The sequence below is a fragment of the Bubalus kerabau genome, chromosome 8 (assembly GCF_029407905.1).
Source record: "Bubalus kerabau isolate K-KA32 ecotype Philippines breed swamp buffalo chromosome 8, PCC_UOA_SB_1v2, whole genome shotgun sequence".
In the NCBI taxonomy this organism is placed as follows: Eukaryota; Metazoa; Chordata; class Mammalia; order Artiodactyla; family Bovidae; genus Bubalus; species Bubalus kerabau.
In genome coordinates this window covers 65,220,602-65,342,497 of record NC_073631.1, presented here as the reverse complement: position 1 = coordinate 65,342,497, position 121,896 = coordinate 65,220,602, and the positions used below count along the sequence as shown (strand labels likewise).

Sequence of the window (121,896 nt, the reverse complement as noted above, 5' to 3'; positions counted from 1 at the left end):
TGGTAAAGAAAGCTGAGCACCAAAGAATTGATGCTTTTGAACTGTGGTGTTGGAGAAGACTCTTGAGAGTCCCTTGGACTGCAAGGAGATCCAACCAGTCCATCCTAAAGGAGATCAGTCCTGGGTGTTCATTGGAGGGACTGATGTTGAAGCTGAAACTCCAATACTTTGGCCACCTGATGGGAAGAGCTGACTCATTTAAAAAGACCCTGATGCTGGGAAAGATTGAGGGCAGGAGGAGAAGGGGACGACAGAGGATGAGATGGTTGGATGGTATCACCGACACAATGGACATGGGTTTAGGTGGACTCTGGCAGTTGGTGATGGACAGGGAGGCCCGGCATGCTGCAGTTCATGGGGTTGCAAGAGTCAGACATGACTGAGCAACTAAACTGAACTGAACACACTCATGGATCAAAAAAAGCTCAAGGAAGCCTGAGGCTAAGAAGCATGAAGAAAACTATACCACAACCCATCCCAATCAAACTGCTAAACGTATTGACCATAGAGTCCTAGGAACATCATTTAAAAATTACTGTTTCCATTCAATGTCCTCATTTTTAGATAAGGAAACTAAATTTCAGAGAAGTAATTTGCTCAGTAACATACAGAATGTTAGTGTCAAAGTCCAGTGTTTTTTCCTCAACATTCAGCCGGAAACCTTGTCATTCTTGAAACCTCCTTAGGAACGTGCTATCTTTCTGTAACTGAGCAGGATCCTATGGGGCCTTTTAGGGACAGACCCTTCCCCCCATATCCTCTGATTTAGTTCTCCTCTGAACTACCTAGATAACAGTATCTGATGCACATTTTCTGAGTTATTTTACAGATGCTATAACTCTACCAAATGGAGGAAGCTAACCACTTGATGATCATGGAGTACCCAATCCCCAGACCTGCTGGTGCCTGGGGACTGATAATGTAACCCCCTGGGACACCACCCTGTTACCTCACCATCAACCCATCAGATAACTGTGCATGAGTTGATCACATACCCTGCAATTCCCCTCCATCACCTTGGCTTTAAAAATGCTTCCCTGAAACCCAACAGGGAGTTCGGGTGTTTTAAGCATTAGCTGTCCTGGACTCCTTGTCTGACACCTTTCAATAAATGCCACACTTTCCTTCACAACTTGATGTCAGTAGATTGGCTGTACTGCAAGGGCAAGCAGACCCAGGTTTGGTTTGGTAACACTTCCAAAACCAATTTCACAGTCTGTAACATTGCCTTTCACACTCAAGGTTTTCTTTCAGCACAAACTCGACAACTCTAAGAGTCAGTGAATGCCTGGGCATTTGGACGGGAATGAGACTAAACAACAAAAACAGAAATCTTCAGATCATAAGCCTCTGCAGGGAGTGCAAGCTCGCTGTGAAATGTCAGGTGAAAGACAGTGCTGTGTATTCGGAGGTGGCAATTCTACTTGGAATTGGCAGCCATTTTTCTGTCATCACTTAAGTCATTTTCCTGTTCAGCTCAGAAGGCAGCCCTGGCTCTGCTAGGAGTGACAGATGCTATGCTGAGCAGAGCCCCCAGCCCAGCCCATCTCAACAGCCAGGCCCGCTTCAGCAACGGCTGAGTGAAAGGGGCAGATGTGGAGCCAGACTGTTTTGACAGGAGATTGATTTTTTCCTCTCTGCCCTGCCCCCTCCTCCAAGCTCTTCCTCTTTCCTTATGGATTATTCCTACTTTCAACTAAAAGCAAAGAGGAACAGCAAGAAAATTATTCCGGAAGGGTTGGGGAGACATCTGGGAGGGAAAGCACAAAAGGAAAACCTCAGAGATTTTCAGTATTAAGAATGGTTAGGGATCAGTCCACCCTGATTTGCTTGTCTGTGCCTGGTGGTATGATTAAGGGCAGAAAAAGGGAGGGAGACGTTATTATTATTATTTTTTTAAAGATATCTTGATACAGAATTAATTTCAAAGAGATTCCTGATCCTCTGGATGGAAAAATAACCTAACAGAAATTTTGATTATGATGTGAAGCCCCCTGGGAATAGATAACCTAGATAAGAAGGTTACAGAAAAGAACTGAAATCAGGTTTTTTTTTTTCAAAGAGATACTAGCATTGCCGTTCACTGCATTCATAATAACCAACTTGGGAAAACAAACTAAATGTCTACCAACAAATGAAAGGTTTTAGAAAAGGTGGTATATACATACAACAGAATATTATTTGCCTTTTTTTAAAAGAGGGAAATCCTGCTATATGTGACAACACGGATGAACCTTGAAGACATTACACTGAGTGAAACAAGCCAGTCATAGGCTGAATATTGCAAGACTCCACTTAACGTAAGGTATCCAAAATAGTTGAATTAAAAAAAAAAAAAAGAATAGAATGGTGGTTGCCATGGGCTTGTGGAAGGGGGAGGTGGGGAATTACTAACCAAGAGGAACAAAGTTTCAGTTAAACAAGATGAGAAGTTCTAGAGAACTGCTCTATATCATTGTGCTACAGTTAACAACAATATATTGATTGTTCTCTTAAAATCTGATAGGAAGGCAGATCACATGTTCTTACTGCAAGTTTTTTTATTTTAAAAAAAGGGGGGAGGTGGTAAGACAATGAGGAGATAAATTGTTCTGCATAATGAAAGGGAATGAAAGGGAATTTGACCCTCTGGTCAAATCTAGGGTCACTAGAGTTTGCAAGCTGGGGGCTGTTGACCAGAGAGAGAGGGAGGAGAGAGGGAGAGCAGGGCTGAGGCCTGGAGCCCAGCAGGGAGCAGGGCCAAGGGCAGTGGAGGCTGAAAACTTTACGTACAATACCTCATGTCATCTGCATAAGAGCCCTGTGAGACTGGCATTGTCTCTTATCCCATTTACCCAGGGGGAAACTGGGCATTCCAGATATAACTGGCTTGTGCTTGTAGGAGCTGAGTGTCCGAGTCTGGATTCCAAACTGATTAACTGTTCCTGAGGTGTTCTTTCCACCACACCAAGGTGAATGGGGTGGCTTGGGTTAGGACCTGGAGAGCAACTTTCTAATTTCAGTTTTACTACTGAGTACTGGGCTTCCCAGGGGGCACTAGTGATAAAGAACCTGCCTACCAATGCAGGAGACATCAGACACCGGACTTCGACCCCTGGGTCGGGAAGGTCCCCTGGAGGAAGGCATGGCAACCCACTCTAGTATTCTCGCCTGAGACTCCTGTGGACAGAGGAGCCTGGCGGGCTGCAGTCCATAGGGTCACTAAGAGTCGGACATGACTGAAGCGACTTAGCATGCACACGCACACCTGGAGTACTAGCATGAACTTGGGCAAGTTATTTCCCCTTTCAAAGCCTCAGTTTCTCCATTTATATTAAAAAAGTTGATTTCAGCCTTGTCAGCAAACCCTTTCTTCTAATAGCCTATGGTTTTGGAACCCAGCAGAACCCTGTGCCCCAACCCTCTGCAAGTAAGTACAAAGACCCCTCTATGTTTCCTGGCTCTTGTTTGTAGAAAAGCTGCCATCTCCCAGGCCTCCTTGAGTCAAAAAAGAGCAGCCGTAAGCAGTTAAGGATTAGGACAACAGAGTCACAGACTCACTGTCTGATGCAGTTGTTTTACAGATACTATAACCGCCTTCAGCAGAACCCCTTTTGGCTTGTCACTTTAGCAAAGCTTCACTGGAACTAAACATGGTTTCAGACACTCCTGTGCTCTGCTCACCTCTGCCCCAGCACACTTTCCAAATCTTTTGATCACACAATACTTTGCCTAACCTGTTGGTTCTTTCTGTAGATCAAAGAAATGAAGACTAAGTAATTAACAGATGACCAGATCTCTTCCCTAGCTTTCCCTTCAGTAATCTTGTGAACAAACTGTGTGAACAACATAATGTCTAGAGGAAGATCACAAAAGCTGAGAACCCTGCAATGCAATGGGTTGGTGGCGGGAATGACCCTGGCCCCTTTCTCAAAGACTAACTGAGATGACTTCCTCCTTTCCCTTAAAAAGCTTCATGACCAAGTACAGTCTTCAGAGTTGTTTTTGGGGGAACGTAAGTCCGCCTTCTCCCAAGATCGCTGACTCTGATTAAAAGCAACTTTCCTTTCCTCCAACAACTGCCTCTGGGATACTGAGTTTTGAGTGGTGAGCATCTAGGCCTGGGATCGGTAACAGATTTTATCAACCTAAGTGGGTGCTGCTGACCTTTTAAATGAGACGCCTGTCTCCCTACTCCCTCTGTTCCCTTCACATTGAACTGAGGGCCCATCGTGTGCCAGGCACCAAGGGAAGTACCACTTACAAATCATGATTACTGGAGAAATTGAGGATTTTCTCTCAACCACCTGCTACATCTATGATGGGTCTTTCTTTACATGTGTATTAGTATCTGAAAGTGTCTATTTGTTTTTTCAATATTGAATGGAGAATAATTATAATATATGCATAAAGTATAAATTATAGTTAAGTCACACCTTTATACCCGCTACCCAATTTGAAAGAACACATAACCTTCAACTGTGAAGACCCTTGTGTGTCTCCCATCCTCTGAAAGACAGTCACCAATTTTACTTAAAATTCACTTGTTTTTCTTTGTATTTTACATTTTAGTCCCTTAAAAATGTGTTTAACTTTACATGTTATTGAACTTTTCTCTATATGAACTCATATCACATATATTCTTCTACAAATGAATTTTTTTTTTGGCTTAGCAATATTTTCTCAAGAGTCATGCATGTTATTGCCTACAACTGTTTTACAGTTTTACATGTTCAACAGGACACTGCAGGATGACTATACCTCAATGTCTTGATCCATTCTATGGTTGACTGCAGACACACAGCCAAGTGATCTTCTGGTTGTCTGCTGTTAAGAACACTTGGCAGTGAACTTCTTAGATATGTCTCCTGATGCACGTGTTTGTTTTTTCTGGGGTATAAACCTAAGGAGTGGAGAAACTAGGTCATAGTATGTATAATCTCAAATTCATCAGGTAGTGCCATATATTTCCGCAAGTTACCCTCCACAGGGAGTGAAGACGACTTCCTGTTGTCCCACCCTTTTCCCAGTACTTTAAAAATCTAATCAATGTTGTGAATTATAAATGTTGTCACTATGGTTTCATTTTGCATTTCCCTGATTATGAAAAGGTCGGATTTTTTTTAAAAAGATTATGAGCCATCTGCATTTTTCAGGAAATGTGATGTTTTGGGCCAATTTTTCTTTGTATTTTTTTACTCTGTTAGGATTTCTTTATTCTGGATACTGATCTTTTTTATCAGGTAGACAAGCTGAAAATACCTTCTATACATCATGGATTGCTTCACTTGTTTCATCGTCTTTTGATGAATAGAGGTTATTAACCACAACACAGTGAATCATTCACTCCTTTCCTTTTACAGTTAGTTTTAGAGTTTTAGGAAGTCCTTCTTTGAGGAAATCCTACTTGAGGACATAAAGATAAAGAGCCCTGCTGCTGCTGCTGCTGCTGCTGCTAAGTCGCTTCAGTCGTGTCCGACTCTGTGTGACCCCGTAGACGGCAGCCCACCAAGGCTCCCCCATCCCTGGGATTCTCCAGGCAAGAGTACTGGAGTGGGTTGCCATTTCCTTCTCCAGTGCATGAAACTGAAAAGTGAAAGTGAAGTCGCTCAGTCGTGTCCGACTCGACTGCGGCCTACCAGGCTCCTCCATCCATGGGATTTTCCAGGCAAGAGTACTGGTATATTAAAATATAGGTCAATTTAAGGTGAATTAGTATTTTTATCGGAGAAGGCAATGGCACCCCACTCCAGTACTCTTGCCTGGAGAATCCCATGGACAGAGGAGCCTGGTAGGCTGCAGTCCATGGGGTCGCTAAGAGTCGGACACGACTGAACGACTTCACTTTCACTTTTCACTTTCATGCATTGGAGAAGGAAATGGCAACCCACTCCAGGGTTCTTGCCTGGAGAATCCCAGAGACGAGCGACTTAGCAGCAGCAGCATTTTTATATCTTAAGTTCAGTTTATTGCTAGATTCTTGTTTGCATCTTTGTTCATGAATGTAACAGACCTGTGATTTTCCTATCCTGACTTCATCCTCTCTGCTCTTGTTATTTAATGTTACAGTTGCCCCAAAACTGGGGTTCTTTTATTTCCTATTTTCTAGGTGTTTGTATGGGATTGACATTAAATACCTTAAATTTTATTTTCTTAGCGACCCCATGGACTGCAGCCTACCAGGCTCTTCCATCCATGGGATTTTCCAGGCAAGAGTACTGGAGTGGGGTGCCATTGCCTTCTCCGAAATGTTTGGCAGAAGTCTGCAAAACTCTCTGGATTTATTATTTTCTTTGATGAGAGATCTTTAAAAATTACTAATTTGATTTCTTTGCTGGGGATAAGACTACTCCTAATTTCTATTTTTCTTGGATTAATTGCATTTCTCTAGAAATTTAACCATCTAAGTGTTCAAATTTATTGACAAAATTGTCATAACTTCTCCTCCACCTATTCTCTGCAGCTTCTGTAATTCACCATTCATAATTTTTATGTCTTGTTTTCCTCTCCATTAAGAATTTTTTCAAATAACCAACTTTGCTTTTTTGATATCTTTATTTCATCAAGTTCTGCTTGTATTTCCTTCAGTTTGGGGATGGGGTAGTCTGCTGTTCTTTGTCTATATGCCTGACATTGATATTTGAATTCATTTTCAGTTTAATATGTGCATTTTAGACTATATAGAGAAAAAAACATACTCCTAGATTTGCTTTAAATATACCCCACAAGCAGTTTGTAGTATATCATTGCTCTATTTTTTCCTCAAATTTTCATCATAGATTCTTCATTGATTTATGGGTTATTTAAAACTGTTTTTTTAATTTTATATTCTCACATTAAGGGGTTTTAATCATTACTTCTTTTGAGAATTGCCATGTGATCCCATTTAGGACCACTTTTTTCATTTAACCAATATTGTTACATCAGTGAAATAAACAGATTGAAAATGTTTGCCTTTCTGGAGTTCATGCTCTGTCAGTTCTTGGAAATATCCCACATGCTGGAATAGAAGGTGTATTCTTCATTTGTTTAGTGTAGTTGTACTATATAGGACCATTACATTAAGATTCCTTTATTGCTAAAACCATGTATATCACTAATGACTTTTTTGCCTGCTTATTACATCAATTTCTGTCACATTTGTTATAATTTCCTGCTGTTTGTGGATTTGTCCACTTCTCTTGCTTTTAATTACCACCCTAGGAGGCAAATCCTTTTTAAAGGTAAGAATGAGTCTCAAATAATAGCATGTCTTATCTTACAAAGTTTGCAAACAATGGATCCAGGATTCTAATTTAGTTGTCTCAATTATAGTAATATGAATTATATGATGCTGTCATGTTTTGTCTAATATCCTTATCTAGTGACAACATGAGTCTCTCCCCATCCTATGCAAATCTCCTCCTCCCAGACTTTAACTGAACTCCTAATCAGAGTTCCCAGCTTCCTGGTCAGCAGTGAAGGTACACAGCACTGGCCATCATAGCATCCTGGGCCACACAAACCAAACGAGGCCAAAGAGAATGCTTTCTTTGGAGACAAACATATCCATCTTTACCATATTGTTTCCCAATAGTTATTGGGTTACCAGCCATTTCTGAATGTATCAAGGTAGCTAGTTAGGATATGGAGAAGGAAATGGCACCCCACTCCAGTACTCTTGCCTGGAAAATCCCATAGACGGAGTCTGGTAGGCTGCAGTCCATGGGGTTACTAGGAATCGGACACGACTGAGCGACTTCACTTTCACTTTTCCCTTTCATGCATTGGAGAAGGAAATTGCAACCCACTCCAGTATTCTTGCCTAGAGAATCCCAGGGACGGGGGAGCCTGGTGGGCTGCCATCTATGGGGTCACACAGAGTCAGACACAATTGATGTGACTTAGCAGCAGCAGCTAGGATATGTTAATGATGTTAATTTTTGTTTAATTATTTATCAAAGAAGTTTTTCTTCTACATATGATATTAATCTAAAGAGATCCTGCATTTCCTTATTATTTCATCTCCACAGTTAGGATACATAATCTTCCATTTCTTTTAGTTTAAATAATTACAGTGCCACCTGGAATTTATTGCAATGTTGAATAAAGCATGTTTTATTTAAAAAAACTATTAAGCATTTCCACTTCCTAGGCACTGTGTTGGGAGGAACTGTGGATTTGGAATGGACTAAGACACAGGTCCAGTCTGAAAGGACACAGTGCAGTACATGTCGTATTAAATGTGTGGAATTTAGGAGTGATAGGAATGTGGACAGTGGGGACAGTTCACTCTGCCAAGGGGAAGGCAGTTAGGGAAGTCTTCACAGAGGAGTTGACATTTGAGTTAAACTGCATCTTGAAATAAAAACCGATCAAGAAAGTCTATTCCAGGAAAATGAAAAAAAAAAAATCAGCAAAGAGAAGAAAGATTCTCCACAACAAATATTAAATTGTCAAAGTGAATTTTAAATTAGTTTATTTTTATTCTTTTTTTGCTTTTGGCTGTTAAATTCCCATTTCTCACAGGCACTCAAATCAGGGTTTATAAATATGTGGTACCTATGCTGTCACTATCCCGCCTCTCATACCCACCATGGCAACTACCTCTAACTGAACAAAAAATTATTTCCTCAGAGAGTCTACTCAACACTAAGTTCCATGATTAATAAAGTATTAATAGAAACAGTCAATCATTATTAATAAAAGAGTGTATATGAAAGAAACTTGCTTACCATTTCTAATTCAATTGGGCAGAGACATGGGAAGAATGGACATCCAGACGTAAGGCAGGGAGGCCTGCATTTTTTAAAAGTCCAAATCTTAAGACTCCTCCCAGATTGCTTAAATTCTAATTTGTGGAGATGGGGGAAAGGCTTCAGTATTTTTCAAGCTTCACAAATAATTTCCAATGTATTGACAAGCTTGAGGATGACTGCCATAAAGGGTCTATGTTAGAAAAAGTCAAATTCATCACAGATTTAAGAGCTGGGAGGATTACTGAATTACAACTCCTAGGAAGAGAATGTTCTAGGGCAAGATGGAGGTCTCTGAATCTGGACTCTGGTTAATAAGGAGATACCAAGAATGAAGATCCAGGGGGACAGGGCCAGAGATGTGAGCTGTGTCTATAAAGTTCAGCTGAAGAGCTGGACTTCATGACCTGATGCCAAATCTTAGAAATGGTCATTTCTTATTTTCATTTCTTTTTTTTTTTTTTTTTAGAAATGAGTTAGCACTAAAGCTTTAACAGCAGTCAGTATCACAACTGAATGAGCTGAATTTTACTACATTAAACTTTCTTTCAAAGTATTAAATTTGCATATGGGGGAGCCCACATACTTAAAAGAAATCAAGGAAATTACATTCTGCTGAATTTAAAAGAACATGCCTGCGTAAACAGAATACTCCATAGTGCTACTATTTATTTGCAAGTTATTTTGACAACTCATTGTTTATTTAAAGTAATTAGAATTTGGGGTTAGATAAAGAGTATAGAAAGCATTGCTTTGAAAGCAGAGCCAATATCAATACTATCTGAATTTCTTACTTTTAATTATACTCCAATGACTCAAAATCTTAAGAGAGAAAGTCTTCAACTCTCAAGTTCATTCAGAATTTTAAAATTGCTCTCATGGGAGGACAGGAAGGATGAAAGAGTTTTCAAGACTTTCCTATACCTTAATGTCCTTTTTAACTTTGAATGTAAAAGCGTGTTTGTACTGACAGTACTGTGAAATAAAGATCAATTCAAGTCTCTAATGAAGTTCAAAAGCACCTCCTCTTTTTCTGCACGGGTAACAATTTTGCTGATTTAAATTAGAAACTTCTAGTTGTGGGGAAGGAGAACAGGAAGGCAAAAGAGAGAAAACAGGTGATCTGTGGACCACAGCTGATCCTTAACTGTTCCCTAATAGAGAGAGAAGACTGAGGATTTCTGGAGCCAAACAAAATAAAGTGGAAAATGAAGTTTTAAATTCACACACATCACTGAATTTATCTATTTTCTTTTAGGCAATGTAATTTTACAAAAGTAAATTCGATCTCACATGATTTCACTCTTTTTCAATCTTTGGACTGAAAAGACAGGTCTAAGCCTAGTCTATAGTATACAAGTTCAAAATACTTAAATGGTCCATACTACCTGTTCAGCACAGTGCAAGTGAGCTATATTAATGTCTGATTAAAAATTACCTTATCTGTTCTTGGTTAAAAAGCACATTATCTGTTCTTTGCTCCTTGCAAGTTCCACTGAAGCATGCTCCCTAAAGAGACAAAGAAAGAACTCCGTAAAATTCAGTTCCCGATATAGGGACCCTCTAGCCTGTCCTGGTGGGATAAGTACTGTCAGGAATGAAGCGCCCCCTAGAGGCAAGTATTCCAGATAGTTCCTTCCCATCCATTAGAACAGCTTTTCTCAAGAATACTCCCTGCAGAACGGCATAGCATTACCTGAGAACTAGTTAGAATGCAAACTCTGGGGTCCTATCTGGCTTACTACTTTTGGACTACTATAACAAGATACCACAAACTAGGTATCTTAAAAAGAACAGAAATTTATTTCTTACAATTCTGGAGGCTAGAAGTCTAAGATCAAGGTGCCAGCTGATTCAGTATTTGGTGGGAGCCCACTTCCTAGTTCATAGATTGCACCTTGTAGCTATAATCTCACATGGAGGAGATAGCAAGGGAGTTTTCTTGGGCCTCTTTTATAAGGGCACTAATCCCATTTATGAGAGCTCCATCCTCATGACCTAATCACCCCAAGTGCCCCACCTCCTAGTATTATCACCTTGGGAATTAGGGTTTTAACATATGAATTTGGGGAACACAAACATTCAGATGATAGCACCACTTTAGGCCAACCTTTGTTATGAGTAAGAAACCTTTGTGGTGAGGTGCAGTAGTCTGTTTTAACAAGCCCACCAGGTGATTCTGATTCTCACACTATCTTTGAGAATCACTCTCCTCAAACATGTCAGAGAATGAAGGTGTTACTGTGTAAAAACTTATAGAGGCATGAATTAAGCTAACCTGTCTTGCCTCCTAGCAGATTAAAAAAAAAAACAACAACTAATTTGATGCTTGTATCAAACTAATACAAGGAGTTATAATTTAGAAAATGTCATGAGGCCAAACTGTGGTTTAATGTACAAAAAAAAGCTTTCAGCAACTCTGGAATTACCCTGAAAATATGACTTTAAAGAATGATTGTGTCCCTTGACATAAACAATAAAGTAATGCAAGTGTATATAATGCCACAAACACGAGAAGAGTGTGGGAAACCTCACAACCTATTCCACCACTGATGAAGAGGATTGAGTAGCTCCAAGGACCTTTACCCCTTCCCCTTTATTCAGGACTGCAATCTGCTATAGACCAGTTCGTGGTTATCTGACTACAGAATGAGGCTAAACATATGTACAGCTAAGAAGGAAATGAAAATAAGAATTAAAAAAAAAAAAAACACTTTCCATATTTTTCATGATCTTTTTTATTTAACATACATAGTACATGTAAACAACTGGCATAAAATTCATAAAAATACAATTCCCCTATGCATTATCAATTTACTCTTGATACATTCTTTCATTTTCTCCTTAGTATCACTGTCCTATTTTAACACTACACTGTTTCTGCTAAGCAATTTTAAGAGGCTTATCTTTTTTTAGGAATACTGCCCCAACTTTTTTTTTTCCTTTCCTAATGTCATAGCAATAGCTATTTTTATCACTGCCTTGACCATCCTAACCTTCCTCACACTAAAGCAAAAATATTTTTAAATGCTAAAAATGCATAAAATACTGAGCTCTAATACTGTTTATCATGTATATTGAACCTACTACTACTCTGTGTTGCCATAAAAGATATTTATAACCTTCAGCACCGGCTGCTACAGATGTGACCAAGGCCGAGTGTGCAGTGTAGCCCAGGGCGTCTTTTCTAAACTGACTGGCCTAAAACATAATCATAGCTTGCTGGTGGAGCTAAATGAATAAATAGTGCTACGAAAGGAGTCTTCTGAAAATAAAAATTAAAAAAAAAAAACACCCTAATTTGACTAGTTTTATCTTTTCCCAGCATATAATAGTTATAACACTATTTTAATGTTTTTCCTATGTGGAATTTCAAATAATTACATGTAAACTTACTGGGAAGGGAATTATTTAAAGGTGGGAAAAATAAAGAATGACTTTAAAAGTAAAATTTAAAAAAGATAGTAAATGCTGGATGTACAAAACACATTTATGTGAGAAACAATGGGAAATAAAGCAGAGCACACGTTTCTCCTCTCCCCACCCATGGTGGCTTTCATCCTCCCAGGCCTCAAGTGCCCACTTCCCATTTTTCTACGTTGCTGCATCACTGCTTAAATTCTACTCCTAATCCAAACTCCCCAGATGCTTCCTTGTTTTCTAAAACTGGCTAAAGACCAAGACCAAGAAATAAGTCACCCAGTGAGCAAGAAAGAGGGAGAGGCACCTGAAGTCACTGACCATCTCGGCCAGAAGGAGGCTCCCTGGGAAAGACGGGCTCTGGGGCAGGCTTGGGGCTGCACGTGCCTCAGCCTGGGCTGTCTCGGCAGCTGTCTGTTCTAAGCAAGCTAGTGCTTCCCCCAGACCAGGCTTGTCCTTGGGCTCTGGAGAGAAGGCAGAAAGAGAACAGCTCTTCAGTGGCTTCCTGGAGCGGGCACTGGAAACCAGCCCTGAGGACTCAGGTCTCAAGGACAGTCCACAATGAGGTTAACCTGCCTGCGGTTAATAAAGAGAACACTGTGTAATTAAGTGTGTAGTCCGCCAGAGTCACGGTTTGCTTAGAACGTTAAATCTTAAAACCATTTCTCAGAACTATGAGGGTTCACTGTTTTGCAGAATCTCATTTCACACAAATTAACTTCTAAGAAACAAAAATTCATACTAGGAATTTAAAGCAGGTTGGAAAAGTTTCAAGATACAAATAAACAGATAAGAAAAAAGTAAAGAGGAAGACTGAATATATTAGTTCCTCATACTGAAGTGATGGTTTTTGAAACCAAAATTATAACATAAGGTTTAAGGCTTCGTCTTATTAAAGACAGGCAATTTTAAAAGTAAAATATAAAAACTCCATTCACTTATCATTATTTATTTACTGTGTGACCAAAAAACTAGTCATATTTTATGGTATCTTAATAAAAGAAAAATTACCGTACACTACAGTCTTCCACTATAAATTATATCTACTCACATATACATTAGTTGCTAGATGCATTTGTGGTTGTTCAAAATAGCTTTTCTTAAACAATTATACATGAAAAATTTTAAGTGGTTTAAAGTTATTAAAATATAAACATTCGAATACTACTAAAAATGAGAAAAATACACAATTGTCATTTAACTTTTTAAACCAAGAATAAGTAACCGATAAGCAATTAAATGAGTAAATAGCACTTATCTGACAAAGAATATTGAGAACGAAACAGACAAGCCAACATACACTAATGCCACGTGGTTGGCAGTTGCAGGAATCTGGTCGTAAAGACTAGGTCCAAGAACTTGGATTTACAACGGGCAGGAAATGCTTTATTAACAAGAGCAACAGAGAACAAAGAATGTGAAGAAGGGAAATAAATTATAGGTCTACACAGCAAATATCCATGTCTGCCCCAGCTATTCTTTCTGAAATTGATGACAGGGGCTGACATGACTGAGGAGCTTACAATAATCACTGAAATGTTCAAAAGACAAGAGCAAAAGGCAGAGAAAAAAGCAAGGGGCATCAATAGTCCACAAACTGTAAAATCAGCCCCTACACAGTTCAGAAGTGACTGTATTTTCACATCACCTTGTTATGACCCATCATATTTTTTTATACAGGTAGCTTTGCTCACTTTAGGACAAATATTTAAGTCAAGTACAAGCATATACTCATTTGCATAGCAAATTTTAAGGGGTGCATTGATAGAGTAACCAACTGATAAAGGTATAAGTATTTTTACATTCAGACTGACCAAATAAGACGTTTTCTATTTGAAAACAGTTACCTACAAAAGTTTTGGGAATCTGAATTAAAAACAAGGCATGAGTTATTAGCAAAACATGGAAACCATTACTGGTGGAATTCTCTGTAGGCAGCAGTCACTCCTCTATAACTTCTAAGACTTTGTAAACACTGTTCTGGAATACAGTGGTGAAGTGAGGCTTGGACTCCTTTACTAAGAGGTTGCATAAGGGAGGTTTCCCAGCATTAGCAGGATCTTCCACATCCCAGATTTCAGGCATACTGCATCCAGGCCTAGAAAAATTAATGTGCAGATTAAAAAAAAAATCACTGTATATTACATAATGGAAGATAAAGGAACACATTTTTCATGTTCCTACCCTCATTTCTTTTTCCACTTAAAATAAGTTAGCTTTCTTTTAAAAAAAAAAAAAAACCCATCATAGTTATTTTTATTTAAGCTACCATAAATCCTTTCTAGAACAAGGTGAACACAGAAAAGGTGACAATAAAGAAAGAAAAAGACATATAATATACGTGAATTCAGGTGGTGGGGTGAAAGATCTCAGTTGAATTCTGCCTCAGCTACTTACCAAAAATGTGGTCTTGGGTAGTTCACTCAATCTCACTCTCCACATTGGTAAAATGGGACATACCCATGATGTCAGGGACTATGGGAGAGACTGTATCCAGCATGGTGCCCAGCACATAGTAAGAGGAATACTGATGCAGATTATATACTGCATATACTGATGCAGAAAATTATACAGGATACCTCCAAGAGATCCCAGTTTTGGTTCCATACCACCACAATAAAGCAAATATTACATTAAAGTGAGTACCCAAATTTTTGAGTTGTATTGCCAAGTGCATGTAAACGTTATGTTTATGCTGAGTTCTATTAAGTGTGCAATAGAATTACATATCCTAATTTAAAAATTCTTTAATGCTAAAAAGTATGTTAACCATCATCTGAGTCTTCAGTGATAAAGCTTCATAATATTTTTGCTGATGGAGGGTCTTGCCCCAATGTTGATGGCTACTGATCGATCAAGGTAATGGTTACAGATAGCTGGGGTGGCTATGGAAATTTCTTAAAATAAGACAATATAATGATGCTTGCCACCTTAATGGACTCTTTCTTTCATGAACGATTTCTCTGTAGCACACAATGCTGTTTGATAGCATTTTACTCACAGTAGAATTTCTTTCAAAATTGGAATCAATATTCTCAAACCCTGTCACTGCTTTATCAACTAAATGTATGTAATATTCTAAATCCTTTGTTGTTATTTTAACAATCTTCACAGCATCTTCACCAGGAGTAGAGTCCATCTCAAAAAACCACTTTCTGTGCTCATCCATAAGAAGTAACTTCTTATCTGCTAGTTTCATCATGAGATGGTAACAATTCAGTTACATCTTCAGGCTCCACTTCTAAAGCTAACTGTCTTGCTACTTGCACCACATCTGCAGTCCCTTACTCCACCGCAGTCTTGAACCCCTCAAAGTCAAGCAGGAGGGGTGGAGTCAGCTTCTCCCAAGGTCCTGCTAACTCTGAGACTTTGACCTCTTCCCAGAAATCACAAATGCCCTTAATGGTATCTAGACGGGTGAATCCTTCCCAAAATGGTTTTCGATTGACTTTGTCCAGATCCAACAGAAGAATACTGGCTATGGCAGCTATACCCTTACAAAGTGTATTTCTTAAATTATAAGACATTGAAAGGGAAATTACTTGAACTGTGGGGCTGCAGAATGGATGCTGTGTTAGAAGGCATGAAAACAACATTAATCTCATTGTACATTCATTCGAGCTTTGGGGTGACCGGGTGCATTGTCAATGAGCAGTTATATTTTGAAATGAATCTTTTTTTCCCCAAGCAGGTCTCAACAGCTTATCATAGTCAGAAACCATATTGTAAACAGTTGTGCTGTCATCCAGGCTTGGAGCTCAGGCGAAGTAGGTTTATCATAATTCAGTAGGGCCCTAGGGTTTTCAGAATGATAAATGGAGCACTGGCTTCAGCTTCAAGTCACCTGCTTTAGCCTCTAATAAGAGAGATCAAGCTCCAGGAGTTGGTTATGGACAGAGAAGCATGGCATGCTACAGTCCATGGGGTTGCAAAGAACTGGACACAACTGAGCAACTGAACTAACTGAAGAGAGACAGCCTGTTCTTGGAAGATTTGAAGCCAGGTATTGACTTGTCCTCTCTAGCTATGCAAGTCCTAGATGGCATCTTCTTCCAATAGAAGGCTGTTTCATCATTGAAAATCTGTTGCTTAGTGTAGCCACCTTCAATAATGATTTCAGCTAGACCTGGATAATTTGCTGCAGCTTCTACATCAGCACTGGCTGCTTCACCTTGTACTCTGATATTATGGAGATGACTTTTTTCTTTAAACCTCATGAACCAACCTCTGCTGGTTTCAAACTTTACCACTGTGGCTTCCTCACCTTCTCAACCTTTACAAAACTAAAGCGAGTTATGGCCTTGCTCTAAATTAGTCTTTGGCTTAAAGGGATGTTGTGGCTGGTTTGATCTTTCATCCAGACCACTAAAACTTTCTCCATATTAGCAATAAGGGTGTTTCACTTTCTTATAATTCATGTATTAACTGGCATAGCACTTTTCTTTCAAGAACATTTCCTTTGTATTCACTATGTGGCTAACTGTTTGGCACTAGAGGCCTAGCTTTTGACCCATCTTGGCCTTTGATATGCCTTCCTTACTAAATTTAGTCATTTATAACTTTTGTTTCAAAGTGAGAGACAGGCAGCTCTTCCTTTCACTTGAACACTTAGAAGCCACTGAAAAATTATTAATTGGCCTATGTTTCACAGAATAGTGAGGCCCAAGGAGAAGGAGAGAGAGAGGGGAACAGCTGGTTGGTGGAACAGTCAGGACACACACAACATTCACCCATCAAGTTTGCCATCTTACATGGGTATAGTACAAGGTGCCCCAAAACAATTACAATAGTAACAGCAAAGATCACTGGTCACAGATCACCATGATAGATATAAAAATGAAAAAAGTTAAATATTTTTGAGAATTATCAAAATGTGACATGAAAGAGATGGGAATACCAGACCACCTGACCTGCCTCTTGAGAAATCTGTATGTAGGTCAGGAAGCAACAGTTGGAACTGGACATGGAACAACAGACTGGTTCCAAATAGGAAAACAAGTATGTCAAGACTGTATATTGTCACCCTGCTTATTTAACTTATATGCAGAGTACATCATGAGAAATGCTGGGCTGGAGGAAGCACAAGCTGGAATCAAGATTGCCGGGAGAAATATCAATAACCTCAGATATGCAGAAGACACCACCCTTATGGCAGAAAGTGAAGAAGAAATAAAGAGCCTCTCAATGAAAATGAAAGAGGAGAGTGAAAAAGTTGGCTTAAAGCTCAACATTCAGAAAACTAAGATCATGGCATCTGGTCCCATCACTTCATGGCAAATAGATGGGGAAACAGTGGAAACAGTGGCTGACTTTATTTTTGGGGGGCTCCAAAATCACTGCAGATGGTGACTGCAGCCAGGAAATTAAAAGACGCTTACTCCTTGGAAGGAAAGTTATGACCAACCTAGATAGCATATTCAAAAGCAGAGACATTACTTTGCCAACAAAGGTCGGTCTAGTCAAGGCTATGGTTTTTCCAGTGGTCATGTATGGATGTGAGGGTTGGATGTGAAGAAAGCTGAGCACAGAAGAATTGATGCTTTTGAACTGTAGTGTTGGAGAAGACTCTTGAGAGTCCCTTGGACTACAAAGAGATCCAACCAGTCCATCCTAAAGAAGATCACTCTGGGTGTTCATTGGAAAGACTGATGTTGAAGCTGAAACTCCAATACTTTGGCCACCTGATGTGAAGAGCTGACTCATTTGAAAAAACCCTGATGCTGGGAAAGATTGAGGGCAGGTGAAGAAGGGGATGAGATGGTTGGATGGCATCACTGACTCAATGGACACGAGTTTGAGTAGACTCCGGCAGTTGGTGATGGACAGGGAGGCCTGGCGTGCTGCAGTCCATGGTGTCGCAGAGTCAGACACGACTGAGTGACTAAACTGAACTGAACTGACGTGGAGACACAAGGTGACCCTTTATTATTTACCAAAACCATTCTTACCTCCACTAAACAGTAACTGATATATTATTTTCAAATCTATTATATTACTGGTTTTATAATCACCAATGTAGTAATAATAACTGATTCAGGAAAGTGTAAGAAGTGGTTGAGTGGATGCAAGAACTACCTGGTGAAAGGTTTGATTATAAAGGACATCTGTCTCCTTAAAATGGCGAGAGCTGGGACATTCTTTAATCAAGTTATCAAACTTACCATCAGCAATAACAGAACAAAGTGACAGGTATCTCCAAAAGTAACATAATGGAAAGTACACAACACCATCTATGCAGTGTTCTTGCCAAATTTTGCCAGACTGAATCTAATAATGCTGAATAAGTTAGACAAATTCAAATGTGGGACATTCTTGCAAGACAACTGGCCTGGACTCTTCCAAATATCAATTAAAAACAAAAAAAGTGAAAGGGATTTCACAAATTTTACATTTTTAAAATGTTAAAAAACAGAAAAAAATACGGAAAAATTACAGAGATTTGACAACTTGTGTTTTGTCATAGCTGCTTCACTTTTCTTTGTAAGAGAAAACACCATTTCCAACAAGTCCCTTTAATTCCCAAGGGCAGCCCCATGACCCTGCTATTTAGCACGAGGCAAGCACTAGACAGGAATGCACATGCTTTCTCCTTTTCCATAACATCTTTAATTTAAAGGGAACCTTCACTTAAAAGATGTCAAAATATGAACCTATCAAAAAAAATAAGTAGAAGCCACTGTCACCTCCAATGCCCTTCCTCAGAGGTGCTTCTGTAAACAATCCAGCATGCATTCTGCTCGACCTTTTTTATTCATGTTCAGACATATAAGCACACAAAAACATGGGCACAGACATTTATATTCACAGGTGCTCCCGGGGTGCTTTTACAAAACTGAGATTAACCTGGGACTCCTCACTTAGCAATAGAAAGTGGTCACTGTCCCATTTCATGAAGACCTACCTTATTCTTTTTCATAGGTGTAGTACTTTTATGTATTATTTAATCACTCTTTCATGGACAGATATCTTAATTGTTTCTCATTTTTGTCATTATAAAACAATGCTGATATAAATAATTTTGCGCCTTTATCTTTCTATAAGCTAAGTTTTTAGAAGCAGTGCTATCACCATGTCAAAACGCTATTCAATTTTCACTATGCATCTATCAAATTATCTTCCAAAAAGGTACTACCAGTGAGTGTTCCCACAAAAGAGTGTTCAGTGCACACTTTTCTTCACACCCTCACTGATAGGAGATTCTATTAACCTATGAAGATATGACTGGGCTTGGGTTTTCTATCCTTTAATTTCCTCACACATACCAAGGCCAAACTGTTACTATACCGCAGGCCAGTGACAGTAGAGAGTGAAACACACATGAAGCACCAGCTACTGAGTTCAACTGCTTTCAGGAAAAGACGAGACAAAGAGCCGCCTTTGTGAGCTCTAAGTATAACATCTTTTAGTCCTTGTCTGAGTTTTCTAAAGTTTCCTGAGGCCAGTCAGCTATGTCTTTAAAACAGCATTAGTGAAAATCTCAATAATTTTCTTCTGAATTAATGTATTTTACTTTTATGTCAACTCTATTATGGGAATTAATGAGAAGGAGCAGAGAATTGAGAATAAAAAGGGAGCTAATTAAAAACTGAATCTATAACTTGTATTTGAGTATATTTTCCTACTTGTATTTGAACACAGGGTATCAAGTATTTCAAGAATAATCAAGCACAAAATTAAGCCACTCTGTAAATGAGAGCACATATATAGTGCCCACCGTGGCAGATATCAGTTTAAGCTCCAGTTGGATTAGTGCCTCTTCTTTGTCTTCTCCTATACTAGTTCCCCATTTGCTCCCCCTGTTCGGGCATATTTTTCTTTTCCGATCACATACAACTGTCTTAGGCTGGCATGACAGAATTGGAGAGTGAGGGCCAAAGCAGTAAGGAAGGTTCCAGTTCTGGTTGACAGCTCTGGCCAGAAACTCAGTTCTTCCTACTGTGAAAGTAAGGGTACTGAATATTAGTCCTTCTTCCCCTTCCTCTTCTGAGCCCTCCATTTGCTTCTCTGTCAGAACAGAGAGCACAGCTGTGTTTTGTTTCAAGCTTTGAGCACAGTGCACCTGCCTAAGACTTCCTGAGACTTATAATCCCGTAGAAGATGGAGAGTGTTGTTACTGAGGGGGAACCAGATAAGAGGAAGCCACTTCCTCTTTTTCCTCTCTCTCCACTCCTGCTGCCCAAACACGACAAGGGCAATCAGTGCAGCAGGGGAAACCCAGCACAAACCTCCACCCCACCCAACTCTCAGCCTTGTCCCTGGAGGTGAGCTCCAAATGAAGAGGATCAGAAGCCAGTTAATTCACTGCTGACTTTGTGCAGTGTGCAAGATTTATTGCCATACTTCCTAAAATTGTCTTTTGATCCTTTCTTATGTACAAAAACCAGTGCTCTGCCCATCAGAACATGAGACTACTACAATTATGCAAATCCAAGGAGCTCCATCAACATCTTAGAATAAAGAATGCCAGCCTCTGCAATTTTCACATATTCAAATATGCATGGGTCTAGGGAAAAATGAAGACTCTTGAATCAAGGTTCATCATTTGCTTGGGGAAGAGAGCTCTCAAAACAATTTTTATGTTCCAGTAACTTACAGGTGTTTCAGGTTGGCATCACTGTGTCAGATAGTAAACCCTGAGACAGTAAAGACCCCAATGCTGGCAGAAGTCTGCCAAGAAACTGAGTCCTGATTGTAAACGTCAGGCCAACATTCATTTATTACAATGTCTTCATCAAATTGTTATGAGAGATGCTTACAACTTTTTGTCCTAAATTTATATAACAAAGTTAAAGGTTATGTATATAAGTTTCATACATATCCTTATGTTCATAAAGACGTGGATCATTTTCTCAATTATGATTCAGTAACATTTTCTGTAGCTCTTGATTAAATTCCAGTCACTTGGGACATACTCACTGGAAAATCATTCAACAATAAACAATTATTTGAGTTTCCTTGTGGGCAATACTTGATAGATACTGCCTCAGAACTATTTTTACTCCTGAGTCAATATTTAATTATTTTATCTTAACACCTTAGTGTATCACTGAAATACATGGTGAATGAGACTGATTAAGCCACAGATATAGCGATCTCCTGAAGATTTCTGTTTAAAGAGTAATGAAAATTAAAAAAAAAATAATAGTGTTCCATAAAATATCCTTGATTTCTGATAAAAACTACTTCTATATTCCTTATGGGATGATGCTTCAGTATTTTAATAGCAAGCTATCATTTGCTATCGGCTTCCCTGGTGGCTCAGAGGGTAAAGCGTCTGTCTACTATGCAGGAGACCTCAGTTCGATCCCTGGGTCAGGAAGATCCCCTGGAGAAGGAAATGGCAACCCACTCCAGTACTCTTGCCTGGAAAATCCCATGGTCTGAGAAGCCTGGTAGGCTACAGTCCATGGGGTCGCAAAGAGTTGGACATGACTGAGCGACTTCACTTCACCCAAGTGCAACATTTCTAAATAGTCTACTTTAAAATTCACATTTGCTTTTAAAATCTTACCAACTCTTATTGCTCTAATCTGCTTAGTGAACTTCTCTGTGGAAATAGAAAAAATTTAAAATATAAACCCAGGAGAATAGGGGTTGCTGTAATGTTAATCATTTTCCCACTCACATAAGATACAAACAATAAGATAGAAGCTTCACTCTAAGTCAGAAGTTCCCCAACCTTTTTGGCACCAGGGACCAGTTTCACGGAAGATAATTGTTCCACAGAAGCAGGGCAGAGAAGGGTTTTAGGATGATTCAAGTGCATTATACTTACTGTGCACTTTATTTCTATTATTACAAAGCTCCAGCTCAGATCATCAGGCATTAGACCCAGATGTTGGGGGATCCCTGCTCTAAGGTGAATTTGGGAGAGGGGCCCCTCTATCCCAGGATATATGTTATAGAGATGTGGCATGGATAAAGCTGCTGGACTTCATTACAGTGAGACTCTCCACTACTTGGTTTCAACTCTACAAGTCTTTTGAAAGAAAATACATCCAACTTTAGAGTTTTTTAAAAAAAAACACCAAAGGCAAGTATGAACAATTTGGGAAATTATCAATAAGTGCACATACAAAGGTAATGTGCACATGCAAATCATTACAAATTAAAAAGATATTTATAATGATTTGAAAAGAAAAAAACTCCAAATAATTATCAGAAAGGTTTTTTGGCTTTCACACATACGACTAGTAAAGCACTTGCCATGAGACTGAATTAACTTTAATGTCTTATGAATATAAAGTACTGTTGCTGAGTACTCACTTGGATCTTCTTATACACCACGATTCTTCCAGAATGTAGTAATTCACTTGTAACTTTATCAGTTCTCGCTTCACTTCTTCAGCTGCTTTCCGACTATACATCGAATATACTATTTTCGTTCTGGCTCTGTAAAGAAAAATAATTGGGCAGAAGATTTTCAAGATCAAAAGAATGCAATCAACCTATTTGGACAGAAGTACTGAATGGAACTACAAGAAAGACTCTATAGAAAAATCAGGTCAAGAGGACATGCTTCACAAGAGCTCCTGGCTCAGGGGCATTGGGGAGGTCAACCAAAAAAGGCACAAGTAGCACAAGAGTCCTGAGAGAAAAAGTTCAGTTTAATGAATCTTTTCATCGCCAAACTTGGTCTTTTGGTTTGTTTGATTGCTTGTTTTAAATTTTCCATCACTCTATCACAGATAAGAGTATGAGCTACACAAAGACAACTACAGGACTACTTTAAAGGTTTGTTGTTAACTTTAAAGGTACGACAGTCCTAACTTTGATAACCAACAATTAGTATTAAATGGCTCTCCATTTTATTCCTAATTAAAACAAAAAACTAAGTTTATTCAACACAATTGCTTCAGAAATTAGTTTGGTAAAATTGATTTTTTAATGATAAAGCTTTTTATTTATAAAAGGTATGGCCAACTGTTACATAAAATATTAATAAGATCACCAATCACTTAGGAAATGACTAGCTGACCAACCTAGAAATTAAATGAAAATTTAATCTTTTTCCTTTTAAGAGAGAACATGGGCTTCCCTGGTGGCTCAGACAGTAAAGAATCTGCCTGCAATGTTGGGAGACCCAGGTTCAATCCCCGGGTTGGGAAGATCCCCTGGAGAAGGAAATGGCAACCCACTTCAATATTCTTGCCTGGAGAATTCCATGGACAGAGGAGCCTAGTGGGCTACAGTCCATGGGGTCACAAACAGTTGGACATGACTGAGCGACAAACATTTTCAAAGAGAACACAACATTCTAACTGATGAAAAAATAGTAGAAAAAAAAAAACATGATCATTCCAGTAGGGCTATATTGGTGAAAATTAGAGAATAAAAAATAAAACCTCTCCTTGAATTAGATTCCATTTCAACTGACTCCTCAGAATTCAAGAAAAATATCCTATGAGAAAACCTTAATAAAAACTATAGGCTAATGAATTTTCTGGAGGAACTTAAAGGTGATGATAACTAATAAGGACCTGGGTGTTTTGGAGCCCTGTAAAACACAGACACTGTGTGATTTCTTTATGCTGCCAAGGAGAGACGAGAACCCCAAAGACTGCAGCTTTATTGCCCTATGGGGCCTTAACAGTTTGCACTGAACTTAACCATGTTATCTCAGTATTCTTTGTCCCCAGCCTCTATATACTCCAATTCACCATATCCTTTTTGAAACACTTCTTGTTATGCTGCTGGTTCCCTCACTCATTTTCTATTTGTATGAAAAACTTGTTGTCAACAATGTGATAATTGTGTACTAACCTTAAACCCGCATCTTCATAATGTGGATGATTCACAACCGGCCGAAGTGCGGAGAGTTTAACACTTGCCATTGTGGGCATGGCACCCGCAAACACAGCATCTGCAAAGCAGGAACGAAGGTCTTAGGAAGACACCTGGGGGACGTGACAAGGAGTCCCCCTCCGGTCAGCTCAGTTACTTCCCAGGTAAAAAAGCTGAGGCCTGAATTGTGACATAAAGATTCAGTAACAGAACCAGAATGAATTGGGTAGCTGATAAAATGGTGGTCAGCAACCAAGTCTGGATAAAATATTTTCCTTGAAAGACAAAGCCTCATCACTGAAGATCTCTGTTTCTTTCAGTTGTTTGTTTTTAGTGTCTTTTCCTGATTCTTAGAAGAAGTAACACATTGACTAGAGAAGTTTTACAGCACCAAGGAATTCTGAATGATGATTTAATATTCAGTTCAGTTGCTCAGTCATGTCTGACTCTTTGCGACCCCATGAATTGCAGCACGCAGGGCCTCCCTGATGACAACAAAAAGTTCCCTTTGGATACATGAATCAAGTATCATATTCCTTGAGTTCATTTCAAGAAGGAATGTGAAGGACTCAGATTAAAAATTAATCAGGAAAATAAGCATACCATAAATCATTTTAAACTGTGGCATGCAAAACTTTGGATATATTTTTAAAAAATTAGGATTTATGGAAAACAGAGAAATAAATTATTAAGAAAATACTTACAACATTTCTTTAGCAAATTTCATAAGCAAGATTAACATCTCTCTCTTTCTGGATAATCAAGAAACAGGGTTTCTTAGAAAGATTAAAACCACTGGAAGTAACTGAGTTGAAGATTGTGCGCTTGTATATAAAACCATAGGGAAAACCACAGCTAAATAATAAGACTTCTTTTTACCCGGTTTAGTACTATATTTAATCCATTCTATAAGTTCTTCTTGTGGCAAATTGCTGAATTCCCCTACAATATTCCACTGGGTTTGTAAATTTGCAGAACCTTGTATTGACATTGCTGCTAACACAGCAAAAACAACAGCACCAGGATGCACTTTGCAAAAGAGCCATCCAAATAGCTGAAATCAAATAAAGGACACATTGACAATGGTTAGTACAAGCAGCCTACATCCTGAAATAAGCAAAAGTTCTTCCCAGAGAAGAATACAGTCTCTGCTAGCATCCCAGATACAGGACTAATAGTTCGAAGGAAAAGTTCCAGAAACAATAACCTGAGGGGTCGAAAGAATTCTACCATTAGCTTTATATAGGTGGGACATGGTTTAAGAAATTCTTCTCTTAATTTGCTCTCTCTACTTCTAGGTTCCAGTAAGGTCAGGCCTACCTAAATAATTTGCCAAACTCAGTGCAAAATAAAAACATGGGTTCCTTGACTGACGATTTTTAAGAAGTTCAAAGCAGCGAAATAGCAATGCATCAATCTAGGTGCAGAGTCCTTCTGAGTGTGGGCCCCTGTGCGATCACTGCTTTCTGTCAATATCTACATAGTTACCATTCATGAATTTAGCCCGCACTGAATGAGTGTTTGTTGTACGCCTAGGACCATTTTAGAAGTTAAAAGGATAAATGATCTGCTGTGGCCCTTAACCTTTGGAAAGATTATAACAAAACCATGAAGAACTTTAATTATAACAATTTAAAGAACTTCGGGCAATTCAATATTATTTTAGAGCCACTTAATAACAAAGGCTGGGGTAAAATTATTACAGCAGCTATAATACTGACATAACAATCATCTCACCTGTCTTGAGCAGATCAAGGAAGCCATAACACACATGTGTGGTGTCAAGAAGAGCTTTAGTCTCATAATTAAAACACCAAGGACTGTATATGCTAGCAGTTGCAATGCATGATAAACCAGCTGAAAGACAGAGAACATATTTTTTACTCCTAATATTCGTGAAGTTTAAGAAGATATTGTTAAATTGGTGAATATACTAGAAAAGAGTACTTTTTCTTAGAAACAATATTTTGATTTCTGAAATAAACAAGTCTTAAAATTCACTTTCAAACTTCTCCATTTTATTAGAGGGCTACAATTATAAAATCCTTAAGGCAAGTGGACCTATAATTCCACTCAGAATCAAGTCTGGGGTTAATAAAGCCCACACTTCGGAACCAGGTGGAAATATGAAATACAGTATCATCAACTATAGTCACCATGCCGTTGCTAAGAAAGAGGATCCTAAACGTCTTCATCACAAGAAAAAAATTTTAGTAACTATGTATAGTAACAATTTTAACTAGATTTACTGTGGTGATCAATCCACAAGGTATGCAAATTCAAATCAGTATGCTGTACACCTGAAACTAGCATTATATGTCAATGATACCTTATTTAAAAAGAAACAGGCTGAATCACCAGGAAATGGGAACAGCAGCCAGTCACATCTCTGAGGCCTCTGGGCAAGGTGAGCAGAGGAAAATGATCTCCAATCATGTCAAAGATGCTCTGCAACAGTGCCTAAATGGACCCCAGCAGTGAACTGCTATTACCTTGATGATGATCAGAACAGACCAAGTGAGTTTCCTAGCTACCTACTTTAACAAATGAATGGTCATATTTGCAGTATTCTCATAAAAATGCATACAGGCCTATTTTGAAGATGATTAGTGACCTACCAATAAAGTGAGAAAATGAATAGAAAGAAAAGTCCAAATATATACAAACATTAAAACAAGGCACACTTTGGTAATATTAAGTCTTTACCTCTCCATGATCAAACTGGTGTTTTCTGAAATGGAAAAAGAAATACTACCATTGAATCACTTCAATCATGTGCATTTTTACCTGACAAGTATGAGTTTTACAACTTCTATAATATTCCCTCAGGACACATACATGTAAACCAAAAGAACTAAAAGTTATAAACCAAACTGACGCCACAGTCTTTTAAAACAATTTATTTTGCACATCCCACATATCTGACTACATGGGTATTTTTAGGCCAACAACACCTGCTGGCTGCCATGTATCACATACCTCACAAGTAATATCCTGACAAAGCAGGGAGTGGAAAGAAACTCTGAAAGCCCTCACAGTCCCATAGCCCTACTTCCTGTCCCCAGCGGTCCCTCGGCTCCCACATAAACTATAACTGCCACAGAGACAATATAGGAAGCCACACACAAGACTTTTTCACAGCAGCAGTTCTGAAACAAAAAATAGTCACAAAATGCCACCTTTAATTTTGCTTGATGGTTTTAATTTCCTAAGAAAGGATACATCTTTATAGGCCCATCCCCCCACATCTCACTCTGGTCCCCTTCCCAGCACCCCAACCCTGTGTTGAGTCTCATCACAACACTGAGAGCAAATTTCAAAAACGGGAATCCAGATATGCCATTCGTAAGACTTTCTAGTTGGTTGTGGGTTTGCTTTTTTTTTTTTTGGTAATTACACATAGTTTTCTTTAGATGGTCCCCATCTAAAGTTCACCTTCTACCGTGTTCCCTCTTGACCAACTGTGCTCCGTCACACTAGACTCATTTTACGCCTTAGAACATCAGACAGCTCCTTTGACTCCCATATTCAGTGCCTCCCACCTTGATCACTCACACTCCATTTCCCTGTTTTATCTTCTCATAGAAAATAAAATGTTCACTTATAGGTTTACTTGAGTATCCTCTGATTCCCCCTACTGAAATGAACCCTTCAGGAGGACAGGGTACAAATCCATCCATTCACTCAATTTCACTGAACACTGAAGACACAGCAGTAAATAAGATGGGGTGGGGGGGGGAACTGTGCCCCAGAGTTTATATATAAGTCGAAGGAGACAAACAGAAACAAATAAGCAAACATTACATGGCAATAAATACCGTGCAGAAAAAAGGAAACCAGGGAAAAGATGCAGGAAGTACTGGATGTCCAGGGTGGTATAAATTAATCTGTGTGGTCACCAACTGAGTGAACTCTGAGCAGAGCCTTGAGGACCTGAGAATTGGAACCTGAGGATCCCCGGTGGAAGAGCACTTCAGGCAGAGAGAACAAACATGACAAAGCCCCATGGTAGCAGAGAAGGAAATGGCAACCCACTCCAGTCTTCTTGCCTGGAGAATCCCATGGACAGAGGAGCCTGGCGGGCCATGGTGCATGGGGTCGCGAAGAGTCGGACATGACTGAGCGACTTCACTCACTCACTCACTCATGGCAGCCGGCTCCTTGGCAGGCTGACAGTAAAGACGGCATGATTAGAGAAGAAGGAGCCAGAAGGAAAATGAGCTGAAGAAGATCCAGCAGAAGTGTGCTGACAGGGAAGCACATTCAGAGGCTCAGTACTGCGTTCACAGAATTTGAGATTCTCACCAGACACCCAAATAGGGATGACAAACACTGAGTCTATGTATAAATCTTAAGTTCAAGGGAGAAGTCTGGATCAGAGATACAAATAGACAACTCGATAACACATGCCTTCTCTGTGCTAAACACTGAAATATTTCAAGACCTAGAACAATGCCTAGCAAATACAGTTCAATCCTTTTTTTTTTTTTGAATGAATGAACAAATGATTCAATTAACCCCTAATCTAGGTAATCTGGGTAGCATAGTATCTGATTGGACGATTTGGTTTCAAAAATACTGATGTACTAGCAAAGAGTAAATATATTAGGCAAATGAAGGAAGTGAATGGGTCCTCCTTTATTCTTCTTTTGTTCCAAGTACAAATTATCCATTACCATTTATTAAGCACCTAGAATGTTAATATGACCATTACATTAATGTTAATATGACCATTAATATGACCATTACATTAACTCTGATCTTACAACTATTTATTATCCCAACTGACAGCTAAGGAAAGCAAGTCACAGAGCTAGTAAGCAGCAAAGCCAGGTCTATATATTGACTGGTTTCAGAATCAATACATTTTCTACCTCATCATGCTGCCTTTATCCTCCTTTAACCCCTAGGTCCCTGAATAAAGGAGACACTCGTGCTCACATCTTGAGAATTAAAATGTGTATCCTACCCCTCCCCTTTTTATATTGGCATATGACTTTGGTACTTAATGCAAAATGAAATGTCAATGTGCCTTTCTCCTTTCCAAAAAGCTCTGATCCTACCTAGATTGAGAGCCCCATGAAGCTCAGTGTTTTTCTATAATTATTTCTATAGTTGAGTTATTACTGAAAAGACTCTCTTGTTTCTGTGAAAAGTTCCACCTTTCTCTTCCAGATGCATACTATAGTTATAACCTTTAGGCCTTTTCTGAGCTGTTAAAAAATTTTCATCTCAATCGAAAATAAATTTTGGCTTTATGTACTAGAAGCTTTTTCCTTTTCCCCAGCCCTCAAAGGTGTAGGGTAGAAGCAAGGGTACAGTTACAATAAATTGCTTCTAAATGAGAACCAGAGTGCATGCAATAATTTATCACTGCAGAGGTTAAAGAACAATATATAAGGTTGTGTTATAAAAGAAAATATACAGACACACAAATTCAACAATCTCTACTGCCCCCAAAAAAACCCACAAAAGAATGAAACTAGAATTAAAACTTCCTTTACTCCATCCTCTAATCCTACCCCTACTAATAATTATAAGTTTTATCTTTCCACATCCCTATGTACAAATAAATATATAAAATCTTCATATTTAAAATAAAAGTATAATCATCCTTTATATGTTTTATAATTTTTAATTCAAAGATGTATGATGAAATATCCATAAAGAATTCTACTTTCTGACTGGCTCATAATTAAACCAATCCTGTACTACTGAACCCTTTGGCTGTTTTCACTTTCACATTATACACACCACCACAATGGGCATCTCTGTACCATCACCTCTGCATTTCGAAGAGTGTTTTTAGGGGACACATTTGCACCGGTGAAACTGCTGGGTTAAAGGACAGGCCCACCATATGTTTTGCTTTACTGCCCTACCACCCTTGCAAGCACTGGGTTATTAATTTTTACAAACCTGGCAAGTAAAAAGGTTTCCAGATTATCATGGGACTGAGCATTTTTTTCATGTATCTATTTACTCATGCATAAGCCTTTATCACTCAACTACTATTCTTTCTTCATATGCCAGGCACTGCATATAAACTGCTGAATTGAACAGAAATGGCCATCCCCCCTTTCAGGAGATACAGGCAACAACACTGCAGTTTGTAAACACATGGTAAAAAATGCTGAGAGAAAGAAAAAGGGTGTGATGGCAGAGAATAACAAGCAAGGAGACAAGGGATCTACTCAGAGATGATAGGCAGGAAAGGCTTCTTACAGGAGGTGACATTTAGGCAAAGATTAGAGAAGTGAGTCATGCCAAGACAGGCTGTGGGAAGCAGGGGGCACAATTACGGGCTTAGGGCACAACCACTGCAAGGGCAGGAAACCGATTTTCATGGTCAAAGAGCACAAAAGAGATTCGTGGGACATGAGTGTAGTGGGAAAGCGAAAACGGGAATGTGTTTTCTCAGCTGCCTGTGTGTACCTTTCACTCATTTTTCAAATGGGTTTTTAGCATTTTTCTTGTTAATTTATAGAAGTTCTTTATGTGTGATGGTCATTATTACCTTGTTATGATCTGCAAATATTTCCCCCAAGTTGTATCTGCTTTGAATAGTGCTTATGGTATTTTACCATAGAATTTATCTGTTCAAACATATCAACCTTTCCTTCTAGCTTATCGGTTTTATGCCATTCTTAACAAGGCCTCTAACTCTAACATTATAATAAACTCTTGGTTTATTTGGGAGTTTCATTTTTCTCTGTATTTAAATCTTTGATCTATCTAGAATTTATTTTATGTAAAAAGTGAGGTATGAGTCCACTTTTACATTTCCCTCTTCTTCTGTCAAAAGGCTGTCCATTGGTCCTAAAACCATCAACAGAGTAATCTGCTTTACCTGCCAAACTGAAGCACAAAGCTGTGTCCTTCAAGTAGAAATAAGTGTAGGGCTACTGTCAGAGCATACTGGATGGGACTTAGAGACAAGTAAGTGATGTGCTTAGCTCTGCTCAGAGAGGGAATAAGGATGAAAGCAGAGAAGGGGGATGGCAACAACTGAAACATCAGTTATCAAATGTTGCGTGCACAACACATAACTATAAAATTAATACACTGTAAATACCTACTTAATAAACTGGAGGAAATAAAGTCATTAATGCCATATTTACCTTATATGTGTCTGTTGTTTAGTTAAGACAACCCACATGTCACTAATAACCTGCAAATAGATTTTTAAACACTTTATAACAGCTGTATTGGAAAAAAAAATTCAAGCAACATATTTTCTAGACTTTCAAACTTTTATTTACTTTAAAATACAGAAGTATGGAGATAAGAAGTAACTCAGAAATAGTAGTTATGACAACAGAATCTTACATTTGTATAAGTACTTAAGCATATCTATAACCAAACCTGTTCAGATAGGTTTTATCATCATGTTATAAATGAGCAACAGGCTCAGAAGGATTAAATGATCTTCCTGAAGGTGGACAACAACTAAGAAGGGTCTTGAAACCTGACCTTTCAGCTTCTAATTCACCTTTAGTGAATTCCACCACGTTCAGGTTCTTGGTAGTGCCTCTACTTAACTATACACTATACAGGAATAATAACTATGATGTCCAAAGAGGAGGGTAAAGGGGCCATCTGATTCTCACTCTTCCCTTGCTTTTTAATGGAGATGATGTGAGGCCAGTAACAACCTCTCCGACCTTCCAATTTTGCATTTGCCAAAATGGTAATAATAGTATCTGTACCCTAGAATGTTACTGAAGAACTAATTGAAATAAGGTATGTGAAATATTTAGAGAGATTATAAATATATGATCTGAATAATAATTACAATACAGAATATTCCACAAATACATGACATTGTACTAACATAGAAATAATAGCTCTGAATTAGAAAACCTTTAGGGTCTATCATTTATTTTTCAATTACAGACTAATCCCAAGTCATTGACTTAAAACATTTGTAGTTATAAAATTCACTAACTCTTAAGAAAAAAAAAGAATATTATATCACTCTTTGCTAAAGATTGGAACTTCCTTGGCCTGATTTATATCTGGACTTAAGATTTCATTATCAAAGCTAAGTGGGGAGTCTATTTCATTGAGTTTAGTAATACATTGTTAATATTCTATTTTTCCTTTTGATTAATAATAAACTCTATCCAGAAGTTAATGAATACTGTACAAATGACTTAGAAAAGCATATGTTAAATATTTTAATAAAATATTACATAAAAGTTAAAAGTGAGTCAATAATAATTTACATAAACAGAAACAATTGTATGTGGGTCAATATGATCTCTCTGATCCTATCTTTCAAAATACATGACTGTCAAAATGTAAGTGTCTTTTTCTTAGGTTTACTTTATGTTGGTAACTAGCACAATATTTTTTAAGATTTATAAATATTCATCAAAGGTTATTAGTAAGAAAATACAGAATGTGTTCCAATAAATCTATGTTTTATTTTATTAACGTTTTAATATGAGAAAGTATTCATAAGGTAAAGGATAGACTTACCTTTCTAATGATTACAATAAACACAACAAGAACAACTGGAAGCAATAATGTCTTTGTATACCTCAAGGGAGTCTGAAATTCAAAGAGTGTTTCATTAGAGAAAAATGTTATTTCAAATGAAACTGCCAATCATGAACCAAGTGAGTTTTAAAACATGTTAAGAAACTTGTGCATTCACCAAACTACCCACTGATTCTCATCATAAAAATGAAGATACATTTCCAGAGAAATGAACTTCCCCAAAATGCTGAGTTGAAAACACTAACAGATACAGTTCCCAAACACTTGTAGTGTAAAACGCAACTAGAAAGGTTACTATTCACTTTTGCACAGTACTATTCTAACTAGAGAGCCTAATATTAAACGAGGGTCAGCAGAATGGCATGAGCTTTACTGTGCATTTTATCTGGAATAAAAATCGCAAGCGTGATGTCCAGATACAAACACACACACACACAGTAATGATCAATGTTTATAAAAGAAGTAAAACATTTTTACATTTTCTTCAGTAATACGTAAAAAACTACCAAGAAAAAAAAAATTTTTAACTAAAAAAGCCCTATACATTGCAATCCTATACACCTCTCAATAATTTGAGATCACAGTCTCAAGCAATTCTCAGCCTGAAATTTCTAAATTGCATCGATTTGCTCGTTATCAACACATTCCATCACAAAAGTAATCTTTTATCATTACATGAAATTATGCATGCTTTCCTCAATTTGTTTATAAACAGAAGGCTAGATTCAACCATATTAAAAATACTGGTACATTTTAATTCTACAAAACGTAAGTTAAGTAGCATTTTCTGATTTCTCTCTCCTTAGTCCAATTTTCGCACTTTCTATTCTGTATTAGACAAGCAATTTTGATAATTTATAATAACTATTTATTATTTCAAAAATTAGACATTTGCTAATAACTAACAATAAATATAAGAAAAGTAGTAAGACTGATGTTTTCTTTAAAAAGGAAGTATTTAAAAAATTGTGTTAAAAATACTTAACAAAATTTAATAGAGCTTAAACAATTTTAACATCATATTCTAAAAGTTTACTAGCGTGAAGTCAGAAAGAGAAAAACAAATATATTAATGCATATATGTGCAACCTAGAAAAATGGTACCTATGAACCCATTTGTAGAGCAGAAATAGAGATGGAGATGTACAGAACAGAACATGTACAGAACACACCCCGTGGACACAGGGGTGTGAGGAAGGAGGAGCAGGGTGAGTTAGGAGATTAGGATTGACATATATACACTGCTGCTGCTGCTCCTGCTGCTGCTGCTGCTGCTAAGTCGCTTCAGTCGTGTCTGACTCTGTGCGACCCCAGAGATGGCAGCCCACCAGGCTTCCCCGTCCCTGGGACTCTCCAGGCAAGAACACTGGAATGGGTTGCCATTTCCTTCTCCAATGCATGAAAGTGAAAAATGAAAGTGAAGTCGTTCAGTTGTGTCCAACTCTAGCGACCCCATGGACTGCAGCCTACCAGGCTCCTCTGTCCATGGGATTTTCCAGGCAAAAGTACTGGAATGGGGTCCATTGTCTTCTCTGATATATACACTACTATGTATAAAACAGAGAGCTAGTGGGGAACCTGCTATAATAGTGAAGAGAGCTCAGCTCAGTGCTCTGTGGTGATCTAGAGGGGTGGGATTGTCGGGGGAGGTCTTAGAGGGAGGGGATATACATATACATACAGCTGATTCACTCTGTTGCACAGCAGAAACCAATACAATGTTGTAAAACAATAATACCTCAATTTAAAAAAGAAAGAACAAATGCAAAGGAAAAAAACCACAGTGAGAGATATGTGCACATGCTTGTTCTATTGAATTATAAATTCTTTTATTTTAATATTTCTCATAATTATTAATTTTATTCTAAGCATAAAAGTTACATACACTCATTGTGAACACTAGGAAACAGAGAAAAAATAAAGCAGACAATGAATTTCACATTTTAATCAGTTATCAGCATTTCCTCCCTGATGGATTGTATATGTTCACGTCCTTTGCCTATTTCTGCATAGGTGGGTAGGGGAAGAGTGTGGGGCTGTACTTTCGCTTGCTGAGAAAGAGTGAGGGTCCTCGATTTGAACACTCTCCTAAACTAATTAATCTCTAGTTTCATTGATTTTATTTATCACAAGAATCATCAGTTAGTCATTTGATTTTAATTTTTATAACATTTCATGTACAAAACTGTACATATAACAGTTTTAAGTTATACGCAGACAAATCTATTAATCATTCTCATATGCCTTTTGTACTAATATGAAGTTAAGAAATGTTTCTCAAATTAATTTTTCAAGCTTCATTTATATTTAACACATCAACTGAAATGAAGTTTGGCATATGATACAAAGCTTTAACCTGATTTCCCACCCCAGTTCAATTTTTCAAATAATATTCATGAAACAATGCATCTTTTATCATTTAGCTGTGGTGCTCTCTGCTCTCTTCATTTCATACCAAGTACATACACAAAAACATAGTTAAGTACATACACATGGGGTCTATCCAGCATTGTTTATTTTTGGCCATAACATTCCTCTTTTGACGTCTTTGTACTTTAAATACTGTTGCTTTCCATTTTTATATCTAAAAGGCAAAGATCTCCCTCACTGGTTTTTACTATCTTTCAATAGTACAATTCAATTAAAATATGACTACTATAGAAAATTTAGAAAACGCAAATTACAAAATAAAGTTAATCACTGATTACCTCTTTACCAGAAAAAAGAAAAGAAAACCAGTGTTAAAATTTTGCTGATACTTTATGTGTGCTAATCATAGCTCAATAAGATCACAGCATGTTGCTTACCCTATTATACATCTTAAGTGTCTTTCCATACCAGTATGATATTGCGTTAAATTGTTCCCTCTTCCCACCATGCAGCAGATGCCCTCTCTCTGAACCTGCACTGTGCTCTGTCTCTACAGCACAGTCCCTGTGAAGATACCTATGGAGATGAAGAATAGCTGGCTGGACATGGCTTTGCCATTTTCTTCAAATTGGCTGAAGCCATGCTGTGCCTCAGTAAACTATTTCTTCTGTTACATAACTGATGATTCATACTCTCAAGGCTATGTAATGACATGTTTATTTTCAATAATGTTAAAGGATTTACACTGAGCCCTAATTTCTCTGTTGATGCCTATACTTCCTTTACCATCTCCTTGAAGGAGTCTTGATCTGCTATAGGCATGCATTTTAATGTTTTGCAAGATACTTATCCCTATTTTCTTTCAGCAGGCTCAACATTATCACTTGCACAGTTTTTATCAGCCATTATGTGTCAAAACCACTTGCCAGAACACAGGAAATGAAGACTGATAAGTCACTGGAGTAAAGAGCCATCTGCCATGTGGCACACTCTCTTCCAACTGATCTGTGATTCAATGGCTGACCCAGTGGGGATCAGGGAAAATGAATGTGTCAGCAAAGGACTGTTGGCCAGTTCCATACACACACACAACACACACACAGCCCTGAAGAAAAATGTCTCAGAGATAATTAAATATCCTCATAAATCAGGGCCACGTGGGTGGTGTGTGTGTATACACACACACACACATACACACAAAAGGCACATATATACAAATGTCTGTTGAACCAAACTAGCTCATAAAGTATTACAAAATGTATTTAATGTGAAACATCTTAAAATATCAAAGGTATTTCCTATGTATCTCCTTTCATTCTCACAATATCTGTTTGTAGCATACTACCAGAAACCAGTAAGCTTCAGTTCAAAGAATGAGAGTCACTTGCTCAACAACGTAAGTAATACTGCAGACTTCTGTCTCACAATCCACTCAACTACTCTCAGATTTCCTTCTAAACACACGAGTACAGTTTTAGAAAGACAAATGTTGTTGGAATGAAAAACCTGTATTCAATGATATTTCAAATCAATGAGATTATTCAAACAAATAATCACAAAGCAAGTGGAAACTGAAAAGCTTGAGAGTTTCACTGAATCAATACTATCCTTGAAAGGAAGCAACTTGAAATGCTTCTGTGTTTACTCATCCTAAAAACAATTGCTAGACTGAATGCATGTTTCTAAATTATCAAAATGAGAAGAAATCATATATTTCATGAGGCTGTGCTAATGTAAACAGGAACATCTTGGTTTAAGCTGCAAGGTTTTCCTTTTCCTTCAAACTGAGATATGAGCACAGAGGTAAGAATCTGAATAACAGGAGCACCCTTTATGAAAAATGAATGGACCAAAACCTAAGGAAAGAAAATGATAAATCCCATCTTACCTCCTTCTCCATAAAGTCAAACTCTGCTGCACATGTATACAATAAAGTGTCAAAATCCTTGTAACTGAAGAATTTTGATGTTAATAAGTTGCCAATATGAGCCTAGTAAGGAATAAAGGGAGGCACCATTAGATTATGCCATACATTGCTATAACTCATTTCAATCTTAACAGTACCTAAAAACAGCTTCCATTGCATGGCAGAACTTGCTGTTCTAACACCCGGCTGTTTTTGGACCCTCCAATTTCACAGTCTCCGTTCTTTGGCTGACAAGTGATAGCTCCAACAACACTCTGCCTTCCACGCACCATCAACAACATTCCACAGGCTTTTACCCTTGAGTTTTCCCTGCTCAAGGTGTTAAACCTTGTGAAATACACTACAAGGTATCCAGTGGGCTTGGTAACATCCAGCAATCACAAAGGGACATCATGTTTTTGAGTAAAGAAAAACAAACATAATTCAGAATTTCTGAAAGGCAGACTGAAAAGACTTTTTGAAAGAAGCAGACCACAGGCAGACCTTGGAATAAAACACAACTTTTGACTGACAGTTAGCATCTGTCTATTCTTCACATATCACCAAGTTCATACTTACATCACCTCACTTACTTCCCACAACGAGCCACATGAGGAAGCTAGAATTATTTTCATTTAACAAATGAGAAAACATTTGCCAAAGTTTCAATTCATTATTGTCTAAAAGAGCAAGAACCGTAGGCAAGGGGATAAATTATATCCAAAGCAAATCATGACTAAAATGCTAAACGATACATAAACGAAGTGTTGGGGGGTGGCTGGGGAGTGAATAGGAACTCAATGGCGATGGGATATCCTGAAGAATCTCAAATGCTGTGTCTTGTAGGGAAGAAATGTATGCTAATAAGTTTAAGAAACCAATAGGGAGAATACCTTGGCCTAAAAGTATGCAATGCATATGCAAACCACCAATCCAAGGAAAGGGAAAAGAATCTAAAAGGAAAGCAAAATGGTTGGAAAATCTCAATAAAATGAAAGAAAGAAGTCCCAAAATAATGATAACTGCCATAAATGTGAAGACCTTAAGTTCACTAATTAAAGACAGATGCTCAATTAGAGTTAAGGGAAAAAATTCAGTATCATGTTGTCTACAAAAGATATGCTTAAAAGCTTGCAGAAAGGCTAAAAGCAGAAAAAGAGAACAAGATATACCAGATACAATGAACCACAGAAACCTGCATTAGCAAATGTAATGTCTCACAAAACTAAATTCAAACAAAAACACATGAAAAAGACAACAAATGACATTATATGCTGATAAAATAAATAACAAAGCAAGATTATACATATCATAAACATCTTTTCACTGAATGGTATAGATTCAAAGTGTATAAAAGCACAATTGGAAAAGTCTCTAGGAAGAAAAAATAAGTTCACAATATTTATTGGGTATGTGAATTTCTACAATGCAAATTATTTTTTTCTAATCACAAATGCAGCAAAACTGGAAAACAAAAACTAAGAAAGACTTTAAAAGTCCTTTCAGCTATAAACTGAATAACATAAAACTTATCTTTGGGTTAAAAAAGAAAATCACAAAATAGTTCACTTGTAAGATGCAAAAAAGGTACTACTTATAGGGAAATTTATAGATTTGAAATGTGTTTATCATAATATAAGAGAAGTGAAAACAAAAGAGCCAAGCATTTTCCCTCAAGCATCAGAAAAAGGTTCAGAGCAATCCCAAAGAAATAAGAATAAAGGAAATGAGGATGAGAGATTTCAGTTACAAAGAAAAATACAATAAAATCAAAGAGGAGTTTTTAAAAAGTGGTACTTTGGAAATATTAATATAATAAATAGAAAGTAGAAAACATAGCAAAAAATAAAAGCACCTCTTTATAGATTAATATAATATTGATTCTAAATCCAAAGAAGGAAAATTAAAGAACATAAAAGACAATTTCACATATATGTAAAAAATTTCAATAAGAATTTTTTCACTATCTGAATCCTATAATAATTTTTAAAAAACATGACCCATTTGATGATATATATGAAATGGGTGTGTTTCTACTAAAGATATAAACTACCAGTAACTTCCTAAAGAAAGTGGATTTGTAGTAGAAAATCTTCCCATGAACAAAACTTCAGATCCTGAGATTTCATGGTCAAATTCTAACAAACATTTAAGGAAGAAATAATATAAATTCTATATAAATTCTCACTGAAAACAGGAGATTGAACATTTTCCAATAATTTTAGCAAGCACAGCATTACCTTGAAACCAAAACCAGGCAAAAACATCATCCCCCTGATGCATTCGATTGCCAGGCCCAGAGCAGGTACACTGAATGACTGAATAAATAAATGCATTTTAGGCTATGCTTTTAAACTTTTAAAATATCTTTCCACAGATTGTAGACTACCCCTTTAATAGTCCAGTGGTTCTCAATCTTTTTTAAGCAAACAATTCTGTTGTTCATATGAAAACCTGTATAGATGTCCACTATGTAAGAGATTAAAGCTCGAGTATCCTGGATGCAAAGAGCCTGTGAAGTCCCAGAACTTCACAGAACTCAGTTTCAAAACCACAACTTAAATCTATTACAGGAGCAAGAAAGACAGTGAATTAAAATAAATTACAGAAAAAAAAAAAAAGTGTGGTTTACGTTACTCTTTGCACGTTGGTTAGTGTCCTCTTTTAAGTAATGTGCTCACCAAAATATCAAAATAAAATAGACAAATTACAGATAGGGTGAATCTTTTGCAATTATAAAACAGACTTCTTCTCATTTTATTATCTCTCCTACCCAAATACCAAAGAAAGTAAAACCAATAGCAAAAATAAAAATGTCTCTCACAAGACTGACTTGGATTAAATCATCTATAAAAGCTTATAAATAAACCTTTTATAAGCACTAATCAGAAAACTGGAAGGAAAAAAAAAAGAATGAGTCTATAATACAATTTATTATTTAAGAGGCTCTGAAGGTGGTGTTTTTGTCTATTGCAAAAGGGGATTATAAAGAAACCAGAGGAAAATAACTGCATAGGTTTTAAAATTTGAGCTTAAGACTCTAGAGCTTTCTTTAAAATTTTAAAACCTTTGTGATCTAGAAAAACCAATAAAATAAGAGACTGTGTCAAAAATTAATTTTGAAGAATAGACTATATATTTAGTCACATTTACTTTCTATTAGATAGATAAAATAACAGGTGAATAGACCCCACCTTAAAATTTAGATTAAATAGTGGCACTTGGCAACTCTAGTAATTCATTCTAAGCCTGTTTACTTCAAGTCTTTCAAGTTTAAGCAAAAATATACTTACATCATCTGCAATACCAAAGATTTTAGATGTCAAATACTTTAGTATGACAGTTCCAAATAACCAAAAACATCCTTGGATAACCTACAAAAGAAAAATATAGCAAAACAAAACTAAACCAATGCATCATACAGCCAGTGCATAGACATAGCCTAGGAAGAAAAAATAAATGCTTTAATCACACGTGAAGTAATTATTGCTACAGCCAAGAGAAAATGCTGAAACACATGCACCTTAAAATAAAGAATGTTACCTCAAAATCAAGGGCTGTCACCAGAAAGAAAAATATATACAATCTTCTTATCAAAGTTAATATTTTAGAGGAGAGTTACACAGCAATTGCAGTTAAATTCCCCTTCTACTAAAAGTTTCTTACACATGTACTGCTCCTCAGAAAAAGCACAGGTAATAAAATACGAAAATTGAAATTCTTTAACTACCTATCCAATATTAATCTTGCTTCATGAAAAGAGTAATTTGGCACATTAAAATTGAGCCCTAATATGTTATAAAACTGTTAGACTTCCTGCATTATATAGATCAATTCCTTGAAAGTAAAACATAAAACCAATGATATATTTTAGAGAAGGAAGAATGTATACATGCAAATAGATTGATTCTTACCCATAAACTAAGTTCAGATACATTTATTTTCAGGAAATATGGTTTCATTGCCAGTAAACCCTGCATGGAGAAAATAACATAGCATAAAGTTAACAATTACAGACACAAATTCAGGTACCAAAAAAATACTTACAAATAACACGACCCTCAAAATCTAAAATTCAGCACAATTTTCATTGTTTCACATAGAATCAATACAAGCTTATTTGATTTCAAGAAGCCCTGTTTTGTCCAGAATATTTTAGGTCAGTTAGTCACTTTGTAAAGTTGAAAGAAAAATCTCTATATGTAAATTTCTATAATTGACTTCTATGACTGGTTCTGATTTACCTAAGAACCAAGAAATATAAAATAATTTCCGAATTTTAGATAGGTGTCTTATAAGATTTTCCTTAAGTTAAAATATTACTAACTCCTTGAATAAACTATAAATGAGTTTTTAATGAACCAACTAAATACTTCTCAACCAAATCTGATTTCTTTCCAGATACATAACAAACTTCCAAAGCATAGTATCTATAAAGATCTAAATCTACTTCCAACTTGGCAAAAATATAGTTAGAGATCGAAACATAAATACATGAACCCAAATTAAATCTTTTCAGAAGTTTCCAAATATCTGAGAATGCAAAATGTGTTACGATTAAGGTTTCAAAGTGATAACTAAAAATAGACACATTTATAGTTAAATATACGTTTATAGTTAAATATACAAAAACATGATACATTTTGCACCTGTTGCCATCATTTATTTTTATACATCAAAATATTGTTACATGAAATATGCATAATGCTTAATCTATACCTGAGAGACACCTCAATATCAAGCACCCAGTAGGAAGCCTAACACACTGTAGGTGTTCAACAGAACTGAAGAGAATTTCCTGAAATATGTACTTAAGATTAGATTTTATTGATAGGCAATCTTCCATTCAATGGCTTTCCTGTACACAAGTACCAACAGTCATGTACTTCACCCTGAGTAATACCAGGACTTCTCCGTGTACACATGTAAATATAGAATTGAGTCCACTGTCACATTTCCTAATTACAAGCAGAATTCATGACTGTAAGAACTATCAGTAATAGCAAAGCACAGCAATTCAGTTAATGAGGGGTGTTTTTTAGTCATTATTGAAAACAAAGTGTCAACCACATGCTAATTAATCATTTCTGTGCTGGAGTACACTCAAGTCACACAACCTGAAAGGGATGGTGGTCTAGACTGGGAAGAGGTATTTGGAAAACAGAATCTTTAAAAAAGGTTACTTGTAAAATTGGACAAAGAAATAGCAGATTCCAAATTTGTTAATGGGTTCTAGAAATCAAGAAAGACAAAATGATCTGACTTACTTAAATGACTATTCAAGAAGTAGAATATATTTCAGTTAAGACAGTGCAATATGCTTTCATCTCCAAGAAACCAGTCTAAAACTAAAGCACGTGTATGTTAAACATAAGGAATATTTTCTTTCCTCTTAGGTATGCAAAACATTGTAACAGAGAAATCCATTGACAAAAAAAAGGAGTAACCACCTCTGCAAGTCTTTAAATTTAGAGAGACATATTATATTTAGAAAGTCATTCTAACAAAAGTGGCAGAAGGTTTTAGATGACCTGTTACCCTAATTCCTTAAGACTGTCTCTCCATAATCTACATCTGCTCTTAATGATCTAGAAAAATAGAACTGACTCATTACCTGATTTAAATTATCTGAATAAGTCATACAAATTGACATGAAGGGAAAAAACTAAAAAAACAAGTCCTCAAGCCTCTCTCTGATCACAGTGGAACAAGAAGGAGAGACTGCTGTGAGATGCCAAAACAAGGAAAGGGGGTGACAAAGTGGGGAAAGAAGAGAATAAACTCTGAAAAGAGGGAAGGAAACAAGAAAAAGAGGAGAGCATAGAAATCATTCTAAAATAAACCCTGGGCCAAAATTTAGGTGACATGAAAGATTAGAGAGAAAGGACAGATTGAGAGTACAAAGCAAAGCACCATGTTTTCAGGCATTAATTTTTGCTGTGTTTCTTTGGAAGTGAGAACTTAAATACATTATCACATTATATGTATTTAGTAACACACTTGAAACCGTTCTTGAAAGATAATCCCTCATGAATCTCAAGCCAGTGATAAACTGGTAAACCATTAGTTTCAAAAACAGACATTTACTTAAGGAACACTTACCCAAATTATTACCAAAGAGGAAGCATAATAAGAAGTTAATAACATTGAGTTTCCAAACATCAAAACAAAACAAAGTGCAAGAGAAATCTGAAAAAATCCAAGAAAAATATAATTAACATACAGAAAACCAAAAAAAATGATTTTTATTCTGAAAACTGCACATGACCATGATAAACAAAATTTGAACCGTTCAAAAGGGAATATACAAGGAAAAGAACCCGCATTCTATGCCCCACTTCAAAACCCCAGAAATCACCACCACCACCAATTCCCTGTGCATCCTTACATTCACATATACAAATTCTAGTTTATAACTTTTTAAAACCACAAATGAAAAGTTGGCCCAGAAGCTATGCTACTGCTTGCTTTTACTCTTAGTTTGTTTCAAAGAGCTGTACATATCAATTTAAACCAATTTAATTCATTCTGTTGAATAACTGAAAAAAGTACTCTACTCTTGCGATACGCTATAATTTATGCAACCAGTACTCTGAATACTTAAGTGCTTTCCAATTTTGTCTTGCTGTTAGTTTTGTTTTTCCTATTATAAACACTGCTGAGAAAACATCCTTATGTATCCATCTTATATATTAGTACATGTCAACACATTTATGGGATGAATTACTATCGTGGGTCAAGGATACAAACATTTTAAAATTTGAGAAAATACTGACAAATTTCCATACAAAAATATCATACTCTCCACCAGTAGGGTATGAGAGTTCCTGCTGATACACACTCCTACCAGTATCATGCATTATTCTTTTTAAATATCTGCCAATCTAACAACAAAAAAAAAAGGTTGCTTCATTGTTTCATTTTTTCCTATGCACCTTTCCATTCTTAGGGATGAGACATACAGCTTCTTTTCTTCTATTTACTACTTACATTGTTTTGTGTGTGTATGAATTTCCTACTCCTAATGTCCACTTTTCTATTGGGTTTTTGTATTTTCTTAAGCACTCCTTCATATATTATACAGCATGGCTCCTTACAAAGCAAACATATTACAAATATTTTCCCAGTTCATTTTTATCTTTGTTTGTGATATTTATTATAACTGTTTCCTAAATTTTTACATTAGTCAGTTTATCGTTCATTTCCTGTAAGACTTGAGAATTTACCTCCATTATAAGAAAAGCCTTTAAAAATAAAATAATCCATGCTTTCTTTCAGTGGTTTTATTTTTGATCCACATACATAAAATTTATATAAAAATTTTATAATCAGCCTAAATTTGAAAAAATGACATTTGTATTAAAATTGCTGTATCCTACAATGTACATTACACTATATTTCAGCTACATCTGCCCACTATCAAATCTTTAGATTTGAAAATAGTACACATTGTTTCCATTTCTTTAAGTCTTCTTTTATATACATCAAGGGTGTAAAGTTTTCTTCATATAGATCCTGCCTATTAAGTTTATTTCAAAGTATATTATCTGTGCTGCTATTATATCATAAATCTTTTCATATTTTCTGATTTTTTATATTTAGAAAAATTATGTTACATATGAATAAATGAATATAAACTTCCATTGTTTCTAGTAGTAATTACTTTATTAATTTGGGTTTTTTACATATTCAGAAGCATATCAATTACAAACAATGATATTTTTATATCTTCCTTTTCTATTTGAGACTCTTATTTTTTAGTCAGTTGTATTAGTTAATATTTATGCAACAATGTTAAGAGTGGCAGAAGACATATTTCTTAAATTTCTGGCATTAATGGGAATAGTTTTATTGATTCATCATGTTGCATGATACTAGCTTTTGGCTTAAAGTACATGTATGTATCAAAAGTTCAATGAAACACCCATCTGTTTTCATTTAATTAAGATCTTAAAAATCAGAAACAGATGTTGATTTATCAAATGCTATTATAATATCAAAGGAAAAGGTGTTCAATATCATTAGTAAATGCAAATCAAAACCACAATGAGACACTACCTCATAATCTCATACCTGTTAGAAAGACCATTATCAAAAAGCCAAGAGATAAGTATTGGTGAGGATGTTGAGAATAAAAAGCCCTTTTTCCCACTACTGGTAAGTTGGTACACTATGGAGGACAGTATGGAAGTTCCTCAAGAAATTAAAACTATGATAGAACTATCATATGACCCAGAAAACCCACCCCTGGCATATACCCAAAGGAAACAAAAACAGGATCTCCAAGAGATATGTGCACTCCCATGTCCACTGCAGCATTATTCACAATGGCCAAGACATGGAAATAGCCTGTTTCCACTGATGGATGAATGGATATGGAAAATGTGGCATATACACAATAGACCAAAACTCAGCCATAAAAAAAGAAGTTCCTGCCATTTGCATCAGCATGGATGGACCCTGAGAACATTTATGCCAGGTGAAATAACCCATTCAGGAAAAGACAAATACCACATGATTCCACTTATATGAGGTACCTAGAGTAGTTAAAAGTATAGACATAGGAAGCAGAATGAGGGTTTCCAGGGCACTGGGGGGACATGGGGGGAAGGAGTATAGGAAGTTATAACTTTACAAGGTATAGAGCTTCATTTTGCAAGATTAAGAGTTGTGGAAATAGATGGTGGTGATGTTTGCACAACAATAAGAATGTACTTAATATCACCGATGTGTACACCTAAAACAATTAAGATGGTAAAGTTTATGTGTATGATATTATTTTATCATAATAAAAAATGGAAAAAATTCATTTTGGAGGAAATTTCATATTTTTTTCCTTTATGTAACTACAGAGATTTAGGAGTTTGGAAAGCAAAGATAGTCCATAGTATGTAACTGATTCCATAGTTAGTAAGTGACATGATAAAGCATGTATCATTTACCCAAGATAGGTTCTACTATAAACTAAGCCTGTGTCATATTAGTACTTTTAAAACTATAACTTTAAGTCAAAGTCCTCATCCATAGCTGCTTATACAGACTAAGGGCTTAACACTTATTCTAATTTTTACTGCAATATAAAAAAAGCATATTAAACACTTTGGGGGAAAAAAATCAAGTGTGAAAAAGGATAAGTACTCTCCAATCCCATTCATGCGCAGATTTGAAACTCTAACAAAATAATAGTAAATGAATCCAGGAATATATAGTTTTGCTTAGCTCAGAAAAGCAAGGTTGCTTAATGCAGAAAATCAATCAATGTAATTCTTCATAGCAACATATTAAAGAGGAAAATATACACAGGATCTCTAGACAGATGTAGAAAAGCATTTGATGAAACTGAGCCTTTCTGATTTCTTCGAAAAAGTACTCAAAGCACAATGAGAACAAAGGACAAAGAAGCCAGCAGAAAGTAGCCGGTCAAATCAGGAACAATTCAAGCATCAAAATAAATAATGAAAGTAGTGGATTACACTGCAGTGAATAAAACAAATGACATTTTTTCTTGGACATAAGAGAGAAACTGATGAAAATTTTGAATAGGAATGACACAAAGAGAAAGGACAAAGGGCCTATAAACATACCAAAACACGTTCAACTTTACTGAAAACCAGAGAAAAATGTAAATTAAGGTCATAAGATACCATTTTATATTCTCCAGATTGACAAAATTAAAAAAGAAAAAAAGATACAGAATAACAAGGACTGTTACATGTTATTGTTCAAAGTAATCTAATCACTTTTGAAAAGCAATGTAATATTAAATTGTGAAACTGAACATGTATTTAATTTACCACCTAAAAATTCTACTACAAGGTAAATAGCTTAGAGAAATTCTATATTTATGTCCCAGGAGGTATGTGGAAAAATGCACTATTCATAAAAGGAAAAAAAATCTAAACATCTTTCAATAAGAACATGGATAAATAAATTGTGCTTAATTTATACAATAAGAAACATAAAGAAAGAAAATGCCCGAACTCCAGTAACATACAAATCTCAGAAATCTGAGTGAAAACATATTTCACACAAAAAGGAAACCATTTTATAAACCTCAAAAACAATATAAAAACTTAATTATAAAAATCTATTATCTATGCATAAGCATATGCATATGGTAAAGTCATAAAGGAAAACAATTATAATTTGAAAGGTCAGGCTCATGGTTATCTCCAAGAGAAGTGAGGCGGCTATATTCAGGACACAAGGGCTTCAAAGTAATGATGGTTCCAGTTTTCAGCTGGAGGGTAGGCTCATTATTGTTCATTTTATAACTCTGTCCATAATTTATCTTATAAATGTCCTTTTATATGTACCAATTATTAGAGAACAAAAAATATATGGCTGTAGTATAAACCCTGATAGTTGGGATTTTTTTTCTTTTTAGTAATACAAGTGCCTGACTTAAGCTTTTATTGCAATCCACTTCAAATATGGCTATCTCTTGAATAAACATACTGCCAGCCACAGGACTAGATGAAGTCAGGTCACCTGCCCCTACTGAGGCTCCTTTGTTTTAGAGATCTTTGTTAATTTCAATACCTGACCTCTGGGCCAGTCTTTCCCTTCCTGTGATTTAAATTCCCACTCTTATGTTTTAAATCCAGCAAAAAGAATGAGCCCTCAAAACCCTGTGCCCTCATCCTAGACGCCAACAAAGGCAGAATCCCAGATGCACGCTTGCTCCCTACCTCTCCCATACCTCCCCTTGTCCCCATGACCTAACTGCATGGTCCTAGATGTGCTGTGTAATTTCCAGGTCCTGTAAGTAATAAACCTTGATTATTTTTTCAAAATTTCCTGGTAATTATTGCTAAAAGGCATCTTGTCATGATAATAAGAACCACAAGTACCTGTCAAACCACAAAATCAGTTATTGATAGGCTAAGACTGGCACAAACCCATGGCATATTGTACTTACATTAAAATTATAGGAAAAAGAAAACAAAATTGTAAGAATTAATGATGGAGAAGGCAAATATTTAAAAAAAAAATCAGTATTCTTCAAAATCAACCATCCAGCCTTAAGATCTCTGCTCTATTTCATCAACCTGGAATATTCTCCATGATATCTACTTAACTGACTCCCTCGCCTCCTTCCAATCTTTGCTCCACTACCCTCCCCTCTTCTCAGTAAGACCTCTCCTGACCACCTCATTTGACTTCTCAATCTCCCATCCACTGACAGCTGGCCCTATTGACCTCCTCGGGGTATCATGGCTTATCCTTCTCTATAGTCCATACCACCTTCTAAAATACTATATAATTTACCAATTTACTATGTTTCTTATTTATCTTCTGTCTTCTCTCCTTCCTCTACTCTAGTAGGATGTAATCCACATACATGCTGGGATCTTTGCAATTCTATTCACTGATATGTCCCATGTGCCTCAATAGTTGGTGTTCAATAAATGGATATACCACTTTACTTTAACAGAAGGTTCCTGGATAATATACCATTCCATGATCTCTTTCACGAATTATCTTTTTTACTGATAATGTATAAGTTGGACACAAACTCAAATCAGGTAATATGACCCAAGATAAAATTTTCAGGGTGGCCTATCTAAAACAAGATCTGCTAATTATATCACAGTTTTTGACTAACACTTGTTTTAGTTATGGAACTATGTTAAAACCAGTTTCAGCCATGAATAAATCAAATATTAATCAGGAGCTTGTTTTAAGGTCAAGATATATGGGAAAAAACAAATTTAAAAATCATTACCATGTGTATATAAATGATCTTCCGTAACTTGCTTATGTCAATGTATCCCACAACATAGAGTGCAAATAATGATGCAATCTGAAATTTAAAAAGTTATGTGAAAATTTAAAATTATACATATATAATGAATAGATTAAAAAATTAAGAAAGGAATTATCTTTATTTTGCCTCAAATTTGTATTTATATAGAAAGTTCTTTAGTTTCCCTCTTGCCTGCTAATTTATTATTAAACATGGTAAATACATTAATATAGCAAATATTGGTTGACTATTCTCTTCCATTCACTTCTCTCTCAATTAACCATGTAAATTATCTGCTTTGCAGATTATCCAAAACAATACTCCTTTTAATGTCAGAGTGACTCTACTGCCGACATGCAGAATTACAAAGTGCCTTGCTCAAACAATATGAAAATGCAATTATAATGTGACAATTAATACATAACTGGGAAAGATACATTAAAAGCTAAAAAATAATTATTTAATGCATGTGTGTGTAAAAATATATTAGGTTCTGCTTGTTAGTCACACTTAAAAAGTATCTCCATTAGTGTTCTCCTTCATACTTGTACAAATATTCCAGTGTTGGCTATAATCAAATCTATCAAATTTCAAGCTAGAAGTACTTGTATTACAGAGGTATTAATTTTTAAATAGTTTTGAAGAAAATTGTGAATGTATTTTCCAAGAATTCTAAGAGTACTGGAGTTATTCATATGAATTAATTGATTATATGAATAAATTGAGTAAATAATGTACCTCTTAGTAAAATGGCTCAGCTGGTAAAGAATTCGCCCGCAATGCGGGAGACCTGGGTTCAATCCCTGGGTTGGGAAGATCCCCTGGAGAAGGGAAAGGCTACCCAGTCCACTATTCTGGCCTGGAGAATTCCATGGACTGTATATAGTCCATGGGGTTGCAAAGAGTCGGACACGACCAAGCAACTTTCACTTTCAGTTTTTTAGTAAAATAGAGAGGTATTCAAACAGTGTCTTTCCATCTTTCTTCATGGAAAAAGCAATTCAAATTAAATTCCATGCTTCTCTTACTACACAAATACATTTTAAACAAACAGCGAAATAGCTGAATACTTATAAACATGTATCTTAAGTTCTGTTCATCAAGTTTTTAATCTCCAAGTAATCTACAATAAATTTTCCTAAAAGCAAGAAAACAATGCTTCCCTTTACCCAGATCTCTCCATGGGGAACACATCATTGCTGAAGGGTGACTGATTCAACACAACCGTGGGCAAGCGTGCTGTTGTTCCGTGTAAGCCCCACAGAGAAGGACATTACTACCTCCTCTCACTCCATGCAACTCCCCACATTCCCCACCCCCCAGATAAAAAACATAAAGCTGGCCATCTCCACCAACGGGAGGGTAGGAGCTCTCCCTTTCCATTTCAGGGGCTAAGCAATACACAACAGGCCTACTGGGTTTTAAGGAGTGACCCTCAGGGACATTTTAAACCAGAAACATTTAAAATGTCAACAAACTAAAGAAGACAAGAGAGTCTAAAAGGTAAGACCAAATAAAGAATTAAGTACAAATAGAGCCACCTGAAATGCAGGAGACCCAGGTCCGATCCTTGGGTTGGAAAGATTCCCTGGAGAAGGGAATAGCTGTGCTCTCCAGTATTGTTGCCTGGAGAATTCCATGGCCAGAGGAGCCCAGCAGGCGACAGTCATGGTGTCGCAAAGAGTTAGACACGACTGAGCGACTAACACTTTCACTTATTCCAAGCTTCTCTTAAAAAAAAAAAAAAGAAGATAGAAACAGCCAACCTGACATCCTGTTAAGTAGTGGTAATGTGTTAGGAGTCTTATAATACATACATGACCCCATCTGATCCTAATCACAACCCAATTCAGTAGGTTATTTCATTTTCTCTACTTCATATATGAGAAAACTGAAACTAAGAAAAGTTAGGCTGTCTGTCCAACTAAGAAGCTACTGAACAGAGTTAGGTCTCAAATCCAGGCTTGACTTCCTTTCTCAAGCAAGACATTTCAAAGGACATTTAAAAGCAACTCAAGTTGCTTTCTATGAATAGGAATAAGGCCAGTATAAGAAAAAATCAAAGTAGTGGGTGCAGGGAGAAATGAGCACACATTCTACTCCCCACTCTCAATATCCACTAATAAATAAATCTTATTTATTGCCCTATCTTGAAATTTCTTTCAAAATATCAACTGAAAAGAACATTTTAGGACTTAGAATCATGTAACGTATCAGTTCTAGAATTTTAGATAATTAAGTTCTTATAATCAAATATACTAAACTTAATTCAGTTTAAAAATATAAGCACCTTACCTGAGTAAGAAGTACAAACTGAGCAAACTGCCAGGGAAGCATAAAAAATACATTGGAAATGCAGAGTGCAATCAGGCTTCCTCTGTAAAGTTTCGTAGCCCTTAAAAAGATAAAATAAGTTTAACCAGAAAAGTTCCCCTGGAGAAGGAAATGGCAGCCCGGTCCAGTATTATTCCTTGGAGAATTCCATGGACAGAGGAGCCTGGCAGGCTCTATAGTCCACGGGGTTGCATACAGTCAGTCACGACTGAGTGATTAACAGACACACATAACCAGAAAACATTCTAGCATGGCTCCAAACTGCTACAAATTAGAATCTCTAAACACAATCTGGTTGTAACATATAAAATGAGCCAATGGATTAAAAATTATGCCTACTGACACCCAATTACAACAACTTACTATGAAAAGTAAATACCCAGTATAACTGTAACAAGGGCTTCCCAGGTGGCTCAGCGGTAAAGAATCCACCTGCCAATGAAGGAGACACGGGTTCAATCTCCGGGTTGGGAAGATACCCTGAAGAAGGAAATGGCAACCCACTCCAATATTCTTGCCTGGGAAATTCCATGGACAGAAAAGCCTGGTGACTACAGTCCATGGGTTTGCAAAAGAGTCAGAAAGACTCAGAGACTAAACAACAGCAATAACTGTAAAAAAACAAAGTTTCCAAAGGGGAGAGGGGGAAATCAGAGTCAGTGTATCTGCTGAGTTTTTTCAAACTATATTTTGGTGAATTCACAACCAAATATATATATGTAAAGCTGCATTCAATAGATTAATTTGGAGAGATAGATGATGTCTATGAAAAAAAAATCACAGAAGTAGCAGATTCTAAGCAATAAGTATTCTGCAGACAAGCAAGCAAGTGTTTAGGATATGGGCTGAGCAGCTGATAGAGGTTTCCTGGAGGAGATGAGATAAAAGCTGGGTCCTGCATGACTAGGACACAGAAAAGAGAAGAGGAGGCAAAGGCAGGGGGCGTTTGGATCTCTGATCTGAGCAGCTGTGGACAATCAGAGCATATTAGCAAGGGAATCAGAGGAAGAAAAAGTTTGCCAGCACTGGATTTAAGACAGAAGCAGAAAAGTAGGTGAAAAGCAGAAAATAGAGACTGATGGGCAGTCTACTGTGTGCACTGTATTAGAGAAAAAAACCAAGATCAAGAGTGTGGTTGTGGAGACACAGCACGTGCAGTGGAGAATCAGGTGTTCATACAGCACATCACTTCTTCCCAAAGTGTTTGAGAAGGAAATGTCTATCACCATGCACCAGAACTAAAGGTTATGAATCCATAGTTCAGCTTACTTGAAGACGCTAAAGAAGCTCTAATTTCCATAATAAAAGAGGAATTTAAGGCAGAGCAATCAGACTGGAGCTGCAAAGACTTTAAGAGCTAATACAAAAGCTGCCACCCATCCCATATTCTGTGAAAGGCCGGTCTAAAAACACTAAGAGACAAAGCCACATAATGGCTCTATTCCTGCCAAGCTCATCATGGGGAAATGGATCACCCAAAGGGTTTGATGTAACAGACGTCAACCAGTTCTCCTAAATTCTGCATTGAACAGAGTTAAGACTAGTCTGAGTCATCTTCAGATTTTCATCATGCTTTGTTCTATTGTTTCCTACACTCCATTTTCTTTTATCGTCACCCTCTGAAACAAGGCAGCATCCGTCTAAATTCTGTATCTTTCAGTAGAAGGGGAAGAAACTATTCTCCTTTAAACTCTCTACCAGTGTGGTGCCTGCATCTCTATTAGGTCTCTAACTGAGGGCCAGAGAAACAGGGATGAGCCCAATCCAATCCTGCGTTTCTAGCAGGAATTCTCCTAGCATATCTTTATCTACTCAGAAGGTTTCTTTCTACCCCTGCTATTCAGTTCTCAGGGATGCTAAACAAACGTAGAAAGAAGAACTACACATACGACAGTTCCTGACCACACGTATTCTATGAACTGTTCTTGTGTAGGATACACCCTACTGCCACCAGCTTCCCCACTTCTTCCTATTTTTGGAAGGCTGCTGTGGTGGCAGAAAATGACCTGGGAAAGCAGAGATGGCAGAAGCAGAAGCAGACTTGTTGCTCCTCCGGCATATCTGTGGATCACTAATTAAAGGAAAGAAGACTAGAAGGCAGATTAAGAAAACATTTTGGGTAGTAATATATTTTGAAGTTATATTCTTAAAATACCTTTATGAAAGCAACCTAGCAACAGCATCATCTTAATTATTTTATTACATTGTTTTCATAATGGAAGTTTTAAAAATTCCAGCTTAAGTTATTCAATGCAAAACAAATAACAACCTCTAAAGATAAGTCAAAGTTACCTGAGAATGTGAGTCACAAGCAACATCTGAAGTACAAGGAATGGATATGAGAAGCTTTCACGGAGAGGAGGTGTCCACATCACACGGGTACACTGAAAAAAAAACAACCAAAAAACAAATTCATAGTGTATGGTAACTTTGCTAAATGTGTTGAGTAAGACATACCAACTGAAAGTTGCTATTAAGCTTTTCTCACAATGTAATGGTGTGCCAGAAAACAAACTATTGATACTAACATTTTTACCAACAGCCAAATTAGGAGGAAGGCACATATGGCATAAGACCTTATGAAACAGTAACATCATAAATTGTCAACAGCAAAGTCCTAAAAAGCTTCACCTGCAGCTTAAAAGGAACAGAGGGAAAGCACCAGCAAGAAAATGTTCTGCCCAAACTAAAAACACTACATTTAAGTTGACTATGAAAATTAACTATAGTTTGTCTTCTTTCACATGAATTTCAGCAAAACTATTCATAACTAGTTCAATAACCTCGGATATGCAGATGACACCACCCTTATGGCAGAAAGCAAAGAGAAACTAAAGCACCTATTGATGCAAGTGAGAGTGAAACAGCTGGCTTAAAACTCAACATTCAAAAAACTAAGATCATGGCATCCAGTCCCATCACCTCATGGCAAATAGATGGGGGAACAATGGAAACAGCGACAGACTTTATTTTCTTAGGCTCCAAAATCACTGAAGATGGTGACTGCAGCCATGAAATTAAAAGACACTTCCTCCTGGGAAGATAAGCTATAACCAACCGAGACAGCATATTAAAAAGCAGAGACATTACTTTACCAAAAAAGGTCTGTATATTCAAAGCTATTGTTTTTTCCAACAGTCATGTACAGATGTGAGTCGTACCACAAAGAAAGCTGAACGCCAAAGAATTGATGCTTTTGAACTGTGGTGCTGAAGAAGACTCCTGAGAGTCCCTTGGACTGAAAGGAGATCAAACCAATCCATCCTAAAGGAAATCAGTCCTGAGTAATCATTGGAATGACTGATGTTGAAGCTGAAACTCCAATACTTTGGCCACCTGATGGTCTTAGGTGAGACCATCTGGTTCAGGTCAAGAACAGACTCACTGGAAAAGACTCTGATGCTGGGAAAGATTGAAGGCAGAAGGAGAAGGGGAAAGAATGAGATGGTTGAATGGCATCATTGACTTGATGGACATGAGTTTGAGCAAGCTCCAGGAATTGGCGATGGACAGGGAAGCCTGGCGTGCTGCAGTCCATGGGGTCACAGAGAGTCAGACATGACTGAGGGACTGAACTGAACTGATTTATAGCTAATATTTCAAAACTCTCTGGGGGCATCACTGTTAGTATTTTTATTGACAATACCGCTTAAAAGGAGCACTCCATTTTTGTTTTTACTTCTTTGACCTGAGCTGCCAAGTATTTATAAAAAGTGGTACAGGAGACCAAATAAAATAACAGAAATTCCAAAATAGTTATCAGCCTTTCTGAAAGCTAACTTTGGATTTGATTAAATAATATAATAGTCCAGTTTTAGTACTCTATCATGTTTCTGCATATATATTAAATATATTAATAAGTCCATGTTTCAGTTTGAAGAAAACAGCACTGGATTAAATATAAAGCAATTTGACGTCACTACTACTAAGCTAGTCACACTAGAAGAAATCATTGCATCTTTCAAGTCAAGCAGGGTAAATTTAAGGACTATATACAATGACAAAGATCATGATGGATACAAGCCTTTATTTTAGCTCTGCTTTAGACTATTAGATATCTCTACTACCCCTATAGAAAGTTGGAATCAATTTATTTCTCTTTTTCTACCATAACTCACCATTTGCTATGAAATTAACATAAATATATATTTTTAAATGAACTTACATGCAAGAGAATATGAAAAGATTGAAAGTCTTTAAAAATGCATGTTTGCTGAGATACAATTTTAAAAAATGTTAGTTTATTAAATTAGTTTATTAGAGATTTCAGTATGATTGATAGAAGAAATATATAACCAAAATTTATAAAGCTACCAATCTCTATGCAAAAACCAGTAAGAAAATATTTAAACTATATAGTACACAATTTGAAAATTTTCCTTAGACTGTTCACCCACATTTATTTCATTACTAAATTCAACTATGTTGTCATCTCTTAGAAATTCATTTCTCTTAATAGCAATAGTCACTCAGTTTGCTAAAACTCAATTACATCCTCTGTAAAGTATGGATAAGAAAGCTCAATTATAAATATAACAAAGAGCAAGGTTTTCTCCTTCTAAAATGTTAAGAGTGAATGAATTCAAATGTATGTGAACATGTTTCTTATTGTTTCTCCAATAACACAGGGTGCTTTTCTAAATCTGAAACATGTTATAACTGCTGATCCAAATGATACCATATAATACGAAAATTTTTTTAAAAAAGATGTGTCTTAATCATACCTTAAGTAACAATAAATAGGTATTTTTATTTAACTATAATTTTAAGTGGAAAATAAAAATCTATAATTCTCTTTATAGGTTGAAATATAAGAATTAAAGGAGGAAATATACACGTGAACTGCTTCAAAAAGGATTACAAAAAAGTACTCTGCACTCTGACAAAGAATAAGAAATTCTTTAATTGTGAAAATAAATTCAATAAAAGAATCTTGCACTGTTTAAACTGTCCTCATCCACTACATAATTTTTAATCTATTTGGCTTGGTAAGGGCTAAATCTTTTAGTCATGTACTCAAGAATCAAAAACAAAGGAATGTCAGCAATAAACAGCTTCATTTTTCAACCTCTCTTTTCAAATAGTTGACTTATACTACTAGAGATCTGAGCATAATCTAACTGATTTCTTTTCATAATTTAAAAATAGAAATAGAACTGACTAGTCAATTTTAACTTATAGTCAGTATTACTATCAAATAGATCATGTTTAAGGCTTGTTCCAAGAGTTTTAATTAGAGTTAATATATAAGGTTTGAGCTTAAAACAACGATCCTACCTCTTGACTGCTGCGCTGTTGTATTAGCTACAATAGTAAACACTATACAAGTGATTCCAAAATGATTCCTGACCTCCATGGGTTTGGCTACTCCTTTTCTAAGAACAGTATAGGTTTAAGGATTCAACTACCCAGATGTCAACCATAAAAATGCTGGATGCAACAAAAAATGCAGCAGCCACACAACATCATCTAGCTGATGTTATCTGGGCAGTCCCATTGTTTAAGCAGACCCTTAGCTTGGCATTGGCTTTATGAGGCTGGTGGGACTGCACCTTTATAAGTCAGGTAGGTTTTATCTCTTTCTGTACCATGTGCTGATATACTGCCCAATTGAACCATCAGTTATTGATACATACATCAATTTGAATTTGTAATATAATTTTTGCTTACACAAAAATTAATGCTTCAGTGACATATAATTGCTATTAACAAGCTTTGTGTGCTTGTGTGTGTGCTTAGTCACTCAGCCATGTTCCACTTTTCAAGAACCTGTGCGCTGTAGCCTGCCAGGCTCCTCTGTGGGACTTTTCAGGTGAAAGTTGCCATTTCCTCCTCCAGGGGATCTTCCCAACCCAGGGATCAAACCCAGGTCTTCCATGTCCCCTATATTGCAGGCAGATTCTTTACCCACTGAGCCATCGGGGAAGCCCTTACTATCTTAATAAAGTATTTCTACTGGCTCTATGGAAAGAAATGTTTATCTATTTTTGTCTCTGATCTTCTAGGATAACAGCATATCCTACATAAAGTTTATATCCTACATAAAGATATATATATACATATATATCCTATATAAAGTTTGCAAAAAAACTTTTGTGAAATGAGTCAGCTTTTTTGGATAAGCAATAACTTACATCTTCATGACTCCATCCTTTGTAGCAATAACTCAAACCTGACCTTTCCTTACTTATTTAAACATAGAAAAAATGTCTGACAAGGTGTTAGCAACTCTACCACCTTTACTATGTGGTTGTAAACTAAACTATTCAAGGTTATTATCAACATGCTCAATATTCTGTATACAGTATGAAAGTATTAGTCATGACACAAACACAATATAAATATAAAATGAAACAAATGATTCCAACTGCACTGAATGGTAACCTAACAGAGAAGCAAAAATAATTTAGGTATATATTGAGCTATTTTACTTTTGAAGTCTGTATTCCTTAGCAGAATATGATCTTAGGAAACAAAGAAGAGCAAAGAAATCTTAAACTTTACTTAGTAGGTTTGTTGTTAGTAATTGTATTAGTGTACGAATTCTGAAATTATTTTGTATATACTACAGAATACAGCAAATAAGTAAATACAATTACATTATGGGGAGGAAGAAGATACAAATATGGAGTAGGGGAAGGCAGAGTTTATAACACTGGATTACTAGATTAGAATTAATGGAGGAATCAATGTGAATTAATGATTTTTGCTGAAAGAATCTAAAATGATTACATCCAAGCAGTAATAAGCACACTAAACACCCTGCTTTTGGTCTCTAAATACCATTTTCCACCAGCAGGATCTAAGATTCCTTGGAAAATAGCTGATTCCAAATCTAGGGACAGGAAAGTACTAAGTGATTTTGAAACAACTTTTTGTGCAAGAAAGTCAGTGTTCAAAGAACACTGAGGGAAATAAATACAGAACACTGGACACATCAAAAGGGCAGAGAATAGTACCAAAATACACGTGTGCCTACACACACACACAACTTAGGAATTAATCTAACAAAAATCTACGATATAAAAAACATTGCTGAAACAATTGAAGAAGATTGATATAAATGAAGAATAGTTATGTTTACAGATGGGAAGATTTGATATATTTAGAATGCCTCTTCTCCCTAAATTGATCTAGAGAGCAAGGCAATAACTAAAGTCCCAGCAGGCTGTATATGTGCTGAAGGAAGGAGGAATCATAGAAAACTGATTCTAAAATTCATATGAAAATACAAAGAACCTGGACTAGTTAAAGCAACACTGGAAAAGAACAGAGTTAGAGACTTTTACTACCAGATATCAAACTTTTAAAGCTACAATATTTAAGATAGCGTGATAATGACTTAAAGACAAACAGCCAAACTGGAACAGATTTGAGAGTCTAAAAACAAATCTACCGATATTCAGTCACTTGATTAATGACAAAAGCATCAGTACAATTCAATGGAAAAAGAATTGTCTTTTCAACAAACAGTACTAAACTAATTTAATATTCAGATTAGGGTGAAGAAACAGAGACAAACAGGAACTTTCCCTGGCAGTTCAGTGGTTAAGACTCCACTTTCCAATGCAATGGTGCAGATTCTATCCTTGGTTGGGGAACTAAGATCCTACCTGCCTCATGACCAAAAAACCAAAACATAAAACAGAAGCAATATCATAACAAATTTAATAAAGACTTTAAAATATGGTCAACATCAAAAAAAAAAACCTTGAAAAAAGCAGCAGCACTGAAGAACAGGCAGGAGGCAGAGAGAAGTCACAATCTCATGTTGTGTTTAGCTTCCAGAAAACTGCTGAAGTTGAATCCAGTGATGGACTGATACTAAAAAGCTAAAAATTAACCTCCTCCAAATTCAATTGCTTGTAAGACCAAAGAGATCATACCCTGGAGTGAGCATCTGGGAAACTGGAGAGTGAGCCACAGGGCAGAAATTTGCTTTATTCATTTGAAACTGGAGGAAAATTTTAATTAAAATTACAGCACTGCCCAGCTTAGCAAGACTCATGGCGGGATCTAATCGCTTGGCCCCTACCCTACATGCCCAACACAGGAAAAGATATTCCCTCTCTGATGGAAGAAAAAAAAAAAAGCAAAAACAATTATTTAATTCAGGCTTTATCATTCTGTTATACAAAATATCTTGCATTAAATAGAAATCTATGAGACATGTAAAATCAAATATATAACCGACAATCAAAAGGTAAATTCTAGTCAGAAAATTTAAATCCACAGAGAATATTAATGTTGGAATCAGCAGACAGGGAATTTAACTATAATCATTAGGTTTAAAAATTTACAGAAAAAGATGGATAAAATGGGTGAACAGATAGGAATTTTCAACAGAGAAATAGAAGCTCGGAAAAACTGAAATTTATAATATCTAAAATAAAAAATTCACTAGATGGGCATTAAAGTAGACAATGTATCAGAATAAAGTATCAATGAACTCAGGGACAAATAATATATCCAAATAGAGAAAGAGAAACAAACAAACGAACAAAAAGATGAAGGGAGTACCAAAAGCCTGTGGGACAACATCAAAAGCTGAACATACATGGAACTGGAATCCTCAAAGACAGTAAGAAAGAGAATAGGGAAGAAAAAGTATCTGAACAAAAGATATTTGCTAAAGTTTTCTAAAAACCAATTTAAAAAATCAACCCACGGAACAAAGATGTTCAGTGAAATCTAAGCAGGGTACATACAAAGAAGACCACATTTAAGTTCATCACCATCAAACCAAGAGAAATCAAATACAAAAAGAAAGCTTCAAATCACTATAGAAAACAATAGTAAGTGTGATAGATGACTTTTCAAACAATGGAAGTCAGAAGACAAAGAATGACATTTAAAGAGCTTAAGCATAAAGCTTTCAACCCAGAATTCTTATCCAGCAAAAAAAAAAAAAAAAAAAAAAAAGCACTTAAAAAATAATGAAGGAAAATAAGGATGTTTTTAGAAAGGCAAAAGCTAAGAGAACTTATTGGCAGCAGATCTGCACCACAATGCTAAATAAAGTTCTTAAGACTGAAGAGAAATTACACCAGATGGAAACCCAGATCTGCAGGAAGAAATGAAGAACACCACCAAAACCCAAACTGAAACATCCAGCTATGAAAGATGACTAGGAGTTAACCAGGCATAGATTAGGAGACACAGGGAGAGGGAAACATGCAGGACACAGGAGAGAGCATGTGCAAAGGCCCTGAGACAGGAAAAGGAGCAGTCCTTTCTGGGAACTAGAGAAAGGAAGGACAGCAGGGCCGAGGCAAGAAGAAAATGCCCTAGAGCGGAGAGACGCAGGAAGGGCCAGGGCGTGAAAGATGCGGGAGGCTGGTTTTCTGCCACGTTAGAAGCTATTACTAGTCTTCAAACTACATCAACAGATTCATCTCCAACTAAAACTAGCACGCACTCTGTTTATAGACTTTTGGAGTTAAGTCTCACAAATACACACAGCACTCAATTGCCTGAATAAATAATACATCTTGCACTTACACTATCTACGAAATTAATGTAAAAAATATTTAAATCATGTCACTGGTCTGCAGGTAACCCTCCATGGCCTTTCCATCTGCTCCAAATGAACCTTACAATCACTGACAGGACTACAGAATCAGCTCTTTCCACATCCCACCTTCCACCTTTCACTGTCTGGCCTTATACCTTCCACTCTCTGCTCCTCCAAAATGGCCTCCTTGCTTCTCCCCAAATAAATCAGGAAACCCCCGCAACCCCCCACCTTTAGCAGAAGACTGTTCCACCTTCACATCCACAAGGGACCTTTGTTTTACTAACTGAAACATCTGCAGCCTCTACAGATCCTGACATAGGGTACACCCTCAGTATATGCTGCTGTTGTTTTTTCCCTATTTATTTTTTTGAAGTATAGTTGATTTACAGTGTTGTTAATTCCTATTATACAGCAAAGTGATTTGACTATATATGTTGTTTTAAATGAGTTGCATAAACACAAGACCCAGAACAAATGTCCTTACCATCATTAGAAATGAAAGGGAGGAAGAAAGAGGAAAAGAGAAAAGGTTCCTTAAGTTGGCAAGAAAAGATCTCATCATAAAAAGCTAAACAAACCTATTTCACATAAAATGAATTTTTAACAGTCAAAAACTGGAGAAAAGTACTGCATTTAGTTTGTTTTTTAATGTATCCATCTAAATGCTTTTCAATTAGCATGCTAAAAATCAACCAATGCTATAAATATCTTATAATAAGAAAACATTTTAAAAGCAAAGCAAAACTGTTAGTTTTCATCTTAGCAAAAATTCTCAATAGGAACAGAATTAACATTTAATTAAAAAGTTTGATAAAACATCTGCATAATTTTTATTATAAAATAATTTTATATATAGCCTCAATATTACTGATCATTACTATGAGTCACTAATAGCTTCTTTATTATGTTTTCACATTTTTCAGATTTGAGGGTTTTAAATTTTCCTTTTAAATAATTTGATTAATCATTTATGCTACATAATTTGTAGTTCTTCTATTAAAGCAAAAATTTCCCCTTGTAAAACCATCTGAGAAAGGAATGCTTCAGAAAGTACATCATATGAAGAAATGGCAACCCACTCCTCCAGCATTCCTGCCTGGGAAATCCTGTGGACAGACGAGCCTGGTGGGCTATAGTCCATGGGGTTGCAAAAGAGCTGGGCATGACTTAGAAACTAAATGACACAACAATGAAAACAAAAATACTATCTTAGACTCAATTACAGAACAAATTAAATAATGCAAATAGAACTTAAAAGCAGAAAACAATTCACAACTGTTTTTTGGCACATAAACCACTCACTCACATGATTTAAATAACTCTTCTAAGAAAGAAGGGTACCAGTTAGAAAACGGCCAGATATTCCAGTGCGACACACACTGTGATTCTCTGGAAAAGTTCACTAAATACATGAATAGTTACAACCAGAGTAGATGCTGTGCCCCGCCCCCCCCATATAAAAACTATGTACTTTAAACAACACTTTTAAAAATGAGAAGAGAACAAGGGTCTGAAAATCTTACAATCTGAAAACCAAAATAAATTAAAAATTATAATAAAATCATTTTAAGTTACTTGTGATCTCACAATTATTTTATCCAAAACTACAGTTTATGTTCTCAATTAATATCATTACTCAAAATGGTCACTTATATACTTTAAAGCTACAATCACTGATATAAGTACAATTATTTACTTAACTAATTCAGGAAACCTACAGTTTTAATTCTAATCTCATTTAATCTTTTCCTAAGTAGAAAGTAATCCCTAGGTATGTTTCAATATCCCAAGTAGCTGAAAAGTGTTAAAAAAAAAAAAATCTATCAACCTTAAAAATGAACTGAACTGTCTACTTCATTGCTAAAAACTGAAAAGACTGCTAAGAAAGATGTTCATGCTACAAGAGTATCAAAATTATTAGAAAAATGTATGATCAAAAATTAATAACCCCGTGTTGGAGAAGACTCTTGAGAGACTCTTGGACTGCAAGGAGATCCAACCAGTCCATCCTAAAGGAGATCACTCCTGGGTGTTCATTGAAAGGACTGATGCTGAGGCTGAAACTCCAATACTTTGGCCACCTCATGCAAAGAGTTAACTCATTGGAAAAGACCCTGATGATGGGAGGGATTGGGGGCAGGAGGAGAAGGGGACGACAGAGGATGAGATGGCTGGATGGCATCACTGACACGATGGATGTGAGTCTGGGTGAACTCCGGGAGTTGGCGATGGACAGGGAGGCCTGGCGTGCTGCAATTCATGGGGTCGCAAAGAGTCGGACATGACTGAGTGACTGAACTGAACTGAATGTCTAGTCAAGGCTATGGTTTTTCCAGTGGTCATGTACGGATGTGAGAGTTGGACTATAAGGAAAGCTGAGTGCCGAAGAATTGATGCTTTTGAACTGTGGTGCTGGAGAAGACTCTTAAGAGTCCCTTGAACTGCAAGGAGATCAGTCCTGGGTGTTCACTGGAAGGACTGATGCTGAAACTGAAACTCCAATACTTTGGCCACCTGATGTGAAGAGCTGACTCATTTGAAAAGACCCTGTTGCTGGGGAAGATTGAGGGTAGGAGGAAAAGGGGACAACAGAGGATGAGATGGTTGGATGGTGTCACCGACTCAATGGACATGGGTTTGGGTGGACTCTGGGAGTTGGTGATGGACAGGGAGGCCTGGCGTGCTGCGGTTCATGGGGTCACAAAGAGTCGGACACGACTGAACTGAATTTACACTGAGAATAACACAGTAGACCTTTCTGCTTAAGAGATGGTAATATTTAAAACTGTGCCTTGGCTTCAAAATTTTCAATAATCTCTTTCTTCTCAACATCTCACTGTGAACACCCAATGCTCCTTTCTTCCACTGTTAAGCAATTATTTCCTATTTCTTAGGGCATTCTCACAGATCTGTGCTTCCAAATGTTTTATGGTCCACATCAAGGCACTAAGCAGCATCCACAGTCAAAAAGAGCCAAATAATTCTTTTATTTCTTTGTTTAAACTTCAGACCAAATTAATTAATTGATGTCATGTTGCAATCAATTGTCAAATAACTCTAATCTATAAAGTCACTCTAGCTTTAAATTTCTTTGATTTTAAATACTACGCATGTGCTAGTTTAAGTTTCATTAGTAATCCACTAAATGATAAGAAAAGTAAGTTCAACCCTGAGTCTACAGTTTAGTTTTTGTATGACTACCCTCAGAGCTTTGTAACATGTATATATTCAAAAATTGTAGACAGTGTGGAAACACTTAAAAGGATTAAGTTACTTCACACAAAACAACCTGACCTTTTATATGAGTTCCCCTCATAGAAAACTTTCATGAAAGAAAACCAAACATACACATATATATTTACTAGAAATTCATTTATAATTATAATTAAGTTAGTGGAAGGATTTCATTGGCATCTTGAATTTATATTAAAATTTAACCTAAAATAAGTTACCAATAATAATACAATTACACAGCTAACACTTACTTAGCAGCAACTATGTGTCAAACATTGTTCGAGACACATTACAAATAGGAGCTCATTTAATCTCCCAATAATCCGATGAGATGGATAACATTATTATGCCCATTTACAAAGAGAAAACTAGGGTGGGTGAGATTAAAGGGCTTGCCCAGGTCACTCAGTCACTAAATGGCAGAGTCAGGATTTGAACACAGGTAGCCTGGATGCAGAGTCTATGCTTTTTACAATGTTATTCTCTTTAGAAAGAACTTGGACACATGCACAAATTTATAGATACAATAAAACATTATGCAAAGGACACTTAAAAGTATAACAAGGTTTAATATAAACACATTAAAATAGAAACATATACAATAGCTCCTACATCAAAAAGTTACCCCCCATAAGAAGTTAATGGATACATGGCTAGCTTATTTTTATTACAGTTAAAACAAGAGTTTTCACAATTTTAAATTATATACAGAATTAACACAGACCCACTATTTCTTTAAGCCACTAAGAGATATATCAAAAGATACAATGGTTATAAAATTTAAGATAAATGCTAGTGTTTAAAATTTGAATCAAAATAAGATTAAACATTTAAAGACTGCTGCTGCTGCTAAGTCGCTTCAGTCAGTGTCCAACCCCATAGACGGCAGCCCACCAGGCTCCCCCGTCCCTGGAATTCTCCAGGCAAGAACACTGGAGTGGGTTGCCATTTCCTTCTCCAATGCATGAAAGTGAAAAGTCAAAGTGAAGTCGCTCAGTCGTGTCCGACTCTGCGACCCCATGGACTGCAACCTACCAGGCTCCTCTGTCCCTGGGATTTTCCAGGCAAGAGTACCAGAGTGAGTTGCCATTGTCTTCTCCGATTTTAAAGACTACTACTACATGAAATTAAAAGACGCCTACTCCTTGGAAGGAAAGTTATGACCAACCTAGACAGCATATTCAAAAGCAGAGACATTACTTTGCCAACAAAGGTCAGTCTAGTCAAGGCTATGGTTTTTCCAGTGGTCATATATGGATGTGAGAGTTGGACTGTGAAGAAAGCTGAGTGCCAAAGAATTGATGCTTTTGAACTGTGGTGTTGGAGAAGACTCTTGAGAGTCCCTTGGACTTCAAGGAGATCTAACCAGTCCATTCTAAAGGAAATCAGTCCTGGGTGTTCATTGGAAGGACTGATGCTGAAGCTGAAACTCCAATACTTTGGCCACCTCATGCGAAGAGTTGACTCATTGGAAAAGACTCTGATGCTGGAAGGGATTGGGCACAGGAGAAGGGGACGACAGAGGATGAGATGGCTGGATGGCATCACCGACTCGATGGACGTGAGTTTGAGTGAACTCCAGGAGTTGGTGATAGACAGGGAGGCCTGGCGTGCTGCGGTTCATGGGGTCGCAGAGGCGGACACGACTGAGTGACTGAACTGAACTGAACTACAGATTAAATTTAAAGAAATTAAAGAAATTTAAATATATATTTAAATTTCTATATATTTCTATATTTTATATTGGTAAAATTTTGTATTGGTAAAATATCTTAAAATTTTTAAAAATACTTAAATGAAAATCATTATTTCTAGAAGTAAAACCCCTAAACAGTTTGAAAATATTTGTTTACTACCTACCTCTCCATGATTGAAAAAGAAGCACAACACTGTAACCAAACCTCCTAAACGGCTGCCGCTGGAAAAGAATATAAGAAAATGTAACTCCAGTAACAGAAACCAGGTCAATCCTAATAAAACCCTGAAATAACATAACATGATAATCTGCTAGTACTACAAAAAGTTTTAGCCACACTAGAACTCTATTATTTACAAAACAGCTTATTTCCTCTAATGTATCATTAGTTTAAAAAAAAAAAAAAAAGTTTTGTTTTTTCAAAAAACCATTCTCCATGCTCAAAATGTACAGAAAAACAGAAACTGACAAGGAATAAAAAATTCTTATTTGTCATGTTACTGTGCACCATGCAACCTGATCTTTCTTTTTTTACTTTTTAAACTTCTTTAGTACCAACTATTTTTCTTTGCATATAATATATATTACTAGGATGGAAGCTAGCACAGAAAAATGCTTTATGATTAGAAAGCTGGACATCACCATACTGCCTCCTGCTCCTGGAAATTCACAAAGTGTGTTAGCATGTTAAAGATTTAACTAATTCAGTACTTCCCAAATCCCATCTCCAAGCTACCTTTATACATGCTTGCAAAACACTCATTTACAGATTAAGTTTTATCATTTGTTTATTTTCAGAAAATTGGGTAACACAACGTAAACATCAAAATATGAGAATCTGGCTTATATCTCTAGCTAAGAAACCACAATGGTATAGTTTGACAGTCCTAACAGTTAATGCTTCATTTGCTCAGGTAAGGGTGAAATACGTCCCCATTCTACTCTGACCCTGATCAAAAGCATCTGAGCAAGGGAAAGGAAGGCTGTTTTCAGGTTTGTTTCATCATTTCTTTCATCTCTACTCTTGAGGTCTTTGAGTTCTCTTTAGCTCATGCTGCTTTCTTGCAATTTCACCCAGATATCCTTCCTTCCTTCTATCCACCCAAAAATATGTGTATATCACAGAAAAGCAACAAAGAATCAGACAGGTATTCTAGGCCATTATGTTTATTCTTCAGGGTGTAGGAATGAGGAAACACAGAGGAGATACATGAGATGGCAGGGATAATTCATGTACTAAGAACATGCACCCTCCCCAACATCCACAGAAGCAAATAGGAAGGGCTGGGATCCCCAGCACATAGGGACAATCAGCCTTGGCTCAAGAGGGAAGTGGAGTCTGCATGTTTAGTGGCAAGGAGTTTACAGAGTTGCTATTTCCCCCATAGAGTTAGGGCACAGAGCCACTTGCTGCTCAAAAGAACAGGGAGCAGTGCTAAAGGTCTGAGGAAAGTGGAGGAGGAGGTGTCTGAAATACCACTTGCACTTAGGAGAGAGGTAAGGAGGGAAAACAGAAGGGCTGTAGAGCCCTCTTTAAGGGATCAATAGAAGTTCAAGATCACAAATTGTCACAGAGACACTAACAGTAAGGCTGTGTGATCTTTCTCCACTGGTTATTAACTTGGACCAGCACAAATGAAATATAAAGGGGCAAAGAAACAGCATGCTGGCCAGACAGTAGTGAAGTGATGGATTACAGAAATAAGAAAGGCAGATAAAGGAGCTAGAAAGAGTATAGGACAGGGGTTTGAAGTTGGGGTTCTCTCCTCAAGAGGCATAGCATGGCTGCTTCAAAAGACCAGCAAACAGGCAAACTCTAGGCTCACTGTAAGTGATGAGACTTTAGGAAGCTTAAGAATGTATTATGGGGACTTCCCTGATGGTCCAGTGGTTAAGAATCTGCCTGCCAATGCAGGGGATGAGGGTTTGATCCCTAATCTAGGAAGATTCTACATGCCACAGGCAATTGAGCCCGTGCCCTGCAACTACTGAAACGTGCACACCCTAGAGCCCTTTGCAGCTAGAGTAGCCCTGCTCGCTGCAACTGGAGAAAGCCTGTGTGTGGCAGTGAAGCACCACTGAAAATAAAACTTTTAAGAAAAAGAATGAGTTATGGATTTAAATAATTAGATGTTTAAATATTAGGTATTAAAGAGACAAATATATTTTAACAATTAGAACATATTCTAACAAGACAAAAAGCCATAGAGCTATATATTTTTAAAAAATGGTTTCCTGCCAGCAACCCTCCTCCAATCCTATTCACCAAAGATAACATTTGTTGTGTGTCCATCCTTCCAAATCCTTCTCTATAACCATAAAACACATATTTTAATGTTATTATACTATTAACATCCCTCCAAAATGTTCCTTTCCTAATTAATCTGTTATTCCTAATCCATACATTTAACCCAAAGCATTCTTTTCAACAGATGTCATACATTGCACAGTACAAACACTTTGCAATTTGTTCCGCCCTTTCCCTGTTATTGGTCATACAGATGTTTTTCAGTTCCTTGTTATAATTTTTTAAATGATAAAAGAACATCTTTGCACATGTAAAAAATAGTGTTTTTACTTCTATCAGATAGACCTGTGAGACTCTCAAGTCAAAGAATGCGGACTTTCCAGAAGACCCACTCCAGTCCACACCCTCACCAGTGTATGAGGGGTTGATTTCACTATAACACAGAACGCAATGTGCCCAGACCCTTTTACATTTTGCCCATAGAAAGGGTGGAGATTTTTTCTCACTGTTATTTTGATTTGTTCTTCCTGCCTATTTGTACAAAGCATTATGTCAGTGGGTTGTTTCATTTTGCTTTCTTCATTTACTCTTCCGTGAATTGTTCTGTTCACATTCTTATCTGTTTTTCTATTGGATTCTGTTTCCCTATTTAAAGATTAGAGATATAAATTTTTTACTGTTATATACGTGACAAAATCTTTTGGTATAACTTATGGTTTATTCTACAATAAAAAATTTAACTTTATGTAGCTAATTTTATAGTAAAGTATCAATATTTTTTCTTCTTTCCTTCTGCATTTCCTGGCTTGTCTGTGAAGGTCTTCCCCATCTCAGAATTATACAGTGTTCTCCTATAATAAGATTATAGTGCAGCATCTTTTGATTACAGACAGTTTTGCTTAACCAGGCCGAGAGGCAGATTTTCTGGTATATTGAGGCTCTGCATAGCCAAGAGCAGAGAAAAAACTTTGCTTATCTACAAGGAATGTTCTATGTTCCAATCATTAGGAAATGATATGACTTGCAATAAATGCAAAACAGTGTTCCCAGCGTTTAACTTCCCACCCTCTGGTGTTTAAAGACTATCACATTGGTCATTTTATTTTGCTAAACAGAAAAGATGTAGCAACCAGAATATTTAAAATTAATTTTTTTCCATTACAGTTGATTAGTTGATATTTCAGCATTCCCTAGTGGTTAAAAAAAAAAAGTTTCTTCTGCAATATTAGCACCAACTGTCAGAAAATATGAAAGTTCCTATTGCGCAAATTTTAAAGCATTCTAAGCTTGGTAAACATTTGCCACAGTTATTCATACATCCCAATTAACCTTTTGGACCTTAATTTCCTTAGATATAAAATAAGGGGATAAGAATATAAAAAATCTTAAAAATACTTATCAATTCTAATATTTAATAATCGTGTAATTTTCTTCTTTCCCAAATCTTTCTGTAAAGTGGATTTAAACCAGTCATCACATTTTGGTAGGCTCTGTTAATCACTGCAGTTTTTACCTCTATATAGCAAAGAATTATGAAACATGCAAAGTTCAAAATAAACACAGAAACAAAAGTAATCATTGTTGTTGTTTAGTCACTAAGTGGTGTCCAACTCTTTTCCGACCCTATGGACTGCAGCCTGCCAGGCTCCTCTGTCCATGGGGTTTCCCAGGCCAGAGTACTAGAGTGGGTTCCCATTTCCTTCTCCAGGGGGTATTCCCGGCCCAGGGATCAAATCCATATCTCTTGCACTGCAGGCATATTCTTTACCACTGAGCCACCACGGAAGCCTGATATTAAATTACCCTTGTGTAAATGCTTAAGAAAAAGAATATGAAAGAGTAATTTAGAAACAAATCAATCAAGAGGATTTCAAGTCAAGAATTTGAGATGTAAGCCTCAGCACCTGCTAGACCACCAGACCTGACTGAGAGCTGAGCATCCTCCTTTGAACTTTTTAATTGTTTAGTCCCTAAGTCGTGCACAACAACCCCACAGACTGTAGCCCGCCAGGCTCCTCCATCCATGGAATTCTCCAGGCAAGAATACAGGAGTGGGTTGCCATTTCCTCCTCCAGGGGATCTTCCTGGTCCAGGGACGGAACCCACAACTACTGTTTGGCAGGCGGATTCTTTACCACTGATCCACCAGGGAAACCTTCTCTTAGGGGCAGGGATATTTTGAACATTAAGAAAAGAGAAAGTAAAAGGTAAGAAAGAGAATGAGAATCAGGAGGGCTGAGAAAAGTTCTCAGCGTGGTCCTGCCAGTCTGTTATAAGCAAATAATCAATGCCTTTAATTTAACTCTCTGTCTGCTAGGACCAAGAAAAAGAGTTTTATTTACAAGATTGTGAACTTCTTGATACATCACTGCAACTGGTATAGTGCCAAATACTGAGCCTCTCCTAAGGCAGAGATTCAAAAGGTATCTTTAGAGTAAGTGAAAACATGAAAAGTCTTCAATCAGAACACTGCTGGCATTCATTTTGGGGAACCTTGTGGTTAAACATACATTTCCTGTCATTGGTACTGGGACCTTCACTCCATGATGCACAATTTCCTCCCCATCAGCTCAGCCTCTACCCAGATGCTTCCTTCCCCTCCTGCCTTGAAACCTCACTCTGCTGGGAGAGTCACTCTGTCAGGCTCCTACATGGTTCTAGGCCCAGAGGTGAGGCCAGCAGCCTCCTCTGTTGTCATCTTCATTAAACCCTGCTCATCAGAGCTCATTTCTCTCACATGCTCTCCTCAGAGCTGTCATCTCCCAACACTCCAGCTCATTCCCATTATTCACAGCTTTCTCCTACCTCAAAGGTACACCGAGTTTCTTAACCCTCTGCTGAGCACCACTGGAGAAAATTATACCAATGTGCAAACCCGTGCTGTCCTAAAATTATAAAACAAAATTTTAAAAACCTGTCAATCACAAATCCTCATGAACTATGCCTCCCAAATACCTTGGAGACTGTCCGTTTCTCTCCATCCCACCCCCACTAAACTAGCTCAGGCCACCACCCCCTTCCCCATGGACAACTGCAACACCTTCCCGCACAGTTTCATTAGGCTGTGCATCCATGTTCACTCCTCCTACAATATTCTCTGCATTATGCCATCGTTACAAATAAATGAATACAATCACACGAACTATCCACTCAATCCTTCACTGGCATTCCATTGTTCTCCGGAGGAAATTCAAACACCTAAACATGTCTAGGATGCTGTGTGGGATCTGGTTGTGTATATACCTCCAGATCCCTTTCACTACTCTTCCTTCTACCCCAAAACCTGTGCTCCACTTGCACTGTATTGTTACAGTCCCTCAAATGAAATCACAGTAACTGCAGTGAGTAAAATAGCCTGGTGGGGAACAGGACTGATGGCAGAAGAAGAGATTCTAGGAAGAGAGATGCCTACGAGAGAAAACCATGGTATCCTAGTAAGAGTGATGCTGGGGGTCCCAGAGAGAGAGAGACAGAGAGAGAGAGAATGTCGGACTGTCCCAGGAAGACAGAATGCTGGGGGGCAAAGAAAGAAGTACAGGGATGCCAGAGATATTCTGAAGAAAGAAACCAATGGGATTTTGTGACTACTTGGACGTCAGAGGTAACAAAAGGGGATAGTCATGGATATCTTCTCAGGCTCAGACTTGGGCAACAAACAGTGTGGTTAGTGTCATTTGCTGAGATAATGACACAAGAGGAGGCAGATTTTGTAGAAAAGACACCAATATTTTCAACTAATAACTTTCATCAATTTATGCATGCTGAAGAGAAATTCTTATCTTTTAAATATTCATATACAACTGTTATACCAAATGATTAAAGACGTGCTAGCCCACCAAGCTAATAGAACATTTGAAAAAAAAACAAAAACAAAAAAACATGGAGCTGGAAAAGTTTGAGCTGATACAATTCACAGCCTATTTAAGACACGTTTTTAACCAAAAATCCAGCCTGTGTAAACAGTAAATGCTGATTTATTAATGAAGAACAAAAAAGTCAAGTAAAATAATGAAAGCAAAATTAGCATAAAGGATAAGAAATTCAACTTTTCCTTAGAACAGGTGAAGGGCTAGGGAGAAGTAAAATCTTGATATAAAAACTTAGTTCTGCCACAGAGCCTAAAAAGAAAAAAAAAAAAAAAAAAACCCACTGTGTCAGTTCATAGGTGACTTGGGTTGGATCATGAGAAGGACATGTACGAAAATGGGTTATATTAACTGTGACTATTCACTTCAGGACAGAAAGTGAAAGTCGCTCAGTTGTGTCCAACTCTTTGTGACCCCATGGACTATACAGTCCATGTAATTCTCCAGGTCAGGATACTGGAGTGGGTAGCTGTTCCCTTCTCTGGGGGATCTTCCCAACCCAGGGATTGATTCCAGGTCTCCCACATTGCAGGGGAATTGTTTACCAGCTGAGCTACAGGGGAAGAAAGGAGGGCATTAAGCAAAATTAAAAGGGAGGTCTGACATACAGACTAATCTTCCAGGTCCTCAAGGTGTCTGGAACCTATTTAGAAATAAAGTAGTTAAAAAAAAAAAAAATTCTAGTATCAAGGAAGCCACTATGAGTCTCCAATGGCCAAGGAAGATAACAGAAGAACACAAAACCAAAAGAGGATTTTCTTTGCACTCTGTGACTGGTTGGTTCCTCATGTGAAAGAAAAGGCATTTTCTGATGAGTAGCTATGGTCTACAAAAGAATGGCCAGGCTTTTCTCACAATACAAATTGAAGGAGGATCTGCAGGTGAGAGACAATGCAAAAAACAAAATAAAACTTGAAGCTCAAAACTCTTTATAAGAGCTGGAAATTTCATAGAAACTACAGTAAAACATAACAGGTAAAATAAGGGAGGGGAAAAAAAAACCCAGAAAATTATATTTCAATCCAAGAGTCCCCTATCCAAACAATAGGATTTTGAGGAAAAGAGAGACAATGGAGAAGAGAAAGTCATCAAAGAAATAATACAGAAAGTTTCCCCCAGAAGAATGCACATGTCCAGAGGAACAAAGCCTTTAGAATATCTGATATAAAGAATGAAACAAAATCTACTACATCATGACCTTTACTTAAGACATGGAAAAAAGAATCCAAAAGCTGCCAGAGAGAAAAAATGAACCAGGTACAAAAGGAATTGATGGCAGAACAGCACCTAACTTTTGAAAAGCCATAGTGAATCTTAGAAGACAGTGGAATAAAGTCTGAAGAAAACTAAAGTACTGAGTTGGCCAAAAAGTTTATTCAGGTTTTTAAGGAAAAACCCAAATGAACTTTCTAAAACCAGTCAAACTAGTGACCAGTACAGTGTGGAACCAAAAGACATAGGGTTCCAGGAGAGAGGCCCCAAGGTTTAGGAGTGGGAAAACTGAAATGGTGAATTTTATATATTTGGCAACATATAAATTATTTTACAGTTTACTTGTGGTTTATAATTCATTGGTATACAAAAAGTGAAGGAAAACAAAATAAGAGAACTCTTAACTACAAGAAAAAAAATGTTTCCACATAAACAATTATTTACCCTACCAGACTCAGGGCTTCCCAGGAGGGACAGCAGTAAAGAATCTGCCTGCCAATGTAAGAGACACAAGAGATGCAGGTTTGATCCCTGGGTTGGGAAGATCCTCTGGAGGAGGAAATGGCATCCCACTGCAGTCTTCTTGCCTGGAAAATTCCATGGACAGAAGATCCTGGCAGGCTGCGTTCCACGGGGTCACAAAGAGTCAGACACGACTTAGTGGGCCAAGCACAGAGCACAGCACTCAACTAAGCAGTGTGCAGTATTTATTTGGTCTTAACAACATAAATATGGACCACTGTCTGAAAGTGATTTCTCTGGGCAAAGAAATGGATGGGCGATGGGGACAGACAGGGCAACGGACTGGTGCTTCATTTCATCACAAAAGCCAACACAGAAAATAACAATTAACTTTAAAATCACACTAGTAAGTCTCATACCCAGCTGTAGAATAGAATAAAAAAAAAAAAAAGCTGAATAAACTTATTTGGGAACTTGCTGATTTTCACTGGACAAAGAACTATAAGTAAAACAATCATAAAAATTTTCCAGGTAACATGAAAACATTCTTATTCATCACCAAAGGAAATAAAATACTACATTGTATTATTTTTTTAAGCGAGGATAGTGGGTACTATATTATAGTAGATAATCACAGAGATGCATGAAACATAAAATAAGGGGTTTCATATAGCTGTTTCTTATAAAACCCTAAAAGAAAAGTTCAGTAAAAGTATTTTCCATGGAGAACAACAAACAAAAGCCCAGGGAGACAGCAGGGTCTGGAGAGGTAACAGGCAGCATAGGTGGACTCAGAGTCAACTTTACTCACTGCTCACTGTTTTCTTGGAGAAGGCAATGGCAACCACTCCAGTACTCTTGCCTGGAAAATCCCATGGACCGAGGAGCCTGGTGGGCTGCAGTCCATGGGGTCGCTAAGAGTCGGACACGACTGAAGCGACTTAGCAGCAGCAGCAGCAGCAACAACACTGTTTTCTACAGATCTGCTCAGATGATGCTTAATCTAGAATGGAAAGCCAAATGCTGAAGGAGCCTCAAAACCAAGAAGAGGTATTTTCTGGGCACCCTGGAGAACACTGAATAGAAAAGGACTCAAAGATTCTATAACATGATCTAAAAATCTTACTCAAAATTAGGTGCTGTAATGATTCTATTTCTTGTCTTATGAACTGTGGGGAAAGGATTTTTATCCATCCTTCAGCTACAGTTTCTGTACTTCTCTACAGAAACTCTAAAGACGGTGGCAGCCATAATCATCAGTGAGAGATGAAAGAAAAAACTAAGCACAAAAGTGCTGGGCATCGCATTTCTCTGTGAAAACCTTGAATGGCTTCATGTCATTATTTTACCATCCTTAGACTAAAACCAGACAAAAGAATGGCTTGGCCTGGCTGCCAGATAATCTCCATAGAAGGGGCTGGTGGTACAGGTGGATGGGACCACATTCTCACCACTGGTGCGACCAGATTGCAGTAGAGGAAGGAATAGGAGTTTTACAGCTTAGACTGGGGGTGACAAGGACACCCAAGCAGTAGTCCAATCAAAAAATCTTGTTTCCATTTTGTCCTCTGAAAGGAAAATGAAGAGATGTTCCTTGGCAGAAGGGAAGGAATCGAAAAACAGACAGACTGAAGGATAGTGACAAATAAAGAATAACTACTTCGAACTCTATAAAACCAACAGGGGGATGAGCCCTAAAACAAAAACACATCTTCTAAGGGACATCCCTCTTTCCGGGCTAATTCTGTCCTATATTAGTTTTCCACTAATAGAAACATTCAAGGTTTGTTTTGAATTCCTCTAAATTTCAAAGGAAGGCAAAATGATTAAAGCCAACAAACTTGTGAAACAGATGTACTTCTGGAGCACACACACACACACCCAGACAGACACACACACACCCAGACAGACACCTCTATCAGAGAATAGAGACAGACAAGTCCAGTAGGAGTGAAAAGGAGAGTGAGATGATATGGAGAGGCCAGGCCTCCTTGGGTAAAAGGCCTTTCAAATTCCCAGTTTCAGTTTTTATGAGGCCCAAATAGTTGGTTTCCTGTTCCCTAATTCCACAAGACCTCTGTATCCCAGGACCACATCCCTCTTTTATTTGAACTAGTCAGAGTATTTCTGGTGAGCTATTTAGAAAAAAGAAATCCTTTTTAGAAACTCTCTTATTATTTGTATACATCTTTTATATCAATAAAGTTTATAATAAATTTTGTTTAATATGTATTTTTTTCCAGAGAGCTGGCTGTTAAACATTTACCAGCACACCATAACTTCAGTGTGAATAAATAGTTTTATGTACCATCCAATCTATTCTTACTTAACAATCTCAATTTCCAGAATAATACTAAAATCAAACAACAAAGAAAAGGATTAATATTACTTGCATGACATCTGCCCTTCAGGTCCAACAAGAAAAGCTTTTGGCATTTATCAATAAGAGAATTCCATCTCTCAGGAATGAATGAATTTCCCCAAGAAGCAATGAGGACTTTCCTAACTGCCTGTTAACTACTCTCACATGTTCCAACCTCCCTGCAGAACAGAGATATGAGGGGTCTTGAGAAACTGGCCTCCAGAAACTGTTAGTCTGCAGCTGAGAAATATCAGATTATCGTATGAAATACATAACTGTAACTATGACTTAACAACACAGCTTGTAGAAAATAACTAACAATAGGTGTTTTGAAGAAATACTAAAACACTGAGAATTCCAGACAAAAAGGTATATTATGAATAGGTCGTGTTTGCAAAAATGTCTTACTTCATCTCCTCAAGTCAGAGCTTGGCAGCCCAGCCCCATTTCATTGCTTGTGTATGTTTTCTGTTTCCCCTTCCACTTCCATTTCTGCTGAAATGAACTGGTTTACTTGACTTCAGAAAACTTATATAGGTATTATTTTAAAACACTTCTGGATTTAAAAACATCATACTCAATTTGCCTATAAATTTCTAATCTGCTCAAGAAATTTCAACTTTCATTTCTCACTAGAAACATAGTTTTTATAAACAGATTCTAAATTCAATTGAAGACATCTTCCTCTTTATTCTTTTTTTTTTTTAATTTTATTTTATTTTTAAACTTTACATAATTGTATTAGTTTTGCCAAATATCAAAATGAATCCGCCACAGGTATACATGTGTTCCCCATCCTGAACCTTCCTCCCACCTCCCTCCCCATTCCATCCCTCTGGGTTGTCCCAGTGCACCAGCCCCAAGCATCCAGTAGAAGTCTGCAGCTTTATCCCACTTTATAAAATTAGAAGGGTGGCAAACCTAACAACCAGGGAAGAAAACAGTAAGAACTACCTAGTAATCTGAGACTTCTAAAAATATTCATGTCAAGAACATTTAAAAACGGAAGGAAAAAAAAATGATAGAAAAAGTGATGTAAGACTTGATTCACCGTAATATAAACCAAGGTCCCTGCTAGAGTGTAATTTACACACCTGGGCCCCCAGGGTGCAGTACAACTGCCAAGAGAACAGAAGTGACTCCACAATGCTCATTTGGGGATGGGTGAGGCTAGGAAGATTCTAGATATTAGGATGTGTTTGGACAGGACTAAAGAGATTATGCAGGGAAATGAAAATGTGTGACACCAGTGTGGTCTCTTTACCCAAGCATAGCTCCAGAGGGTCGGCCACCAGGTACAAGAGTCAGACAACACCAAGGGGGCTGGCTGGGCTCAGAGCAGTAAAATGGGTGCGGCTGAAACAGGACGCAGCGCTCAGAGCTGGGAGAAGAAACAGAGACAGCTATTCGGAAAGACCCAAATCCTCTTAAGGTAAAGTCACTCCCTCCTGCTGCCCTAAGCAGTGAGTGGTCTACAGATTTTTTTTTTTAGCCTAAAACAACAGTAAGAAATAAGACTTTACACCACAACTCAGCACACATACATGTATATACAGATATACAATAAGCAACAAACAGAAGTTTCTCTAAATAACACCTATTTTATAAAGTATGGTACGTGTTATTATTCATATTTGAATGTATATTAATAACAAATATGAATAATAACACATACCATACTTTATAAAATACCATATATACCATATATATAATATATGAATATATAATATATTCATATTATTCTTTTTTTTTTTTCACATAAGTAGGAATTGCTGGTCCCAACTCACTAAACTGATCTTAAAATCCCCTACGAGAAAAAAAAAAAAATCCCCTACGAGGTAACGCCCTCCTGTTTGACAGACTACTGAAGTGGTCACTGGCTGACTTTGGGGTGAGGTGGCTGTCAAAGGTCACATGAGTTCATAGCTCAGCTTTGAGTCTTGTCCCTCTATTGGTCACATTTCTGATTTCCTTCACTTGCTTTGGAAGAGGTTTCCAACCAGTCTGGCATTAAGCTCATTCATCAACCAGCCCAACTCTTTGCTCCAATCTGATCTTCCACAATGCCTCCTCAGTCATTTGTATCCCAGGAAAACTGATCTGCTTTCTACCCCCTCCCTATCCCAAAATGTCCATCTTTGCTTCCCCCCAGGGTTCTTTTCGACTCCACCTATCCAAAATGCTCTGATCCTCCAAGACAGAGCTAGATCAACTGCTCCAAACAGAACAAATTTCTCCTGCCTCCAGAGCTGAAAGCACTTTATCCTTGCTGTCTATCTTGTACTGACACAAGCCCGCCACTGCTGCCATCTCCAACCTCGCCCCACCAACATGCTCTCAGAGCCCAAACGTGCGGTCTCAAAAAGAGACCACCTAGTATGCACTTCAGGTGCAGACTGAACAAATGAACATGGAGGGAGAATACTGCTCTCTGCAGACTGAAAAATCTCTGGCCAGGGCCCAAAGCACCAAGAATCCCTCAACCAAAACCAGAGCCTCATATTCTCTGCAGCAGATATTGTGTCTTCAACCTTTGAAATAATTGTCATAGTAAGCATTATAAGAAAATGATACTGCACGCTTACTTTTAATGTTTAGAAATTCTTCTTTCAATTAAAAAAACAGCATAACTATAGGTTAGCAATTTAGTAAGAATGTCATGTTCCATGTTTTAACTTCTTTTAAAGTCTGATTTTCCAAATGCAATCAAGACAGCTGGGTACTACTCAGCAAAATGAATAGATTCCCTCCAAACTCATCTAACTTTGGCTCCTCATGAGACAAAGCACCCTGGCTTTGCTTTCCTTCAAAAGTCAGCCTCCTCTCCTGCTTACCAGATACTTCTGTTAAGTTAGTTCTGTGTATCTTGTTTCAAAAACAAAATTTTTCACATCATCTTTTAATCAAGCATTTTCATTTCAGTCTCCCCTAATTACATAATTCAAAGAACTTACTTAGAGCAAAGTCAGAAATATTAGCATCCAAGTATCTTAAATTTTTATGCAAATATATTTTAAGTTGATCTTCTAATAGCTTCCTCATTTGACAAATATTATCAAGCAACTGGTATATACTCAGATACTGAGCTAGGATGCAAGAGATCTTTGAGTTATTAAACTGAAAATGCCACACTTTCAAAGTAAAGAAAACAACAGGATAATAGCAGATTCACATGCATTAACCCAAACTGAAAATTACATACATACGCTATACTCCTGGATCTCAACGAATCAGGAAGAAGTCAAAAAAGAAAATTCTAAAGAAACTCTGAAGCTAAAATCATTCAAACAAGTAGTAGAAGGAAGGGTCAAAAAAAGGAGAAATAGAAACACAAAACTCAGAAAATGTTAATCTTTTAGTTTTAGAAATGTTGCTCAACTATGAAGTAAATGAAGTCAGTTACTAAATATCTGTATAGACTATATTTCTATTTAAAATTAGCAGAATAGTCACTAACACCATTTGACAATAAATGGTCCTTTCCCTTATGTTCCAATATTTTATGTAACCAATATATACTGCTTATGTATAAAAGCCCACAAATATTTAATATTTATCAAATATCCCCGCCCTCCTCTACTTAAGCCTTTAAAATTATTTTAAATGTGGCTGACTATGCCAATGATGAAATCATTCAAATGGGAAATAATTTTGTATCTACTAATAGATATATTAGAAATGACATTGTCATAAAACTGAACTATAATTCAATCATTATCTCACTGTTCTTACTATTCTAGTATACAGTATAAACCATACACATTAAAAATGAGTAATCTTACCTTAAATATGTGCCATATATGAAGAACAATGCCATCATTAGTCCATTTAAAATAAAAATTACAGCAACATAAAAGCAAGCAGGATCTCCCAATCCTTTAAAAATTAAAAAAAAAAAAATGATTTAACTATAGATTACTTTATGTGTCTGACAATTCACATTAAAATGTGACTATTTTGAAAATGGTTGCCAGATACATTTAATGGTTGCCTTGGCTCCCATATGAACACACGACACTAATGTGAAACATAGGTAAGACCAGAGAAGTAGCTGTAGTGGTTATGAAACAGGGCTGCAAATTCATGGATACTCCTCCTGTAGAGGTCTGGGGTCTGTGCCCCTGCTTTTAAGTCTGGCTGGGCTTGTGACTGCTTCAGCAGACCATGGCAGAAGCCATATGGAGAGGCCATGCAGTATCCAACTTGGAGCCCTGAGCAACCACATGAGAAGCCTAACTACCCTGAGATACTAATACAAAAGCACAAGATGCATGAAAAGGGCACTTGTAGGTGTTCCAGTGAGGCTCAGCTGGGCTCAGCCTTGCAGGTACCCCAGTCAAGCAGCCAGAATGTAAGTGAAGTAGCTCCAAGTACTTTAATTCCAGTGTTCCCAGCCATTTGAGTCTAGCAGAGTCCTCTGACATCGCAGAAACAAACCAACCATTCTATACCCTGCCCAAATTCCCTACTAGCAGAAACCATAAACATAATAAAAACCACTAAGTTTGCCGTAAATTTATTATACTGCAACAGACAACAGGACAATATCATGGAAACTTGCCTTCACAGCTTTCAATAGGGCTGAGTCCTTCTCCTCTGGTAACTGTCCAACATATCTTGGTTTGAATACCAATCAAATCCATTATTTTGGTATAAATCCTGTACCAGCTGGCTAAGATTACCTAATTGGAAAAGAGAGGGAGACATTTTAAGAAAAAAGTATCCTCAACAGTTTCCTTACCAGAATATTTTTGAGACATTTTGATAATTGACAAATTTTCCCTTCCTGTACCATTCTCATCTGGGTCTCTTTAAATCTAGTAAAAGGAGCTTCACAGTCCCGTATGTAGATTCTTCACTGGTCAGTCTTCACCTGTTCACCCAGGGCTAAGAATAAAATATAACAAAAGATATACAAATCTGTAATCTTCAAAAGCTATAAAATTCAACTAAGGGACATAAAACAAGAGTTGAACAAACAGAAAGATATTCTATCTTCCTAAACAGATTTAATTTTTCAAGATGTGAATTCTTCCTCAAATTAATTCATAAACATAAAACAAAGCTAAGCAAGATCTCAAGTGTTTACTGAGATGCGTTATATGGAAAAGACAAAAAGGAGATAACTGAAGAAAATATCCTACCAGATAATAAAATTTGCTACTTATATAATTAAAATAGTGTGATGCTGGCACAAGAATAGTCAGACAGATCAAAGTAACTACGGCAGAGGCAGTGGAATGCCACAGGTCTCTCTTCGGGGCTGAGGCACTCATTCCCTGAGCAGTTGGGAGGGGTGGTGGCTGACAACCCTCAGCTGGGTTTCTCTCTGGGAGCTACCCTCTGCAGTAGAGAGTAAATTCACTAAAGGTCACCCTCCCCAAGGGTAACTGCAGCCATAACTAGTCAACAGGGGGGAATATAAAGGTCAGAGGCCCTTGCTTCAGGTAGGACAACTCTGTAGGGTCATCCCAGTTCCAGAGATTGGCTGAGGCCTCTGCTATGACCGGATCACAGCTCAACTCCTCCGCCTGCCTCCTCCTAATTCCTTCATCCCCCTTCAGATATTGCCCTTAAGGGCATTCCCCTATATACTTCAGGTACAGATCTCCATCTTAAAGCCTATTTCTCAGGACCTCAACCTAAGGTAACACTGAACAGAAAGTCCAAAAGTAGTTGAAAGCATATGTGTATAATAATTTTGGAAATAATAAGAGAAGCAGGCAGAAGATGGACCACTCACCCAAGTGTTAGGTTACACAGAAGACCATTTTGAAAAAATAAAAGGTTAGATTCCTGCCCCAAAACTGAGTATTCAAACAAATTTCAGATAAATTAAAACTTTAAATCTCAAAAACATAATTATAACAATTAAGAATAAGGTTTTTTTTACATATATGAATGAATAAAAAACATAAATCTAAAAGATTCATAGACATGATAGCTCTGACAAGAAAAAATACATTCACATCATACTGTACCAAGCTAAAGGGCAAACAAAAAGCTGGAGAAAATGTCGTATCCGTATAGCATAGTATTAACTTCCTGCATATAATGAGCTCTTACAAAACGTCAATAAAAATATAGACAAAGGGCATGAATAAGCAATTATTTTTAAAAGTGAAAGTGCATTTAATACATAGCACTGAAAATATACATGTACATACACAAATATATAGCAATGAACAAAACGCATCACATGATCTTAATTTTTTTAGCCATTAAATGCTTGGGGCTGGTGCACTGGGACGACCCAGAGGGATGGTATAGGGAGGGAGGAGGGAGGAAGGTTCAGGATGGGGAACACATGTATACCTGTGGCGGATTCATTTCGATATTTGGCAAAACTAATACAATATTGTAAAGTTTAAAAATAAAATAAAATTAAAAATAAATAAATTAACAAGGATGCAGAGAAACAGGCATTTTCAAAAATACTGCCCATGGTAATTTTCATTAGTAAATCCTATCTAGAAAGCATTTTGGCAACATGTACCAAAATCATTAAAGCCTATATTCTGTTGAACTAAATAATTCCACATCCACAAATTTATAGTTTAAAAAAACATAAGTATATGTGTATCCCCATCCACAAATTTAGAGTTAAAAAAAAAACATGGATATTTGTAAAGATTTTGCTTCAAGAATGTTTATTGCAGCTTTAGGATATTTTAAAAGTTGAAAACAACCAAAATTTTCATAAAAGATGAACTAAATAAACAATGGCAGATTGTATTACTGCCATAAAAAATGATGCTGTTGAAAAAAGATGATTTAGGAAGATGGTTTTAAATATTCTTAAAAGACAAAAAGCACTTATAAAAAAAAGTGTTGTGTGATCCCACTGCTGGAAAAGTAAATGCAGACATGCACAGAAAGTACTCAATAAGCACTTTGGTGGTTATTTATTGGTCTCTATCTCCTCCAGAATTAAGCAGGCTAACTCAGTTCATCTGGAAATTAGACTCCTCTCACTCAATGGAAACTGACCAAGAGCCCTGATTAGTGCTGATACTGAGCCCAAGCCTGAGATCTCTCAGCACCAAGGCAGCCATGGCCCGCTGCACCAGGCAGCACCCCTTCTGGCAGCATCAGCATGCTATGAGGGGGGCCAAGGGGAGCGTGCTTAACAGGAGAGCCCCAAGAGGGATGTCGCCGAGGAAGTCAACCCAGGTAGGTCCTGGAGAATGCCTTGGGATGCATTAAATAGTTACTGAGAGCACTGCCTTCCTATCTCAGCTCCTTTCTTCCACTCCCACCAGGGGAAAAGCGCATCCGATTAAATGAAGAATCTCAGGTAAGGACGAAACAGTATTAGGCAAATGACACGTAAACGTAATGTAATACCTATAAACACACCAAATCTAGTTTCCACATTTTCTAAACCATGCAATCATAATACTCATTTCCATAAAATCATTAAAGACCCCAAAAATTAATCATGATTTTTTTCATATTCCTTTCTAAGAAAAGATATCCATTTACTTTTTTAAAAAAGATAAAATTTAATATATTGAACTAGATCTTAGATTTAGAATCACCATTTAATATAAGTAATACTTTATAAAGTAAAAAAAATCATAATTGCAAAAGTATCTTACCTCAGGGTAAAGATTGAACCTTTTTAATGTATTAATAACAAGGGGATATTCAGTCAGTTTATCATTCATAATCATCCATACTCCATTCAAAAATGAGGGTGCTTCCACAATAGTCTTAAAGTAGGAATAATACAGTCCCTGAAACAAGCACATGTTATAATAAAAAGTACATAATTACTATGCCTCGTATTAGCTTAAAATAAAACTTAAATATACTGTTTTTTAAAAACAAAGCAATCACGCACGTTAACAGCTACAATTAATTTCACAGAATTCTGGTCACTAATAAGTGCTCAGTTTGCAAAAAACTTACAAATTTTAGCATAACCTTGTCTTAATTGAACAACTGATCTCCAAACAGCTTAAAGAACAGCTTTAACATTTAAAAAGTCATATAACTCAGAGAACATGCTCATTTAGGAAACCCCTATAAACCCTGGTGGGCTGCAGTCCATGGGGTCGCTAAGAGTCGGACACGACTGAGAGACTTCACTTCCACTTTTCACTTTCACGCATTGGAGAAGGAAATGGCAACCCACTCCAGTGTTCTTGCCTGGAGAATCCCAGGGACGGGGAGCCTGGTGGGCTGCCGTCTATGGGGTCGCATCGAGTCGGACACGACTGAAGAGACTTAGCAGCAGCAGCTGCAGCAGCATAACCCACACTAACTGAAGAGTTAGAAAAGGCTTCTTTCAGTGTTAGAAAGGGTTCTTCTCAGCTCAGCTTAAGGTAAGAACCCTGCAGAACTGGAGCTGTGAAGACAGAAGAGAGGGACCATGGTAGTACTCCCATTTTGAGGAAAAAAATGCTTTACTAGTAGTCATGTATGATGTGAGAGTTGGACCATAAAGAAGGCAGAGCACCAAAGAACTGATGTTTCTGAATTGTGGTGCTGGAGAAGACTCTTGAGAGTCTCTTGGATAGCAGGGAGATCAAACCAGTCAATCCTAAAGAAAATCAATCCTGAATACTCATTGGAAAGACTAACGCTGAAGCTGAAGCTCCAGTACTTTGGCCACATGATGTGAAGGGCTGACTCCAAATGCAATATAACTGGTATCTTTATAATAAGAGGGAAATTTAAACAGAGATATAGGGGAAAATGCTTCATGAAGACAGAGGCAGAGATTGGAGTCATGGTACCTACAATGCAAGCCAAGGATTGCCAGAACCATGAGAAGCTAGAATGAAGTCTCAGAGAGAACATGTTCCTGCCATCACCTAGATTTTAGACTTCTAGCCTCCAGAACAAGAAAATAAACTTCTGCTCTTCTAAGGTACAAGTACTTTGTTATGACAGCCCCCCAGGAAACTACAACCTACCTTGTTTATAGGTTTGATTTTGGAATCACGTAAATATCTTATATAACTAAAGTTTAAAACAAAAAAGTTTATATGCCTAAATATCCAAAAAATATATAAGAATTATTTATTAAGTTGGGAAAGGATTTCAAACAAATTTAAGATATAGTAATTTTACTGTACATTCCTAGTTGAATATACATTAAAGTCAAAAATAAAACCACAAACATGTTTTAAATTATTTCTAGTAATCATTTTTAACAATATATTTGATACTTTTATTCCTCAAATATAGGTAATGTGAAACCAAGATTCTCAGGCTAACAGAAGAGATACAAATTTAATATCAAAAAAGTAATTAATCTAAAATTTGAATTTAGAAATATAAATAAATAATTTATTTTTTCTTTTTAAAAAATTGTTTCCTAATTCTATCTACTAAAAAGGCCTAGACACAATGGCCAATCTAGCATAAAATACTAGCAATGGGCACCTCTATCACCAAAATTGTGGCCTCTAAATACCATTTGCTACTGGAAGGAATCAGGGCTCCTTAGAATACTGGATGATCCCAGGTCTGGAAAGGAAATGTCTTCCAGTACCAGAAAGTTAAGGAAGCTACAGAATACTAGTGAGGTCATATCAAGGAGGGTGTGTGTGTGTACATGTTTGTGTGTGTGTACACACACTCAATCATTTCCAACTCTTTGCAACCCCATGGACTATATATAGCCCACCAGGCTCCTCTGTCCATTGAATTTTCCAGGCAAGAATACTGGAGCAGGTTGCCATTTCCTACTCTAGGGGATCTTCCCTAGAGGGAAGGGATAGGGATCAAACCCATGTTTCTCACGTCTCCTGCATTGGCAGGCAGATTCTTTACCACTGAGCCATCTGGGAATCCCATATCAAGGAATCAGAGAGTCAACTGCAAGGGCTCTCACCAGCAAAAGACAAGTAAGTTTAAGAAATCTGTTAAAATCTATCAGGCCGTAAACATACACCCAAAGACAAAACTCTGCTTGTCACCATTAAAAGATGCTAGAGAAGCAACTCATTTTTCCGAAAAGTTGTAATAGAAGGAAAGCATCAAGCATTTTCCTGTCTTTCCTGTGTAAAGTGTAGCTCAGAGAAAAAAGCCAAATAAGAACATCAAAAGTTCTTTATGGAGTTGTTATGGTTAGTAAATGCCCATTCCCCCAGCCCATTTAAACACTGATTGATATTTGATGATACTAAGTAACTGTTCTTCAACATTTTCAAGTATGACAATGATACTGTGGTTAACAAAAAAGTCCTTTATTTTGAGACATACATGAAAAATATTTACAGATGAAATGATATGGTATCTGAGGTTTCCTTTAAAAAGAGATGGGTATATGAAAATACAGAAAAATGGCTATGTGTCTTCAGTTGTTGAAGCTAGAGGAATGGGTAGGGGGACTTGGGTCTACTCTTTCTACTTGAAAATATCTTTGAAAATTTCCATGATAAGAAGCCTAAAATATTTAGATTATTAAACTACTACAATAAAATACTACATGAAAACTAACCATTTCAGTGCGAAAAGCCATCTCTCTTTCCAATGTTGAGAGGTGAGAAAAATGACGATCATTTTCAAAGAGGTGTGTTATATGACTCCTGTAAAACAAACAGTAACAAAGCAACTGTGTTGAAACTTATACTAAGTATAATTTTAAAAGAAACTCTAAAAGCAAAAATAAAATATTAACACTCTACATATTTGCATTTAATTTTGTGATAAAACTCAAACACAAAAGTCTCCATATTTGCTCTTCCATTCAATATATCTTATATTTCCACTAAAATTTCTCTCTATAAGAAAACACATTCAAATTAGATTTTAAAATTAGAATGAACCAGAATAATGATACTATAAGCCAAAAACAATAAAATTATAGATTAAACTATAAATGTCATTGGGTTACTATTTCAGAAATGTCTGATTTATGAAATTCATATTTCTTCCTATCCAGAAGATTAAAAAACTTAATCTTCTCAATGTGAACACTATATTAACGTTAAACAGAGTTTCAAATATAACCTCATTAATAATAGATCTCTTTTTTATTAAAAATTGCATTATTCTGGCTCTGATTTATTAATTAAACTACATTTTCATACTAGTTTGCTGCATGTAATATATATTCATCCTTATACTGGAATTATTCATATATATATATATGAAATAGGATGATAGGCTGTAAACATCTGCCTAAAATATACCATAGGAGAAAAACATTCTTACCAGTGCAACACTGCTGCAAAGGCAGCTGCAAGAAAAAAGAAACATAAATCATTATTTTAGCATTAAAAGTGTTTTCACCTTACAGAAAAGCATTGTAAAGATAAGCATGATAAAGTCTGGGAACTGTAGATCCTGAACTCATATGGAGTGGATAAAGAATGGGGACTCTTCAAAAAAAGTCCCAGAGCTCTGCTTAAAATACCAATGGACTAAATTATAAAAGAATTAAGCATATAGCTATAATTTTCATTCACTCAACAAAATAAATGAGGAGCTATTAATATTATTTGCCAACAACCATACAAGAAATGTTTGGATGGAAAGTTCCACAAACTCAACCGCAAGAAGGATAGAACCAATGGTGAGAGGAAAAAGAAAAAAGATATGGTAACTTCAGGGAACAGGACTGGAGAGGGATAGAAAAAAGGAACTATCACTTCGATACATGCTGCAATATCTGAATTTTTATAGTAAGTTTTAATATTTTTAAACAAATTTAAAACCAAACAGGAAGGAAGAAAAAGAGGTGGAAAAAGAAAATAGAAAAACTGGTAATAAAACCAGTCTCATACAAGAATCAATAGTTTGCCTTCTGTACAAGTACAAAGAACACATTAAAAAGAACCCAGAAAACAGTATTCTTATATCACAAGATTCATCTTATTGTAGGCTTCTGATTAAATAACTACAAGGAAACCAACTATGAAATACTCTTAGAAATGAAAGACAAACAGCTCAGATCTTATTGTCTTATTTTTATAGAGGTATTTCTATTTAAAATTTTTAAAATTCATTTTACCTAGAAGACACTAATGGTTACAAAAGACAAAGAGTTACTCTTTCTAGATCATTGAAACTACAAATATCTAACTAGGTTTGTCATTTGACATTTGTTTGTAAAGGGTTCTTTGATCTTTTGAAACTTTGATTTCTTGTTGAGCAATCTACTATCCACTTCCTTTAAAGATGTCATACCACCATAATAAAATTTGGGTTTTATTTTATTAATGTCTCAACTATTATGTCCTGAATAATTCATTCTTCTGTTATAGAATGTAAATACCGCCTTTATCATACTGAAGAACTGTTACACTTATACTTTGGTAATCCCTTAGAGATTATAATTTTGACGTCATTGATAAATCGGAGAAGGCAATGGCACCCCACTCCAGTACTCTTGCCTGGAAAATCCCATGGATGGAAGAGCCTGGTAGGCTGCAGTCCATGGGGTTGCTAAGAGTCGGACACGACTGAGCGACTTCACTTTCACTTTTCACTTTCATGCACTGGAGAAGGCAATGGCAACCCACTCCAGTGTTCTTGCCTGGAGAATCCCAGGGACAGGGGAGCCTGGTGGGCTGCCGTCGATGGGGTCGCACAGAGTCGGACACGACTAAAGCAACTTAGCAGCAGCAGCAGCAGCAACGGCATTGATAAATAAATATGGGAAGGATCTACATGTTTACAGCACATATATGTTATTATCCATAAACATACAGATTCAATTATTCCAACTCTCTTTTCAATTGCCCCTGACAAAACTCCTATCAGTAGAGCTAATAATATAAACTTAACTCATATTTCTTATTAAGTCTTTCCTGGGAGTTTTAACACTTTTTCCCCTGCTAATAAACATGAAATTTTGTTTTCATTATACCTCATTGGACATTGTTAATGTATTTATTTTTGAAGTGTATTTATTTGTAATGTATTTCCTTTGCTATACAATTGATTCTTTTAGGGTTTTTTTTGTTTGTTTGTTTATCATCTCTAATTCTCCATTTTAAGTAATATTTTTAAAAGATAATTTTGTTCCTGTTTAATAATTTTACTATTTTAGTTTATTCTTCCCATGTGACAATAATAATAAACTTCTAGAATAATACTAAGTAATTCTGGCAAAAGAGGGCAAACAGTATTCTGGGCACTTTAACAGAAATGCATTTTACATTATGCCTTTAAATTAGCCTCTGACCTTCACAATTCTGCAGTAATACATATGATTTTTCAAGATCATCAGCTCTCTGCTCCCTCAGAATACTATAATTTCTCAGAAGGAAGACACAAAGTCCTTTTGGTGCCTTCCTTTAATTCAATCCTTGCAGCACTAGTCAATTCTTGGATTTCTCAGCATCTGAATGACCCTCTTTCATTTTCCAATGTTGATTCATAATCTGTCCAATGTTTTAAATTCCTGTTTTCATTTCAATTTAACAATAACAATAGTTAATTAGTAGCAGTAGTAGTAATAAAGCAGCTAACATTTGAATTCTTATTACCTGCCAGGCATTTTTAGGTGCTCTACTTGAACTAACGTAAGTCCTCACAAGCATCCTATGTGTTAAGTACCAACACTTCCCTGGTATACAAATAATAAGGGCTTCAGGTGGCTCAGTGGTAAAGAATCCACCTGCCAATGCAGGAGACTCACGAGGTGCAGGTTCGATGGTAAAGATCCCCTGGAGGAAATGGCAACCCACTCCAGTATTCTTGCTGGGAAATCCCACAGACAGGAGGGCTACAGTCCATGGGGTCGCAGCCCATGGGGTTGCAGAGAGTGGGCAGGACTGAGCAACTTAGCATACAGCACACATATAGATAATAAGTTGATTCTCAGGGAACTTTAGAAACTAGCCCAAGAAACAAAGCGGATAAACAGAGAAAGGGAAGTTGGAAGCAGGAATTCTGACCTAAGACCCCGGTACTGTGTGGCCTCTTGTGGAGGACGGAAGGGCTGCAACAAAGGCCTCCTTACCCTAAAGTATCTTATTCCCCTTCCATCTTTCTTTTATTATTTTAAGAAAAAAAGAAAAAAAAAGCTACAATTCATCTGTTGATACAGGCAGCGTATTTTATAGAAGCTATTTTTATATAAAAGTATAGAATTATGCTTTAATTTATTCAATTGAGATAACTTCTATGTATATGTCATCTGAAAATGAAAACCCCAGTAAGTAAAGCAGATACTGCCTGTGAGCACATAATTTAAGCATAAAGACATAATGACAAAAACTTCTTAAAACATCCCCAAAGAGCTTTTCATGCCTTCTTGCCTACAGAAAAGATTATGATTTTCTCTAAATATATTCTGGTGATTATTAATCCTGTGCATAGTCTTTTGGGAGTGTCACAAAATTGATAACCAATTTTTCCAGTTTAACTCGTATGTTATTTTTGTCATTCTAAAAATCAGAACACAAAAAAATTCCAAATTTCAAAAATTCCAAAACTATTCTATGAGAAAAATGGTGTTCAAAGAGTGAAGGTTTGCTTTGTAATCTAACTCAAAAGACTGCAATCCTGTGGCTGAGAATTCTGTAAGGCTCTTAAGTTTTGCTGGAAGCACGCAAATTACCAATACTCTGAAACTAAACTGGCCACTCCTTCCACTTTATGATTAAAGAAATTTCGTACCAGAGTATATGTCACATTACATCAATTTTCAGCCTTACAGGATTTGAGCTGCTTCTTCATTGAAAATTATTCTTCTCCAGTTATTAGAATCTTGTTTAAACAAAATAGAATGCAATTCCCTGAGGGGAGAAACAATGTTTTACTGAATTCTACCATAGTAGTACTTAGCAAGAAGCTGAAAACAAAGGCCGACTCAAATGCTGAATTAATGCATATAAGGGGGAAAATTAAATAATCCTAAATCTTGTCCACATAATAAACCAAAGTTGAATGTACTTTGATAGTTAGCTATACACACACACGTACAAACACAGTGTGCAAGTAATTGTTTTGTTTTCAAAAACAGAGTCCCCGTGATCAGTGCAAATCAGACCCTCTGCCTAGGTGCAGCCTGCTGCCTAAGCCTCCAGGTTCTCAGTCCCGAACCCAGCACAGTGGAGTTCCAGAGGCCCGCCCCAGCTCTGCTTCCACTGACACTCCCCTGTCCAGCCACAGCTCAGAAAGTGCGGAGGGGGTGCCCCTCGTTGCTCCCCACCGCATGCATGACCTGCATCGCTTCACTGCTGTGAAGAGGGCAGAAGAAACGGAGAAAGAAACAGACAGGAGGTTATTCCATGCTGTTCTACTCAGTCCTCGAGGGCTCCTAAATCCCATCCCCTCTCCAACCAGCGGATCCCCCAGATCTCTCTCCCCAGCTCTGGCAGTCTCTCCCTTCCTCCAGGTCGCCTTGCCCTAGCAGGTGACTCAGAAGTCCTGGTCTCTTCCACAGACCCTCCCACCCACCCACCCAGTTAGGATTCCTCCGAAGTAGAGCTCCGCGACCTGCTTTCCTAAGGTTCCTCAGCCGAGTCTTCTGCACACTAAAGTTGGACACCCACCGTCCTTTCTCTCTTCCTCCTTCTCAAGGTAGAGAGCAGGAACTGTGAAGCTGTGATGCCAGGGTGCTATGGCTCCCTTCACCCCTCTGTGACAACCTGCTGGCCACAGAACTCCAGCCACAACTACGGTTGCCCACCTACCCTACACTGAATCCCTTGCACATGGACTTCATAACTAGGACTTGCCTTAATTCTCAGAATACCTTCACAAGCTCTCTTGAGTCTCACAACAATCCTGTATTTATTCTCATTTTACAGATGAAAAACTGGGCCTCTGAAAGGGTATTCCCCTCAAGCAAGAACCTGAACACAGCCTCCCTCCTGAGCCTCAGTTTCTCTCTAGTGACAGAGCTGCCTCCCTTTCAATCTTCATGCACTTGATGACTTCATCTTGTAACAATATTTATATGGAGAAATACATTCTAAGTCCAAAATGACTTGCAAAATTTAAAAATACAACTTATTCCTAAATTGAGGTTAATCCGTACTTAAAGCACTCTGCAGTTTTGGCCTCCCTAATGCCCAAGTGACAAAATGACATAAAAAGAAGCTAAGAACTCTTCTTAAATCCACTGGACAAGATTTTCAAACCAATCTTGACAAGTTCCATATTCAACCTCTTTCTAATTAGTTATAACAGTTGTTTTCAAGGGACCATTCAGAGTTTAAAAGTTTCTTTTCAGAAGCTGAAGTCACTAAGAAGTAGTCTACCTGTTTCACACCAACAGTCTTTCCTAGAGAAGGAAGTTGATTTCTAAACATAAAGATTTAAGCATCTCCTCCCCATGTCTGAAGTCCCACTGGCTTTTCCGTGGCTCATACCATGGAGCCCACATTCTGGCCTTTTTCTGGTTAATCCCACCACACACCCTTCACATAGGCTGCATAGGGCAACGATCCTCTGAAACACCTAGCATTTTAATGATGCTTCCTGATAGCTTCCCTGATAGCTCAGTTGGTAAAGAATCCGCCAGCAATGCAAGAGACCCTGGTTCGAGTCCTGGTTTGGGAAGATCCCCTGGAGAAGGGAAAGGCTACCCACTCCAGTATTCTGGCCTGAAGAATTCTATGGACTACTGTCCATGGGGTTGCAGAATCGGACATGACTGAGCGACTTTCACTTTAATTATGCAATATGCCTGAAAACTCTTAATTCGTCCTTCAAAGTTAAAGGAATTCAAAAGTGGTATTTTGAGAAGCCTGTTCTGCCAATAGGTATTAAACCTTGCTTGTTGTATTGCTGTTGTTCAGTCACTAAGTTGTGTCTGACTCTTTGCGACCCCACAGATTGCCCGCCAGGCTCCTCTGTCCATGGGATTTCCAAGGCAAGAATACTGGAGCGAGCTGCCATCTTCTCCTCCAGAAGATCTTTTCGAGCCAGGGATCGAACCTGTGTCACCTGCATTGGCATGCAGATTCCTTACCACTGAGACACCAGGAAAATTCATTATACCTTGTTAGGGAAGTTAAAATGGAGGAAGTCTTGTTCAGGCTTCAGAAGCAGGAGAGCAGGCCTCTGATCTGCTTCTAACCTGCTGGACACTGCCCAGAATCCATGCCTGCCTGCAAGCACAGCAAGTCTGGAAGCACTTTAGGTAAGAAAGAGAGTAGGTCTTAGAATTTTCTTGAGCCCCTAAGTGTCTGGCCAACCCCCTCTTCCCTGCTCCCAGTGTCTAAGATGTCTTATGACTCACAAGATGAAACAAACAGCATTGTAAAAGACAGTAAACCAGAGCTGCTTTTTTGTATGCAAACTAATGATGGTATCAGTTTGTGTGTTGGAATTATAAGCGGGATCCCTCAAAGCTGCAATTTGAAGTCTCACCCACGGTCTGGCCACTGCCTGGGACCTTGGCCCAATTGGGACTCCAGATTGCTCTCATTCAGGACTCACCAGGGCTGTTCAAGTCTGGATGTTGGTGATGTATTGCTGTTACACATGTATGTTTCACATATATGATAATGAAGGACAGGGAAGTCTGGTGTGCTGCGTTTCATGGGGTCTCAAAGAATCAGGCACAACAGCGACTGAACAACAATGCTATTACTTCTCTCCATTGTTTCTAATTTTTTTCTTTTAATGACTGTATATTTAAATTAAGTCAAATAATCTATAAAAGGTTGAAATTGTTTATGTGTTTGTAAGGCACTCTTTCGTTCATGAATCCTTCAAACCTAAAGCGAAAGTAAAAACTTTCCACCAAAGTTACCTTTATCACAGTTCCCTATGCTGGAGTACTTGAGACTGAAATATAAGCCAACATCTGTACCTTTAAAGATAAAATCTTTGAGAGATAAGATTTAGGTACATAAAATAATGAGAGAACACCCGCACCCAAGTAAATAGCACAAAGTCTATGAACCGTAAGAAATCTGAGAAGGCAGATCAATAATGGCCACTCAGGGCAGGGTTTATTAAAGTGGGATTGGGTGGGCAGAAGTGAGGGGGAGAGGTTGGATTTCAGGACATGATTACAACTTAGGTGAGGATTTATGTTGAGTAGCCAAAAGACAGCTACAATAAAGCTGGATGTGGACTCTGATCCAACAGAGCAAAAGAATTCCCATCACTAATATTGATGATACAGAATACACATGATACTAACAATAATGAGGTGTCAACTGAAGGCTCACTCACTATATATACAGTGTGTCTGGCTCTCAGTGGCGCAGGGGATGAGGGGGTGGGGGGTATTGTCATAGCTACTCAACCAGTGGTACCAAGAACCGGAGCCAGCAGAGTGCCCCCTGGGCCAGAAATCTCTGCATTTTGAAGAGACCATTTACTCTCACACTCACACCACACAAACATTACCATTTTTTACTGTGCACCACGATGTACAAAAAAAGGTTCAGAAGCACTTTCAGTCAGTAAAGAAACAGAGCAACATTTAGAAAGAACATCATAAAGCAGCAACATAGAGCAAAAGTGATCTAAATCCTGGGATTGCATTAGAATCATCAGTGTTGCTAAATAAAACTAGAGATGTCTGAGTATTAATCCAGGGCGCCTAAATCTGAAACTCCAGGTTTTCTTATTTTAATACTTGAACGATTCTAATCTACAGTCAAGGTTAATGATCACTGGTACAGAAGCGGCTGGAGCAAAATATTCATACTTGTTCACAAAATGTAAGAATTGGCTGCTTTGTATTCCACATGTTTTCTAGTAATAATTAGGTCACCTGGGAGCTTATCAGAAATTCAGACTCTAAGGTCCCATTCCAGATCCCCAGACCCCTGAGCTGATTTATAAACACTTCTAAGGGCAATATCTCAACACTGACAGCACGCTGGAATCATCGCGGAGCTTTGGACACTGCTAGACCTGGTACTGGGGATGATTCTAACGTGCAGCCACGGATGAAAACGCTGATGGCGGTGGGGCATGTTAAGACTGCATCCCTGAGCCCCCACTCTCAGAGATCCTGATGCAATAGATCTCACTTGGGGCTTGGAAGGCTACATTTTTAACAGTTTTTGTTATGAAAAGGGAAACATAAATTCAAAAGGTATTCTGAAGGAAAAAACTGTCAAAATCCTGACAGCTGAGAATTATAATTAAGAAAGGGAAAGAATTAAAATTAAGAATCAAATTCTTCTTTACATTCTTGAGAAGAAATATTCCTTGGATTTCATATGACTTATTTAGCCTCAGTTTCATTTTCATCAAATGTGAAATGAGGGTTTTTACTTGGTTATCTCTACTCCTAGCATTTAATAACTCTGCATAGCTACAACTGGGAACTTCCCTGGTGGTACAGTGGTAAAGAACCTGCCTTCCAACGCAGGAGACACAGGTTCAATCCTAGGTAGGGAAAATCCACTGAACAAGGAAATGCCAACCCACTCCAATATTCTTGCCTGGGAAGTCCCATAGACAGAGGAGCCTGGTGGGCTAGAGTGCATGGGGTCGCAAAGAATCGGACACAACTTAGCGACTGAATAACAACAATAGCTACAACTACTAACACTAATAAGGACTTCAGATTCTCCAAAGGGCCTCCGTGATTATTTTCTGTTTTCCTTTTGGATATTTCTGCTCCCCAAACTAAAAAAAGCCTCGGCAGGTTTGACCCTTTTAATTTGTTTTCTTGTTTCAGTAGGCAAAAAACATACTCAATTGATTAATAAGACACTGACTCCCAAAGTGAGAAGTAGGATTACTTTAAAATTCAGTCATGACTGGAAGAAAACCATATAGCTCCTAAATAAGATCAAAAATTCACAGTGGTCTACGTAATTATACTTGTAAGGTTGACCATAGTTAATTTGAATCTCCTCCATATATCTGACACTGAGCAAAATAGTATCTTACAACAGTTAGGGAAAAATTAAGAAATTTCAATTATCATGAATAAACCTAACTATTTATCAGTTGTAGTTCACTGAGCACTTTCAAAGATTAAGCAAAAAGACCCTGACTTCCTTTTGAGGCAAAAAAATGGCTCTTATTTTCCCCTGAGGCCCAAGGTCACATGACTGGAATAAACCAAGGCTTCCAGGAAAGCCTGGGTTTCATGACTCTGGTTTTCTTCTCATTGGAAGCTCAAGCAGAATAGAATTGCTGATAAGCACATTTAACCAAAAGGATGTACTGGCATAAAGGAGAAAACTCCTGAGAAATAATTTAAAAATCAAGGACAAAGGTTTACTTTGAAGTGAATGAAAACAGAACATGGAAAGTAAATACCACCCCCCCCACAAAAGAGTATAAAAATTAGACTTCTAAACAGAGAATTATACAATGTAAATTTTCACACTTTAAAAATATTTATGTATCAGTTCAGTCAGTTCAGTTCAGTCGCTCAGTCGTGTCCGACTTTTTGCGACCCCATGAATCACAGCACACCAGGCCTCCCTGTCCATCACCAACTCCTGGAGTTCACCCAGACTCACGTCCAAAGATGCCATCCAGCCATCTCATCCTCTGTCGTCCCCTTCTCCTCCTGCCCCCAATCCCTCCCAGCATCAGAGTCTTCTCCAATGAGTCAACTCTTCGCATGAGGTGGCCAAAGTACTGGAGTTTCAGCTTTAGCATCATTCCTTCCAAAGAACACCCAGGACTGATCTTCTTTAGAATGGACTGATTGATCTCCTTGCAGTCCAGGGGACTCTCAAGAGTCTTCTCCAACACCACAGTTCAAAAGCATCAATTCTTTGGCACTCAGCTTTCTTCACAGTCCAACTCTCACATCCATACATGACCACTGGAAAAACCATAGCCTTGACTAGATGGACCTTTGTTGGCAAAGTAATGTCTCTGCTTTTCAATATGCTATCTAGGTTGGTCATAATTTTTCTTCCAAAGAGTAAGCGTCTTTCAATTTCATGGCTGCAGTCACCATCTGCCGTGATTTTGGAGCCCAAAAAAATAAAGTCTGACACTGTTTCCACTGTTTCCCCATGTATTTGCCATGAAGTGATGGGACCAGATGCCATGATCTTCATTTTCTGAATGTTGAGCTTTAAGCCAATTTTTTCACTCTCCTCTTTCACTTTCATCAAGAGGCTTTTTAGCTCCTGCCATAAGGGTGGTGTCATCTGCATATCTGAGGTTATTGCTATTTCTCCTGGCAATCTTTATGTATACACATATATTAAAGTGTGTTGGTCGCTCAATTGTGTTTGACTCTTTGTGACCCCATGGACTATAGCCCAACAGGCTTCTCTGTCCATGGAATTCTCCAGGTAAGAATACTGGAGTGGGTAACCATTCCCTTCTCTGGGGGATCTTCCCAACCCAGTGATTGAACCTGGGTCTCCTGCATTGCAGGCAGATTCTTTACTGTCTGAGCCACCAGGGAAGAATCCAAATATTAAAAATATTTATGTATATACATATATTAAAGTAGGCAATCTTAATACAACTACCCAATACATGTGTTTTTAAAGCAATAAATTCTAGCTTCCTTTTAAAATCATATCTTCATATAACATGGGCAAAAATATTTCAGAAATCTAACAGTAACTTACATTAGCAATTTTAATAAAGTAATTTTCTCTTGACTGAAAAAAATGCATTTCAGTTTTTAAAGAACAAGTAGCGGGATAAAATATACACCTGAAATAATATGCTAGGCTCATTAAACGCTTCTCAGCAATCATACTGAAACTGTAAAGCTTTAGTAAATCTAACAGGAAAAAAATGTAGAAGCTGCATCTCTTCCCTAGAGAAAAAAAAAAAAGATCCATATATACACAGTACACCCCCAGGCCCATCATATGAAGCAAGAGATTTTAACAAGTTCATTAATCAAGAAGCCATTTAAGTTTTAAGGTTACAGCTATGGATTCTCAAGGCTATGTATTCTCTCCAAATTTCAAACTGCTCTTGGGTAGCACGTTTTGCTTACCTATTAAACGATTAAGAAAACTATGACACTGATTTTTAATATTTCGCTCTGCTTTTTTTAATGACAATCCCAACCAACCAACCAAAAACAATTCAAAATTTAGTAGTTTCCAAAAAAAAAAAGTTATACAAAGACAAAACAGAGGCTGACAGGTTGACCATAAGGATTTAACAAACAGAGCAATTCCCTAAATGAGCATAAGCCACCAAAGCAGAACTCTTGCTAAAAAAGTTATTAGGTCTTGGAACATATGATTAGGTCTTGGAACTACTAAATATGTTCCCATTACAGTATCTTTGACAGTTGCCTTAGATTATAGATCTGAAACCTACAATTTGACAGATGTAGCAAACAAGTCAAGATAACTGTTGTTTAGCTGCTAAGTCACATCTGACTCTTTGTGACCTCATGGACTGTAGCCCACAGGATGACTCTGTCTGTGGGATTTCCCAGGCAAGAATACGGGAATGGATTGCCATTTCCTTGTCCAGGGGATCTTCCTGACCCAGGGATTGAACCTGAGTCTCCTGCTTGGCAGGCAGATTCTTTACCACTGAGCCACCCAGGAAGCCCCAAGAAGCCAAGATACCTTAACTTTAATCTCTGACTTGACTCAGTGAATTCACAAGAGATGTCAGGCCATTCACCTGTCTCACTTTAGTTTCCTCGTATATAAAATTCCAGGAGTTAACTTTTTAGATTTTCATGAAACTTCCAAGGAGATCAAAGATGAGAGGAGTGAGAAATCAGGTCTTTTGTTAGGGACATTAAAATGGAGGAAGTCCTGCTCAGGCTTCAGAAGGAGACCAGGCCTCAGACCTTCTTCTGACCTCCCTGGACACTGCCCAGATTTCATGCCTGCCTGCAAGCACAGTAAGTCAGGAAGCACTTTAGATAAGAAAGGGAGTAGTAGGTCTTAGAACTCTTGAGCCCCTGGAGGTCTGGCCAACCCCTCACTGTCTAACGAAATCCTATGACTCACAAGGTAAAACAGCATGGTAAAAGGTAAATCAGAGCTGCATTTTTGCATGAAATCAGTTTGCAGCCTGAGATTATAAGCAAGAGCTCCCAAAGCTGCAATTTGAAGTCTCACTGGTGGAGTGGACACTGCCTGGGACCTTTTCCCAATCGGGACTCCAGACTTCCCAGCACTGTTCAAGTCTGGGTGTAGGTTGGCCCAATTTGGTGAGGTATACGCTATTACTTCTTTCTATTGTTTCTATTTTTCTTTTAATGATTATACATTTAAATTAAGTCAAATAATCTTCTATAAAAAAACTGAAACTGTTTGTGAGTAACGAGTGGTTTCTTTTGTTAACGAATCCTTTGAATCCAATATGAAAGTAAAATTTTGGCAAAATGGTCTTATTTTAAAAAAAACAAAAAACTTTTAAATATACTAGAAAACAGTGGCACTCTGCTAGTTATGTAAGTACTTTATGATCAGTATGAAAACATGGGGAAAAGAGTCTGACCTGTGACATTTGCAGCACTGAAAGGCTGCCCAACAAAAAGCAGTGGTTACTGCAGGAAGTAACGGGAAAACACGTAGAGCAATAGCTTATTAGGCAAATTGGAGCTGGTGTGAAAATAAGAATAAATCCTCATTCTTCTCAATTAAAACAATATTCTCAAATTAAAAATCTGTCAAGATGGCAAGTTTTCATAAGTTACTGGCCAAGTGGTTTATAAACTTCATTTTAAGATATAGTTGGTGCTACTGTAAACTACAAGATAAACCCTTGGTCACCACAATGAATCACTCAGAATTTCTGTGACTGATTTTGGTGACTATGCTAGTAGGTTAACATTTGCTGCTGTGATTAAAATTACAAAATGCCATCCAAGAATCAATTACATGTAGTCAAAGTACTGAAAAAAACACTTGATAATTTGTTACTCTGGAAAGGAAATCAAATATGAGGAAATATGCCAGGCCAACATGAAGATATATGAGCTCTTAAATGCACTTATGAGGGGGGTGGGGGGAGATAGTAATAATGCTAAGAAAATAAAAATTAGTATTAAACCAAAAATAAAGGTTACAATAGTTGTAGATTTATGTACTCTAAAAAGTAATTCTTCTGGTTTTTAAACTTGTTCCTGCTTAATGATTCTTGAATAATGAAAGATCATCCATGGAGAACTGATCTTTCCTATGAAAGAGGACTGCTTTTTATGGGATTAACTATAATGTTTATAAGTAGTATTTAAGAGCATGAACTCTGGAGCCATTCTGCTTGGATTCAAGTCTTGACCTTTCCACATTCTAGGGGTGACCTGGAGAAGGCAATGGCACCCCACTCCAGTACTCTTGCCTGGAGAATCCCATGGGCGGACGAGCCTGGTAGGCTGCAGTCCACGGGGTCGCTAAGAGTCGGACACGACTGAGCGACTTCACTTTCACTTTTCACTTTCATGCATTGGAGAAGGAAATGGCAACCCACTCCAGTGTTCTTGCCTGGAGAATCCCAGGGACGGGGGAGCCTGGTAGGCTGCAGTCCATGGGGTCGCTAAGAGTCGGACACGAGTGAGCAACTTCACTTTCACTTTTCACTTTCATGCATTGGAGAAGGAAATGGCAACCCACTCCAGTGTTCTTGCCTGGAGAATCCCAGGGACGGGGGAGCCTGGTGGGCTGCAGTCCATGGGGTCACAGAGTCGGACACGACTGAAGCGACTTAGCAGCAGTAGCAGCATTTGCTGAAGACTCCCTATTTTAGGTTCCCACTCAGCCCTTTTATGTCCCTCGCCTACTTGACATTTGTACTTGGACTTCTCACAATGTCTCAAAGGTAACATGTCCAAGATAGAATGAATTCTTGACCTTCTCCCTTAAATCTGTCCCCTCACCACATCCCTAGTCTTCACCATCTCCATGAATCTCCAGTTAATACAACAGACATATCAGATGATAAACGGCAGCCCACAGTCCATGTCGGGAAAACAACAGAAATTAAAAGAAAGCTTGGCAAACTTTGTCGTCTGTGTCCATATTTAAAAGAGGGGAGGGGCAGGTACACTAGTTCCAGGGGACTGCTGCCAAGTAGGAATGTCAGTTCTGTGATGAAGGACATAGATACCCAGATGCTCAGTCATGCCCAACTCTTTGTGACCCCATGGACCATAGCCCACCAGGCTTCTCTGTCCAGGGAAGCCTGTGATGAGGGACAGACTGTTCCTTAAGGGAAGCAGAACATCAGATTTTAAAGCTACTGATGCCTCCTTCCACGTCATCCCACCCAATTCCGATCTGTCTGACCTGTGGCTTAGCTATCCGGATTTTTTTTAAGTTTCCAGGTGACACTAGTATACAGCCAAGATGGAGAACTGGTCTAGTCCAGGCCTCCCATTTTAATATGTGTACAAACTGAGACTCAGAGAAGCTATATGCTTCGCTCAGGCACCAACAAGTTTGAAATAGGTACAGAATCAGCAAATAGTTCTTCTAAGGCTGCTTACAAACAGCATTTTTGATAAAGGTCAGAACAGAAAATCAGGGTGTACTGTATATTACAGGGTGAGTACAGTACATGACCTTTTAACTTTAAATATTGTGTACATTCTGATCCTTAGTCTCCATTCCCTTTTCAGATTCATTCTCCTCCCTTCTCTGCCTTGTTCCCAGCCCCAGGAGGCTGACTCTACACAATGATTCAGCTGGGCCTCTTGCCAAAGGTCAGCCAGTGAGAGGCACCAGTGGGAGATCAGAGGGTGGGCAGGAGTGTCTGGGATCCTTCCTCTTGAGTGATCTTGCCCTCACCGCACAGCTTTCCCTGGGTTCAGCTCCGGTGAGAGCTCCCTTTCCACTTCAAGTCCAGAAGTGGTAGCATCTTCCCACTGGTGACAATCCCTGGGTGCTTCAGTGTCCTTTGTGGGTTTCTTAAACCTGCTCATACTTCTGAAAACAGGCCACTTATTAAATCTGTTTCCTGCCAGGACATTGACATACACAAACAGCTTGACAGACAGACGCATAAATGTACAGGGTTGGTTTTTCACAAGTGTGAGCAGGTTTAATGGAAATTATGTTGCTTACTGAAGGTCGTGGTCAAAAAAGTTGGAGAAACACTCATGGTTTTTTCTACTACACCACTGCCTCCCCTGGCTGATAAAGGGAGCTACTGAGTTGAAACTTCTAAAAATAAACATTTCAAAAACCTTCTTTATGACTGTTACCATCAAATAGTAAACAATACCTAAAAGACAGACATGTTTAATAAAACGGATTTTTTTTAACAGAGCTTATACTGCTAAACAGTGGAAAGGGCCACTTTGACAAGAAGTGAGTTTCCCACCACTGCTCTACATATGTAGAGAAGATGAGAGACTAGGAACCCCAAGTCAGTCTCTCTTTAAAAGATGTGCTTCTATCAGGGAGAACCAAATGGTTAAAATTTCTTCCAAAACATAAATGAAGCAATTTTTGTCATAGCAAAATACTGTAGTAAAAAACCACACCATGTCAGCTCAACTCTCACTGATTTGTGGAGGGGAAAGAAGAGTGAAATGAGGCAGCTTTCAAAAATGTCCAAACCCTGCTCCTTTTCATGGATCTGAAAGTACAGATCCAGAGAAAGAACTAAACATCCCAGGTCTGACTATTCTCCAGAACCATCTTTCAAGCTGCCTTATGGCCCCACGTAAACAGCTATCAAGGACAGTAAGTCTCTAGACCTTGATCTGGTCATCCAACCTCCATCCATCTGATGGCCGCACTGCCCAAAGTACATCCAAAACTGTGGGACCTTCACTGTACCTCCTTCTAATACCCAAAGCGCCACACTGCGATAGTAATATAAAACTGTACTTAGGTCTGAGCATTACTAGATCCAAACATAAGCCATCCGATATAAGATTCAAAAGAAATGTAATTAGGAGCAAAGAAAATATGCACAAAAATGGCAACAGATATTCTATGGTTTGTCACCATAACGTCCCTGAAAGAGTGATAGCATACTGTATTTTGCTATAAAGTGGTTAATGTTTATAGCAGATAGTGGGGGTGGGGGGGGGGGGAGCAATTTCATCCTGTCCTGCATGCATGCTAAGTCGCTTCAGTCCTGCCCTACTCTTTGGGACCCTATGAACTGTGGCCCACCAGGCTCCTTTGTCCATGGGATTCTCCAGGCAAGAATACTGGAGTGGGTTGCCATTTCCTCCTCCAGGGGATCTTCCAGATCCAGCGATTGAATCCCACGTCTCCAGGGGCTCCTGCATTGCAGGCAGATTCTTTACCACTGAGCCACCAGGGAAGTCCCCTTCATCCTGTCACCAGATATCAAATCAGTATTATGCATGTACTTTTATAATAGCAACTAAAATTGTTAAATGCTTAGATACAAACTGTCTAGCCATGCTGTACCCCAGCTCCTTTGGGTTCTGCTCCTCAGGACATGCCCTGGAGTAAGCAGGGCAGGTGATAATAGAGAAGGCATACAGAAGGCAACACTCACAAAGGAAATAACTTCAAACTTAAACCAAACTTAAACACCTTGAACTGGATCAAGAGCCTCTGTCTCATCCACTGTACCATGCTGCCTCCCCAAGGTGAATTTATCTAACCTGCACATTGACAAGATTTTTCATGCTCACTGCTGAAAAAAGAGAGAAATATACTGAAAATACTGAATTTTTCTAAGCTTGAATCTATCATAGAAAAAAAAAGTACCCCTATAGTAATATCAACCTAATTGCACCCATTAAAATGTGTGTGATGACTGTGGCTTTTTATAATTGAGTGGCTTCTAGTGATGCCTGTGATCTCAGGGGAGGCTGATATGCTGTATTTTATTCCCTGATCTATACTGAACTCCAAATTCTTTGATATCACTAAGGGAATTAGAAAGGACAAAGAATTAAATAACTCAGTAGCCAAAGTCCATTAATGACATTATATAGGAAAGGCAGTGTTACATCTTTTTACTAGCTGACTTAGAAAAATCAGGCCTATCATTCAAACTGCTATAACTTGCCTTATCAGAATGTCAATCAGGAAACAAAGGAAACCTGAAGTCGTTCCACAACACGCGAATGTTTCAACTTTATTTTTTTCAGCACATCATTACACATTATTCGTTCGGTCAACGTAGTGGATGAGGAGGAGAGCCCTCCATACCAATCACACAACGCGACCTGAAAAGTACTTGCGGAGGGGAATCACAAAGTGCCATCGGCGGTGTTTGCAGTCAAGACGAAAAAGGCACGCTAAAATTTAAAGATAAGTTTAGCAACTTTCTAGAACAGCAGATGAGCTTTTGCTTTGAGCTCAGCAGAATCGCTTCCAACCCAAAGCAAACCATCCTCCCGGACAGGGGCCGAGATAACGGGAAGGCGGCCGGTCCGCGCCAATCAACAGCGCCTGAGTCTGGTTAGCGCAGACCTGCCAGTTCGCAGCCAGGCCGGGCAGCTGTTGATCTCGGGGCCATTTTTTTTTAAAGCAGAGACAGAGAGCAAGTAGAAAGGGAGTGAGGAAGGCTGAGCCTGAGGGAGGGGGAGTGAAAGAAGAGGTAAGGACGTCCCAGGAAAAGTCGAAGAGGGCTGCAAACTGGCGGAGACCGACCGGTGGAGCTCGGCGGCGCGGCAGCCGGAGGAGAGCGGAGAGAAAGGGTAGAGGGGGCCCGCGCCTCAAAGTTCCGCGTCCCGGCGGCGCCCGCGCGCTGGGCTGCTCACCTAGCAGGAGCGTGGTCCAGGTTCGTCCGCGCCCCGAGCGCCGCAGGCCCAGCGCCCCGCGCAGCCCGGCCGCCAAGCGCCCCCCGAGGCCGCCCCCGGCGGGTGGCGCGGCGGACTCGGTTCTGGGCCCCTTTCTGCCCGCGGCGCCCTTGCGCCTAGGGGACGGGGGCGCGCGCTCGGGCCCGGGCTCCCCGGCGCCGACATCTGGCGACCCCCTCAGCGGTGACTGCGAGGCGCGGGGCGGCTGGGGCGGCTTAGGGGCCGCCTCCCGGTGCTTGTTCCGCGCCTGCAGGACCATCTTGGCATAGTCGCGCCCGCTCGCTGCGCGCGCCCCGGACGGCGGCCGGGAAACGCCGGGCTGGCGGGGCGGCCCCGGCGCCGCTCACTCTCCGGCAGGCGGGCGGGCGGAGGGCGGGCCGGTCCCTCCCCGCGAGCGGGGAGGCGGGGAGAGCTGCAAGGCCGGGCGGCGGCTGCCTGCTGGCGGTGCAGCCGGGAGGCGGCGCCGGACTCGAGCGCCTGCCGCCGTTGCCGCCGCTCCGGTTGTCACGGCGACCGCGGAACGCCGGGGGGCGGGGGCGGGGACACTGTGAGCGGCCGCGGCCCCGCTCCCGCCGCCCCTCCGCGCCGGACGCGCGCTCCCGGCCGGCCAACGCGCACGCGCGGACTTCCGGCGGGGGCGGGGGCCGACCTGGGGCCGCCCCGCGACCCGTGCCCTTCTTCGGACCCGCATGGGGCTCGGCCAGGCGAGGGCACGAACCGCCTTCCGGGAGCAGCTGTCCCTCCCATTGGGAACGGCCGGGAAGAAGAAAGGGCCCTCTGGGGGAGGGGGCCGCTTGTGGAAGTTTCGGACCCGATTAAGGCTGAAAGTGGAGCCCGGGGAAGCCCGCGTGGCCCCAGCAGCTCGTAGCGGGAGCGGCTGGACAGGGTGGGGCGGTGGCGGGGGCGGGAAGGCGCTCGGGAATAACCACGCGGGGGCGCTGTGCGAGCGCTCTGGCGCCTCGGTGGCTCAGCCGCTGGAAAAAGAACCTAACAAAGTAGAGCCATTGGATCACGTTACTTCACGACGTGTGGTCTCAGTTTAGAATGCTGCTGAAAGCAGCTCCCGCGCTAAAGGATGCGACAAGCAAGGCACCCTGATTTAAAATGCCATCAGAGTACCTCCAGGGGAGCTGATAAGGATCGAGACGCAAGTGTGTGCCTGACTTTAAAACTGAAGAACCGGGGTAGGAGGTGACAAAATTTAATGGACAGAGAAGAAAAAATTATCAACAAGTGTGTTCTGTTAGTTTCAAATGCTGTAACCTTGTGGCTTGAAAGAAAGCAGAAAAACTTTACTTGCCGTTAAAACAAAACTAGTCGAAAACCCATTTTTCTTTCCCTTAGCAAGCGGAAGGCATGACTGAAGGGAGCCTAGGAAGACTAGGAAAACTAGGCAGATCCCAGTCACCCTTCTCCCGCCACCCCACGTTTGCATTCTTTGCACAAAACCCTACAGCCTCGTGGATAAGTTTCTTTCCTTGCAGTGTCCAGTGGACTTGTTCCAAAAAATTGTCCTTAATTTCCAGTTTTGTAAATGAAACCACATCATTGTCTCCGTTGTAATTCCAGGTGCTTCACGTGGCTATGGATCCTTGCCCTTAAGTGTTTATGTCCAGTGATTTCGTTATTTAAGGAAGTTAATATCAGCATTCATTCACTGTTATGCCTTTTTAAGGGCAATTATTTTGTAAAGGGAAAAAAATTGCCATGCTAATTAGTAATCCCTCATATTCTATATTTTGTGAGTTTAAATTTTCACTTGTCTTTCATCGAAGCAGGGAACAACTATTTTTAGACTCTTTTTTAAAAAATTATTGAAGTGATAGTACAGAAATCTTAGATTCTGAAATAATGTGTCAGATGATCCAGTGTGTTACCCTCTGGATTCAACTGGTACCGTTTTTGCCAGAGAAAACACTTGTTGAATGAATAAATGAGTGATTGAGGGAATGAATGCAGGGAATAACAACCAGATGAAGATGAATTATGCTGTGTTCTGCAGTGCACCTGACAGTTACTTAGTTCCTGCCCTCCTCTCAGAGAAGGCAATGGCACCCCACTCCAGTGTTCTTGCCTGGAGAGTCCCAGGGAAGGGGGAGCCTGGTGGGCTGCCGTCTATGGGGCCACACAGAGTCGGACACGACTGAAGCGACTTAGCAGCAGCAGCAGCCCTCCTCTCCCTTGGTCTCTTAATTTCTAGAGGACAAAGAAGCTCTACTTCTCAGCCTCATATTGTCCCACAGAGCATGACTGTGGAAGTTTGTTAAACTGAATTAAAAGAGGAACACCTGTTGTTTAAGACACACGCAGTGGGTTTTGCAGTTCCACCAGTGCTGAGTCCCTTTGCCAAGTGGAAAAGCCCAGAGAAAAGCAGTCTAGTGTATCAGTCAAGACACAGGCTAATGATAGGCCCATATTTCAGCCTCTGGTCTGACATGTACCAGCCCTGTGACCTTGGCTAAGTTACCAGACCTTTTAGAGTCTCCATCTCCTCATCCCTAAAATAAGAGTAATAAAGATGTCTACCTTACAGATCTGTAAAAAAGAAATAAATATGACAGTGTATGTAAAGTGAAGTCACTCAGTCGTGTCTGACTCCTTGCGACCCCATGGACTGTAGCCTACCAGGCTCCTCCGTCCATGGGATTTTCCAGGCAAGAATACTGGAGTGAGTTGCCATTTCCTTCTCCAGGGGAACTTCCCGACCCAGGGATCAAACCCGCATTGGAGGCAGACGCTTTACCGTCTTCCATCAGAGTAACTGCTCAGTAAATGTCCAAAGCAATGGATGCTGTATATGGAGGATGGTAAGTCCTCTGTCCTCCCAAAGCCTGAGGCTGACAGTCCAGAATAGATGTGAAGATGCAGAGGAGTAGAGTGCTGAACAGACAGCTGTGTAATCTTCCAACCAGTCCCACCCTCTCTGGGCTGCAAGTTTCTCAGCTATCTGAGCAGTTGCTCCTCCCCTTAAAGTTCCCTGCTTCCCATGCCTGCTTGACAAATAAGGACCATCTTTACAAATAAGGACCATCTGGTGGATCGTTAAGCTTGTATAAAATGGTAAGCAACTCCTCTTACTTCTCTCTCCCCTCCCCCAAGAAAGAAGACTGCTTCATACAGGGAGGGTGGTAGAGCAGAAAATGGAATCGTCGTGAAGGTTATGTGCCAGATCTCATTTTGCTGAGAGGCACAAGAGCAGGCAGTACAGTGTATTCATATTCATATCTTTAGGCCAAGGACTGCCACATAGTGGTGAATGCTAGAGAGAGACAGAGAACTGAAGGCTGCACTTTAAAAAAAAAAAAGTGTGTTGCATGCAGATGATCCTATGAATTAACTCAAGATTATAATGAATATAGATTAAGTATTACAATTACTGACCACCTTTAATGCCTTTTTCCCCAGGAGTTCCAGATGTACCAGGAAAGTGCTTCTTCATGTGACCTTATAGAAATACTGGATCAAAGCAGACAAATTCGGAGGAGAGAAACCCCACAGAGCAGGACTTCCTGGTGGTATAGTGGCAAGGGGGGCCTGGGTTCAATCCCTGGTCAGAAAACCAGATCCCACGTCCTGCAACTAACACCTGATGCAGCCAAATGAATAAAAAATAAGTTTTTGTTTTTGTTTAAGAAAAAGAAACCCCACAGAACAACCACACGTGAATTCCTCATCTGGTCACCAAGGAACAAGCCCAATCCTTTTCTTACTAAAAGCTACATTTTGGACATTTGAAATAAAAACTTTTAATCAAAAAGTAATTTTGTAAAAAATGTTGGGGATGGAGAAATTAGAGATTAAAAGAAGGAAATGAGCATAGACTAATAAAGACAAGTAAATGCCCCCAAATAAAGTTTAGCAATATTATAGAGACCAGGGAAATACTGTTAAAAGAACCACAAAAAGTAAAATTTGGCCAAAGGAAGGCTGCTGGGAACCAATTTTCTTATTTGTTTCCATTGACATTTTCAAAGCCCTATTTGAAACTTCCAAATTTCCCCCTTTTCCTCTCACTCCCTCTCCTACCCGCAGAGTGAGAGCAAAAGGAGAATCTTGATTGTGGCATCTACTTCTCATTACCTTAGAGTAAGTCACTTGATCTCCTTTTGCAAAAGTGTCTGGAGCTCAAGTTCTAGATTCTGACAGCTGTGTCCCTCAGTGGTTGCTCAGATAAAGAGAGGAACCTGTGTAACCAAGGCACACTTTACAGAAGCCTAAAATGGGTGCAACAAAGTACATCTGTATAACGTTCAACTTTCTACAAAGCTCCAACATTAACTTGTCACTGTATTATAATGTATTCCTTTAGGCTCTGGTGAGAACAAATGTAAATTGCTGCTTTATTGGTTTTCAAATTTTATCTTCTGTCTTTCTGGTAACTGACCTTGTAATTTAAACTGTTCATACTCCAATGAGTGTTCCTGAGAAACTCGGAAAGTTCATTATTCGTCCTAGTTCTAGTGCATCATCAAGAAACACTCCATTACAGAGGGGCATGTCTCCCTAAAATGCAGTTCCTGTTACTGAGGGCTTACTATGTCCTTGGTGTCTTAGTGGATTTTAGAGACATTAAAAATTCAGATAAAGTCTTCATCCCCAAAGGGCTTGCAGTTTAGATGGAGAGGCAGGGTAAGCTAGGAGCACATTTGATTGTGCAGGAGAATGTGTGTTTCAGAGCCTAAGTACTGAAAGAGTTACAAAGAGGAGAGACCACATCTGACACGATTTAGGAGTTTTCAGGGAGGAGATGAAACTTGTCTAGGCATCATTGGAACAATAGATCTTGCTTAAACAGAAGGAAGCTTGGAAAACACATTATAGAGAGGGAACAGCATGTTTCTGAAACCCTTGTGTGCCTGGCCCATAGTAAGTGCTAATAGGAACACCTTAAACCCTTTTCAGAATGAGGAAGGGAAGAAACAACTAATTTAAGGAATAAATAGATTAAAAAGACTGGAGAGTGAAATGCTTAGAGTGCTCACACATGGATTCTGTGTCTCATAGCCCCCAGATCTCTCTGCACCTGAGCAGACTACTTGCTAAAGGATGCTGAGCATACCTGCCCCCATCTACCCTCTACTCCACCACCCCAGTGCCCCACAAACACACCCAGGTGGACTTAGAAACACTGGAAGCCAATGAATTCCACCATTAGCCTCTAATTTGGGCAGAGACTTGCTGTATCCAGCAGGAATTTGATGACTCATAGCCTGAGCCTCATGCTCACCTGCCTCCGGATGCAGATAAAGTGGGGGATGGATTCATTTGGACACTGAATGGTCAGGGCTTGAGCCCATTCTCCAGGATAAGCAACTGGATATATCACACAAGTTATCTGCTCTCTGCTAAACTGTTTCCTTGACCCAACCTCTTGTGCTCCCTGAGGCCAACAATCCATCCCTCATACATTCAGCTCATCTCAGTAGTCTCTAAATCTTGGCTCTTTCTAGAGGTCCTTTCTCCTTGACAGGTTCATTCCCTCATTAACTCTACCCCCTTCTTTCCTTGGATCTCCTTTCTGCCTCTGGAAAGCTCCTCCGGGGCCCTTGCCATCTTTACCTTTCATCATTGCTTTTCTCTTCAGGCAGCACCATTTACTCTAGTCCTGGTCCCCAGTCCTCTTAATTCCTACCATTGCTACAACTAACTTGAGCACCTTTCTAACACTGAACCTCTCAGCTCCTTGATATTCTCGTCTCTGGTGACCTGCACTCCTATTCTATGTGATCCCCCACTCTTATAGCCCCACCCTGCTCTTTGTCATCACCCCAATCTGGCTTTACTCCTGCAGTTAAAATTCAAGCAACCTACCTCCAATGCCTCTAAGTCTCCTTGTTATTCCACTCCAGTCCATCACTGCAACTCTCTCTGTCAAGATCCTCACCCCCGCCCCCTGCATGGTCCTTCCATCTCACTCACCTGGCAAAATCCCACTGTCCAACTTCAGATCCCATGCTATTGAGGAATGCTGGAGAAATCCCACAGCCTGGAAGGCAAGAACTCCTATGAATTCTTAGTTTCCATTGGCAACTGGCCCTGGGTGATGCCCTGAAGTCCTCCAACATGCCCCTGGTCCCATTCTCCAGAGCAGATACAGCAAATGTTCACTGCTCTATGTATAATGTATAATCCCTGCTCCCCAGATTCATGGGTTAAAACCAAATCCCCAGTGTGATGGCATTTGGAGCTGGGGGGATGTAATTAGAACCTGAAAGCAGAGCCCTCAGGAAAGGGATTAGTGCCTATGAAAGAGACTTAGAATTCCTTCTCCCCCTTCCACCATGTGAGGACATAGTGAAAGGAGGGCCATCTTTGAATGGGAAAGGAGCCCCTCACCAGACACTGAATTTCCCAGCACCTTGATCTTAGACTTCCCAGCCTTATCTCTCTCCATTCCCCAGTCCTCTCTGCCCTCTATCCCCCTGAACTTCTTCACATGCTGTTCTCTTAAACTGTCACACGTCTGTTCTGCCCAGCCCCTGGCAGTTCTAGATAACTGACATCCTCAGCCCCTCACTTAGAAATCATCTCCTGCAGGAACTTTCCTCTCCTTTCTCCCCTCACATCCTGAGCCATATATCTAGTAACCTAAACTTTCCCTTGTCATATCACTTAACACTGTCAATTTGCCTGTTTATTTGTCTGACATCTCTGTTAGACTGCAATTTTCTTGAGGGAAAGCTCTGTATTAGGTCAGGTTCCCCAAGAATCTCTAAGATAAAAATTTGTATGTGGTGGTCCCGGAGTCCGGGGAGGTACTTTCAAGAACAAAGCTTTTAAGGGAGTCAAGAAAGTGGAGTTGGACAAAGAGAAATTGAACTGCAGACCAAATGCAGCAGAAGCCTCAATCAATCCAACAGGGAGCCCTGGAGCTAGGATGGCCTTCACAATCATTCTGAATTGTGGCAAGGGTCCCAGGTCTGTGACACCACACCAACTGGTTATTGGCGGTGGCCTCTTTCAAGGAGTGAGAGAGACGTGGGCAGGCAGCTCCATAGAATGTGTATGACTAAAAGCCAGTCCCAGAAGGGATTCAATGGTGAGCTCTTAGCGACCTACACCCCTGGCATTAACTTCGGGGAAGTCTGGGTAGCCTACCATAGCCCCCTCTGCTCTATGCTGTCTCAAGGCCTAACACACCAGAGGTGCCCATACTTTTTGTAGGTAAATCATCAAATGTATGATTAAATGAATTAATTAAAATAGCAGAAAACAAGGTTAGTAGATTAAATAAATTGAGATTTAGAGCCTTACAGAAGGACATTTTCTATTTGAAAACAGTGAACTCTAGTGCTCAAAAGATTGATGGGTTATAAATAAGATTTGAAAAAATAGCAAGCAGACATGCTCTGAAGATATGGATTTGTGGCGTGTGGTTGGTAGGGATGACTGAGAAGACAGTAGGAAGATGGACAGGGGACAAAACCCAGGACCTGAGACTCTGCTCCTATAACCAGGGCAGTGAAGTATAGAAGGGCTGTAAGAGGACATTGAGAGCATAACAGGACAAATATGAGACTAGCTAAAATCTTACACTAACTCTTTAGAAGATATTTATGATTTGTTGTTGCTGTTCAGTCACTCAGTCATGTCCAGCTCTTTGCAACCCCATGGACTGCAGCACACCAGGCTTTCCTGTCCTTCACCATTTCCTGGAACTCGCTCAAACCCGTGTCCATTGAGTCGGTGATGCCATCCAACCATCTTGTCCTCTGTCCCCTTCTCCTCCTGCCTTCAATCTTTCCCAGCATCAGGGTCTTTTCTGAGTTGGCTCTTGGCATCAGGTGACCAAAATATTGGAGCTTCAGCTTCAGCATCAGCCCTTCTAAGGAATATTCAGGACTGATTTCCTTTAGAGTTGACTGGTTTGATCTCCTTGCAGTCCAAGGGACTCTCAAGAGTCTTCTCCAACACCACAGTTCAAAAGCATCAATTCTTCGGCATTCAGCTCTCTTTATAGTCCAACTCTCATATCCATACATGACTACCAGAAAAACCATAGCTTAACTATATGGACCTTTGTTGGTAAAGTAATGTCTCTGTTTTTTAATATGCTGTCTAGGTTTGTCATAGCTTTTCTTCCAAGAAGCAAGCATCTTTTAATTTCATGGCTGCAGTCACCTCACCACCTGCAGTGATTTTGGAGCCCAAGAAAATAAAGTCTCTCACTGTTTCCATTGTTACCACATGTATTAGCTATACTTGATCTCATATATTAGTTATAAGCAGAAAGTCATCATTTGAAATGTCAGGACTATAAATCGGATGTAACTCTAACCTTCAAAGGTATATATAAACTATAATTTTGCATCTATTTTGTAGATATATTTAAAAACTAAAATACTTAGTTGTTTTACTTCCCGAGCAGCTATTAATTCAAGTCATCTCAGCTCTTGCCACTAATCCTGGCTTGTTTTCAGAAACTAACATTAAAGGCAATGGCTTTAGACAGTTTGTAGCCATCTGAAGATGACCTGAAGCCCACAATACTCAGCAATGTTGGAAATTCCTTATTTTTTCCTACCTGAAACTGCATGTTGCTATGGTGTCCATTTTGTCCCAGGCAACAGTTTAGGGAGGAGTAACAGGTAAGGAACCTTTGGCTCTTCAGAGGAAAGTGGCATGGGTTCCAGCACCTGATTTTGCAACCAGACAAGGAATGTTGTGTCTGGACTCAAGACTGCTCTTGCAAGCACTGAAGTGCAAAGTTTGGTAAAGTAGAGCACTAGCCCTGGCACCTTGCCGGAGAAGTGGTACACATCATGCTGGGTTCCTGGAAGCTTTGGGAGGCTCTGCAGTATGGATTCTGTGCAGCCTCAGGAGGAATCAAGATCCAGTTGTCATTGGCCCCAAGGTACCGAGAGAATAGGGGCAGAGTGAGAAAGAGCTTATCCCAATCCTTACTGACCTGTCCCAAATGGCCTATTTGCTGGGTATAGCGGACAAAGGAGCAAGAAGTGGCAACGACTGAGCACACAGCCCCAGATTCCATCCTCGGGCCTGTGACTGCACACTCCATGAACTCCTATACATATCTGAGGAGTTTTCAACTCAGGGTTGGGGGCACTGGTACCAGGTGCAGTGGTGTTCATGATGCTTTGGGGCCAGTGCTTTTCCTGACACTGTTCAAAGTGTGAAAGTCAGAGAGGGTTAAGCTGGGCGTCCAGGTTCCCCTGAACAGATGCCACAGCAGCCCACCCAGTGCTTGGCCCAAGTGCTACATCTTGCTTTGTACAGTTCCATCACCCTTGGGTATAGTACAGCCCTGTAAGCAGTTTCGCACAGCATACTCTGCAGTTCCTTTGGCAGTTTGTCTCAGCACACTTGGTTCACGCTAGACTAGATGTTTGCTTGTCTTTCTTCATTTCCCAACATGAGTTAACACAATCAGTCCTTTAAGATTATCTGCAGGCACTTAACTCCTTCATTGCCATCTTCAGATTTCTAATCTGCAGTATTATTTTGTTCATGGGAGTGAAACTTGCATGGTAAGTCCGATACAAGTTACCTGATAAAACACAGAGAATGAAAGCATACAAGATCAGCTCTCCATAACAGTCATGGACAACCAGAGCAATGCTTGAGCACACTTGAAGTCCGCTCCAGCCAGACTAGATGCACAATGAAATGAGAACACTGGAAAGTTAAACACCTTTATTATTCATTACAGCTAAGATAAATAAGCTACAAGGATGCATTTGTATAGCACAGGAAATAGAGTCAATCTCTTATAATAACTTCAAATGGAGTATAATCTATAAAAATATCGAATCACTATGTTGTATACCTGAAACTAATATAATATTGTATATCAATTACACCTCAATTAAAAAGAAACCTTTTACAATTCAGCAAGTTAAACGAAATATTTTTAAAAATTAGTTCATCTTACTAATACCTTACCATGTTCTAAATTTCTTTTCTTTTGTGACTATCTGGACCAATGCATGTATTTCAGAAGCCATTGAGTGAATTGGTTGGTTGAGGAAGAAAGAGTATGGTGAGAAAAGAATTGTTCCAAGGAGGATGATCCTTGGAATGTAGAGGAGGCAGAGGTAGAAGGCGACAAGTCAGGGAACAGACAGTTCAGTAGAAGCACAGAGACAGAGACAACGCTGATGTTAGGGGCCCTTCAAGCAGCTGGATGCTGCACCTCTGGGAAGCTGCCCTGAACCCCCAGGACAGGCCACCTGTTGAACTCCAGACCTGCCTCATCAATACTTTCACTGGAGGAGTTAACCTTTACCAATTTATTTACTGGAATTAAGTGCACAATTGTGTTTTAGAGATAGCATTGCTGCCTTAAAAAGTAAAGTCAAGCAAAATACCTAGGAAGTTTGTTTTCTGTTTTTGTTTTTGGCTATGATGGGTCTTCGGTGCTGCACAGGCTTTTCTCTAGTTGCAGCAAGTGGGGGTTACACTCCAGTTGTGATGCATGGGCTTCTCATTGTGGCGGCCTCTTGTTGCGGAGCACGGGCTCTAGCACTCTGGCTTCAATTAAGTTGCGGCCCATGGGCTCAGTAGTTGTGGCTCCAGGGCTCCAAGGCACAGGCTCAGTAGTTGTGACCTGTAGGCTTAGTTGCTCTGTGGCATGTAGGATCCTCCTGGACCAGGGATCGAACCCAGGACTCATGCATTGGCGAGCAGATTCTTCACCCCTGAGCCACCAGGGAAACCTGGAAGTTTGTTTAAAATGCAGAGGACTGGCTCATGCCCCTAGAAAAGGAGAAGTTGGAGTTGAAGCCACAGGTAGCCTGTGTGTCTAGCCATGAGGCTTCTGACAACACCTTATAAAACCTGGCCTGGGTGATAGTATAAGACTTACTTACTTTATATGAGTTAATTCTGAGTGTTTGGTGGTCACACTTCCCAGTAAATGAAGATTGTTTTGCGTCTATTTTGCATTTTTTGAAGACAAAGATTTTCTCAAATCCATCTATTAATATTTATATTATTACTATTTAATAATCTATTAGTATTTAGTATTAATAGTAATACTAGTCTAATAGTATTACTATTAGTATTTAATAATCTGTACATTTGAGAAGGAGAAGCAAACAAATTGTGCCTATAGAAAAAAAAATGGACAAAGCAATAGAGATTCATCTTCATAAAGTTTTTCCTTCATCCTTCTTTTTGGGGTTATATTTTGGATGAATAGCTATTAATGTCCATAATAATTCTTCTTTAGTAGTTTAAGATGGATCTTGGAAATAAGTCTTGAAAATACTGCCCAGAAAATGAGTAGGTAACAATAGGCTATGTACTATTAATAAAACTTTGCTGAAAGATTACACAATATATTATTCTGAGTCCTGCCGGAAGCATCTATGATGTCACCTGACCCTTTTCTTGGAACATGAGGTCGGAGGAAGGAGGTACAGGGAATACCCACAGGCACTCAGTGTGGATCCACAGGCCTGCCAGGTCGCACCCTGGAGCTCTGGCAACATTAACGTTACCTGGGAGCCTTTAAGAAATGATGCCAAAGGCCAGACCTGACTCAGATCGATGAAATCAGAAAGGATGAGCATCTGTATCATTTAGAAGCTCCCTGGTGATTCTGCCAAACAGTGAGGCTGAGATCCAAAACTTTAGGGAAAGAGGAAATTGATCTCGGTTTTTATTCCTTAGCTGCATGACAGATTTTTAGCATATATTAATTTATCTTTATGCAGGGTCTATGCAGTAAAGGAGAAAACACGGACATTCAGGGAATGCAAGATGCTGTTCTGATCAAAACGAAGGGGCTTTCCCACATCAGAGGCATATCTTGTCCACAGCACTCGTCTCTACTTGAGTCCCTCTTCAACACTTAGATCAGCTCACAAATGTTCATTTAATCTTCAGAGCACAGTAATACACAGCACTGGTTTGAAAACTCTGGAAATTCAATCTGGAAAGCCAGGGATTCATCTGCTAAACTCCTGCTCCTCTGCTCAGCCCAGCCTTGGCTTTACTTCAGCTTGGAAACCTTGAGCAGGAATCTCCCCTTCTCCTTGTCCCCTCCCTGGACTGGGCAGAAACAAAAGAGCCTGAAAATGATGGACATAGGGAAGGAGAAATGAATCAAGGTACAAGTATGAAGAGCCAATGAAGAGAGTCATGAAGAATTTTGGAGAAAAGCTCCTTGTGCCAAATCTCACTTTTCCTGGAGCTACCCAAGCCCAAGACATATTTCTGGAGCCAGCCAAAGAAAAGGCCCATGGAATTTTAAGTATCTTGAAAACAAAAGAAATCCAGGCTGAGATGTCCAACGTATTTATATTCAGGCACAGAGCAACACAGTAATGATATATTTGTTCTTTACATCCCAAAACAACATGACATACAAAACATTGAGGAAAACCCTCAAAAAAGGAAAAGGCTCACAATAACAAATAATAGTAGCTGCTATAAAACTAGCCTTGGCTAGATTTCAGGCCCTGTTCTGTGTCTTTTATATACATCATTTAATCCTCCTCACAGCAGCCTACAGGGTGCATGCTTTTATTATCCCCAATTTGAAGAGGAGCAATCACAGAGAGGCTGAGTAACTTGCCCAGGGGCAGAGCTGGTTAGAGGGAGCTGGGGTAAGGACCCCATGGGGCCACTCTGCCTCACCCATGAGTCCATGCAATCTTGTGTGGCGGAACATTCTTAAAAGGCACCGTGAATTGCGGTTTCCTTTAAGAGCTAAAAATTGCTTCCTTCCAAATAAAGGCTATCCAACAATTACAGGCTTTCACAGGAAAGAATGTTCAGGGCAACTGAGTGTGGCAGATCACGGGGATTAACTTGAGTTCTCTTTAATTTGTATATTGTTTTCAATATAAGTCATTGGCAGACTTGGGAAGCCTATTGTTAGTAACAGATGACTTGCACCATCGCTGACAGCCCGCTGCAACACCCCAGCGGGTTGTGACACCACCGCTGTGGGAACCACAGCCTGGAAAATAGAGCTAAGGAGGAAGATGTTTATGTGACTGAGTTGGAAAAGGTAGCTGGAAGGTGGGTGAAACTAGATATCAGCAGTTGTGTCAGGCCTCCCAGCACAGTGCTTTCTGGAAAAGTGGGCAAGTAAAGGAGCTGGCTTTGCAACATACACATCACATTGTTGCAGCTGAGCCTGCAGAGATAAGCTTCTGGGCGTCCTGCCACCTGCCAAGAATACAGGACAGAAGCCCCAGAAACCACAGTATTTATAGTCTAAGATACAATCACTCCTGGTTGAGAATTCTCCCCTTTGACACAACAAATGACAGATGCTGGGGGGCTTCCCTGGTGGCTCAGTTGGTAATGAATCTGCCTGCAACTCAGGAGACCTGGGTTCAATCCCTGGGTCGGGAAGATCCCCTGGGGCAGGAAGTGGCAACCCACTCCAGTATTCTCGCCTGGAAAAATCCCATGAATAGAGGATCCTGGGGGCCTATAGTCCATAGGGTCACAAAGAGTCAGACACGACTGAGCACACATGCATTGGGGGAAGAATAAGCACGTCTCCCAGGACACGTGGAGGCTTCTATTTGGGCATTTTGGCCCCTTGACACCAGGTCAGCTAGGTGACTTTGGTCATGAGTTCATCTGCATTAGCCCCATTTAACCTCCCTTCCCCCAGAAAGAATCTAGCCAAGAAGTATTATTATTCCCATTCAGTGTGAGGAGAAACAAAAGCTCTGTGGAGGCTTCAATGCAAAACTGTAAATTCTTTGACGTTCTTGCCATGAAGACGAGACATCTATATTCCCTCCCCTAGAACAAAGGCGAAGGCAATGGCACCCCACTCTAGTACTCTTGCCTGGAAAATCCCATGGACGGAGGAGCCTGGTAGGCTGCAGTCCATGGGGTCGCTAAGAGTCGGACACGACTGAGCGACTTCACTTTCACTTTTCACTTTCATGCATTGGAGAAGGAAATGGCAACCCACTCCAGTGTTCTTGCCTGGAGAATCCCAGGGACAGAGGAGCCTGGTAGGAGGCCGTCTATGGGGTTGCACAGAGTTGGACACGACTGAAGTGACTTAGCAGCAGCAGCAGCAGCAGAACAAAGACATGACTTTCCACACCTCCTTGAAAACAATGAACTGTGACCTGTGAGGCTGGGTCACAAAAGGCCCTTGACTTCTGCTTTCCACTCTCCTGGGACAAGTCCCCTTGGAGCCTGGGCCTTGGTATAAGAAGTCTGGCTGCCCTGAAGCCACCGTGCTGGAGTCCATATGGAGAGATCACACTGTTAGGGAAGAGTATCCTGAGGAGCCCCAGATGAGATGTTCTAGTCCCTAGCTGTCTAGGACTCCCAGGCCAGCGACCAGACAAATGAATGGAATGGAGTTCAAGAAAACTGGAGCCCGGCCACTGTGCAACTTTGTAGAAGGACCAAAAAGTTCCTCACTGGGCTCCTTCAACCCCCACACAGTGAAAGAGAATACATGCTCATTTGTTTAATGCCACTAAGCTAGGAATGATTTGCTGTGCAGCAGGCTCTAAGAGAAGTCACTTTCCAAGATCACTAAGGAACTTCCCAATGGAGCTGGGGCTGGAATCAGTTCATTCCATTCAATGCAGTATTTCATAACCAGAGAGGCGAGGCCCCTGGGGACCAGACAAGAATAAGACACTGCCCAAACCCTCTGCAATCAGGGCCTCACCCTCCGCCTCCTCCTGAAGGCAGCTCCTCCATGCTGGGGGTGGATGGGGTGGGTGAGCCCCACTGTCACTGGTTTCTAGAAGGAATTGGCTCCAGGGCATTCTGGCTATTTCTCTGCAGCATGCTGTGTACAGGTGGCTTCTGGCACCAAGAGGTGCCAAGCCTGCCGCCAGCCTTGGCTTTCCCTCCAGCCCTACTCTGATGAGCTGGTTGGCTGTGTTTACAAGTGAAAGCAGACAGCGTTGCAAAGGTAGGTAGTTACCACACAGCCTGCCTGCAGAGTGTAGCTTGGCTCTCATGAATTATGTCCAGTCCCTGGTCTCACATTTGGCTGGATCTGCAGGAAAAATACGTGTGTTCCGGGCCCCAGCTGATCTTTTAATCTAGCTTCTGTTCTAACATAAACATTCTCTGTTAAAATTGTAAACTTTCAACCGCTTTTTCAAAATAGATTGGTATAAAAGCATAAAATATATAAAAATCATTTTTACTTTGTAATGAGCTCAGGGCTGGCCAGCTCAGTGGGTGGCCAGCACTCACTCAGACTCCTGAGGTTGTCCTGTAAGTCAAGGGGGAGGCACTTACAGCGAAAACCAAGGGAATGGTGCCCCAGCCCCAGGGTACAGCAGTCCTATGGTATTCTGTGCTAGGCAAAAATAGTACTTCTTTTCATTTCTGAGGTATATGTAGTGTATTTTCATTTAATCTTCACGTTTCATGAATGAAATCAACAAATATTGATCAAGTATTGACTTGATTAGATATCAAATTAGTTTTGTTTAAAAAATGAGAACTAGCTTATTTTTGCCTGTCATAAAATCAAAGCCCAATTAAAATTTATTTGCCAAATTTATATTGCTGCTTTCTAGGTCTCCTTTAATCAAAGAATTCCTAAACATGAAGAAGAAAGGGGAGGGGAAGAAAATGAGGGAGAATTCAGCATTGTGATAAGGAGTAAATGTTATGTTTAGAATATTATGCACAGTGCCTGGCCTATGATAGATACTCAATAAATGCGATTATAGACCTTTATTATTCTGCCTTGTCTCTCCAAGGCCTCTTCACCAGGAAGATACAAAGGAGGTCAAACTCACAGGGCTATTTAAATTTCTTTTACTGCTTGGCTGGCTCACATCTGCGGGACCCTTGAGCATCCTGCACTGTAAGTTCCACACCAGCATCTCTGGGACTCTCTGGACATGTCTATCAGGTGTATGAGAACTAGCCTGCTGACTGCCCTGCCATCTGCCTGTGCCTTGCCTGTCACCAGCACACCCTGCTTTCAGTTGCCACAGCCTGGAAGCTTCCCCTGATGGGAGAAGAGAGGTCCAGTTTCTCTGCCACCCATCTGCTCTGATGACCTGAGCAAAGCTGACAGCAAAGTGTGGGGAGAGAACCATCTCTGTGTTAACAGCTGTGGGAGGGATGCTGAGCAGGGCTCCTTGTGACCTTCTGTGTTAGAAATTTACAGACAGAATGATCATTTTTAAATAGGCATTGATGTTTTCTTTCCTCTCCCCAAGAAACAGACAAGCACCTGCATCCCAGGGGCTGGGCTGGGTGGGGACAAATAGCTACCTTTACAGGACTGAATCCCCATCACTAGTTACGCTAGCACCTTTCTTGGGGTCTGCAGTTACTGTCCACAGCCCCTCCTTGAGAGTCATCCTAAGCTCCGAAGTATTGATATCTTCCTCCAGTGTCTCCAAGGGACCTGGGTCCCCTGAGAACATGGGGCCCCTGATGGCGCTCTTAGTGATGTCTACTCTTTCATTACTGATACTGGTAGGTTTTGCTCCCCCACCACCCCTGTCTGTTAATTTAACTGGAGTTTTATGCATTTTGTTGCTATTTTCATTGACTTTATTGTTTTTCTGATTTCACTTTCATTGATTTTTGCTCTTATCTCTATATATTCCTTCCTTCTGCATACGTTAGATTGAATTTGTTCTTCTTTTCCAATTTTTTAATGTGGAAGCTTAGACTATTGATTTGAGACTTTCTTTTTTTAATATGAGCATTTAATGTTATGAATTTTTTCTCAAAGCACTTCCAATTGTTATACTTTTATTGTTATTCATTTTAAAATATTTTCTTATTTCCCTTCAAACTTCCCTTACCTCTTTGACCAGTGGACTATTTGTATAGTATTGTTTAGTTCCTAAATGTTTGGATGTTTTCTAGCTATCTTTCTGCTTTTGATTTTTTAAAAATTCTTTTATGGTCATACATATTTATTACTGTCTACATACCTGAGTGCTTTCAATTATTTTTTTTATTTAGGTTTTATATAATGACCCAGAACATGCCCATATAGGCACTTTAAAAGAATGTGACTTTTGCTATTTTGGATAAGATTGTCATCTGTTCAAATCTGCTGGAGATTTTTGGAGTTTTTCTCTCCTCAAATTCCTGGATAATATTGATTTTTGTTTGTTTGCTTTAGCAACTAACCTCATTAGATACAGATAAAAAATTCTGTGGAGCTGGTTTCACCTCAGGTCAGGTCTCAAAGTGACTGTGATACAGCTTTAGGTCTGACTCATTCATGTGCAGCCTGGGCAGTGAGCCCAGAGCCCTGTTGGTTTGTACACAGAATTTAGAGCATTTGTTTCTCCAGTTCTGGCCTCTCCAGGGTTTCCCACACACTGTCCAGTTCCCAGGGCCACTGGTACCTGGTTCCTCTGGCCAGAAAAATGGGCTCCTCGTAGAGTTTACTTGGATCTGTTCTTCAGTTCTATGTGAGTGGCACTACATCACATAGTAGTGGTGAGATAAAATAGAGGAAACAATAATGGAGCTTTCCCCCATCATCTTTGGGACACAGAGAATGCTTTTTGCCTGATTCTCTGACCAGAGAGACTCAATTTTTTTTCCTCAGGGCTTTAGGTGTTCATACCACAACCACTGCCATGAAGTTCCAGACTGGGGCCACCCTTATGTTACAAATAGAAAAAGAAGAGGAAAAAATTGGGATGTGTCCCACACTTTTCAGGTTGCAGGGGGCCCCCTTTCTTGTTTTGGTTGACAAAGGTAGGTTCAGAGTTCTGATGTCTCTGACTGCTGTCCAGTTCCATAACTGGGGCCACTTTCCTGGGAGAAGGGTGAAATAAAGGAAGAAAAATGACCCCAAATACTGGTTTTTCAATTTTTTACTTTCCTCTGCTTACTTGTCAGATTTCTTAAGTATCTGAGTTTCATTGTGTCAGTTTTAGCCCTAGTTAGAGAAAGAGGGTACAAAGGGCTTCATTTTGGCCAACAACAGCAGTTGCAGTAATATTAAATACCTAACAATTACTGAATTCTACATACAATTTGCATCTTCTTGTCCTTCCCTTTCTGGGAAGGCTTTTTAAAATGC

The 121,896-nt window shown here is 38.8% G+C and overlaps 1 protein-coding gene, 1 long non-coding RNA gene and 1 other non-coding gene across 3 annotated transcripts; 1 reads left to right on the top strand and 2 right to left on the bottom strand.

The window, feature by feature from the left end:
• Window positions 1–11,436: 11,436 nt before the first annotated feature.
• DPY19L1 (dpy-19 like C-mannosyltransferase 1) lies at window positions 11,437–104,460 on the bottom strand. The gene is made up of 22 exons (XM_055590425.1): window positions 103,872–104,460; window positions 86,552–86,576; window positions 85,836–85,923; window positions 82,981–83,118; window positions 79,941–80,061; window positions 79,162–79,255; window positions 65,394–65,451; window positions 53,075–53,166; window positions 50,744–50,843; window positions 48,428–48,505; window positions 42,802–42,888; window positions 40,614–40,673; window positions 39,993–40,073; window positions 36,682–36,783; window positions 32,403–32,474; window positions 31,040–31,089; window positions 26,625–26,649; window positions 25,656–25,775; window positions 24,798–24,972; window positions 23,898–23,997; window positions 22,401–22,526; window positions 11,437–14,232 (listed from the first exon to the last, which is right to left on the bottom strand). Exons 1-22 carry the CDS (start codon window positions 104,167–104,169, stop codon window positions 14,076–14,078), a joined length of 2,247 nt encoding a protein of 748 aa, XP_055446400.1. The 5' UTR covers window positions 104,170–104,460; the 3' UTR covers window positions 11,437–14,075.
• On the bottom strand, window positions 97,697–97,767 carry TRNAG-GCC (transfer RNA glycine (anticodon GCC)). Its single transcript has one exon. It is a non-coding gene; the product is annotated as a tRNA-Gly (tRNA).
• Window positions 103,584–107,928, top strand: LOC129659225 (uncharacterized). Its single transcript, XR_008717897.1, has 3 exons — window positions 103,584–103,891; window positions 106,603–106,717; window positions 107,316–107,928. It is a non-coding gene; the product is annotated as an uncharacterized LOC129659225 (long non-coding RNA).
• Window positions 107,929–121,896: the final 13,968 nt, after the last annotated feature.

Bases quoted from the DNA above. Each gene is read 5' to 3' on its own strand.
- DPY19L1 (XM_055590425.1), bottom strand. From the start codon at position 104,169: ATGGTCCTGCAGGCGCGGAACAAGCACCGGGAGGCGGCCCCTAAGCCG. The intron at 32,475-36,681 runs GTAAGATGGGAT...TTTGAATTTCAG, and splicing joins TTGACTTTATGGAGAAGGAG to ACTCCCTTGAGGTATACAAA. The intron at 23,998-24,797 runs GTAAAAAGAAGT...CCTGCTTTGCAG, and splicing joins TAAATATAGTACTAAACCGG to ATGCTGTGTTTGCGGGTGCC.